The sequence below is a fragment of the Halichoerus grypus genome, chromosome 3 (assembly GCF_964656455.1).
Source record: "Halichoerus grypus chromosome 3, mHalGry1.hap1.1, whole genome shotgun sequence".
Taxonomy (NCBI): domain Eukaryota; kingdom Metazoa; phylum Chordata; class Mammalia; order Carnivora; family Phocidae; genus Halichoerus; species Halichoerus grypus.
Window position 1 is genome coordinate 42,554,502 of NC_135714.1, and position 144,179 is coordinate 42,698,680.

Below are 144,179 nucleotides of genomic sequence, written 5' to 3' on the forward strand. Positions count from 1 at the left end.
GACTATAGACTGGAGATGCCAACAAGACAATATCAGAATAAGCACACAAAATGCAATGGCTACTTTTAATCTATAATAACATAAAAATTCTATTTCCCTAAGGAAATTGGTAGGAAGCTTCAATCCGAACAAATTAAGACTACGATATGAAAGGCTGGGAGCCTTGGATTGTGTTGATTTATGAAAGAATGACTGGTTAGCTCGGAGTAATGAATAATTAATGGGATTTCACTGTCCTCCCTCAGGAGTCTAGACTAGAGATGTAATGAGAGCCACAAATGTGAGTCATGTATGTAAATTTAATTTTCTAGTAGCCCTATTAAAAAAGTAAAAAGCAGGTGAACTTAATTTTAACAACATGTTATTTAACCCCATCTATCTAAAATATCATTCTAACATATACTAAATGTGATCAATTATTAATGAGATATTTTACATTCCTGCTTTTGGTACCTCATCTTGGAAATCCAGTATGTATCTTACACTTCTGGCACATCTCAGTTCTGACCAGCCACTTTTCAAGTGTTCATTAGCTGTATGTAGCTGGTGGTTACATATTGGAGATAAGGTTCAGGCCAAAAGCTAGGCCTCTTGCACCAAGTAGCTAAGTTATGAATGTAAAGGAAAAGTTCTTGAAGGAAATTAAAAGTGCTACTCTAGTGAACACATGAATGATAAGAAAGCAAGAGCCTTGTTGCTGATATGGAGAAAGTCTGAGTGGTCTGGTTAGATCACAGCGGACCCAACATTCCCTTTACCAAGGCCTAATCCAGGACAAGGCCTTACTTAACTCTTTTCAGTTCTATGAAGGCTGAGAGAGGGAAAGAAGCTGCAGAAGAAAATTTGAAGTTAGCAGAGGTTGATTCATAAGGTTTAAGGAAAGAATCCATCTCTATAACATAAAAGTGCAAGGTGATGCGGCAAGGGCTGATGGAGAAGCTGCAGCAAGTTACCCAGAAGATCCAGCTAAGATGATTAATCAAGATGGCTACACTAAACAACAGGTTTTCAGTGGAGACAAAACAGCCTTCTATTGGAAGAAGATGCCGTCTAGGGCTTTCCTAGCTAGAGAGAATTGCCTGGCTTCAAAATTTCAAAGCCCAGGCTGACTCTCTTGTGAGGGCTAATGCAGCTGGTGACTTTAAGTTGAAGCTAATGCTCACCATTCTGAAAGTCCTTATCAATCAGAGAAAGATAATTATCATATGATCTCACTGATATGTGGAATTTAAGAAACAAGGCAGAGGATCATAGGGGAAGAGAGGAAAAAATGAAACAAGACGAGACTAGAGAGGGAGACTAACCATAAGAGACTCTTAATCTTGGGATACAAACCGAAGGTTGCTGGAAGGGGGGGAAGTGGGGGGATGGGGTAACTGGGTGATGGACATTGGGGAGGGTATGTGTTGTAATGAGCACTTGGTATTATATAAGACTGATGAATCACAGACCTGTACCACTGAAACAAAAAATACATTATATGTTAATTAATTGAATTTAAATTAAAAAAATAATGATCTAATGAATAAATGAAAATTAAAAAAAGAATTATGCTAAATCCACTCTGCCTGTGCCCTATTAATAGAACAACAAAGCCTGGATGATAGCACATCTTTTTGCAATATGGTTTACTGAATATTTTAAGCCCACTATTGAGACTACTGCCCAGAAAAAAAGATTCCTTTTAAAAGATTATTGCCCATCAACAATGCACCTGGTCACCCAAGAGCTCTGATGGAGATGGACAATGAGATTAATGCTGTTTGCATGCCTGCTGACACAACATCCGTTCTGCAGCCCATGGAACAAGGAGTCATTTTGACTTTCAAGTCTTATTATTGAAGAAATACATTTCATAAGACTATAGCTGCCACAGACAGTGATTCCTCTGATGCATCTGGGCAAAGTAAATTGAAAACCTTCTGGAATGGATTCACCATTCTAGATGCCATTAAAAATATTTGTGATTCACGAGAAGAGGTTCAGATATCAACATGAACAGGAGTTTGGAAGAAGTGGATTCCGACCCTCATGGAGGACTTTGAGGGGTTCAAGCCTTCAGTGGAGGAAGTAAGTGCAGGTGTGGTGGAAATAACAAGCAAAATAGAAGAAGTGGAGCCTGAAGATGGGACTGAATTACTGCAATCTCATGACAAAACATGAATGGATGAAGAGTTGCTCCTAATGGATGAGCAAAGAAAGTGGTTTCTTGACATGGAAACTACTCCTGGTGAAGATGCTGTGAAGACTGTTGAAATGACACAAAGGATTTAAAATATGACATAAACTTAGTTGATAAGTTTATTACATAAACTTAGAGTTTGAGAGGACTGACTCTAATTTGGAAAGAAGTTCTGTTATGGGTAGAATGCTATCAAACAGCATTGTGTGCTACAGAGAAATTGTTCATGAAAGGGAGAATTGATCAATGTGGCAAGCTTCATCATTGTCTTATTTTAAGAAATTGCCACAGCCACCCCAGCCTTCAGCAACCACCACCCTGATTGTCAGCAGCGTTCAACATCGAAGCACTCCAACCAGCAAAAACATTATGACTCACTGAAAGCTCAGATGATGATTAGCATTTTCTAGCAAGAAATTATTTTTTAATGAAGGTATGTACATTGTTTTTTAGACATAATTCTATTGCACACTTAGGCTGCAGTATAGTGTAAACAAACATTTTATATGCATCGGGAAGCCAAAATGTTCATTTGATTTGCTTTATTGCAATATTCTGTTTATTGCAGTGGTCTGAAGCTGAACCAGCAATATCTCTAAGGTATGTCTGTATGTCATGATAAATTTGCCCACTTATCTGTTTAATTTATGTTTCCCCCTAGAAGACAGAAAGTCTTGTGTGTAAAACATTATTCTAGACCCTGGGAATAAAGCACTGAACCAAAATTTAAAATATGTCCCTGCCTGCCTAAGGCTTAATTTTAGTGGAAAGACACTGAAAATAAACAAATGAATGAGCAGACCTGCTGTATCATACATCACATTCTTCCATGGTCTATCATCTCATAAGTCATTTAATGAGAAAAGGAATGCAGAAAAACAAAAGAGGTAAGGGAATAAAGAACAGTGTGGGAAAGGTAGGGTCTCTTGTGTTAAGTAGGATGCTGAGGGAGGATTTCACTGCTGATGCTTGAGTAGACACAAATGAAGTGAAGGGGCAAGCCATGCAGGTATCTGGAGGATACCTGGCAGGAAGAATAGTAAGTATTAGGACATTTACTGAAATGGAGAAGTACTTGGAGAAAACCAAGTAGCGGGAGACAAGAATCAAGATTTCAGTTGGGCCATTCAAAAGTTGAGATGCCTACCCAGTAGGGGTGATATTAAAAAGTATCAACAGATGTTCCACAAACACTGGCCAATCAGAAAGGATTTTCCACTACTCAGAGCTTATGGCATTTATAAACCAATGGTAACACCCTAGTGACACCAGTGAGTGTCAGCTCTGCCTATGGGATGTCCAAGTGCAGACATGTGATTCTGGAGTTTAAGAGAGGGTCAGGGCTAGAGATGGGTAGTTTAAGGACATGGGATTGATGAGACCAAGTGAGAGGGTGTAGACATTTACAAGTGAAAAGGTTGAGGATTGAGAAGAACAGCCTGCAAAGGTGAGAAGTGACCATTGAGGCAGAAGAAAATGAAGAGGGGGTGGTGTCCTAGACACCAAAGGAAGAATGTATTTCAAGGAGAGAGCAATCTATGGTGACAAATGCTGCTGCAGGGTTAAGAAGAGCACTGAGGACCAATCATCGGATTGGGAATGTGAAGGTTATTGGCTTTGAGAAGGACAGTTTTAGTGGAGTTGCAGGGATAGAAGCCTGCTTGGAATGTGTTCAAGAGATGACTGGAGTCGGAAAGTCTAATGAACTCTTTGCCAATGGTGTGCTGTAAAGGGGAGCAGAGAAATGGGGCTGGGGTGGGAGAGGGATGTGGGGGCAACCAAGATTTGTTCACTATTTGTTTCAGTTGAGAAAAATTATAGTGTTTGCTTACTGATGGAAATGATCCCATGCCGGGAGGGGATTGACAAGAAGCTACTGCAGAGCGAATCTTGGAGAAGGTGAAAGGAGGGGTGCCTGGGTGGCTCAGTTGGTTAAGCCTCTGCCTTCGGCTCAGGTCATGATCCCAGGGTCCTGGGATTGAGCCCCGCATCAGGCTCCCTGCTCAGCTGGGAGTCTGCTTCATCCTCTCCCTCTCCCTCTGCCGGCCACTCTGCCTACTTGTGTTTTCTCTCTCTCTCTCTCTGTCAAATAAATAAATAAATCTAAAAAAAAAAAAAAAAAGAAGGTGAAAGGAAATTGAATAGACTGCAGAATAGAACATAGATAGGGACCTAGTTCATCTTTGTACCAGGGAAGTCAGAGTATGTAGGCACAGATGCGGGGTTGGTAGAGTTGGTGGGGGAGAATGTGCAAGTTCTCTTCTTATTGCTTCAACTTGCTCAGTGAAATACAAAGCAAGAGCATGGTATTTGGAAGGAGCTACTCCAAGATGCTGTAAGTGTGTCTCTCTCATAAGTAGAATTATGGACATTTTAAATTATCTTCTTTTGACTTTTGTAGTTTTGGTTTCTCTCTATCAAATGTGTAATATTATATATTTTTTCTTAGTAATAGGTGTCTTTTCCCAGCACACTCCTTTTCTGCTGCTCATAAAGGTGATCCTGACCAGCCTGCCACTTACCAGTTGTATGTCCTTGAACTAGTTACTTACATTTCTTTGTGTCTTAATTTCTTTATTAGTAAAATGGGGATGATAATGTCTGTGCTATTTAAACTGCTGGGTTGGAGGAGTATTTTTTTTTTTTTTTTTAAAGATTTTTTATTTATTTATTTGAGAGAGAGAGAATGAGAGAGAGCAAGCACATGAGAGGGGGGAGGGTCAGAGGGAGAAGCAGACTCCCTGCCAAGCAGGGAGCCCGATGCGGGACTCGATCCAGGGACTCCAGGATCATGACCTGAGCTGAAGGCAGTCGCTTAACCAACTGAGCCACCCAGGCGCCCTGGAGGAGTATTAAATGAGAAAATGTGAGCAAAAATAATTTTAAAAGAATCAGCATGGATATAAAATGTTCTTATTGTGGTTATTTCTGGTCTTGGTAGGAAAGTCTGAAGCAGGCACGGAATCTAAGAATAGGCTGGAATCATCAATCCACCTCTTACAAGCTAAGTCCTAAGAGCAAAAACTACTTTTCTGACTCCAAGAGTGCTGTGTCCTTTTATCAAGTGTCTAATTAAGATTAAAAGCTTTGTGCTCAACTCTAGAAAACAAAATATGGAGCATGTTTCCTTTGCTGTTGCATTAAGTTAACTTTATTATTTGACACTCTAGTTAACATGTTTCCTAGTGAGCTAGGTTTTGCTTTTTGGCTTCAGATACATTAATTATGACATTTACCAAAATTTTTGCATTTGTATTCAAAACCACCCGGAGAATATATAGCCGTGATTATTCTTTTGTTATTTTAAAAATTACTGTGATCTCATTGTTAGATATGCTTCAGCACATGGGCCCTGCTGGCTTGTCATCATTAGACACATTCATAGAAATCTATAAATGAAAAAAAATCACCAGATGAAGATAAAACCACTTATTTAAGACACTTCGTATGAATTAAGTAATGATAGTGGAGTCACATAACTCTTCCGCAAGTACAATTCTGAACTGCTTTTGTGTTTCTTGGCATTTGAATATTTCATTGTCAGCCTCGAAGATTATAAAACGGAAAGACAAGGACTGTGTTTTTGTTGTTGTACAATGTGTACACTATTGAAGATAAATGCCCATTAATCTTTGCTTTCAACTTATTTATATCATCTCCTTTTTTATTTTAAGACTGTATAACCCCAGCATTAAAGAGCATTTGGAAAAATGAGAAAAACACCATCATCTCATCATCTAAATATAACTATTTTCCCTTTTGTGTATTCTTGGTGCCTCTCTGTTCTTTTATATACAGAGCTTTGCATGGTTGCAATTGTACGATGTATACAATTTTGAGAAAGAATTTTTAGAGTTGCATTTAAAAGGGGGTGTTTTTTGGGTACAGAAAAATTGCTCAGAAGACTGTTGAATCTCAGATCTGTACCTCTGAAACAAATAATGCAATATATGTTAAGAAAGAAAAAAAGAAGAAGAAGAATGTAGCAGGAGGGGAAGAATGAAGGGGGGGAAATCGGAGGGGGAGAAGAACCATGAGAGACGATGGACTCTGAAAAACAAACTGAGGGTTCTAGAGGGGAGGGGGGTGGGAGGATGGGTTAGCCTGGTGATGGGTATCGAGGAGGGCACGTTCTGCATGGAGCACTGGGTGTTATGCACAAACAATGAATCATGGAACACTATATCTAAAACTAATGATGTAATGTATGGGGATTAACATAACAATAAAAAAATTAAAAAAAAATTGCTCAGGTTATGTTTCTACCTTTTGTTAAAACTAGATTGTGTTAGAAAAACTGTGAGATCAGAAGACCTTACAGGGAGGAAAACCCTCTTGGTGGGAGGCAGGAGCACAAACTGATGTGGTTATGGCTGATGTCTTCTCAGGTGGTCCTTGATTAAAATTTTGAATATTTTTTGGCTTTGATTTTGATGAAAATCTTATGATTTATACTATCTCAAAACAATTCTCAACAATGAAATGTATTTCTCAATTGCCATCTCTAATTTGGTAGGTTGATTGCAAATGTGGCCCCAAATTTTCATCTCTCCTTGTATCCATACCCTTGCAACATGACTTTGTAGTTATTCCCTGGAATCTGGGTGGGCTTCTATTATGCTTTGCCCAGTGGAATGCAGCAGAAGTGATGGAATGTCAGCTCTGAGTTTAGGACTCAGGGATTGTGTGCCTATACACACTAGCCTGGGCTAGCCTGCTGAGGTCTAAGAGATCATGCATATAGATTGGGGCCAAGGCAGCCCAATGGACGCTCAGCCCAATCCAACCACAGCTGACCACAGATGCATGGGTGAATCCAGTCAAGCTAAGCTGAGCCAGCCCAGATGAGCAAAACCACCCATCTGAGAAATCATCCATGCCTGTTGCTATTTTAAGCCACTAAGTTGTGGGTGATTTATTGTACAGCATTAGTTTGGTAATATGTAACCGATAAAAAAGTTCTATCACACTTAGACATTTTGGACAATTCTAATTTTTCCCCTTGGGTTTCTCTGGTAACATTAAATTGCAGAATTGGAGTGGAAAGAACATGCCTTGCTCCCCATTGCCATCACCCATCTTCCACTAAAGGCCAAAGATTTGTGAAGCCTAGAGATTGACTGAAAAGTACTTCAACTCTCCATTGAATGCTTGAGCACAATCTACCCGAGGGCTTGCGTGCTTTCTTCAATGAGGTGAATGTGAGGTAAGACTGCCTTTATTTTCTATTTTCTCTTTTTTATCCAATCTATCAAGCCTACAATCTCTTCTCAACAGATTTTCAAGTGAGCAGGAAACTAGAAAAGATAAATAAAAGTTTGAGTAATATTGCTCCAGGAGAAAATCTGTATGGCTGCAAGGTAACATCTAATTAACCTCGAGGCAGGTGAGGCCCCTGATAATAGAAGTGCCCAATTCACAAGGAACTAACAGACCACCTGAAATTCAAGCAATTCACCTTTCTGTAGGGAGAGGTTCTGCTGCTGTTGTTATTTATTTTCCTTCTAATTTTAAATGGTTTAGGATATATATGCACCTTTTTCTCCCCCAATGTAGTGTTTCTCAGTGCAACGTAGGCATAAGAAATTCCTCATGGGAAATGATGTTGTTGCATAGGCTTGGGCATCTGGGAGGTCAAGCGAGTTCCCAGAGAAAGCAACGACCCTTTGGCAAACAACAAGAATAGCAGGGCCAGTGTTGTATGCTATGTGGCACTGAGTTACTGATTTCTTCTTAATATGCCCTGATGAGGAGGTGGATTAAGTTATTTGAGGACAAAGAAGAATGGACTTGATCAGCTCTTCTTTCATTTTGAAACATTTATTTTAGGGCGCCTGGGTGGCTCAGTTGGTTAAGCGACTGCCTTCAGCTCAGGTCATGATCCTGGAGTCCCGGGATCGGGTCCCGCATCGGGCTCCCTGCTCAGCGGGGGGTCTGCTTCTCCCTCTGACCCTCTTCCCTCTTGTGCTGTCTCTCATTCTCTCTCTCAAATAAATAAATAAAATCTTTAAAAAAAAAAAAAAGAAACATTTATTTTATATGTTTCATTGTAAAAACATGCACGATTATTTTTAGAAGATAGCAAAACGCAGAAAAAAATGGAAGGAAGAAAAGTAGACCCTCATAATCCTATGAATAGTTCTGGGGGTATTCATTTCCAGTCTTTTAAATTCTTTTCTATACATAATTGGAAATGCAAATAAATAAACAAACAGAAGACACCCATATAAATAAGGGTGAGAGCAAAGTCAGAAATTCAAGTGGATTTAGAAGACAAGAACATGGTCATTCCTTCCTCTAAAGAGTAAGGGTAATCATGATGTCATGGGGCAAGTGGTGGTGAGAGCAGAGAGTAGGTCAGTACCTGGCAGAGGGCAACATTCACTATTAATCACAATACATGGAACAAATATCAGTCTGGAGCTTTGTAAGTGCCAGGCACGATTCTAATCACCTTCTCTGTATTAACTCACTTAAACTTCCCAACAACCCTGCCACTAAGGTGTTACTATTATCCTTATTGACACTGGAGGATATGTTAGGTAACTTGCCCAAGGCGGGAGCTGGGATTCAAATGCATGACATCTGTTTACAGTGTCCTTGCTCTTAAAAGCTATGCAATTATTTTATCATTTTCTTTATTATAATTATGAATCTGGACTCCCCACAGGACTCCCAACACCTTGACCATTTAGGAGCCCATTTGGCACAGCTGTGGAGAATTTCACATCACCCTTGCAATCATTTATTGACTTAAAAGCATGTTTCTTTGAAACTGAAATGTGAGTGTCATTCATCACTATTCATTGGTGTTATAGCCTGTCAGTACCTTTTCTTCTTTCCACTTTTCTTTCAGAACACAATAAATTATATTCAAATGGCAGTCATGGAGGAAGCTTTGCTTTCCTTCCTCATCCACAAGGCTGACCGATGGGCGCTAAAGCCCCGGGGAAGCGGCATCTGTTGTAACTCAAGGATCCCCACTCGAGCCGAGGATGAAATTAACAGACGCGGAGCAGTTTGCAGCTCAACATTTGTTCAAGTCTGACACATGCACACATCATTAGCAACTATATTTGAGGAGCAAGATCAAGGAGGTGAGGAGGAGAGTGGATCTGATTAAAGGGATATTCAAGAAAGAGGAAATTCAGAGCATTTAAGTAAAGCTTCATAGCTAAAATAAATGAACTGGAGAGCAAACAGTCAGGAACACTGGATAATTTCGCCTCTGCAACGTCCCAAACAAAGTCATTTCATGCAGTGAATTCCCCAGAGCGGCCGCCCCTCTTACCTCAGCTCCATGGGCTGTCTCTCCATTAAAATTCGAGGGCAAAGATTTTGCTGGTCCTGTTCACTTCTGTAATCTGGGCTCAGAGTAGATAAAATTAAATATTCATGGAATAAGTTAATGTGTACTTGCTCAAAGCTTGCCTTGACCTGAGCTAAGCAAATAAGGTCTGAGATGTTCAGCAGGAATCAAAAGCAATATGCATGCCGAAAGAATGGCATCTTCTAACTAAAACTGGTGGTTAATTACAGTGTACGGAATTAGTGGTGAAATCTTATTGGAATGCCTCTCATGTGCCCACTGTTACTCTAGGCCACGGCAGAGATACAATAGAAGCACAATCACAAGGAACAGTGGACGTTTGCCGAGGGCTTGCTTTGGCCAGGCATATGCCAACGTGTCCAATTCTCACAGCACCACCTGCGGGGCAGGGAGGTAGGTATAAATGTGATCACCTCCATCGGGCAATTTTGTAATGTGCCCAGGGTCCTACAGAGAGTAAATGGCGGGGCTGGGAGTCCCTCTGCTATGCACTTCACTGCCAGTCTCTGTGGTCCTTTAGGAATTTGCCCTTAATCTGAGGATACAAAAGGGACACATATGAACAATTAAGTCTTTTTTTTTAAAAAGATTTATTTATTTATTTTAGAGAGAGAGAGCGAGAGCATTGAGGGGGAGGGGCAGAGGGAGAGGGAGAGAAAGAATCTCAAGCTGACTTTCGGCTGAGTGCAGAGCCCAACACAAGGCTCGATCCCACAACCCTGAGATCATGACCTGAGCTGAAATCGAGAGTCCGACGCTCCACCAACTAAGCCACCCAGGCACCTCTGAAGGATTAAGTCTTAAACTCTGTGGCCCTGACAATAAAAAGCAGAGGAGTCAGTGTGGACTTCGACACAGATCTCCTGGAAGGAGGCTGTACTGAATCTTTCATTTTTCCTCATTGGTTTGTTTGTACATCCCTCTCTCCCTCCCCCATCTACTCCACCACTCCTCTTCCCTCCCACCCACCTTGCAAACAGTTACTGAACTCCAGCTATGCTGAAGTGGATTTTGTGCTGAAGTCGTCGTATTTTAGCCACGTGTGCTTCTCGGCTTGAGAGGGCCAAGGTTAAACCACACACACACTCCGGCAGAGGGGCTCCCCCAGGAGGGACAGTTAAGTGCTGTCTGTCAAAACTGAGAACGCTTGCACCCTTGACCCAGCGATCCGACCTGCTGGAATGTAGCCACGGGGACATGCCCCGTGCCAGAGTTAGTCTCCGCACTGCTGTTTGTGGCGACCAAGGATTGGAAATAGCCGCATGTTCATCAAAAGGGAACTGCTTTAAAAAAAAAAAAAAAAGCTGATTGTACCCCCAAAGAGATTACTAAGCAGCTAGAAAGAGGAGTGAAGAGGAGGGATGAGTATATCTTTAAGACATTTAAGTGAAAAAAGCAAGGAGCATATGTATAGTAAGTAGGCGACCATTTGGGTAAAAGGTGGGAAATATAAACATACTTGGTAAGATAGCTATAAAATATCTCTGGAAGGATACACCAGACACTGATGACATCTGTGGGTTTCAGGGGAGGGAGGAGGGAGTTGAATGGCAAGAGGAGCGGGAGGGATTTTTATGAAATACCCTTTTGTATGTTTTGAATTTTGAACCTGGTACATGTATTATCTATAGTCCCCTCCAAAAATTAAAAAACAAACAAACAAACAACAACTCATGTACACAGACCAAGTACTAGTGGTATATCTATGAGTCCTGGAGTTTTAATTTTGGTCCAAATCTCTCTAGGCTCTCAGAAGGGAATCCTTCGTGCCAGGATGGGTTGGCATCTGGCACTCCCGCTGCCTGACTCACACCTGAAGTGCTGTGACATTTGGTGTCTGTCCTTGGCTGGACCAGATACCATCCCCAAGGTCCCCTTCCTTAGCGAGGGAGTTTCTCCCCCGACATGGTGTTTGCAGTTTGGAAGAGGGTGGTCATGGAGAAAGTGACATCTGTGCAGAACTTGAAGTAGGTGAAGGAATGAGCCCTGAGGGCATCCAGGGGAAGGGAATTCCAGAAATACAGAACAGCAAGTTCAAAGAATCTGAGGCAGAAAGAGTACCTGGCCTCGTGGCAGATGTGCCGAGGAAGGAGTATATAAAAGGCAGAGAAGAGACCAGAACAAAGGCGTAGCCTGCAGTTTGTGTGGGGGTGAGGGAGGTGTGGATCGTAGAGGGCCTTCCACCCCTTTCCTTGAGATTCCACGTCCAGACATCTGCTCTATTTGTTGACTCTGATCTCATGTCTCTGGTCTACTAACTGGCCTGTTCCTGGGTCCCTGACACCAAGTTCCTGCCCTGCACTCAGATTTGCTGTTGGCGCCCTGGCCCCAAGCCTTGTCTCTGTAACCAGCTCCATGACCCAGTCTCTCCCAGCTGCCACCAAGGAATGGGGACCTGAATTCCCGTCTGAGCTGGAGAGTGCTGACATTTCTGTCTATGCGGGGACCACAGGCATATGAGGAGGAGAGACAGGAGCAAGGAATCTATCTTTCAATCCCTGTGCTCACTGGTCTTCCTGGTACATCAAAAATGGCACACCTTTTCCTCAGGTGCCTTTGAGCTTGTGAGTCTTCATCCTCAAACACTCTTCCCCTATTTTGTATGACTAACTTGCTCTCTTGTTTCACTCAGAAAATGAGTGGTCCTCAAATGTCCTCCTTGGAGAGGCCTTCCCTGACCTCCTCTGCCACCATAAGATGGCTGCCTCCTCTGTCCCTCTATCTCCTTAACCCAATTGAATGTCTTCACCACAAATATGGATGTGTTTATTCTCTATCTCTCCCTTCTTGAATATGAGCTTGAGGAGAGTAAGGACTTTATCTAGAATCCCAACAAGAGCAGGTGGTTGGGCCTCCTGGAACTTGTCTTGGTGAGTGAGTCTGGTTCCAGATTTTGGTCCCTCCAAGTCATCCGAGTTCCCCTGGAGAACCGGACTCTGCCTGTGGTGGGATGGAGAGTCCTAGGAATTAGGAGGAGAAGCGTGATGGAATAGAATGGCATTATGTACAGGCACTCCAAGAACACCATGCCCTGCCTGCTCCTCATCCTGAAGCAGAGGGTTGCAGAGGCAAGGGCAGCATTCACCAACATTTTCAGGGAAAAAAATATAGGGTCCTTTTACCTACTCAGAGTTGTATTTCTTTTGGTCTTATCGGAGCTTGAAGATGAGCGTAAAGTGCTCATAATTTTAAGGCGGCAATCTACTTTTACTGATTCTTCATTCTTTTTTTTTTTTTTAAAGATTTTATTTATTTATTTGACAGAGAGAGAGAGAGTGAGAGCAGGAACACAAGCAGGGGGAGTGGGAGAGGGAGAAGCAGGCTTCCCGCTGAGCAGGGAGCCCGATGCGGGCCTTGATCCCAGGACTCTGGGACCATGACCTGAGCTGAAGGCAGACACATAACAACTGAGCCACCCAGGCGCCCCTGATTCTTCATTCTTGAGAAGCAGCTTCGACACCAGTAGACAGGGTTTCAAATTCTGGCTCTGACACATGGTGACTTTGGGCAAATTAAAATTTTCTGAGCCCATTTCCTCACCTACCACAGGGTAGGGGGAGTGAGAATGGGGACAATATTTACTTCCCACCGTTGGCAGTTTGTAAAGCGTGGAGTACAGTCTTTGGTACATAGTAAATGCTTAATTAATGTTCAATCATTTCCTCCTTCCTCAGCCCTTCTCCACATCAGCCCCCATGAAAGTTCTTTTCCATGTACTCAGTAGTCCAAGAGATTAATACTTGCCTGTAAGCTGTGAGGACTGAGAAAAAGAAGCACATGATCTTTGAGTTCATCATTCATTATGCCCTTTGATGTTCATTGTCCTGGTCCCATGTCTGACATCTATAAGACCTGATCAGGTAAAAAAAAATTTTTGATGGTGGGGTCAGTCTACATTGAAGTCATATTTTTCACAAATGCACAGGTATGTTAGGGTATAGGCTTAGCTGATAAAACAAAAATACCCCCAAATACAGTAGCTTGAGTATGATGGGAGCTTGTGTCTTTCTCATACAATAATTTGGAAATAGGTGGTAGGTTTAGGTTAGTGGCTCTGAGCTAGGAAAGCATCCAGAAACCCAGGTTCCATCTCTCTCGTTGCTCTGCTATCCCCTCAGGTGGTATTTTGTCTGTGTGATGAAAGCTAGAGCAACACCACTCCATCCACATTCCAGTCCAAAGGGAGGAGGAGGAAGAGCGGGTCAGGAACTGTCATTCCCTTTTAGGGAAGTTGCTAATTCCGTTGGCACAAACTTAATCATACGGCCGTGCCTGGCCTCGAGGGTGCTTAGGAGATTTTATTTCTCCCTCTGTGGGTATAGGCTCTGCTAATACGTGGTAACTGGGGGTTTATTGCTAAAAGGAATAAGAAGAAAGTGGATATGGGGAGGACAGTAATATCCTCAACGCTCCTGGTGTGAAGGGAACCAGGAGAGAGTGTGTCTGACTGGCTTGGGGTGAGTCCATGCCCACCGAAGAGCAGCTGCTGACAGGTGCCAGCGCTTCCTTCTTACCTGCAGATAGTGGGCATTTATATATTTATTTATAAATTTATTTATTTTTAAATTTCATTTATTTATAAATTTATTTATTTATAAATAAATATTTATTTTTGTTTTTATTTAATTTTAATTTTTTTAACTTTTTTTTGTAGATTTTGGCTTTTAAATAAATGGTGAGTATATATCTTCCCCTGCCCATTAAAAAAAATAGATATCCAACAAAATCAAAGGTAAGCAATTTCATGCCCATAACTGTATTTTTAATGGTTTCATACCATTCTGATCAGTCCTGGCTGTTTTCGAACTCAACCGAAGGGTTTTTGTTGTTGTTGTTGTTGTTGTTGTTGTTGTTGTTTTGAAACTCAGAGCCAAGGTTTTACCTCAGCTCCTAGGAGTTTGGTGCCCCGTGATAATCATTAGGGTCAGTGCAGAAACTGAGAGCTGGTGTGGCCCATGGTCATGCGGGAAGCTGGGTGGTCAAGGGCACAGCATCTCAACTGGAATGTCGGGACTTGGGACTTATAACTTCACTTACCTCAGCATCCGTGCTTTGGTTTCTGTTTCCGTGAACAAGGGCCAGAAGAAGCAGCATGCCACAGTATTTTGGGGAGAGAATCACTCTGAACAATGATTGTTGAGCTCTCTGTCAATGTCAGCTGCAGCTGCACCCTCACAGGTCTGCCCCTCGGATCTTCAGACTGAGCTCCAGCAGACTCAGAGCCTGGGCAAATTAGCTCACATTTGTATTGTCATTTTAGAACAATTTGATATCCCCTTCTCTCTTTTGGTCCTCTTGTTTGAGGTGGATTGATATTCCGTTATTGTTGTTATTACTAGTTTACAGATGAAGAAACTGAGATGCAAAGAGATTAGGGGTATTATTCAAGGATCCCAAGCTGATGTGTGGTTCTCTATTGTCTCTACTTCCTGCAATATTAAATGAGATCGATTTAAAAAGTTATTACATCAGGACATGCTTGTTATATGAATGGGTTAAGTATTGGGAAAAAGTATGATCATATCAGAAAATGTTCGACTGTCACAGAAAAGAGAACTTTTGTAGGCAGTTCAACAAACTTTCTATCTACCCCTGCTTTGTACACCAGCCTAGGGATGGCATTGGCACTATAGAACAGTGTTCTCTGGGCAGATTTTCACATTTATTGTCCACTCTCTAGTTTATAGAGCAGATTCGCACGTATCAACAGGCCTGTAAGCTAAGTAAGGATGGGACCTGAGTCTTATATCTTTTTGTAGTCACTGTGGTATCTTGCACAGAGTAGGTGCCTTCTAAATTTCTATGGGATGAATACTCTTGTTTGGTCCTTGGACAGATCAGGAGGGTAAAGACAGATGGTCTCCCCATGGAATAGGCCTGGACACTGAAGCTTAGGGAGGCCGGGTGGCAGGCTGCCTATCACAGAGCTTAGAAGCACTGCAGTAAGGAGTAGGCCAGTGGTTTCCGAGTTTCCTGCCCCAGTGATCCTGACATCATCGTCCCACACCCCGCTCAGCCGTTTAGCTACTTTATCTCTGAATCCAAAGCACGCACTCATAGGCACTCCAGAGGTCCATGTAAGTATCGTTTTTCTCTCTAAAGAAGCCTAAGTCTTCTTTCTTCAGGGAATAAATTCAGAGCTTGAGACAATTGGTCTGGTTCTTGCTCTATTTCAGTAAACGTGAAAATGCATCCTTTAAAAATTGCAGTTCCTGCTCTTGAAAATACAAGTGTGTTTTCTTCCCCTGCATCCTGGCTACAGAGAATTTGGTCACAGGTCTGCTTTATCACTTGATTTTTCTGAAAAATGAATAGGACTGGAAAAACTTCCTTCAGGGTCCTCAGTGGCCTAACCTTGTCCTTTGTCCCCAAATTCTAACTCTCTCTCTCTTTCCACAGTTGGACTGAGGTCAGTTCTAAACTTCTCAGGAGACAACATCGTGTTCTGATTCCCATTGACCCTGAGATTTTTCTACACCACTCTTTCCTCCTCAAACCTGATCCTTTTGTTTTTCAATTCCCTTTTTGATCAATGGTACCATTTGTAAGTAAAAATCTGAAGAATTACCCCCTCCCTCTTCCTCCTATGGCAGGTAGACTGTAAAATGACCTCCAATGATCCTCACCTCCTGATGTTCCCACTCTGGTGTAACGCCCTTCTTTGAGTGTGGGCAGGATTTGTGATTTGCTTCTAACTCATGGAAGATAGCAAAGGTGATGGAATGTCACTTCTGTGATTGATGTACCTATGGTTGTGACTTCAGTCTTGAAACAAGACTTTCTCTCTCTTACTGACTTAGACAAAGCAAGCTGTTATGGTGGGGAGGTCCAAATGGTGAGATGCTGAGTGCAGTCTCTGACTAGAAGCTGGCAAGGAATTGAGGTCCTCGGTGCAATTGAATTCTGATAATCAATCGTATGAGCTTGGAAGTGGATGCTTCTCCAGTTGAGCCTTCAGATGAGATCCCAGCCCTGGCTGATAAGCTGAGAGCTCTTGAATCTCTATGTTTTTGTACACTCCTTCTGCCTCTGCTTTGTGTCAGGCTTCATTTGGATAAAACAATTACCCCCTGTATCAGTCAGGGTCCCAGCAGGGAGCCAGAAGTTACTCCCAAAGGATTTAACTGAAGGGTGATGTGGACAGGGCTAAGGGCACCCAGGGACTGGTAGCAGCAGGAAAGCATTATCATCCCAGGCCTAGAAGGGCAAGAGGAGTGAATGGTGATGCCAGAGTTTGATGAAGGCTGGAATACAGAAAGGAGTTGTCTGGCCAGAACTGTGGCTTTAGGTAGAGAAAGAATACAACTGCTACCTGAACTATGGAAGAAAAAGGGAGGACAGGTAAATAAGTACCCTAACATCTCTCTCCTTTTGTCCTCCAATCCCTGGCTATGTCTCCCATTGGGCAAACTCATCCAGAAGCCAGAATAGTCTTCTCCTGCCCTTGGACTGAGATTTACACCATGGTCTCCCCTGGTTTTAGGTCTTCCAACTTGGACTGGAATTACACTATTGGCTTTCTTGGGTCTTCTGCTTGCAGATAGGGCAGAGCATGGGACTTCTCAGTCTCCGTAATTGTGTAAGCCACTCCGTCATAAGAAATCAATGTCCTTCTCTCTCTCTATATATCTGTATCTGTATCTTGTATCTATCTGTATCTGTATCATATCTATCTGTATCTGGGAGACCTAGCACTGGTGACTTGGTCCCTGTATATATATTTGCTTTGACCACCTCCTATTTCTATCAAGAGCAGAGACTTTGGATTATTTACCTTTTTATCCCCAAGGTCCGGCACAAATAAAAGCTCAGTAAACATAGGTTTGAATGAGGTTTCCTTCACTATTCCATGTCTTATCTCGGATTTCTCTCGAAGCAGACCCTGAGACAAGACATGGGCACAGGTATTTATTTTATTTGGGAGGTGATCCCAGGAAGCAAAGTGGAGGAATAGAGAAAGTAAGAGAGTGAAGAGAGAAAAGCCAATGAATTGCTGCTGTGGGCAGTGCACCCAATCCCACTGAGAGTCCCTGAGAAAGCACGTGGAGCTGTCACAGGGCCATCCATCACGATACAGGGAGGTAAGGGCGAATCCACCAACTGCTGCTTCCTGTTGGTTGAAGGTTGTCTCCCAGAGGAGTTAATTTGCCCATGCTTCTGGGTTGTTCTTGGCATCAGAGCAAGCCCCGGGGAGTGAGAAAGCCCCCAGGTAGAGCAGCAAAGAGTGGCAGGCACCTGAGGTGGGAAGCTGTCACAGGCTGAATGAAGCTGTCTCCCCAGCTGCAGGTGACTGCAGGTGGTGTGGGATGCGGTGCAGGATGTGGTGGGGGTGGGCCTGCAGTAGGTTCCACTGCACCCAGCCTCCTGGATTGGAGACGAAGGGAGCCTGAAATCGTTGTTTCCCATTTATAAACACCTGCTCCTTTGTCAGTCTGCTTCTTTAAAGCAGGCTTGGGAAATATTTTTGGAAGGTTACAAAAGAAGTCAGTATTTTCAGTCATCAGTTTTAGTAATTATTAATGCGACTTCCTCTTTAAAAGAGTTCTGCTTTGGACAATAAATTAATTGGTCATCCTACCCTTAGAAAATAGCCATGACAGCACCCACCCCCACTACTGTCATGAAGAGCACGTGGACTCTGTTTTCACCTCTGTCCTGAGCCAAGTCTCAGGACAATGTCCAGGACTGTGGTATGCTAGGAGCTCCTCTCTTCCCTGTTTGTGCAGGGGAGCGACATTTAGAGGGCCAGGGTAAGGGGGCTCTCTCTTTCCACTCAAGGGTCTACAGCCTGCCTCCCTCCCTGCCCTTGAAGAATGTTTGATTTGTCCATTTGTCTGGCCTTCAGTTCATCCTCACTTCCTGGTTGCACTCCAAATTCCTCTGGACTAGAGGCCACCCCTGATTTCCACTCAGCTGGGATCTCGACCTTCTCATCTTCCAGCCCCCTTTTTCTAGGGCTGGACCCAGCTTCCTGATCCTTTCTGACCTACACCAGTCATCACAGCCTCAAATTTTTCCCCGCCGCACATGCTTGGCTTAGACCTTGAGTGACAGAACTACACTGGACTTAAGTTCACTATGGCCCCTGGCCTTGGAGCTGAGTGGCTGAACCTCCTTTGGAAAGGTTTGCCCTCTGTTGTCCCAGCTGGTTTTCTCTCATTTCCATTTGAGCAGGTCCTGGAATTTCCAACACACTCTGTGATCAAGACTGTCTGGATTCTAACAAGTTTTGGCACAGAGTGTGCTGAAACAAATGAGAAAAAACCGAAGAGACAGAAATGGTGAGTTCCATAAGATTCATTCATGTGTTCATTCATGCATAAATTTACTTAAATATTACTGAACTATCTGGCAACACAGTTCTAGACTCACAGTAGGTACCTAGTATTTGTGGGATTGCCCAGACAGGGAACAGGTACAGAAGTATGTCCCCCAGGGCCTCTGAAAACCAGGTTGGGGAGACTGGGAGTACTCAACCCTAATTTCCCTCCCACTCAACTCAAGGTGCAGAGTCCCCTCACGGCTCAGGATAGATGGAGTTTGGTCCAGGAAAGTGTATTATAGTTGGTGTCTCAGCTATATGACCCTAGGAATAATAGTAATGTTGAGATCTTTGTTGCTCTGGGTTTGAGTTTCCATGAAGCAGGTAATCCTGCTCCTTATTTCTTTCTGCTCCTTATTACCCTTCCCCTGACTTGCTCCATGTCTGGCTGCTCACAGAAAGGCCACGCTCAGCTCTGCTCTAAGTTTTATGGGGCCAGGCTTCTGGAGGTGATTCTGCGATGACCCAGTGGGCAGTGGGACCAGGGGGTAAGTTTGATTCTGGGGTGCAGTATTAGGAAGCCCAAGCCCTAAGCCATGTTCTCCCTCATCCACTATATTGAAATAAAGAACATTTTGATCTCTACTTTCCAAATACCCATGTCTATCTTCCAATTAGTTCTCTGTACTGTTGGGAAGCAATGATGAAAGTCATTGGGCCTCATCAAAACCCATCACATAGTTCTAATTCACAGGGTTGGTGTGAGAATTAAATGCATCTTTAGGATAGGGCCTGGCACTTAGCTATTGTTATTGTTAGTAGTAATAATAGTAACAGTAACCTGATTCCTCACCACACCTAGTTGAGAAAAAAAAAAAGGAACACTATTAAGTATGTAGTCAAGCATTGGCAAATAGTGTTTTGGACAAGGGAAAAAATGGGCAGAAATGCATACAGCAAAGTGGGGATTGGGAGAAGGAAAGTGGGTGCTGTGGGATGAGTCACACCCCAATCTAGACAGGCCCAGACAGCTTCTCTGAAAGCAGGCTCAGAACTGACCTCTGAGTGGAGCCTGGGCAGCCTCGGAACATTCTACCATTTCCATGGGCAGGAGTGCCATACCCACTGTCATCAGAAAGACTAGCAGCAAGGAGCAGCTCAGTTTCTCGCCTTTGTACCATTTATTTTTTTTTTTTAAGATTTTATTTATTTATTTGAGAGAGAGAGTATGAGCAGAGGGAGGGGCAGAGGGGGAGGGAGAGAGAATCTCATGCAGACTCCCCACTGAGCGCAGAGCCAGAGGCGGGGTTGATCCCACACCCCTGAGATCATGACCTGAGCCGCGATCCAGAGTCCCATGCTTAACCTACTGAGTCACCCTGGTGCCATGCCTTTATTCCATTTCTTGATCGAGGGTGGTCGGGGTGATGGAGAGCAGGAGAATGTAGACCAGAGACATCAGACCTAAGTCCAGGCCGCCTGCGCTTGACTGGAAGGGCCATCAAAGCATATTCCTTCATTTGCTCATTCAAAGTCCTGCTGATGGAGCAGGTTAGTCTATTCTCATTACTTATAATGAAATTATTGATTGAGTAGCTACCACATATCTACCTCAGCTCACTCTTTTTAATTTGGGTGTTAACTTTCCCAGGGAATACCTCTAAGGAAGATGCCAATAACTCCTTAGCAGCTTGTTTAGGATCCTGTTCCTTTTCTTCCAAGTTGTTTTCAAATGCAACAGTTGGGAAAGCTATCAAGCATTTTAAAATTATTATTGGGTGTTTCTTACAACTTGCCTGAGGTGGCAACATTTATGGGGATCTCCCTAACTTCCAGTGGCTCTCCAAATGCACCCTAGGACTGTCATTTTCATTTTGACGGAACTCAGAGAAAAATATTGATCCTAAGGGGGGTACAAATGGTGGAGAGATAGATATTATGAAAATGTAAATGTTCCATTTTACATTATTAATGTAGACAGCTAAAGAGCCATGCTGCAGCAAACACACCTTTTAGAGTGTCTTAAGTTTGTGCCAACAGCAGGGGGTAAAGGGGAGAGTAGGCATCCCTGACCCTCTAGTCATCCATTCCCAGTGCATTGCAGCTTCATACGTGGTCCCAAGTCATCCAGGACGGAGCAGTGTTACAGGGGATCTCCTTCATTCCCCTCTGTTTCTCTGACCATCTGACTTTCCCATCTCCTTAAGCAAGATGGTTGAGGTAGGTCAGGTGGTTGACTTCATCAGCCAAATGACCCAGGTCTGGGAGCTAGGATTCTAGGAGTATGGGGTGGGGATGGGTTGGATGGGGGAGACCCTAACAAGCCTGGTAGCGCATACTGGATCCCTAAGTACAGCACTGCTTCATTTATGGGGATCGCTGCCGCTTACCTAAACTAGCCTCTTCTACCATGATGAACATCCCAGACTTGGTCGCCATTGACATCTTTCATGAGATGATTTCCTCAAAGTGGGTATTTACTTTCTCAAATGCCAAACCTTTAAAGCTCAGATAATTTCTTAACAGTTTTCCATTGGACGCACCATAAAAGTATTCTCTAAAGTGGATAGCAGGGGCACTTGGGTGCCTCAGTCGGTTAAGCGTCCACCTTCGGCTCAGGTTCTGATCCCAGGGTCCTGGGATCGAGTCCTGCCCTGGGCTCCCTGCTCAGTGGGGGAGTCTGCTTTTCCCTCTCTCCGTTCGTGCTCTCTCTCTCTCTAATAAATAAATAAAATCTTTAAAGTGGATAGCAAAAGCCTTAAATATTTGACTCAATGACTTAAGGATCTGGGAAAAGATTCTAAGTAGGGTATTTATCTCTACATTGATAGAGAAAAAAAATCAGGATCAAACTAGTTATCTATCAGTAGAAGATCGGTTAAATAAGTTATGAGGTATCCATATGATGAAATATTATAGAGCCACTAAAATTGTCATAGAGTCATATTTATGGACATACAAATATGTTCAGAAATACTAAGTGAAAAGCAAAATGCAAAATAGCACACACAGTATGATGATGATAAAAGCCACCATTTATTGCATGCCTACTGTGTGCCAGGCATTGTACTATATGCTTTTCCTGCGTTATCCTAAACAACCCTTATAATACTCCAAGTAGGAGGTATGTTTTTCATTTCCAAGGTAAGAAAACTGAGGCTGGAGGAAATTCCAGTGCTCCCTGCTATAGACTGAATGTTTGTATCTCCTCAAATTCTTATGTTGAAATCTAATTCCCATTGTGATGGTATTGGAGGTGGGGCCTTGGGAAGGTGGTTAGATTATGAGGGCAGAGCCCCTATAAAAAATAGTGCCCTCTACTGGGTATTTACCCCAAAGATACAAAAGTAGGGATCCGAAAGGGTACGTGCACCCCAATGTTTATAGCAGCTATGTCCACAATAGCCAAACTGTGGAAAGAGCCAAGATGTCCATCGACAGATGAATGGATAAAGAAGATATGGTATATATACACAGAGGAATATTATGCAGCCATCAAAAGGAATGAAATCTTGCCATTTGCAATGATGTGGATAGAACTGGAGAGTGTTATGCTGAGCGAAATAAGTCAATCAGAGAAAGACATGTATCATGACCTCACTGATATGAGGAATTCTTAATCTCAGGAAACAAACTGAGGGTTGCTGGAGTGGTGGGGGGTGGGAGGGATGGGGCGGCTGGGTGATAGACATTGGGGAGGGTATGTGCTATGGTGAGCGCTGTGAATTGTGCAAGACTGTTGAATCACAGACCTGTACCTCTGAAACAAATAATGCAATATATGTTAAGAAAAAAAAAAAAGAAGATAGCAAGAGGGGAAGAATGAAGGGGGGGAAATCGGAGGGGTAGACGAACCATGAGAGATGATGGACTCTGAAAAACAAACTGAGGGTTCTAGAGGGGAGGGGGGTGGGAGGAGGGGTTAGCCTGGTGATGGGTATTAAAGAGGGCACGTTCTGCATGGAGCACTGGGTGTTATGCACAAACAATGAATCATGGATCACTACATCAAAAACTAATGATGTAATGTATGGTGATTAACATAACAATAAAAAAAGAAAAAAAAATAGTGCCCTTACAAGACCCCAGAGAATTGCCGTGTCCCTTCTGCCATATGAGGTCACTGCAGTAAGACGTCTATGAACCAGGAAGGGAGCTCTCACCTGATACTGAATCTGCTAGAGCGTTGATCTGGGACTGCCCAGCCTCTAGAGAAATAAATGTCTGTGTTCAAGCCACTTAGTCTATGGTTTTCTGTTGTGGCAGCCTGAATTGACGGAGACGCTTGTTCAAGGTCACATGCAAAGCTGGGATTCAAGCTCTGATTCTCACAGTCTGTTTTTTGGCTTAAAATACACACATGCTCAAAGAGACAGTGGGACATCTGAAAAGATACATAACACAATGTTCATGGTAGTTAATTCAGGATGGTGGGATCACAGATGGTTTTAATTTTCTTCCTTTTGCCTATTTGTATATTCTAATTTATCTTTAGTGCACAGGTATTCTTTTTTTCTCTCCTCTCCTTCCTCCCTTCCTCCTTTCTGTCTTTCTTTTTCTTTCTCTCTTTCTCTCCTTCATTCTTCTATTCAACAAATATTTATGGAAAACTCTCTGCATTCCGGGTACTGTTCTAGCCCTGGAAATAGAGTGGGGAACAAACAAAAATCCTTGCTCCCAGGGAGCTTACCTTCTAATGGAGGGAGGCAGACATTTAACCAAATAAATAAGTAAAGTTCACGGTGAATTTGAATGTGCCAAGTGCAGTGGGAAAAATAAAACAGGGAAGGGACACAGGGCGTGCCAGCGCAGGGGGCTGTGATTGTGACTCAGAGTGGGTCAGCGTTGGCCTGCCTGAGGACGTTAACACTTGAGCTAAAATTTGAGAGGAGAGAAGGTGGCGGCCGCACGGAGAAGTGGGGAGAGAGTGGGAGGAGGTCGTGGAGCAGCCGTGACCACTGGCTGACCCGCGGGCTGACCTGACCTGGCAGCTGGGGGCTCTTCACCCCCCTGTCCTTGCCTGTATGCCCTGCCCAGCGTTCCCAGGTGGGAGCCCTATCAGGGATGGAGCCATGAGCGCACGAGGAGTTGAGAACACCTGCGTGGTACGTGAGACTGAACCTTATTAAGATCTCCATAGAGAATTTAAGATTCTGGTGGGCAGATGCACAGAGCTGCTTATGCTGTGGTGCCCGAGACGAGCCTGGTGAGTTCCCCTGCTTATTAACTCCTGCCAGCCTGGAGTAGCTGCCTCTCACGTGGGTCTCTCCCTGCCCTCCATGCCCGGGGCCGGTTTTGCACCCGGGAAGTGCCCGAGTTTCTGAACCAACACAGGTGTTCTAGGCAGAGGGAGCAAGGGTAGGACCTCCAGACAAGAATCTACCTGGAGGTCTAACCCAGAGGCTAGTGTGGCTGGAGGGCCGGGAGGAAGGCGGGAGGAGGATGAGAGGTCAGAGGTGTATCAGGGGTCATAAGGACTGCTTACTTAGCCTTGGGGAGACTAGGATTCTTCCAAACACGATGGAGAGCAGAGTGTTTTTGGCAGGGAGATGACATGAACTGACTTATTTTAACAGGATAACTCTGGCTACTGTGTGGGGAATACCTAGGGGGGAGGAGGCCAGAATAGAATCAGAACAGTGAGGAGGCTGCTGAAATCATCTGGGCAAGAGGATAGTGGTGTGGTCTCGGCAAGGCTTTTCCAGCATGGCGCCGTTGGTATTTTAGGGATGGTAATTCTGTTTCTTTTTAAGTTTTTATTTATTTATTTATTTTTTAAGTTTTTATTTTAATTCCAGTTGGTTAACATACAGTGTTATGTTAGTTTCAGGTGTATAATATAGTGATTCAACAATGCCATACATAGGGGTGATTATTCTTTGTTGTGGGGGGCTGTTCTGTGCGTTGGTGGATGGTTAGCACCATCCCTGGTCTCTACCCACTAGATGCCAGTAGTGCCCTCTCAGCTGTGACATCGGAAAGTGCCTGTGGATATTGCCAAATGTTCACTAGGAGGTGAAATTAGCAAATGTGGTTGAAGGTCACTGAAGAACCAGGCTGATAGCTGTGGGGATGTGAGAAGTGGTCGGATTCAGGATTTGTGGAGTTTATATGTGTCAAATGAGAGAGAGGACTCAAGGCTGAACCCAAGGTTTTTGACCTGGGCAACTGGAAGAGGGGAGCTGCCATTGACTGACATGGGGAAGGCCATTGGTGAAACAAGTTTGAGGGCAGGGCTGTCTGGAGCTCACATAAGGTCTGGACTCAAGTAGATGTCTTACTAATTGCTTCTATAATTTTAGAAGAGGCAGAAAGGAGTTAATAGTTAAGACCACCAAGGTACTAAATGGTGTTACAATGACCAGACGAAAAGGAGGCGTTGCCAAGAGGTCTGAGGACCTTGAGGTCATAGTCTTATTCCAGGAGGTCATGCATTCTCAGGTTTGAGACTTAGAGTCAAGAGTATCTTAACTCAGTGACGGTTAGTGGTTACTCACACGTTGGATTTCTTTGTTTGGGAAGGTCACCAGGGTGTATCTCTGGACCTTTAGAATCAAAACAATGGGCTGGAGCTAAGCCTCTGATCTCCAAAGATTTGGGTCAATATTGAATTATTTATTAATGTGCGTTGGCTACAATTATTCAGAGTTTGATTCTACCCCATCAAAGAGGATGGCATGGTTCAGAAAAGAGCCTGGCATGTGAATGAATACCTTGCATATTTGATTTACACACTGAAAAAAAAAATTTTTTTTCTCTGGCTGCAAAAATTCCATTGTGCTTTACCTTCAATTCTTTGGCTATAGCCCGAGCTGAAAAGTATTTTGCTACAGCACAGCTATATATAGAAACTTCTTATCTGTCTGAACAGATAAACAACCCCAGGAAGTTTGGAATATGTTGCTAAGACTGTTCTCTTGGTTTATTTGTCACAGATTTTCTTGCCATTCTGCAAGGGATGTATTGCTTTCTTTCTATTTGGTAGGTCATCTTGTCGTCTTCAATATTCCTCTCTTCCTAAACTTTGGCAGAAGCTCTTCTTACCTCACTCTTGAAGAAATTGCCTAAAATAAAATGGCGCCCTGTTTTCCAGTGAATGAGCAGATCCTTCAATGTCTGGGAAGATAGCAAAATGGCTCTAATTCAGAATAGAGGTGGCAGAGGAAAAGGGTCAGGAGGGTGGGAGAGGAAAAGCTCTGACTTAAAATTAATGAAAATTCTGAGCTAAAGACTTTTGTTTTTACCTTATTTCTTTTAAGTAAATACAATGACAAGAACTAAGTTAATAAAAATTCTTTAAGCAGAAGTCCTACTGGAATGCACTTTAATAAGTATAAAAAATATATAATGTGTGCACATTATTGCTAAAGTACTTTTTAAAAATAGCCTGAAAAGAGACTTTCCTTAAGAGTTTCCATATTATTAACTAAATTGGTATATTTAAAAAATTGCAATTTCACAAAGTCTGCATTAGTGGGTAACAATTAGTGAGGATGATGTTCCCTTACAGGGCTTGCCCACTTGCCTGACTAATGTGATCCCCGTGGCAGGTTGATGATGTTTAAGTATAAGGGTTAAGAATAATAGAAATAATTAATCATAAAGGAGTTTTTTAGATTACATTTTTTCAAATTTATGCAATATGCCCATGAACTCATTTTACCTTTAAACTAAGCATCTCTCTGTTTTGTTTTGTTTTGTTTTTTTCATCTGTTCTTAAAGAAACACAAGTAGAAGTGCCTGCAGTATATTTAGGGTCTAAGAACTGGAATCTTTATTTTCTTCACATCCTTAGCAAAGCCACCACTGAACATTTCCCTATTTCCCCCAAACTAAATGTTTATGGACATTTAGGAGGCTTCTAGAATCTGTTCAACAAAACTTTCTGCAATGATGGAAATGTTCTATATTTGCTTTGTCCAATATGGTGACCACTAGCCATATGGGGCTTTTGAGCACTTGAAATATGACTAGTGCTGATTACTGAATTTTAAATTTAAATTGATTTTAATTTTAACAGCCACATGTGCATAGTGACTACCATATTGGACAGTTCAGCTTCTAGACATATTGGACAGCTTTAGCTTCTGTACTAAAGAAATAGAATTCTGTATAACTTGAGATCATCCCATTCCTCTCTCCTCTCTCTTTGTCATCTTTCTCTCCTTCCTTCCATTAAATTTGCTCTGAATACCTACCACATGCTAGCTCTGCGGCTGGTACCAAGGAGTAGTCATTAAAGATATGTCTCTGCCCTTAAGGCATCAACAAAGGTTGGAACGACAGTGACAGGTTGTAGGAAAAGCAGGTGTGTGGTCAGGGCCCAATGAGCAGGCAGGTATGGATCTCTTCCTCAAATATCCATATTACAGGGACTCATTTTTGTTAAATCTCAATTTTAAAAATGTTGAATATTCATCAAAATATGTATCAAAAGTAGCCCAGTAGGATTTATCAAGAAAGATGAATGAAGCATGCATGACTTTTGTATCTGGGGATGTGGATTGAGAGGAACCGTAAAGAAACAGAGAAATGGGAATAAGAGGACCTGGGGGTTAGTCAGAGTGGGAATGAGAAGGGGAGACTCTGGCAAGAGGCATAGTGTAGTAGTTTCAAATGAGTGAGAATGGCAAAGGCTAGGGAAGAGCTGATAGGAGAAAGCCTCAGAGCATGAAGATGGGGGAATCTGGAGGGATGCAGGAGTGCCTGGTTATCGTTTGTCTCTGCTTAGGATTTATGCTTGGAAAACTAGCCAGGAAGGGCTTTCTTTGGCTCTTTTGCACATGTAGTTGCCAAGAGAAGGTTCTGGTTGGACCCTGAATAGCTGGAAAATAAAATAGAGGCTAGCGACATGCTGGCCAGCCAGGCAGAAGGAAGCCTGGATCATGTTCATTATTGAAACATACTTCTGGCTCCAACTACAATTAACTATATAACTTCTACATCTCTATTTTGAACCTCTCCATCCCTCACTCTATGCTTTCCCATGCCAGCCTCCTTTCAGATTAGCAGAGCTCTAAGTTCCCTCTCACTTTTGAGCTTCCACACATTATACATGTTATATATCCAATAGGTTTTTACTGAGCACTATATACATATAGTTCCTACCTCAGGATTCCAGTGCTTTCCTCGTTCCTTATATGCCAGTGACTGTGAGTGTGGTGTTTCCAGTGTCATCTCTGAGGAGAACAAGTGAACTGTTCTGCCTTGGGCACATAGTAATGGAATGAGGGAATAAAAAGAAAAGACCTGGATTCTTGTGACCAAGTTAAAGCAGGCATTACTCAGTACTTGAGTGATAGCAATGGAAGAGGTGGGAGGTCTAAGACAATAAATGTCATGTTGAAGTTTTGCTAGTCATCATTCATTCATTCTATTCTTGCATTCATTTATTCATTCAACTAATATCTGTTTAAGAACTTAATATGAAAGTAATATGGACACAGAAGGGAAAAAGACTTATGATGTGTTGGAGGAGATAAATGTTAAGCAAATAATTATAAAAACAAAAGAATTGATTTAAATTTTTGATGTAAGCTCTGAAGGGAAATTATAGGGTGTGTTATAGAGAATTTGACCTAAGCTGGAAATCATGGAAGGATTCTCTGAGGAGGTGACATGTTAGTTGAATAGTTGGAGAAGAATATTTTTTTATTATTATTATTTTTTTTATTGTGTTATGTTAGTCACCAGGAGAAGAATACTTTTTAAGTAGAGGAAACAATGCACAATACTTTTCCTTCCTGGCCCCCTTTGCAACTGGCATTATGTAGCCATTTACTTAATTTTCTTTACAAGTCCTTTTCTCTATCTAGACTGTCTGCCCCAAGAGATCAGGAGCTGTATTGGTCTTGATTACGGTAGCACATTCAATATTCAGCTCAATGCCTGTCACATTCAGGTGCTCAGTAAAAACCCGTTGGAAATATAACATGTATAATGTGTAGAAGCTCAGAAGTGAAAAGGAATTTGGAGCTCTGTGAATCTGAAAGGAGGATGGTGTGGGAAGGCATAGAGTAAGGGAAGGAGACATTCAAAATAGAGATGTAGAAGTTATCCTGGGCCTTGTGGGTTACGTGGAGGGATTTGGGCTCTGTCCTAAAAGCAATGAGAAACTACTGAAAGATATTAAGTAAAGAAGTGATGGGGGTGCCTGTATGGCTCAGTCGTTAAGCGTCTGCCTTTGGCTCAGGTCATCGTCCCAGGGTCCTGGGATCGAGCCCCACATCGGGCTCCCTGCTCTGCGGGAAGCCTGCTTCTCCCTCTCCCACTCCCCCGGCTTGTGTTCCCTCTCTCGCTGTGTCTCTCTCTGTCAAATAAATAAATAAAATCTTTAAAAAGAAAAAAAGAAGAAGTGATGGAACTTGTGGTGAGCATAGCATAATGCATAAACTTGTTAAGTCACTATGTTATGACTTAACAATTTTCAGTTTTCAGATTTTCAGTTTAAAAATATTATTCTGGCTGCTGTATGAAAAGTATATTGGAAAGGAGCAAGAGTGGACACATGAAGATTAATTAGGATGCTTATGTAGTGGTCCAGGTGAAACATGATGGTGCCTTAAGGAGATGGAGAGATGTGGAGGTTTAAAAGAGGTCAACTAAAATAAAAAGGTATAAAAGAGGTCAGTTGAAAAATGGTCAAAGGATCCGAATAGACCTTTCTTCAAAGAAAATATGCAAATGGCCAATAAACACATGGAAAGATGCTCCATATCATTAGTCATCAGGGATATGCAAATCAAAACTGCAATGAGATACCACTTCACAATTGCTAGGATGGCTCGAATAAAAAAGAGATAATAATAGGTGTTCATGATTATATGGAGAAATCGGAAATCTCATACACTACTGATGAGAATATAAAAAATTCCTCAAAAGGTTAGAGTTATAATATCACCCAGAAATTCCACTCTTAAGTACAGACTCAAGAGAAATGAAAACACATGTTCACACAAAAAGTTGTACACAAATGTTTATAACTACATTATCCATAACAGTAAAAAGTGGTAACAACCCAAATGTCCATCAATTGATGAATAGATAAATAAAATATAGGGAGTAGTCATCATGGTGAAATAAGAGTTTTCTACTGTCTTGCTTCCAAAGAACCCTGATTTAAACAAGCACCTACAGGAGAGAGAGGCTTTGTGGAAGTCCAGAAGCCCAACAGAGAAGTTCTAGCACACCTGATGCAAAGATCATTCAACATTCCCAAATTATTACAGGTGATACAACACATTAATCCAACGAAAGACAATCATATGGTCATCATGATAGATGGAGAAAAAGTATTTGAAAAATTTATTTCATGTTAAAGACTTGAATGGTGACTATAGTTAACACTATATTGTATATCTAAAAGTTGCTACCAGAGTAGATCTTAAAAGTTCCCATCATAAGAAAAACAAACTGTAACTATGTGTGGTGATGGATGTTAACTAGACTCATTGTGGTGATCATTTCACAGTATATACATATATCAAAATCATTATGTTGTACACCTGAAACTAATGTTATATGTCAATTATATCTCAGTAAAAACTCTTAAAATATTGGGTATAGAATGTAAATAATAAAGGCCATATGTGATAAACTCATAGCTAACATCATACTCAATGGTGAAATGTTGAAAGCTTTTCCTTTAAGATCCAAAACAAGACAAGTGTGCCCTCTCATGACTCCCACTCCACATAGTACTAGAAATCCTAACCAGAGCAATTAAGCAAGAAATAGCAATAAAAAGCATTCAAATCAGAAAGGAAGAAGTAAAATTGTCTCTGTTTGCAGATGATATGATCTTATATAGGGAAAACCCTAAAGATTACACACAGACACACACATACATACACACACGAACCTATTAGAACTACTCAACAAATTCAATAAAATTGCAGGATACAAAACATACAAAGGTCAGTTGCATTTTTATCACTAACAACAAAATATCGGAAAAAGAAATAAAACAATCCATTTACAATAGCTTCAAGAACAATAAAATACTTAGGAATAAATTTAACTAAGGAGGTGAAAGATCTATACACTGAAAACTATTAGACTTTGATAAAAGAAATTGAAGGAGACACAAATAAATGGAAAGATATGTTCATGGATCAAAGAATCAATATCATTAAAATGTCCATACCACCCAAAGCAAGCTATAGATTCAATCCAATTCTTATAAAAATTCCAATGGCATTTTTCACAGAAATCGAAAAAACAGTTCTAAAATTCATGTGGAATCACAGAAGACCCCAAATAGCCAAAACAATCCTGATAAAGAAAGATAAAGCTGGAGACAATACACTTCTTGATTTTTTTTTTAAAGATTTTATTTATTTGACACAGAGAGACACAGTGAGAGAGGGAACACAAGCAGGGGGAGTGGGAGAGGGAGAAGCAGGCCTCCCACGGAGCAGGGAGCCCAATGCAGGCTCGATCCCTGGACCCCGGGATCATGATCTGAGCCAAAGGCAGATGCTTAACGACTGAGCCACCCAGGCGCCCCACACTTCCTGATTTTAAACTATGTCACAAAGCTATAGTAATTAAAACAGTATAGCACTGGCATGAAAATAGACACACAGACCAATGCAGCAGAATCTAGAGCCCAGAAATCAACCCATGCATATATGATCAACTAATAATTGACAAGGGAGCCAAGAATCCTCAATAGGGAAATGTAATTTCTTCAATACATTGTGGTGGGAAAATTGGATATATGCATGCAAAAGAAGGAAATTAGATCCCTATCTTACCTTGCTCATAAAAATTAAGTTAGTGGATTAAAGACTTAAACGCAAGAACTAAACCATAAAACTTCTAGAAGAAAACATAAGGGATAAATCTCCTTGATATTGGCTTGGCAATGATTTTTCAGTTATGACACCAAAAGCACAAGCAACAAAAGCAAAACTCAGCAAGTGGCACAACATCAAGCCGAAAGGGTTCTGCATGGCAAAAGAAACAATAAAATGAAAGGCAACCTGTGGAATGGGAGAAAATATTTTCAAACCATCTATTTGATAAGGGGTTAATATCCAAATTATATAAGGAACTCCTACAACTCCATACCAATAAAAAACCCCCAAATAATTCAATCTAGATATGGGGAAAGGACCTGATAGACATTTTTCTAAAGAAGACCTATAAATGGGCAACAAGTACATGAAAAGATGTTCAACATCACTAATTATCAGGGAAATACAAATCAAGACTACAAAGAAAAAATCACCTCACATCTGTTAGAAGAGCTATAATTAAAAAGATAAGAGGGGCGCCTGGGTGGCTCTGTTGGTTAAGTGTCTGCCTTTGGCTCAGTTCATGATCCCGGGGTTCTGGGATCAAGCCCTGTGTCAGGCTCCCTGCTCAATGGGGAGTCTGCTTCTCCCTCTGCTCCTTCCCCGCCTGCCCCCCACTCATGCTCTTTCTCTCTGTCAAATAAATAAATAAAATCTTGAAAAAAAAAATAAAGAGATAACAAGTGTTGGCCAGACTGTGGGGAAAGGGGAACCCTGATGCACTGTGTTGGGAATGTAAATTGGTGCAGCTACTATAGAAAGTAGTATCGAGTTTCCTCAAAAAATTAAAAATAGAACCACCATATCATCCAGCAATCCCACTTCTGGATATATGTCCAAAGGAAATGGAATCACTGTCTGAAGAGACCTCTGCATCCCCATGTTCATTGAAACATTATTCACAATAACCAAGACATGGAAACAACCTAAGTGTCCACTGATGGACGAATGGGTAAGGAAAATGTGGTATATATGTGTACATGGAATACTAGTCAGCCATAAAAAGAAGGAAATCCTCCCATTTTCAACAACATGGATGGACCTGGAGGGCATTATGCCAGGTGAAATAAGTCAGCCAAGGAAAGACAAGTGCTGTGATTTCACTTATATGTAGAATCTAAGAAAGAAAATGGCAACAGAAGAGGGCACAGGAAGCAGAGATGGGCAAGTATGGAAGAGAAAACATAAGTAATAAATCTGGATGCTCTGAGAGTTTGTCTCTAAGAGCCCCAGCAAAGTGGTTCCCCACATACGGCCTCTACTTTGGGCACGGAAGTTCGAGGTTGTGAGGAAGTCCCTTGAATAGCTACAGCTTGGTCAGGTAGACCACTGTCCATTGAGGGGAACAATTCCGAGCTTTCCCGGAAGCACTTCAACTTTAAAGACCCTCTTATCTGCCATGCCATTAGGGCACCAGCATGGTAGCCATTAGATTAATTTAATAGACTTTTATATAGCATTTATCAACATTCATATAGCAGAGATACTATACGGAAATGCCAGCAGGGGATGTACAAAACATATAACTAGTGAGAATGAGATCTGTGGGAAGCATCAAGGAGTTGAAGGCTCCTGATACATGTTAAATAATAATAGCTTCCCCCAGGGTCCCAATGACATGCAAATGAGAGGATCTTTAAAGTTTAAGTGCCCCCAATGAAGAAGCTGGATGGTTTTGTCCCCAGGGTGAACAATCAGAAAACGGACAAAGTAGTTTTAGGCAGACTCATGGATTAAAGAGAAATGCCTTAAAAAAAAGAGAGAGAGAGAGAAATACCTTTCTATGACTGGCACCTGTGATAAACTTCTTTTGATCAATTCCCTTTCTGTCCTGAGGCCTGGGGATGTTTACATGACTTGAGAGGGGCTAGGGAAAAGTTAGGGGCTCCCAGAGTGGAGAATGAAAATTTCTGGGACTTAAGTTTAAGTGGTCCAAGCCCATGTTCACTGTAGCATTATTCACAATAGCCAAGACGTGGAAACAACCTAAGTGTCTAAAGATGGGTGAATGGACAAGGAAACTGTGTAAATAGCAGAGATGTCTACAGGTACCAATAGTGGGTACAAAGAGAAGAAAGGCTGGAAGGAGCCAACAAAAGCTGAATGAAGCTAATTTAGGATGAGAATGCCCACAGCAGGAGTTAGAAGGGGGACATGTGAAGGCTTGTGAATGGAGGCCAGTTGGATGGGACCATTCAGAGCTTTAGGACCTGCCTGGCAAGAAGTTGAGACTGATTAGTTCAGGTTTGAAGAACAAAACAGAAAAGGTCTATTCCCTCAGCAGCTAGAGAATCATTGGTTCTTGAAGATGTCTCAAGGACCTTCTAGTTAAACTTGAGGTCCATTATGGTGACATGTCCCAGAACTATCAGTGGCAGGAATCCAGGTCTAGGTACCAACTCTGGTTGCTCTTATCTTGGGGGGGGGGGGGAGGGGGGCGGTGATGAGCCCTTGTCCAGATGAATAAGTGTTGGACTCAAGGGTGAGTCAACAGCAGGCCCAGCTGACTATAGACCCAGGCCACGTGTTCCAACAGCTTTATTGATGATAAGGGTGATAGTCTCATCTTCATCTGCTCAACTGGGAATTATCTGAATGTGGATGAGGAGGAGGATGGGTGTTATTTCTTGGGCTCCCTAAAACCATAAATCTGTTGTATGGACCCCGAACCATGACGTATTGACAAGGATGAACCTTTGAAGAGCAAACTAGCATGTGGAAAGTGGGGCTTCTGACGTAGTCTTGCTTTTGGGTAAGACTTAGGCTCAGTGAGGGTGGGGCCCTTAGGATTCCTCTCTGGGTGGGATAGTGCTCTTAATGAAACTACTCACAGGGAGTGGCTGGTTTTGTTCTGACAGGGCCTCTTCAGTCCCGTATGCTGAGTGCTGCCACTTGCCTGAAACCTCACAGGTAATGCTCGGCGTGGGCCCTGGTTTGCAGGCAAGGCTGTGTCAGAGATTAGATCATCTTAGACATGAGCAGGCAGAACAATATTTGCTGCCTTTATTGTGTTTCTCAGCTGTGTCTGCAGGCAGAGACTGCAATCTGGGGGGAAAAGAAAGAAAATAAGAATCTGTTTCACGCATGCTACAGAACACTAATATATGAGATTATAGTTTAAATTGTTAGTGTCAGACCTAGGAGACAATGTGACTTAAGACACCCCCAAATCTGCTAACTGCCTACAGGGCCCCAGGAGGGCACCGGAGTAGTTACCCACAATTATCTGGCTTGTCTGTTGACTCCTAATACATGGTTTCATATTGACTCTGGATTTACTGATTATATAAGCTCTGACCATGGTTGTAGATGGCTTTATCCACACAAGGTGATAAACAGATACCCTCCCCCGCCCAAAAAAAGAAGAATCCTTATAAAGGGAATGTGTCATGCTCTTGAGATGAGGCAGAGAAACAATTACATAACATTCTTGCATACTTTTAGTCCAAGAGAACAATTATAAGGACCTATGCCTGGAACTTTCTGACTCTAGAAAATCAGATTGCTCTGGAAATCAAGGAAGAACTAGAGTAGCATGAAAAATATGCTTCATTCTTACCAGGACGGGGATATAGGAAGAATGAAAGAGATACAGGAGAGCAGGCTGATAAAGCTGGAGAAAGAGAAGTTTTCCTTAAGAGAAAGGTTGGTATATTTTCAGAAGACCACGAAGCCTGAGATAGAGAAACAGGAAGAGGAGGTGCATATAGGTAATGACTTTAGGAAGTTAGGCAGCAGGAGATGTTTTAGTTGTCGTGTAAGATCTGAAAATCTGGATTGGGGATCCGTGAAATCTAACAGATGAAGAGAAGCAAGAGAAATTAACAGAATGGCTTCCCCAGAAGTAGCTAAGATCCAGAAAAACAGAGAGAAGCAGCCCTTAGAGACGTTGATGGAGTCCAGAGTAAGAGCTGTTAGGGAGACACCCTTGGAGACTTTAAGGTAATATTCCATAATATGGGGATAGATTTGAGAAGGACTGAGTAGACAAACCAGCATAAAACACTGTAGTACTGGGATGTATTAATGATGAATATAAGGAAGCTTGTAGGTTTTTGCCCGCTACCTGGGGATTCCTGACCAATAAAAATATAGAATTATGACATTAAAGGAAGACTGAGCAAAGATGCAGTCCACCAGGCAGAGGCAGGCAGGCCTGGGTTTGATGTTAGCTTGATGGGGGTATATCTCCCAGGGGATTATCCTACCCAGAGAGTGACAATGAGCAAGACTTGAACAATGCCTGTTTTTGTCAGTCTTATAACTCAATGACTTTATGTCTCCCACTATGGAAGAACAGAACAAACGTGAGCAATATGTTAGCAAAAACAGCAGACGCCATGGGAGAGAGAAGGGAAGGAGGACATCTGAATCTGGCAAATGTGTTAGGTCTTTGCAGGAGAGAGGAAAGGGGATGAGCTCTAGAAGGAGATTAAACTCTTAGCAACTCACTTTTCTGAGAGACACAGGGGAATCACAGAGGGAAATGGAGCACTGCGGTACATTCCCTGCTGCAAGTAAAGACAGAGCAGAGAGCACCCGTCCCTGCAGCCTGAAACCGTCCAAACCTGAGGAACACTGCGTCCTGAGGAGCGTGTGGCAGAGGTTTGAGTCCTCACTAGCTGCCCCAGGGCATACGTTCTGGACTCAGCCAGGGCGCGTTCACTTCAGGGACCTGCCAAGGGTGGTTCTTCACTGGAAGCAGACATGAAGGTGTGGGGTGCAATTCCCCAAGAAGGAGGTTCTACCAAGTGACCCATTCTGATTGCCTTCGAGATGGTCAAAGCACCATTGTGGCTCAGTACTGTCTGTTCACAGTTCCAAGAGAATCTGGGGGCCAATGTCCCTAACAGCCTCCACTCTGTTCATGACAGACGTGACACACAGGACTCAAAAAGCAGCGGATGCTCAGAGGTTTTATATGTGCTGCAAGGAAAAGAAAGGCCTCATATAAAATCCGCTGTCTGAGACGGTCATCACGTTTCTAAGAAGTGCTTGCTCAGAGTGGAGATATTTTCCACCTAGATGTGACACATAAATGGTGTCACAGTTAAGGCCTATGTGGAGGAATCTCCCAGCCGGACTTAAGTTCCAGCTCTGGGCATCTGGGAAGGCCCCTGGGAAGACTGACTCTGCAATTTTCTGTTTTCTCCTCAGATACCAAGCCTCTGCTATGGTCTTTGGCAACCTCATACACTAATTCTAGGAACCCATTTTTTTCTGGAATAGCTGACAGTGCTTTTGTTTCTTAAATTTGTGGGTATGAAGCTAACACTATAATAATTATGTGTTATATTAAATTTTTGGATTCTTTAAAAAGATGACTTTCATGAGAGACTTTGAGGCTTGAAGAAACTATATCCATCCCAATGAGAGGAGGACAGGGGATGGCTACAGAAAGAACCTGAATTCCCTTCTGAAATTTACAAACCCTCCCCCCTTTTTCTTTTTGCATCAAGAACTCTCTGACTTAAAAACTTTGGATTTTAGACTCACAAGGGCAATGTATTTTACTTTAGAAGTTTGATTTTTGGGGGGCTTTAATTTGCAAGAGGATTTAATCCTTGGACTTAAATTCCCCCCCCCCCCCAAGAATTTGACAACAAAGGGGCATTTTAATTACTGGAGTATCTTTATGTTGTTAGTACATCTAATTTCAGAACCTCAGATGACCTATATCAGAAGATATATTTGGGTATGAGAATTAGAAGAGAGTGTATTTTTAGCCCCAGTTTAATGTACTATTTGATCCTTGATTAATGTATTGGCTAGATCCATTGGTGAGCTTTTTGTTGGCTAAATCAACACTTCAAGCTGTAGACTCCGGAGGATCCCTAAAAGAACAATGGTGGGTGGTGTCAGGGGAGGCCTCATGAAAGTGGAAACAGGACTTCCTACGGAACATTGCATTCCTCCTCCCATGTGTCTGTGTGGGGGACTTCCACTAGGGTAACATTCGTTGTTCCTCTCTGCCCTGTGTCAGCAGTGGTGGTGAACTTGTGAGCATCCTCAGCTTTCTCTAAATTCTCTCTCTTGGCCGCTGCCTTCCTACAGAGAAGACACTTACTGAAATGGGTACTCAGCCATAAACTCAGTGTACAGGGCAGGCCCTGTCCATGGATGGGACACTGTGTGGTCCAGCACGATCTATGGCTGGTGGGTTAGTTGAATTCAAGGAAGCAGAGTTAACTGGCTCATTTGGCTAGGCATTGGGACCACATCCTCCAACATAGCTTCTGATCAGTGATCTCCAACTGTCTGATTGTGTGACTATGTCTTAGTTCTCTTTTCTACATAAAAATCATAGATGTACATTGCACCACCAACCCTCACATGGTTGGCTCTGATTCACTGTAAGGAGAAGACCATGGAGGTTAGGGTATGGGAGAAATTCCCAAGTGTGCCAGCATAATTGCCCAATGGTTCTTGATAGCAGTAGAGACAACGCCAATGACTGCAAGAAGTCCCAGACTCATTACAGAACCTGTACTTGTGAGACATGTATTATAAAGTGATTTATAATAAGACATATATATTTGGTTGGTCTTCCTTCCCCTTTCTGGCAGAGCTCCTAAAACCCTTGGAATTTCCTGTGATGAGAGTGATAAAGGTCTCTTTTGCTATGTTAATGAGGTGACTTTTGGAAAGCGCTTAAGGGTGGGGGCTGGTTGCCAGAAGAAACAACCTGTGATTAGAGAGTTGGAATTTTCCGTCCCATTCCCCTGACCTCCCAAGGAAGGGAGAGGGGCTGAAGATTGAGTTCAATAGCCAATGGCTGATGATTTAATCAATCAGGTCTATATAATGAAGCCTCAATGAAAATCCCAAAGGATGGGGTTTGGAGAGCTTCTGGGTTGGTGAATGCATGGAGATTTTGGGAGAATGGTGTGCTCGGAGGGCACAGAAACTCTGGGCCCTTTCTCCGTACTTTGCCTTTTGTATCTCTTCCATCTGGCTGTTCCTGAATTCTTTTATAATAAATTGGTAATTTAGTAGGTTAAAATGTTTCTCTGAGCTCTGTAAGCCATTCTAGCAAATTAATCAAACCCTAGGAGGGAGTCTTTGGAATCTCTGATCTGCAGCTTTTGGGTCAGAAGCACAGGTGACAAGCTGGACTTGTTGGCATCTGAAGTGTGTGTGTGTGTTGGGGGGCAGTCTTACGGGACTGAACATTTAACTGGTGGGATCTTTTGCTATCTCCAAGAACTGAGTTGAATTGTAGGATACCCAGCTGGTGGTGGAGAATTCCTTGGTGGTGCAAGAAATCTCCTTCCTCCCACATTGAAAATTTGGTGCAGAACATCATAACATGTATTACAAGAAAGCTATGAATTGCTGAAATGTTCCCATGGCCCACTCTTGTTTCTGATCCCAGGATGATTTGGTGATCCAAGCACAGGTGCATTCCCTGCTGCCTCACTATATTTAGAAGCTGATGAGGGACCCCTCTTTCCTTCTTTTCCTATTAAATTCCCCTCCTCAAACTTTCCATCCAGAAATTCTTCTTTGGCTATCCCTGCTCCATTACACATCTCTGTTTTTTGTCCCCCCTGATATATTTTCTCTCAGTATCATCCTCAAATTGCGAAGAGAGCTATGATTTAAACATAAGCAATGTCTAGATTAATTTCTTTGTAATTCAACATAAGAAAATAAATTCTGGGATTAACAAGACACCTCTAGCAGAGTGTGATATAACCTCCTTCTATTGTATTTGTACAGGTAACAGTGTAAAAAGCCATTCATTTTCATTTCAACAAACATTTATTTGAATGCCTATTGTGTACATTTCAGTGTCTCTGGCACTGTATTAGGTGTCGGAGATACCAAAATGAAAGTCACAAGTCCCATTGTTGATGAGCTTGGGGGAAAAGAGTAAGTAAAAAAGGACTAGAGAACATTATAGTAAGTGGTAGGATGGAGGTGTAAACAAGTTATAATTTGTGTACATCAAGTCCTGAGGAGATAGAATGGACTCTAACTGGTCCAATTGGTTGAACTGCATGCAAATGATCCAATTTTACCTGTGTATTCAATTTTTGTGTTTTACATATGTCACACTTTCATACTTAACATGGTGTTCACGACTCAGTATCTTACAGTTGACTTTGGTTCGGATAGGACAAAAACCTTTATGGAAGAGATGGTTTTGGAGCAGGTGCCCTGGCCTCCCTCAGTTTCCTTCCACAGACACATAGTGGCCAGTGACTGTGGGACTAAGGAACCCTCACTACCTCTGTGAGCTGAGAACCCCCCTTCAGTTTCCCTCTATGCATCCCTTCCAGGAGTGGTGGTGCAAGAGGTTCTTATCAACTTAAGAGGCAACATCTAAACCAGTGCTTCTCAAACTTTAACGTGCAAATGAATGACCTGGGGATTTGTTAAAAGCAGACTGGGATGCCAGTGAGTCACAGATTTAACATTTCTGATAAGCTTTCAGGCAGTGTTGATACTGCCAGTCTTCAGAACACACTGTGTTCTGTAGCAAGATTTAAACATGTTTAAACTAACAGAATACAAACATACAGTTTATCTATGTCTTTGGATAACTGCCCTTGTGGAGTTTTATGGTCTGGTTAGCAAGACTCTCCTCTGTACTCCAGAAGGCTTCCTGGAGTAGGTGATATGTGCACTGAGGCCTTCTTAATAACTAAGGACAACCTGTCCACCACCTTTCCCTTCTCCTGAGGTACCATTTTCCTCATGTCATCTGTAGAATGCCTACAGGAGCTGCCATTTCTAAAATATCATTAATGTTATCTCTTATACAGATGAGGAGACTGAGGCACAGTGAAAGTTACTTGCCCAAGATCACACAGTAAGGGGCCAGGCCAGAATCTGAACCCAGGTAGTCTACTTCAAGAGCCAAACACTGTGCTTTTGTGGCTCTCAGCCGCAATACTCTGATCACAGATGACTTACCCAAGGGTTGGTTGACCCCTGTTTTAAGGAAAGGAGAAAGATTAAAGTGAATCCTGTAGAAAGTTGATGTGCTTCCTCTGAGAACTGAGTTCTTTTTATGATTTTCTTCTTCTTTTTTCAAAATCTAGGATGAAACTAGTTAAATAAGAATTATCACAGCCAAACTTGAAGTCAAGTCAGTATTACATTTGTTTTCTCCCACCCCCAAAGGATTACTTAATATGTTGAACAGAAGGGAGGAGGAAATAAAAGGGGAAAAAATTATTTTAGTCTGCTAGGGCTGCCATCACAAAATACCACAGACTGGAAGGCTTAAACAATAGCCATGTCTCTTCTTACAGTTCTGGAGGCTGGAAGTTAGAATCAGAGTGCCAGCATGGTCACTTTCTGGGGAGAGCTCCCTTCCTGGCTTGTAGATGGCAGGAGAGAAAATGAGCTCTGGAGACCCTTCTTCTAAATAAAGGTACTAGTCCCATCATGAGGTCCTCACCTTCAAGACCTCATCTAAATCTAATTCCCTCCCCCAAACCTCAACTCTAATACCATCACTTTGGGGGTTAGAACTTCAACATATGAGTTTTGGGGAGACACAATTCCATCCATAGCAACAACCCAGTGCTGGTGGATCCTTTGTATGTACTGGGTCCAGATTTTTTTCCCCCCTCAGAGCAATCACCCTGCTACATAGCAGGACAGAAACAACATACAGTATGGGAATGTGGCATTTGTGACAAAGTCATCTTTGCAGTGCTGACTAGAATGTCCCACCTACTCTAAGACGAAGCTGGGTTGGCGTATAGGCAGTATATATATGTGTGTTGGGTGAGAGAACACACTTTCTACTAGTTTTACAAGTGAGGAACAGTTATTTGGGTTGGGCACCTGGAGGTATATTGTCCTTCTTTCCAGATTCCAATCTTCTCAGTTTAGTCAAAATTAAAATAACATAGCCTGAGGGAACATACATTCGTCAAGACAGCCTACCTACAAAATGAATGTTTTCTTAATCAATTTTGCTGAAAGGAAGAATGGAAATTGGCACAAAAAGTGGACTTTGTAAGACAATTAGAAAATGAAGAATTTAGGGGCACCTGGGTGGCTCAGTCGTTAAGCGTCTGCCTTCAGCTCAGGTCATGATCCCAGGGTCCTGGGATCGAGCCCCGCATTGGGCTCCCTGCTTGGCGGGAAGCCTGCTTCTCCCTCTCCCACTCCCCCTGCTTGTGTTCCCTCTCTCGCTGTGTCTCTCTCTGTCAAAAAATTAAATAAAATCTTAAAAAAAAAAAGAAAGAAAATGAAGAATTTAGTTTTTCCCACATGTGTTTTGGGCAAAATTGGGGAATAGGAATGGGAGCTATTTCATTATTTTTCCCTGGAAACTCAGTCTGAAGATGCCACTATGACATCTCTGACCTCACATGGGCCAAAAGTTCTTTTCTTCAGGACTTTCTGGCCCAGGGATGGGAAAGTTGGGATAGTCTTTTTAATGATTGAAGCCAGAAGATGGAAAAGTCAAGGCTGTTGGCTGCCGTGTTGTCTGCTAGTCTGCAAATAGATAAAGTAGAACGGAGAAGCAAGGGTTAGAGATGGAGGGTCAGAATGGGCTGAACTTGCCCCCCATCCCCAATTCTTAAGTTGAAACCCTAACCCCCAGTACCCCAGAATGTGACTGTCTTTGAAGACGTAATGAAAGTAAAATGAAGTCATTAGGTTGGTCCTAATCCAGTATGACTGGTGTCTTTATAAGAGGAAGTTAGGACACAGATGCCCACAGATGGAAGAACATGTGAAGAATAGAAGACAGTATCTACAAGTCAAAGAGAAAAGCCCTCCTAAGAAGCCAATGCTGCTGGTATTTGATCTCACCCTTCTAGCCTCTACAACTGTGAGAAAATAAATTTCTTTGTTTAATCCACCGAGTTTGTAGTACTTTGCTATGGCTGTTCTGAGAAACTAATATAATCCAAAGTCCAGGCACACTCCTGTTCATGGAGTTCATTATACCACACATTATCCTGATGATAAATTTCTATTTTATCTCAAGCTATTTTGAGTTTGGTTTTTATCATGTATGACCAAAGGAGTACTGATTAATAAAGTATTGATAAACAAGTAGGAGTCAGCCAGTAAAGGGAACCATTTTGAAAGTGCAGAGGCACAGAACCCTGAGCATGGCTGGAGGCGGGGCTTAAGGAGTGACAGGAGCCAGACTAGCAGTCTTTTATGCCACAGCATGAGAGCTCTGGGGGAAGGGGGGTATTGAAGTTATTTATTTATTTTAATTAATTAATTAATTTATTTTTGAGAGCGCGCATGCGTACATATGCAGGTGGGGGAGGGGCAGAGGGAGAAGGAGAGAATCCCAAGCAGCCACCACACTGAGTGCTAGCCCGATATGGGGCTCTATCTCATGACCCTGAGATCATGACCTGAGCTGAAATCAAGAGTTGGATGCTCAACCGACTGAGCCACCCAGATGCCCCCAATACTGAACTAATTTAAGCCAGGAAATTAGGTGATCATATTCGGATCTTTGAAAAATAACTGACCACAGGAGGATGTGGATTGGAAGGAGTGAAATTAGAATGGCTGTGCAGGAGTCTGCATGAGAAAGGGTGGCACCCGAACTAAGGATCTGGCCATGGGGAGATGGCCTGATTCAAAGGCACTTTTTAGGAAGTAAATTTGACAGGTCTTAGTGACTAATTGGTACCCAAAGGTGAGAGGGAGGGAAAAATTGGGGGCAACTCCCAGGTGTCTTGCTTAGGCAATGAAATGAATGGTGTTGCCTATTGCAGGGTCAGAAGGTGCAGGCGGAGAGCAGGTCTGAGATGTAAACAGGATAGGCTTAGTTCTGCGCATGTGCACTTAGCAGGGCTCTGGGGACTCTTGCTGAAAAACTCCAGTATGAAATAGGGGGCTGCAGTTTTGGGAAGAAATTTAGGCTGGAGAGTAAATGTGGGTACAGATCAAACTGTCCAGAGGGAGGAGGGAGGAGAACAGGAAAGAGAAAGAAGAGTTTCAGTGGGACAGAGGAATGGTCAGGGGAAGGAAAACAAGAAACAAAAGTGTCAGCGGGGAGGTGTTGTTCAGAAGTGTCAAGGGCAACAAGAGAGCAAACCAGGTAAGGATGGAAGGATTTCCATTGGTTGTCACAGAACCACCTGTGACTTTGGAGAGAGAGACCCCTTTCAAGGAGCACAGAGAGGTGAGAAAGTGGGGGGCCAGCTTGTCTTGAGTTGAGGAATAAATAGGGGAGGGGCATCTCAGGGTGAGCCAGTGAATGTGTACAAAAGGGAATATGTACAGCTCCTTTAAGAAATTTAGCTGCAAGGGAGGAAAGAGATGATTGGGGGGGGGTTGCTGGATGGATATTCATAGATTGAAAGAAAGTTGTTTGTTTGCTGATTTTTCAACAGAAAGGATTTTAGCATATTCTTGTGCTAAGGGGATAACATTTGTATAGAAACTGAGATGCAAGAGAAAGAGAATGATTGACATATTCATTTATAAATAATTATTGAATACTTACTAGGTGCCAGGAACTTAGTGAACACAGCAGAAAGGGCCTTGAGGCTCCTATATTCTAGTAGCTCAAACTCACAGAAGTGGGGGGAGTGATGGCAGAGGACCCAGAACGATGAGGCTGGTAGAGGGAGGAATTCTAAGTCCACTGAGGCAGAAGGAAGAAGGAAATGTTGGACGAGGATACAGGTAATTGTGTTGGGAGAAGAACAGGAAGTGAATGGTACTTCTGGTCTTTTGTAAGTAGGGGGTGAAACTGTTGCATGGATTGGTGGGGGGAATGTGGAGTGGAAAGTTTGAGAAAAGCAGAGTTTGGGATTCTTGATGGGTGTGGGCTAAGAAGTTGACTACAGAGACACAGATAATGGAAGAGACACATGTGCATGAAAGGACCTGGTTGAAACCAAAGACTAAATTTGTGAAGTCTCAAATCCATGAAGTTATTTGATTTTCTCCTGCACAGCCCAGCTTCCTGGCACAGGCTCAGAGCAGGTGGACCTGTGACTTGCTGTGTGCTTGTTCACTATGTTACCCGTTTTAATTACCACCTTTGTTCAATGGTAGGTGCCTAGAACTTTGCACCGAGGATTTGACAGCTAAGACCCGGCTCCAGGGAGAAGAGCGCTGTGATGGCTTAGCAATACCTCCAGAGGTGCTGGATTATGAAGTAGAGGTATGAGTGCCTCGTTTACGCAGACTCTGATCCAAATGGCCCCATAGCTCACCCAGCTGAGACACTAGAGCACATGTGTTAGGGCTGCTGAGGACTTTGATGCCCTCCTTCTGAGGGTACTTCTGAGGTTACTGTTACCATGCGGCTTGGACCATATTTTGAGATATTAATCCATGGGTTTGTTTTTCTTACTCTTCTATCCCCATTTTTTGTGTCTCCCTATTCAAGCAGGTAGCAGGCCTTGTGCTCACTGCCTTGGGGGAAATATGTGTTCCGGGAGGAGAACAGATAGCCTGCAGTTCTTTCTGTCCTTGTTTTCCAAAGCCTAAGCCCGTGAGGGAAGTAGATTGGTCTTGACCAGGAGAAGGGGGACCAGTGGATGTATTTATTTCCTAGGATTGCCTGAGTGGCTTAAAACAGCAGACATTGATTATCTCACAGTTGTGGAAGCTAGAAGGCCAATATCAAGGTGTCAACAGGGCCATGCGCTCTTTGATGGCTCTAGTGAAGAATCTTTCCCTACCTCTTCTGGCTTCTGGTGTTTGCTGGCAGTCCTTGCTGTTCCTTAGCTTGTAGGTGCATCCTTCCAGTCACACGGCTGTCTTCTCCCTGTGTGTCTGTCTCTTTGTCCAAATTTCCCCTTTTTATAAGAACACAGTCACATTGGATTAAGGCCCATCCTAATGACCTCATTTTAACATGCTTATCTCTGTAAAGATTGTATCTCCAAATACGGTAACTTTCTGAGGTACTTGGGGTTAGGATTTCCACATACCTTTTTTGGGGGGGGACATAGTTCCACCCATAACACTGGACTTTCTCCATACTGCCTGTCTTCCCGGCATTGTGGAAAAGATGGTGACAAGATCCAAGAGCGAAATGGCCTCGGTAATGGGGCATCCAGTTTGGAAGACTCTAGGTGGTGTAGGACCTGAATGGCCATGTCAATAGGGCTACCCTGATGCCGATCTGTGTGGACTGAGAGGTCTTCTCCATGCACCTCCAGATGCCCCAGCACCTTGGAGATTTAGGACAGTGGTGCAAACACAGTGGGAGAGGGGTGCTTACTTCACAAAGAAATGAGGTTTATCATGAAAAGTTTTGAGAGATAATAAAAAAAAAAAATCACTGTTTCTTGTATACTTAAATGTGTGAACCAAGATTTATGCCCACTGTGCTTGTCATTGATGTCCCCCCATCAGAGCTGCCATTACTATCTGGAACTCTTTCTTTCGGTGCTCTCAACAAGCCAGGTACTGATCATGCCAGCAGTTATGTTTTCTAGGACATATTTACCACCTTCTCTCCCTTTATTTCTGTTCAATACAACCAGAATCAGTATCGGTAATTGTTCTATGGAAAAAACCCAGATTGCGTTTTTTTTAGAGGAACAAATGGTGACCCCTAGAAAATAATCTGCCTGGTCACTTTCTCTTTCTATTTCTCTTCTTCTCCTTTTTTTTTTTAAAAAAAAAGGAAAATAGCTTTTATTTGATACATACCATAGACAGAAGCAAAGGAAAAAAACGATATATGGAAAAGAATATGATTTCATAACCAGAGATGGAATTGTGTTCAGAGACGAAAAGCATGCAGTAATTTTCTATAGTGAAAAGCAATTTCCTTCTAACATAAGTCATAACTTTTTATCCTGTTCACAATTCTGCAGTTTTCACATTTCCCCAGAAAAATAAACCCCAATTTCCTGACCTTGCTTAAAAAGTTCGATTTGGGAAATCCGCCACTCAGCTTAGCTGGGGCCATTGATTACACAGGAGGAAGCCTTGTCCTGCGGTGCACCAACAGCTGGAGGTGCCCTGGGCTCTGGTCTCAACCCCTTTTATGTCTAATTGGCTGTGTGATCTCAGAGGGAAAATAAACATAGAGCCTCAGTTTTGCTTATCTTATCAGAAAATGTGAATTAAAAAAAAAATCAAGTGTGCATTCTTCTTCAGTCACTCCTTGATCAGATCCTGAGTGCCTACTGTGTGATGGGCACAGGGCTAGGGGCTGGGGCGTTTAGTGAAGAGGACGGAGTTCCCCATCTGGGAAGACAGGCATAAATGTTACATCACAGCCCAGATCAGTGCCAAGAAAGGAGGTACCACGTGTTACAGGAATGTATAGAAGGGAAATTTGAGCTCATCTGGGAATTAGGGAGGGCTTCTGAGAAAGACCCCTCCATGCTGTGATCTAAAAGAGAAGTGGGAGTTAATCAAGCAAAGGCATGAGGAGTGAGGAAGTATTTTAGAGGGAGGGTCCAGCATATGCAAGACCGTGACGTGGGAGGGAGCATGCTGTGTATGAAGCACTGAAAGACAGCGTACAGAGTGGTGTGATGAGGCTGCAGGGTAGATGAGCCAGCATGTGCCCATGCACAACCTTCCTGGTCATGATAAATACTTGATCTTTATCCCAAAGCAATGAATGGAAGCATGGTGTGTGTGTGTGTGTGTGTGTGTGTGTGTGTGTGTGTGTGTGTGGGCATTCATCCACATCAACCCTCTGGTGACAGGTGTCACGATAAAAAGTGAGTCTCTAAAATTCTTTGAGATTCTAATTTTAAGAAGAATTTTTGCCTTTGAGATCCTTGAGTGTGTCACTTGGTTCGAGATCAATCTTCAGAGAACCAGACTGAACCGTAATCAGTATGTGAGTCCTCTGTAGCTACAAGCTTGCCTCTCTACAGGATGGCACAGTTTCTATTAAAAATATAGATGAGGAGATAGTTATGTAGATCATCTGGAAAGATGCACATCAAAATGTTATCTCTGGGTTATGGCATTTATCAGTAACTTTCAGTTTTCTTTTTTGGTACATTTTATACTTTCCAAGTGTTGGGGAGTTATTTTTTAAGAGCTCCCTAAAAATACAACTGAGAGTAAGTGAGTGTCAGAGTCCTATACAAGTCACCAGGCATGCAGGGCCTTTCTATTAGGGAATTGAGTAGGATGGAATCAGGTTATTGTGAGGGCTGGGGCTTCAAAGGGATACAAAGGAGGAAGGGTACTATGGACTGAATTGTGTTCCCCTCAGATTCATATGTTGAAACTATGGCCTCCAGTGTGGTGGGTAAGGAAGTGAGGAGTAAGGAAGCAATTAAGGTCAAGTGAGGACGCAAGGGTGGATTCCTGATTTGATAGGATTAGTGTCCCTCGAAGAGCGGACCCCAGAGAGCTTGCTCTCACTCTGCCATGTGTGGACACAGAAAGGACAGGGCATCTACATGGCCCACTACAAGGCCTCCATGTACAAGGAGGCAGGAGGCTAGCTCTTGCTAGAAACTGAATGTGCCGGCACCTTGATTTTGGACTTCTCAGCCTCTAGAACAGTGTGAAATAAATGTCTGTTGTTTAAGTCTCTCAGTCTATGGTATTTTGTGCTGGTAGCCCAAGCAGTAAGACGGAGTTAACTCCATGGTACATGCTCTCTGGGAAGACTTCATAGAGGAGGAGAAAAATGTTAAGTTGCGCCTTGTTCAATTTCATTACATACCAAGTTATCTATGTGCCTTTTATGAAGGGAAATCATATGTTACCATCTAACACCTACCAAAAAGGATCAATAGATCCCCCAAAATCAATAGATCCCACACTTAAAGCATGTGTGTCCAAATGTATATCCATGCGCATGTAATACTGGGAGAAACACTGCGCCCCACATAAGATTTGAGGCTTGTTCTGTCCACTGCATCCATCCACTGCAGTATCTATGCACCGCACTCTATACCAAAGGGTCTTGGCATCCAGACTTCTGGGAAGCAGAGAACTTCATTCTGTGAGGAAAGCAACATTATAGGGGTTCTTGCTCAGGCAGAAGCAGAGTGTGTCTCAGAGGAAATGGTTATAAAACCAAATTCTGAAGAATGGATTGAAGTTCACCAAGTAGATGGGGAGAGAGAGAGAGAGAGCTCTCATAAGCTCATGAGGGCAGGAACTATGGATTCTTGTTCTCTGTGCCTGTACCTGATGCTCAAAAAGAATTTGTGGAGTAGATGGGTAGAGGAACACAGAGGGCAGAAAAAATAGTATGAGCAAAGGCCCTGGGGCCAGAGGCAGTATGAGATATTTGAAAAAGTACAAGTCTGGTATTGTTGGAGCCGAGGGTGTATGTGGGGAGATTGGAGGAGTGGGGATATATAGAAGGGCAGGAGGGTGGGCAAGAGGAGTGGAGCACAAAGGAGACGAGGTTGGAGAGATCAACAGGAGCTAGGTCATCTTCTACGTTGCACTTGGCAACCTGGATTCGGTTCTGTGGGCAGTGGCATCATGGGTTTGTTGGCAGGTGGCAGAATCAGGGTGGTGACCCGGTATCAGGATCTTAGCTCATGGTTCCTGCATTTCCATCTGAGTCCTTTCTCTTTATCCATGTCTACCTGTGACTTTGCAGAGGTGCCTGAGGGCGGGGCCAGGCGTGTAGGTGCATCTGGGCAGGTGTGCCAATGCCAGGTCCTCAGGCAGAGCTGTAAAGGGGCAAGCGGTCTTGCTTTCTTTTTTCTTCTGTCACTCTTCCTCGAGCCCAGTGTCCCTGCTGCTCACTGCCCCTGACACTGTACACCAGTTTAGGGTTTGAATGGGTGGGGAACAGGAGAAGGTCAGAGGCATGTCTGAGGTGGGGAGGTGAGCCCTGAGAGGGGCCTCCTCGTGACGGTAAGGAGGTTGTGTAGAACAAGAGCCAGGAGCGGAGTGGGCATTCCCATCTCCCCGGAGCCAGGGGTGGATGCTGAAGAATAGCATGGAAGCCTGGCTGAGGATGTTGGGAGAATCACGAGATCTTTGCTGAGTTCCCCAGAGCAACACAGAAGATGGGCTTCTGTGTGTTGGATGATGAGCACTGGTTGGGGGGCGGGAGGCTGTTCTGAAGGAGGTAGCCCAGACTTGGGAAGTCCATGGGGTGTGTAAGGAGGGCTTACCTGTCTGCCTCTGGGCCACCCCCTGACCCCTGCCCCAGCCAGCATCCACAGCCAGCTCCCGCCTTTACCTCCTGATCCCAGACTGGCAGAAATAGTAATAGGAGGCTTCCCACCATGAGTGCCCCACACCGTGTGGACCCCAACCCTCTGCCCCCCGAAATGCTAGGCCAGTGGTGCCTCACGCAAGCTAGATAAAGATACCCCTTCTTGAGACGAGGCAGCTAGCTGCGGTCGTCAGCCTTCCTCAGCACACCGGCCTGTCCCCCAGCGCGTCCCAACTGCATCAGGCTTCTTACTTTGTCCCCGTCCACAGAAGGCGGTCTCAGGGAAGCCTGCAGACAGAGAGGCCTGAGACTGCAATGTGGGCAGGTACATTTTTATTTTATTTTATTTTATTTTATTTTATTTTATTTTATTTTATTATTTATTTTATTTTATTTTTATTTTTTTAAAGATTTTATTTGTCAGAGAGAGAGAGCACAAGCAGGGGGAGTGGCAGAGGGAGAAGCAGGCTTCCCGCTGAGCAGGGAGCCCGATGTGGGGATGATCCCAGGGCCCTGGGATCATGACCTGAGCCAAAGACAGACAACCGACTGAGCCACCCAGGCGCCCCCACAAGTGTATTTTTAAAGTGCATCTTCAAGACTGCATGGAGAGCAATTGCATGTGAAACACAAAAAGCCTGAATCAAAGGTATCGCTGCCACTCTCTCTTCATCTCTGTCATGAGTCACCCAGGCAGGTACCTGAGCATCAGGACAAGGCCCCAGATGCTTCAGGGGGACTCACTCCCTGCACGCTTACAGATGGTTCTCGCTTCATACATATTTCATCTGTTTGAGTGTATGTGGTTTGGGGCGAATAAAAGCAAAGTGATTTTTGTGTCTCCAGCTTTGCCTTCAATATTTAGAGATTGTATTTCCACCAAAGCCTCCGAGATGTAACTAAATGCAAACAATCCCTGCCAATGTGCATCTAAGCTCTCTGCAGGAAGGGGGCTCAAGGTTGGAGATTCCCATTAGCAAATTGGCATCTCCTCCTCCGTTCTCCCCAATGGGCCCTTGCACGAGGCTGAAATGCCAAGTTACTTCCCCAGAGCAATATTTCCCTCACATAGTACATTTCGATCAGACCTGTCACATGTCCCCAACTGTAACCAACTATCTCCCCACCAGCCTCTGTGTATGGTAACCGACATCAGATGAGCTCATCACATGCAGAAGTGCTGGGGCAATAAATCTTTCAGAAGATTAAATGGAGGCACCGAATCAGGCACCAAAGTGGGGATTAGAAAATACGACGAATGACAAAGACAAAGGCTGTTCAGATTCTCCATAAGATTAAGAAATTATCAGAAATGGCCAGAAATCCTGTCACTGGGCTGGGCCTAACTCACTCAGATCTCCTGACAGTGCTTATCAATCCCTTTTGGTTCCCCAAGGAGATTAAAAAAAAAAAAAAAAAGAATAGTTGAATAGAAATAGTCATTTCAAATATCTTTATCTCCACATGTATTTCCTCGGAAGAAGTCCCATCTGATTGTGTCACCATACTGCTTGAAATCGGATGGCGCTGGGGGCTCACGGGAAAAAGCCCCCATTTCTTAGCATGCAAGTCTCTTACAAGCTGATCTCATCGTACTCTCCCGATCTCCTCGCTGGATGCTCACTTGTGTTTGAATTATAGTTGACTCCTTGGGACTCTCATGCATTTTAACACCACATGTCTTTGTGTATACGGTTCCTCTGCTGGAATGCCATCCCACATGTTGTGTGCTTGGCCTCCTGCAACTCTTCCTTCACATCTGCTTCCCTCTAGGAGAAACTCCCACTGCAGGAGAACTAGTGCTCGCATATCTGCTCACCAAGGTCTTTATACATTCCTTTATTATGACGCTGTCAGACGGTATTGTTACTATTTGCTCCCACATCTGCTTCTTTGCTGGATTCAGCTCCGGTCTTGATATCCAAGCATATTCTTCTTGGAAACCCTGGCCCCTAAGAGGGACTCAGGGAACATTTGCTGGATGGAATGGAATGATATTTTAAAGAAGAGATGGGATACCAAATGCATGTGTGATTGACAACCAGTAGTATGTTCTGACGGCATTCAGGGTGGGTTTACGTAGTTAGAAGAAACTAAGAAAGAAATCAACTCTAGACCTCTTAGAGGAGCAAAACTATAATATTTTACTTGGCTATTTTCTAGTTGACTATTTACTTGTATTATTTGTTCATTTAACCACTGCTTATTTAAGGCCTCCTATCATGTTCTAGATACCAGGGATCCCGCTGCAAAGGAAAATAGAAAAAAGTCCCTGGCTTCATGGAACTTCTATCTTAGAACTCAGACCCTCGTAGTTAGGGAGGGTTCTGGGTTCACTTCCTAGCTTCATCACGCACTAGCTGTGTGACCTTGGGGAAGTTACTTAAACTTCCTGTGCCTCAGTTTCCTCATCTGTGGCATGAACGTCAATAACAGTGCCTACCTCAGAGGACTGTGGCAAAGATAAATCAATACACGTGAAGCACTTTGAATAACGCCCTGCATACGGTACCCACTTACCCCATGTTATTCATACCTAATGACTCATTGTACAGCTGAGAAAACAGATACAGACTCCACACTGGGTTGTTGTTCAGATCTCTCACTCAGGTGCCCCCTGAACAAATTAGCCTGTAAACACCTGTGTGCGCCGCCTGGCTTTCCTGTCTGCACCTTCCACCTGGAGCTCACCCTCCATCCCACTCCCGCTCCGTACCTCGGTCTCACCCTTTTCCTTGAGTAACACTTACTTGTCCTTAAGGTCTTAGCTTAGGGTGGTTCTGCCCAGGGAAGCCCATGAATCAGAGCCATTTGAATGAAATGAAGGCGGGGTTCCCGTGGATTGTCCATTGAGAGGAATAGATTAACGTTATATTTAGAGATGAATTCTTCGGTTGAGCTTTCCACCTTGCATCCATCTCAGTGCTCAACCTCATGTTCTCCAGACACAGTCAGAGGGAAATTCTGGGCAGTCTTAGCAGGACTGGAAATCATCTCTCTTGAGTACTCAGCTCAGGGTCCTGTCACTTCCAACCTGCGCATCTGTGAGCAAGTGAGCTAGTTTCCCCGTCTTAGCTTTATCGTCTGCAGAGTGGGAGCTGGGGGCACAAATAACTGCTTTGTGAAGTCACGGTGAAGGTTAAATGGGACAGTTATGCAAAGCTTTTAGTCCAGTGCCTGGAATTGAGTTTTGGTTTTTTTTGTTTTGTTTTATAATATTTTGAAGAGGTGTTTTCTTTTCTCTTTCTTTTTTTTTTTTTTAAATTTTATTTATTTATGAGAGAGAGAAAGAGAGAGAAAGAAAAAAAATGAGCAAGGGAAGGGGCAGAGGGAGAGGGAGAAGCAGATTCCCTGCCGAGCAGGAAGCCTGCCATGGGGCTTGATGCCTGGACCCCAGGATCATGAACTGAAGGCAGCCATGTAACCAACTGAGCCACCCAGGCGCCCCCAGTGCCTGGAATTTAGTAAGCATTCAATCCATGACCACAATTCTTATCCATTATTATTTAATATTTTTCGGTGAGTCCAGTTGCTACCCTGGTATTCCCTTGACTCCATGGGATGGGATTTTAATGCCAACTCTGGAAAGGGGTGAGCACTGCAGCAAATACGCTCCTTCATATGAATTTCTTCCTTACCTATTACAAAAGACTTTACAAAACAAATCTACTGCACTCTACCCCAAATTCCTTTCTTTTTCCTGTCAATAAACATTTTTTGGGGATATTGGTAGAGATTGGCCAGGTTTACTGTAATAATGATCTCTAAATCTCAGTGGCTTAAAACACGCAAGGTTTACTTCTTGTTTATGTTATGTACCCATTGAGGGTTGGCAAGTGGGCTCTGCTCACTGAAGTCACTAAGTGGGGACGGGGCAGTCATTACCTGAAACAATGCTGTTGCCCCTGGCCAGAGGGAAAATAGACCTGTAGATGGTTTCAGACCAGCAAATAAGTGCTGAAATTCAGCCCGGAAGTGCCACAGTGCTGAGTACTGAGTCTACCCCCTGAGCACACTTGTCACCTGCCCGACCCATACCCAAGGGAGCTGGTGGTGCAGCTCCAGGAGGGAGAGAATTGCAGGGCAATTCCAGGAAAGCCATATTTGACCAGGGTGACAGCCGCAGGATACCGACTCTGGGCCAAGCACGGGGCTAGCCCCCAGAGAAAGTAGGATGATCCGTAAGCTATGACCTTTGTGACCTTGGTCCCCAGACCTACAGTCTGGCAGAAGAGATAAGGGACAGCAGAGGGCAGAATGAAGCAGATGCTACTTCTGAGCTTCCAGCAGCACGCCACTGAGCCCGGAGGACGAGTGGACTGATTAATTCCCACAGCACTGCTTTAGACACTGAAGAAATTCATTACCAGGGGCCTGGCGGGGACCATAAAGATGTTATTTGGGAGATGAGAACGAGGGTAGTAATAGCTCATCATTTTTAAAGTTCTAGTGCAGGCTGTCATCATCAACATCCCCCCCCCCCCCCATTTATTTAAACATCGATCTGTCTGCGTGATGGGCCAAGCAAGCAGCAGACACACGCGGTCCTGTCCTGGTAGAGAGCTTGGGAAGCAGGAAGCCTCAGGTAGACGGAGCACAGCATGGAAGGGAGTGAGATGCCCTGGAACCCGCTCCCATTCTGTCCCATCCATGCTCTGGCCTCATTCACAGTTGCTAGGCACTCATTTGGTGCAAGAAGACAGGGAAGGCAACATGGGGAGACCGAGAAAGCTTTGGAAGCCTGGGCCCTGCCCTCAAGGTGCTTAAAATATATTTAGAGAGATAGGACAAATGAGATGCCAGGAAATATTGCAATTGAAATAGGGTAGAGATTAGTGCCTGAATGAGTGGTCCGGACCTGTTCTATAACATCTGGGAGAGAAGGAAGCCTCCCCTGCCATGGAAGGTCCAGGAGCACAAATGGAAGAGGTGGACTCCCTTTACCCTGGGGATGAGTAGGTGTTTGTTGGAGGAAAGGGATGGCATGGGAAATGGTGTATGTGTACAAAGGCAGTCAGGAAGGATGGTGAAAGGTCCAGGCAGAGCTTAGCTAGCTGAAGGGCTTTATGTGGCGGAGCCTTTATTAGAAAGAAAAGGAGATGGGAAGCATAGTGTAGTTTCCAGGGGTAGATTTATCCACAGGGCAGCGAGGGCTCTTGGAAACGGTGTGACATGTATTAGTGTATGCTGTCTTCACACCGACTCTCGGAGGCTAGCGGGTGTGTCCATCAGGAGACCGAGGCTCGGAGGTCACCTGGTAATAGGCAGAGCTGGGGGTCACGCTTAGGACTGTCTAGCATTAAACCTCATGCCCCTTCTATCACACTATACTGGGTGTCCGTGAGGACTGTGGCGTAGGGACCTGACCAGCTTACAGAATGTATCAAGTAGATGAAGCAAACTGTGGCATAGGAGATGGATGTGGGGAGAGAGGCTGGTGGCATGGAGACTGATAAAGAGGCAAATATAAAAATGAAAAATTTGGTGAGGGCTTGAATTGAGATAATGATGAAGGAAATGGGTGTTGCCATGAACTGTAGGGAAGTCACAAGAAATTGACAAATTGGGGAGATGGTGACTTTGATTGTAAACACACTGAACCAGTTTGTTACTCGGTGTTATGAGACCGGATTCATAGAGTTAGAAGTACAAACGCTGTGTGACCTCAGGCAGCTACTTCATCTCCATGAGCCTCAGTTTCCCCTCCATCAAGACTGCTGTAAGGATTAGGTGATGAAATGCATGCAAATCATTGAACACTGTCTAAGAAAGAGTCAGAGCACCTGATTAGTGGCAGCTGACACTTTATTAGAGAGAAGGGTCGGAACTTGGGAATGTGCCTTTTCTAAGAGTTATCTTCCTTGGCTGGGAATTCCAGTGGAGACTCGCCTTGTGGCCCCTGGAAACTCTGCCTACAGCTTCCATTATAACACTTTGTCTGATGAATCCTCTTGGGTTTGCCCATTTGGATAGTGCACCTGCCCTTCTGCATCCCTACCTCCACGATGGAGGAGCCTGGCCTGCCCTGTGTGGTGAGCATGGAATCTCCAGGTTTCCCAAAAGAGGCGGACATGGCACCCACCTTCCTAGTCCCCTGTTCTTATGGAGCTGTTAGGCCTCCTCTCTATTTCACCACATTACACCTTCTTTACATGGAGTCACTGCATGTTCCATACCAAGTGAGTGTTTGAAAGAAGAGACCCTCAAACCCCAACCATCATCCCACAAGGTCACATAAACACGATCTGTTCTTATCATACAACAATATTATCTGCTGCCAGAGAATTTCATTAACAAACTTGGATGTGCAACAAAAAAAAGTCCTCACACTAGGCAGGCAGTCAAATTCTACATCTTAAAAGCCCCAATGAATTACGTACATAGTAACCAGGTTTGTCCTCATAAAAGTCATTCTGCTACCCTCAAACTCATCATAAAAAGATCTATATTAAAAATCAGCATCATGATGTCCATAAAAGATTGAAGCAAAAAAACAATGTAGCACTGAGTCTGATTCTCACAGGGCCTAAGGCAACCCTCTCCTGAGGCGGGCTCCCATGAATGTCAGGGTAGCTGAAGTCAGCTAGTTATTTAATAAAGCCAAGGAGTACCAGAAACCATATATTTGTGTATAACTCTGGAAACTGACAGACAATGAGAAAAGCATAGCTGAAGGTGAACCGGTCCTTTTTTTTTAATTTTATTTATTTATTTGAGAGAGAGTGAGTGAGAGAGAGGAAGCTGGGGGGAGAGGCAGAGGCAGAAGCAGGCTCCCCGCTGAGCAAGGAGCCTGATGTAGGGCTTGATCCCAGGACCCTGAGATCATGACCTGAGCCAAAGGCAGACGTTCAACCGACTGAGCCACCCAGGTGCCCCTGAAGGTTAACTGTTCTGTTAGCACTTTCTTCACCCACCACCTTAGCCCAAACAGGTCTTGTGGGATCTAAGTACTACTAGCTTTGATATTGATTTTATCCACATGTCTGCATCATTTCTTCAAAATCAAACATTGTTGCCTGTGACGTTTCTTTCTTTCCTTTCCCCTTCATTATAAGCTGCTCTGGGTTTCTGTCCCCAGGCCTTGGAGAGGTCTTGTAAGTCAGCAAATCCACATTGAGTAAGTTGATAACTTCCCTCCTGGAAGTGTCTCTTGACCTCTGAACTGGCTCACTTTGAGAAGAGATTCTGGAAAACCTGCCCAGGGGCCCTCTGTCGCTGGCAGAGGCAGGTGGCAAGACCTCAAGGATGTCACTTGCAGAGTTGTGCAAACAAGGGTGGTGGACACGATGACCTGACATGCTCCCTGCAGAAGTCTCAGCCTGGTGGGACATGAAGTCTAGAACATACTGGTGACCCATCTAGTGATAGAGGAAGACATTTGGGTGTAGATGGTCACATTGATCTGTTAGATATCAAAGCTCAACTTCAAAAGGCCTCAATTCCCTAATCTATGAAACGGGGATAACAAAATAAGGATGAAATGAGATTATTTGTAAGTTACAAAACAACAACAACAACAACAACAACAACAACAACAACAACAACAGCAACAAAACCCAAAAAACTTCTCTTCCCTTTTGAGGATCGCCTGGACCCACCTGCCTTTTGGATTGGTGGGACAGACATCTTTCTTTTCTTTCTTTTTTTTTTTTTTTTTAAGATTTTATTTATTTATTTGATAGAGAACACAAGCAGGGGGAGCGGCAGGGAGAGGGAGAAGCAGGCTCCCCGAGGAGCAGGGAGCCCGACATGGGCCTCCACTCCAGGACTCTGGGATCACAACTGAACCAAAGGCAGATGCTCAACTGACTGAGCCACCCAGGTGCCCCAACACCTTTTTATTCTAGTCCCCTGTCACCCCCTCTTCTGGGTCCCTCAGTGCTGCTTGCTTCCTTTCCTGCCCCTCCTTGCTCTTCCTGAAGTTGAGAAGATGTCTGTGTGCAGAGTTTGGATTAAGACCCTCAGCTCTGGGGGCCAATGAGCCTGGACTGAACCCCTTCACTCCATGGGGCCTGTCATCATGGAGGAGCTGGACCTGCTGCTCTAGAGAACAACAGAGGTGGGAAGGAGGCGCGCCCCCAGAGTTCCTTGGGAAGGGAAGGCCTCCTCCATGCTGCCCTACCACCAACAGCTTTGCTGTACACTTGCCCCTAAAACAAAAAGGCCCCCCTCTTCCTTCTTTAAGCCAAGGCAGTAGTGGGCTTGGCAAGGGCACAATTGAGGCTCTGATATGGGGAGGCTGAGGGCTACTGAAAAAATGGGTGATTTATTCCTTCAATGTTGGGAGCTGTTTCAGGAGGAGGAGGAGGCCTGTACCTCAGAGTCACTAGGAAGGCCATTTATGCAAACTTTGGTTTCTGGAGTAGTTCCTATGTGCCACAGAACAGAGTTCACACCAATTCCCCCCACCTCCTGGCTCACCTTCTGAGCCCTGGTCTCAGGCCTGGGCTGACCATACCTACCCTCTCCTTCCTGACAGCTGGCAGGGACGAAGCCATGCCTCCATGCTGGCTACAGCCTCCTCTCCAGCCTGTAGGAGCAGGGAGGAGGTCTTCCTGGATGAGGCATCCATACACACTCTAGGTCACATGGGATAGTGAGGGAGATCTCTCTTTTAAAGTTCCATCTTAGTTTATGGACATTACTCAGACCAACAAGGAGAAAAAGACACTGGTCCTTTCATCCCTACCCTTACCCTAGCACAGGGAACCACCCCCATGGTGTCCATGACTGTGTCACAGGCACTCCTCCTTGTCCTGCGGCCCCTCATCCCTGCTCCCCTCTGTGTAGGCCCATGTGGTTCAATGGCCACATCAGTTTGGGTTGAGGATTCACAGCCCTTCCCTTCTGAGCATTTCCATCAAGTGCTGCCATTGACCCTCAAACAGGGAAATGGTAGAGGGTAACTCTGCCTTCTGACTTGCTCATGGGGCCATGGGAAACTCCATAATGTTTGGATTAAAATGCTGGGTTACAGTGAGTGGAAACAGGACAAAATATTTGGATTTGAGATTACCAAAGAAAATCTATTACCTGGAGCTGCCAGAGCATTTCCCTTAACCTGACTACTTTCCCAGGGGGGTTTTCTGAGTTATCTGTGGGAACTGGGCTTCCAGAACAAGGACAGGGGAGCTCATATTTTTTCCTTGTCACTTTTACCCATAGTTATTGTCACCCTAGTCAGATTAGAATGAGGGAGAAGCCAAGACAAGGGGAGAAAATTAGCTGGGCCATGAGGCGGGGTTCTATTTTCCCTTGGGCATCAAAGGGGGCCCTCATCCTCTTCTCTCTCCAGGATCCCCTCCACACTTTTATTTTCATCCTGTCTGACTTCTGACCATCACAGTCTTCCAAGGCATGCTCTAAAGCTAAGAATACAAGGGAAGGAGAGAAGAAAAGAAAACTTTACACTGACCTTGAAAGATCACATTCTGAGATTTGAAGAGAGAGTGCTAAGATATCCCTGTTAACTAATTTCAATGGGAATTTATGTATACCTTATCCACTTCCTAAGATGTTATTGGCAGTTTCCAACAAAAGATGCAGATATAAGAGAGCAAAATTCAATTATTTAATTAGAATTCAGTGAGATGCAGATATGGGCCAGGTCCTGGAGGTGTGGGGGCTGGGGGGGGGGGGGGTTCAGCCAGTGCAGAGAGCAGGGGCTTTGGAATAGTTCACAGCTGTGTAAATTGGACAAGTTATTTAATATTTTTGAGCATCAGTTTCCTCTTCTGTAAAGCAGAGTCAATACCCATAGTACCTCCCTCACACGACTGTTGTATGAATTCAAGTGTTTGTGAAGTGTTTGACAACAGCCATTAAATGAGTACTTAATACACAGTAACTATTGCTATGATTATTTCTGCACCAGGAAATAATGGTGGGGACACTGTCCCTGCTCTGCAGGAGACAGAGGGGTGGGGAAAGCCTTGGGGTGTCTGGGGTAGAGTATGCAGGGTGCCAAGTGAGTAGGCTAGGAACTGGGGGAAGAAGGAAGCTCAGCGGCACAAGGCCTCACTTTGGATTTACCCTCTGGGTAATGAAAAGCCACTGAGACCCTGAGCTACATGGCTGCTTAAAAAGATTCCTCTTTCTGAAGTGTAATCATTAGTTCATAGTAACGTGGAGCGGGGATGGAAGTAGGAAGAGACGGGAGGTCATCATGGGCCTGCTGTTAAGACATGAGGTAGAGGGGCACCTGGGTGGCTCAGTCGTTAAGCGTTTGCCTTCAGGTCAGGTTGTGGTTCCAGGGTCCTGGGATCGAGCCCTGCATTGGGCTCCCTGCTCCACGGGAAGCCTGCTTCTCCCTTTCCCACTCTCCCTGCTTGTGTTCCCTGTCTTGCTGTGTATCTCTCTGTCAAATAAATAGGTAAAATCTTTGAAAAAAAAAAAAAGACATGAGGTAGAGATGAAAATAACCTTCATTAGGGTGGTGGCAGTGGGGAGGGCATGTCGGAGACAGATTCCCAGGCTTCTGGCTTGCATTACTTAGGATGTTCCCCTAGAATGGCAGCTCCACGAGAGCAGGGGTCTTGGGTTTCTATGATGATGTATCCCAAGCACCTAGAACAGTGCCTGGCACACAGGAAGCGCTCCATAAGTATTTGTTGAATGAGTGAGTAGATGGAGACTTGGGTGAAGACTCAGACTTGAGAGGGGAAGGAGAGATACAGGAGATAGAGCCGAGGGATGGGGAAAGGTAAAAACCACATGAAAAAGGAGGAGACAGCAAAGGGCGTTCTGCTATAGCCTCTGAGAAGCAGCTCCAAGAAAGGAGGAGTGGTACCAGCTGCTACAGGGGCTTTGGGTAGGATGAGGTTCACAACGGGCTCCTTGATCGGGCTCCTTGATCGGGCAGCTGGGACATCAAGGCAGCGAGCCTTATGGGCAGTAGGGATGGACGCTGGATCCCAGCCTCCATCCCCTTCCTTGGTGACCAACAGAAGGGCTTGCTGACCATTTCCACTTCTTTTTCTCAAATAATTAGCAAGTGATTCCAAATAACTTTAATTAAATGTAAAACCAAGTGGCATATTCATGCAATACTCAGGAGTGACTTTTTTCCCAATTTATAATGTCCTTGCTCAGCAATAATGTCACCAATTTAAAAATCAGATGAAAAAATAGAAATGTTCAAGTTCTAATAATATTGTTCACTTTCCTACTTTGCTTTCATGTGATATTTTAGGTTATTCCTGTAGCTGTTAATAGTGCTCTAATCTACACAATTTGGGAGCAAGTTGTCACCTTGGAGAACTTTAACTTGGGTGCGTTCTTGCCTCTGTGTCTAGGAAAACTTCATGTTCTTAAATGTCATTTTCTGAACTTCAGATATGCAGCCTTGGAGTGGAACTCCAATGCAATGATTTCTTTTTACAGCCACGATTAGGTTTGTCCAAATCATTTGGTCAGCTTGGACAGTTGTATTAAAATCTTTTTAAAAATGACAGAAACCAGAACCTGCTATCTAAAGTATACATCCTTTCCTGTTGTTTTGGAAAGTCAATGGCATATACTTTAGACGTAAGACCCTCCTTTTCAGTACTGTTACATATAGATAGTCAAGAGCTGGTTATGCATTCTTCTATAAACTCGGCCTTCCATAGCTCAGCCGCTCGGTAGAGCCTCAGCCCCAAGGAAGGGTGCCTGGTTTTGCACTCTTGCCTTGCCTAGCAGTTGATGGATATAGCGCAGTATTCCTGTTCATGTAAATATTTTAAGTTGGAAAAAACCCTTTTGTTATTTTTCTCCTTGCCTAAGAAATATCTTCCATGAACTCTTCCCATAACAGAGCCGTACTCTGACTTCAGTTAATTCTGCCCCGGGTGACAAGGAAATGGCTTCTTGGCACTGTTGGTTTTCCACAACTGTTTTAAAAACGATGAGAGAATATGCAGAGCCGCACCACTTTTAGGCAAATAGAAAAGTTCCTCATTTTCTATAAACTGTTCATCTTTTCTCCTTGCCAGTTCCGGATGTGGAAAAAATTAACAATAGCATTAATAAGGAAGCCAAAATATCCATCACACTATTAACCTCAGAGAGTCCAACTTCTTTGAAAGTTTCTCATTTTCTCCCCATTGTGGTGCGGTACAACCTGTAATCTGGATTTTTATCCAAGAATTGCTTCTTCTAGGAAGGCTTTTTTTTTTTTTTTAAGATTTTATTTATTTGAGAGAGAACGCGCATGCGCACACATGAGCACGAGGGGAGAGGCAGAGTAGCTGCTGAGCAGGGAGCTGAATAGGGAGCTCCATCCCAGGACCCTGGGATCATGACCTGAGCCAAAGGCAGATGCTTAACCAACTGAGCCACCCAGGTGCCCCCTAGGAAGGCTTTTGTGACTAATTGCAGCCCCCAGGGTCTCTTCCTGCAGTGTGTGTGTGCGCACACGTGCGTGCTCTCATGTGCCTCTATGCGTTTATGCTTTTGTATTATTTTCTATTTGCTTTCGGATATTTGTCTTTCCCATCCCCTTCATTAATCTACAAAATATTCCAGAATGAGGATTATGTATTTTCTTTTTCTTTTGTTTGCTGTTTCAAAGTATCCAGCCAGAAATTAGGCATCAAAGAAATGTTTAATCAGCACTCATGCATGAAATGCTGTTAGGACAGAAAACTAGATGCCAGGATCTGGGGTCATACCCCTTCCTCCTGACTAGTACATTTTGCTCTGTGATTATTACCCTGGGTTCCCTCACAGATCCATGAACCCTCGGAAACTGTACCAAAATTTTAGTGAAACTGTGCTTGTGTGTCTGCCTGTGCACTTTTGGGGGCAAGGTCTTTAGCCATCGTCAGATTAAAGGGGTCCAAGATCCTCAAAGTCTTGAAGAATGAGCTTCCTCCCTCCCCTCGGTGCTGGCAAATGGACAATGCAAGGACTGAGTGCTTTTCCAGAACCAGTCGAGTCTTCCAGACATGAAGAATTTTACCCTTTAAAAGCCTTAGGGAAGAGATAGAGTTGGGGAAGAAGGGTTCTGAGGTGGCCAGAGATCAAAGGCCAATTTCACTGGGAGACTCTGGGGTCCTAGTATCTCCTCCATAGTTGTCAAATGTAACCCAAACATGCAGCGTTTTTGGCACTGGCCTTCCCCCTCTCTCTACCACCAAGCTCTTGCCACTATTGGCTTTTTCTGGCTATATCACAGTTTGAATCCTGATAATAATGCTTTCCTTAATATATTCTGGACATTAACTGCTGACATGGAAGTAAACCCTTAGGAAGAAGAGGAATTAGAAGAAGGGGGGAAGAAAGAGAAAGATACAAGAACATAAAGATAGAATATGAAACCGGCCCCCAAATATAGAAGAGATTATGACAATTTCACGGGGAGCTTCCCATGTCACTTAGAGGGAAAATGGTTTGCTAACCTGGACACAGAAAGAAGAGTGATTTTAAGTGCATGCTTCAAATAAATTAGTTCATTAGTACCAATATTTCTAATGAACACTTAGGACTGGTATGAGACTTCTCCGCTGACTCCATTAGGAAACTGACTGAGTGTGCAATTTGAGTGGGATTACAGAGAGAGAAGTTGAGAGATCTGTGATTTAGAAGGTGGGCAGCTTTTCTCCAGTAGGTTTGAATGTCCTCTAACTTTATGAAAATAGGGCTTCCCAAGCTCAGCTGCAGAGCAGCCTCTGGTGAAGAGAGGCAGACTCGGGTCCTTCAGTGAGTGGCTGGCGCATAGGAAATTTACACTGGTGGTTCACTCATTGCCATGGCAACCACTCGAATGCAGAGGAGTACATTTGTTCATTTTTACAATTTTTCTATTATTTATATTGAGGTATCTTTGAGAGGATAATACATTTCTGGGGAAAAGGCAGAAAAGCTATCCCTGAGACAAAAAAGACGATTAACCACAGGTGCCCCAAATTGGAAATACGTGTTTGCTCATCACAAGGGGCCCCATCTCTTCCCACAGAGCCTCCAGGGAGGTCCTCAATGCCCAGTGGGATTTTGTGCTGTACACAAAACAGGTAAATTGGCAGGACTCACATATCAGACCCGGTCCTCGGCAATCTGCAGATATTTCTTCTCCTTTGCCAGATCTGTTTCTTTTTGATTCAGGGCTTTCTCCACAGTGCCTGGTTCATTATACTTAATTACCTAGAATATGTCACCACATGCACACGTAAGGTGGCTTTTAAAAAACTCACCTGAGAAAACTTCTTGTTTGACTCTGAAAACATAATGCAAAATCTAGGCTTAAAGTGTAATGGATTTTGTTTTTCACAAATCTAGCAAAATAAATGAATAAATAGATAAGCAAACGCATAAGCAAGCAAATAAACAAATCCCCAAACCCTTTAATATGTAATGGGGATAATTTGATATGCTTCTAATTTTTGCTGGTTTGATCCCAGGGATTTAGAGTAAAAGGTGTAGGAATCGAGGCAGTTCCTATGGAGAAATGAAGAGAGAAGTTTCCAATCCTGTGAGCAGAGATATATGGTGAAAGATATTTAAGAGCCTCGAATATTACATAGTCTTATGTCATATATATATAACTGCAAATATAATCACAATTGAATACATATATAAAATGTATTACATATGTAGTACATACATGCTAGAACCAACTTAAAATTCCACAAATGGGAAATTGGTTTATTATGGTTTATACAAAGCCATTAGCAAGTAAGAATGATGATGTAGGTAAAACTCGTTGATATGGAATAATGCCTAGGATGTATTGAGTTTTTAAAAAAGAAAGGGAGAAAAGAAGAACAGATTAAAAACATGTATCTTATAATCAAATTTTGCTTTAAAAATCAATTTCTTTATATGTCTATGTTTATATTTATACAGAAAAAAATTCAAAAGTAGAGTCACTGAAGTTTTAATAGCCATTCTCTCTGGTGATGGGATTGTATGCAATTTTTCTTGTTTTTTTTTCCCCCTCCTTTGCAGGATGATGAGCAGAATAGTGATATGACTGTAGTTGCATTTTATGATTTATTAATCACCTGTTATGTGTCAGGCAATGTATCATATGCTGGGGATACAAAGGCAAATGAGAGAGCTGGCTCCTGTTCTCTTGGAACTTGTGTTTTATGACTGCCCAGATCAGCCAGAGTTCTTACCTGCAAAGAGCACAACCGTTTTGCCTAGTTGAAGTGGAAATGCGATTTATGAAAGGATGTTGATTACTGCTCAGAATTGTTAAGAGATCTGGAGAAACCGATTCAAGGCTAAGCCTACACAACGATGCCCCAAACCATATCCCAGAGCTGCCCTGAGAAGGTGCTACCTTTGCTGTTGTTGCAGTTGGCAAACAGGAAGCGAAAGGAACCTGACTGCATCTCTTGGTCCTCCAGCACCAAGGCTGCGCTTACACCAAGAACTTGTCTTTGTAACTCCTGCAACTCTTGAAAGCTGGACACACAGACCTCTCCAGGACACACTCCTACACCAGCAAAGATGGATGTGGATCGTCAGAGCCTGGGTCACATATTTGCATCCTGGTTGCTCAGGAGGCTGGAATTTGGGGTTTTGAACTCATGTGTATGACAACGGGGGAAATTGTCATTGACAAGCACATTGACAAGCTGACTTCATAATGTGGGAATTTCTGCTATTAGAATCTTTCTAAATGATGATAGCAGCCAGGGGTCTGACAAAGGTGCTCATGGATCATTAATTGTAATCAGGACTTTTGAAATTACATGTAATGGAAACCCAGTTCCAACTAGGCTAAGAAAAAGAGGAAATGATTAACTCCCACAACTACAAAGTCGAGGTTCATGCTGGCTTCTTGTGGTTGGATGAAGGGACTCAAATGATGTCATAAGGTATTAGTCTCTCTTTCTTGTCAGATTCTTTTATGTGAAGATCATGATGGTCCTTAAGATTCATACACACCACCTTAGAATCATGAGCAGACATAGAACATTTCTCCAGGCATGAAGGACTTTGGCTCAGTTTGGATCACATGCCCATCCTTGAACCAGTCATGTGCCAGGGACTAGGGCTAGGGGTGTGATGGTGTCAGTTGCACTCCCAAACATATAGCATAGGTTCCCCATGGATACAAGGTATGTCCTGGCTCTACCACTTACTAGTTGTATCATATCAGGAAGTCACTTAATTTCTCAGAACCTCAGTTTTCTCATCTTTAAAATGGAAATAATAATATTGTCTACTTCACAGGGTTGTTATAAGGGTTAAAAGAATTCCTATTTGTAAAGCACAGGAAAAATGTCATGTAATTAGTGGTATGTAAGTGTTTGCTATTATAATTCTGTTTGAGGAAGAGAGAGAAAATGATAGGCAGGTGAAACTCATACATTTCTACTGCATCCTAGATCAGGTAAGATGTGAATCTGGAATTTAAAAAAAGGTCTTGGCTAGAGTCTGCTGAATACAGGAGTTGTCTCAATTGTAGTGCTCAAAAAAGAGAGTGGAGCATGTGACCTCCCGAGGGAGAAGGTGTGGAGGGGAAGGAAAATGAGTAGGGATAGGACATAGCTCCATAAGTGGATGAAACTTCCAACACTGATGTTTCTCACATCATGCCCTATTCAACAGAAATGCAATCTGCCAGTGTTAAACATGCTCTTTTGTGCATCACATTCCTACCTTGTGTCTAAGTCCTTCTTGAGATTCTTCTGAACTCTATACACTTTAAGGATTTTAAAAAGATAACAGATCATTTGACCACATTAAAGTGAAAGATTTTAGTTCAAATAAAGCAAACTATTGAGAAAGTTAACATATGGATGACAGACTGAAAATAAACACAATGTCTGAAACCGACAGGGATTAATATCCAGAACATGAGGAACCCCTAAAATTGGAAAAAAGCAAAAGGATGTGAATAGAAAGGAGAGTTTTCTTATCCTAGAGATACCCACAAAGAAGTCCATAATGTAATCTATGTAAGAATATTCTTAGGGGTGCCTGGGTGGCTCAGTTGGTTGAGCATCTGGTTGTGATCTCAGGGTTGTGGGATTGAGCCTGGCATCAGGCTCTGCGCTGGGTGTAGAGCCTGCTTGAGATTCCCTCTCTCTGTCTCCCTGTGTCCCCCACCCTCTCTCCCTCTTTAAAAGAGAAAAAAAAGAACATTCCTAGAAGTGATGTTATAATAGCACAAATTTGCAAGTAACCTAGTTATTCATGAGTAGGGTTATAGATACTCCAGAATACTACACAGTAAACAAAAGCTATGACTAGATGTACAAACAACAATATGAATAGATCCTAAAGACATAATGTTGAGTAAAAAAATAAGAAATAAAAATGAGATCTTTAAGTCAATATCTCTTGGTAAATAAGAAACGCAATACATAAAACAACTCTATGAATTTAGCAAGGATATAAGCCTGTTTAAAGACTCAACTATATTAGAGTGGATGGTTTTGGGGGAAGGGGAATGGAGAGAGAAGAGAATTGAAAAGAAAAATAAATGGAAAAAAAAGTCCTCTTTCCTTTCCATTATCTCCTCAAAGAGAGAGTATATATATTATATATATATGTATATATATATATATATATATATATATATATATATATATATGGGAATTTGTCAAATTGCAATCAATTCAAAGTCTGAAACCTAGCTGAAGTAATATTTTTGGGTACAGAGTAGTTTTATATGTGGCTGTGAAACCTGGAAGTTAATTAGTATATCCCATTGTCTCTTTCTTCAAATTATATCTGGAGTCTACTTACTTGTTTACACCTCCACTGCTACCACCTTGTTCTAATTCATCATCTTTTCTCGCCATAACTAATGCAGTTGTCTCCAGACCAGCTTCCCTGCCTTGTCATGCCCCACTCCAGCCTTCCCACCCCCAATCAAATCTCCAAACAGAAGTGATTGTTAAGTACTTAATTCAGATCATATCAACTGTTCAACTGAAGACCTGTCCATGATTTCCCATTTAACAGAATACAGCCCTCTATCTGTAGGTCTACAGGGCTCTCCATGATCCGGCTCTCCCACTCCCCCAGCATACCTGCAGGACCCCAAATCCTGTCTCAGAGCCTTTGCCCTTGCCACTTCCTCTGCATAGAACCCTAATTCCTGCTCAAGGTCATCTCATCAGAGAGGACTTCCCTGACCACCTGCTCTAAAATAGCAAATCCCCTTTGCTCCTTCCAGATCTATCCCTGTTTTCTTTTTCTTCATGACATTTATCACCACCCAACAGAGTATTTGTGGCCAGATGCCCCTACCCCACTAGAAAGAAAGTGCCTCAAGAATAGGGATGTCTTTTGAGATCTTTCTCAATTTTCAGGGCACTCAATAAATACTAGCTGAGAAGATAAAGGAATGAATGAAATAGGAGGGAGAGAGAGAGACAGAGACAGGAAGACAAAGAAAGACACAGAGGAGAGAACTGTTGGTGCTGCCATGCTTGAAGTAAGAATAGTTTTGTAGAGTAATCTTTCACTCTTTTCCTTCCCCCTCCAGACTTCCTCCCTTGCTTTCTGTCAAGGTGTTGGGATTGACCAAGAAACAGCTGTAATATGGAGTGTAGGTTTCTTCTGACTTTGCTCAGGAAGGGCCACCTCCCCATGACATGGGAGAACTGCAAATACTTCCTTATTTTTCCCAGCCCTGGGAAGAACTTGTGCATCTCAGGAAGCTAAGTACTTTTTCAGACAGGTATAGACAACTCTGTAAACAGACATCTTCCGCCCCGCCCCACCCCAATTTAAAGGCACATGTCCATTGTAGAACATTTAGAAAGCACAGACAAGCAAAAAGTAGAAATTACAAATATCCAGTAACTTTGGTATCCTGAGATAGCTTCTGATAATATTTTGATTTATTCCCTTGCAATTTACTTTTCTGCACATTTTCACTCCTACACGTTTACACCCACCTTAAAAAGAAAAATGAGATAAAAAAAATGACACTTTGTGAGAATGGCATTTTACCTCTGTGGGTTTTCTTCCAAAAAACATAACCCGAGTCTAATCATGAGTAAAACATCAGTGGTTTGTTTTGTTTTGTTTTTTTGAGGGACATCCTACAAAATATCTAGCCAGTACTCCTCCAAACTTTGAAGATCATCAAAAAGAAGGGAAGTTTGAGAAACTGCCACAGCTAAGAGGAGCCTAAGGAGATATGATGACTTAGTAATATGCAGAATACAGAAAGGACATTAGAGGAAATCTGGGCAAAATATTAATCAGTTAGTAGTAATATATTAAGGGGCATCTGGGTGGCTCAATCAGTTAAGTGTCTGCCTTCAGCTCAGGTCATGATCCCAGGGTCCTGGGATGGAGCCCCACATTGGACTCCCTGCTCAGTGGGGAACCTGCTTCTCCCTTTCCCTCTGCTGCTCCCCCTGCTTGTGCTCTCTCGTGCTCACTCTCTCTCAAATAAATAATCTTAAAAAATAATAACATATTAATACTAGTTCATTAATTGTGACAAATGTACCAAGAGATGTCAGATGTAAATAATAGGGTAAACTGTGTGGGTGGGTGGGCGGGGGAGCATATAAGAATTCTCTGTACTATCCTCACAATTTTTTTGTGAATCTAAAACTTCTGAAGTTAAGTTTATTTTAAAGGTGGCCCTTGAAATATTACCCCTCAGATACATTAATTCCCTACCTAGGGGGAAACAAAAGGATTGCTTCTGGAAATATCTCAAGTTTAGTAGACTCCTTCAGCAACAGCACCCCCTCCGCTGCCCACCTTCCCAGTCACCGTTGAGTGAGGCAGGTAGATGGAGCTCATTGTTTCTGGCAGAGGGAAACCCTGAGGTGTGTAATTAGCTCTCTATCAGATAGGGCCTGGAGGATTTATATGTTTTGTCATGTTTAGGTTTCAGCTTGGAGCTCAGTCAGGTTATTTTAAGATCCTTGGCCTTTACAGGAAAAGGGAAGCATGGAAAACACATCCATTTTTATAAAACCACATGTCTAACAAAAATGATTTACATGGAAGTGAGCAACTGAACAAGACTTGGAAGCCAGCAGTCCTGTTCAGAAAACTGCGTGGAATTTCCTTGTTTTAAGAAAATCTTTTTCCATAGTCTATGACAAGAAGGATAGTTTTCCTCTCATTTCTTCCCCTGAGAAGGGTGGAATTGGATCCATTTTGAAATCTATCCACCACAACAGGATATAACAAATAATACATGTGTATTTAATCTATATGTAACTGTTTTTAATATATATTATTTTATATAAATAACATTATATAAAGAGAAATCTAACACAATAGGAGCTAACATACAATGTGTATATAGAACATATTGGCATGCGGATACACATTGTATGTTAGCTCATCTTATGGGTTCGATCTCTCTCTTTCAAGCATCAGAAAAATTCCATAGAACAAACACCCCTGCACTCATCACACAATTTAAGATCAAGGATATAAGATAATATGAGATCACAATATAAGATCCATATCTTTGAATTCTCCTCTGTACTTCTTCCTAATCACATCGCTTACCGTTTCGCTGGAGGTAAACCCTGTCCTGAATTTTGTATTTCTTATTCTCTTATTTTCCTTACAGTTATTACCTGACAAAAATACATTTCTGAACAATATATTTTTAGTTTTGCATATTTTAAAATTGATATTAATGGAATTGGACTGAAGGAATGCTTCCATGACTTGTTTTTTGCACTCAACAGTATGGGCATTTTTAATATATGTTTATTTGCTACTTAAGTGTCCTCTCCTGTGAATTATCTTTTTATACCTTCTCTCTACTTTTCTATTGGGTCGTTTGCCATTTTCTTATTAAATTTGAGGAGTTTTAAAGTATTTACATGCTGGATATTAATCACTTGTTGGCTATATTATGGCAAGTACGTGTCCTATTTGTAGCTTACATTTAAGCCTTCTTTATGGTCATTTAGTTTTATCAAATACATCAAAATTTTTCTTTATAGTTTGTGTTTTTTGTGCCTTGTTTAAGAAAGTCTTCCCTACTTCAGAACCTTAAGATAGTCCCTATTATTTTCTTGGAAAAGATTTAAAGTTTTTAGACTCGTGTTTATGTGCTTGTTCCAACTAAAATCCACTTTTGTGTAGGATGAGAGAAATAGTGCCATTTCATTTTTTTTTTTTTGAAAATATTTCTCTGCTGTCTTCTGATTTTTAGTGCTGCTGTTGAGAAGTCAATGTTCAGTCTAACCCTTCCTTTCCATATAATACATCTTTTTTCTCTTAAAGGATCTTTTCTTTATTATTGTGATCTGGAGTTTCATCATGATGTGCCCAGGCTTGGGTTTCTTTGCTTGTGACTTGCTCGGCTTCCTGAATCTGAGTGTTTGTGTCTTTCATCGATTCTGGAGAATTCTTGCCTAACAGTTCTTTAACATTACTTCTTCCCAATTTTCTTTTTATTCTCCTCTGACATCTTATTAGATGTACTTTAGCCCCTGTGTCTACGTTGCAGGTATTTCAAACTGCTATATAGTTTGCTTCTCTGTACTGCATTCTTGGCAATTACTTTAGATCTATCTTCTGGTTCCCTAATTATCTTGTCAACTCTACCTGATGTGTTATATAATATGTCCACTGAGTTTCTAATTTTATTTAGTATACTTTTTCTTTTAGAAGTCCTATCTGGCTTTTCTTCATACTTGCCTGCTCATTAAAAGAAAACTTCAAACATATCAAACATATCAAAGTAAAAAGAATAGTATATTCTTATGTTCCCATTACCTAGCTTCAACAATGAACAATTCATGGCTGATCTTATTTCCTCTATACCTACTTCCTCTACCCCCTCAGATAATTCTGAAGCAAATCTAAGACATCATATCATTTTACCTGTAATAGTTCAGTATATATTTCTGATACACAAGGATTCTCCAACAATATAATCTTTTTTACCCCCTTAAAAACTCACTGTAATTCCTAATATCAAATACTCATAGTCTTTTAAAAAATACTTTATGGTTCCTTGGTCATATTTTTAATGTTTCTTTTAATGTCCTTGAACATATTACATTTAATTTAAATTTTATATCAAATTTTTCCAATGTGTGTATTCCTGTAGATCTGATACTGTTATGTATTTCTGCTGGCTCTTGCTCATGGTGGTTTGTTTATGTGTTTGTGATTTTTTTTTCTTTTCTTTTTAATGTGAGCTTATGGTCATTGGAATGTTTCTGTGGGAATTCTTTGAGACTTGGATTAAGGTTCATTTCCCCAGAGGTTTGTGATTGCTTCTTCCAGGCACCTTGGGTCATTACTAACCTATAATCATTTTCAGTTTGGATGGGTCAAGCTACCCAAGTAGTGTGAATTTTGACACTAAACCTATGTAATGGTCACCTTGTGCTTAATAATTCTCAGAGGAGCCTTTGTTTTCCAGTGTCGAAGCTGACAGAGGCAAGAGCTCTTACTGTGTTCTTGCCGTGGTATTAATTTAATCTTTCCAGTTGGTTTTCACTGAGGTTGATGACTCTGTAGGCCTGGTTCTATGCAAGGGCCTCAATTTGCTTTCCTAGCTTGCATAAACCACAGGCATTGTCTCCTGTCCCCAGCACATGTGTATAATCCTGTTAAAAACAAAAAAGTCTTTACAGCCATGTATTGGCAGATTTCCTGAAGGTAAAATTTAGCTTTAATGCCCAATTCCTACTCCAGATTTATGCCTTTTTCCTATTGTTATTCTATGAGCATTTCTTTCATTTTTTAAAAAACTCAGCTAAGCATTTGAAATATTATGAAAATTTCATCCAGCATTTAAGGTGTTTCATACTGGGGCTCCTTAGGATATCCATCGTATCACCACATTTCCAGAAAGAGGCATCCAAATTATGCTTTAAACCTCTCTCCCACCCTTTACCCACTGATTGCCTGCTAGAATCTTCAGAGTGTCTCCCAGCTATTCCTGAGACCTTCCCATTCAGGAAACTGCTTGAGGTACTTGTAGGTTCAGATTCTTTACACTCCACACTCTTCTGTTCTGTCTTCCTCATTTGACCATCCCACTTCTACTGCAAATAACCTTTATCAGTTTCTCATTCTGCTTAGTAAAGCTGTCTTTCACTCGTGACCACTGTTGTCACTATTATTTTTGGTCTTGGTATGAGACAGTGTTCTTCCTTTTCTTACTTTATCCTAAATATTGGATTGGCCTTTGTCCTCAATTTTCTAAAGCATGAAAGGTATGAGAGAGAGGATTAGAGCATAGGGATTTACTTAACAACTACTCTCCAGCACCAGACCCATCCTTGGGACTTTTGGTTTACCTACCTCTCTGTATCTCTTTTGCACTGTTGCCAGGTGACAATGGTTGGTGTACTTTCCAACACTCATGATCTGGTGCTTGTGGATGGGGTTTGGAGTCCAGGCTCAAATTCACAGAGTCATAGAGAGAGGAATTTTTGTTCTCTTCTTCCCAGGCCAAGCCCCATCTTTCCAGTCAGCATTTTCCTTTCCAGGAAGGAGTACTCTCTCTTATGGACATTGGAAGGAGGATTTTTTTTTTTTTTTCCAGAAAATCCCAGGGAGATAGGGTCTTGCTTTATGACTACCCTCCACGTCCAAGACACCACAATGCTAGTTTGACATTATGTACTTTTGTCAGTATCTGATCTTTCAGTCTCCTATAACACCATCTACAGGACTTTACCATTCTCTTTCAGTTTAGAGTGTACTGAGCCTCGTCCATTGCTTTGTCTGGTGCCCTGCAGACAATGACTTAGATAAGAAACATGCACAAACTTCTCCAAAAATACATAATACTAAAGAGGTACCAAGCAGTCTAAAGTTGTATTTAGAAGAATATTTGCTCTCTAAGGGACAAAGAGTCTGCAAGATGCAGCTCTCTTTCAAACATCTTCCAAATTTACCGGACTAAACAGAAGATTACATTGAAAAATTTAGGTTACTTCCCTACACGTGGGCTTTTCCCATGAACAATAGGTGGAATATGCCTTAGATTTACATAACTAATAGTCTCAAAGTGGTGGTTGTTCCAGAAAAGACAAACAAATAAAGGAACAAAAACAGTTGTCTGCCTCAAAAGTAAACTCAAATCTCCACTTGGGTCCTCCTTCCCCCACTTATATAGTAAAAGCTGCAACATTTTAAATTGCACTTTTTCTAACTGCTCTGCTCCTACATTTTTAAATAAGAATTTTGTTCCATCTAGGGTGCCCTCTTACAAATCTTTCTAAATATACCACAAAGCAATGTCTTACTCTTAGTGGGTTGTTGCTAAATGCAGGTTATGTCACACATTAGTATGAATTACTCTTGGTGTGAATAATTTGACTCCTACTCCTCTCTTCCTTCTGTGCCATAGAAATGAGGGTTTTGATGGAATACGAGGCAATTGAGACCTTTAAATCCCTGTCCCACCAAATAGTGTGTGGCCTTGGCTAACTTATTTTTTCTAAACTTCAGTTTCCTTGTGAAAATGTTGCTATATTATAGAACTTAGCCAAGTGTTTCAGTGACTGTTAACACTCTCCTCTCTTTCCTCCTGCCATTTCTCAGCCTCAAGATGCTAGAGGCCACCTGGATCTGGGGGTGGCCAGATGCAGCCAGGTCTCAGACTATTTATGCCCACACTTCTGAGAACTATGGATCATTTGTAGTTGTACTGTAACATTCCCAGTTCAGATATTCTGCTTGGCTTCTCTGGCCCTGATGAACATTTGTGGTCTCTTCCCCCAAACGAGAAATGGATCAGGGAAGGCTAAGCCCTATAAATCAGTATTTTTCAAACTGTTGGTTTTAACTCATTAAGGAATCCTGAAATTAATTTACTGGACAATTAGCAACTTGAAAAATTAAATAGTATAAGAAGAAGAAATGTTCACAGTAAGAAGTAATATTTTGTGAAGCTTTTGTAAGAAATGAGTCACATTGTGTGTACAATGTATTCCTTACTTTGAGTTGCAGTCAAAAAAGCTGGAGAAACACTGCTTTAAAGGGTTTTGATACAGTCAAAATTCTGTTTTAATTCTACCAAAATAAAGTTACATAGATGAATATTCCCAGATAAACTAGAATAGCATGCTCTGTGTGGTAGATTGATTGCTTTATTGGCCTCAATGCTTCATACCTCTGAGTCTACATTCTTGCAATGCATGTCCGTTCTGACCCTGCACTTGGTCATGTGACTTGATTTGGCCAGTGAGATATTAGCCAATGAGATGCAAGCAGAGACATGGAAAAGCCTTGTGAAAGTGGGCTTGCTCTTGCTCTTGCCCTTTGCCATTGCCACGAGAACACGTCCAGGCTAGTCTGTTGGAGGATGAGACTAACATGGAGAAGGGTGGAATTGCCCCAGTCTCCCAGCCAAGGCCATCCTAGACCTGGTGACAGCCAGCTAACCGCTACAGCTGTGAATGAGCCTAGAGAAGACCAGAAGAACTGCCCAGCCAAACCCAGCCCAAATTGGCCAACATGTCTATTCATGAGTTAATAATTTTTTTTTTAATACAGTGGGGATTTTATAGTTGTTATGGGACACTGTGGTAATAGAAAATTGATATCCCCCATTTGGCATCTTAGTCATTAATAAAGCTCATGATAATAATAATTATTACAATAAAATACGCAACAATTTTTCAAAGACCATCATTTGGTAATCTCAAAAAACTCTTTTCATCTTCATGTTTTACTTTATACTGGGTGCCACAAAAGACTCTTACTTAAGAAAGGGTTTATTTAACTGCTTTAATAGAAGATGAGGAAACAGAAGAAGTATTGCTGCCCAAGTTTATTCAACAAGGTTCTGTTACCAAGAGAGTTGGGGTTAGCCACTCAAGAATTCTCTTTTATCAGAATTACCTACAGGTTGCTGACCTCTCCCATTTTCCAAAATAAAAACCCTGGTGCCTGCCCATTCTTCTGGATCTACTCAATTTTCATAAAAGCTCCTGTGGGATGTCAGTTTGAATAATTAGAAGCGACACTTTGCTTGCAAGCAAAATAGAGGCTCTTTCCTCAGGAAACCACAATGACATGAATATCCTCCAAGTGCATATTGTCCTCCAAATAACCTGATTTGTTTTCCCTAAATTTGCATTTTCATCTGATCATTAAAGATGAGTTTGTCTTTGTAACAGGAAACCTGTGATTCTCTTGACTAGTCTAGTTTGTCCTCTTGGTTATCTATCACAGCAAGATCTGGGGCCATTTGCTCACTGAACAGTCAGTTTCCAGGAGCTACAAGTTATTTAACAAAGAAAGACTGCCCCTAAGAATGAATGCTCACCCCAGTCATCAGTGAGAGAATAGGGAGTGACAAAGTGGTAGTGAAGGTTTGTGTAAGGGAGCTCTGACGTTCTTTCACAGAACCTGTATCAATAGGTTAAGAAAATATCAATTGTCTAGGTTAAAGAATTGTGTGTCTGCATATTGAGGAGGAGAGAATGGAACAAAGGGCAAAGTCCTTCAAAGCCACCCCTTGGCACCAACAAACCTCCATCAGTTAGACAGACCTAATAATTTTGAATTAAAAACAACCCCAAATACCCTACATCCTATTGGCAACAGAGGTAGTAAGCAGCAGCTTCACATATGTCTCAGATATACTTAAGTGTCCTGCAATGGCTTATGACCCTGAAAGAAGGCAAATTTATCTTGAGCAACTTCTATGTGCTGGACAGTATGCTGGGTCCTGGCGAGTTACAGACAAATAAGACCCCATCCCTGCTATTGAGAAGAACCTATTCTGCAGTACTTTGATGTGTTCATCTCTGTGACCCCAGAGAAGGGTTCAATATTTTGGTTCTTTGATACTTAATTTCAGTAGCTCAATGGGGCTTTACCCATGCCTTACAATTTCTCTCTTCATAGGTTGGTTATCATTTATGTCTTCTGATGCTTTACTTTTGAGTTGTTTTGGGGGCTTCCATTTGGCACACAGATAGATATCTCATAAAAATATTCATTAAATTAATATAAAAATAATCATTTTTTAAATGCCTCAAAAAGAGTGGTCAGTTGATTTGTAGAATTCACAGGAGAGAAGTACATGTGTTTGTATGTGTGCATGCCAAAATACAAAAATAATCTAATCTAATAAATATTTTTAGAATGTAAGTACTTTTTCAGCTAAGGATCTTAGGTTGACTTAAATCAAAATTTGACTTACATTTCCTCCAGCGCTTACAGCTTGGTTTTGAAGCTTAAATACTTGGGTTCAAAGTATTTCAGCTCTTAATGAAAATCCTACGGATTCCATCAAAATAGTAAATTAAGTATGCTGACTCCAATCTCCTGCCTCACAAAATGGGCCTGCAAATCTATTTTAATGAATGTTTTACATAAGCCCTTTTTAAAGAAATGGTTAATAGGTAAGTTTAAGATAATCTATTTTAGTTAGAAAAAACAAAACATTTCTGAATGCATTTAAAATAATTGTTTTAGTAAAAGTATTTTTCATTAGCCTTGAAATTATGTAAATTATAAAGGAATTAAACTGTTTAAAAAATAGTTTTGCCCTATTGATGTACTTAAGTGTTTTTTTTCCTTTCATATGTTAGTTATCACATGTGTTTATATGTTATCAATTTATTATTTTTATGAAATAAGATGATACTTATGACAAGGGAGCTCACTAGTGATACATTGTTAAATTATCAATATTTGTAATCACAGAAAGATACACATATGCATCATTCACATTTTTATTTAGGGTTAGGTTTTTTTTTTTTTTTTACTCTAAGTGACTGCAATCTATTCAACTCTAAGTGACTGTGATCTATTCAATCTATTCAACCTATTCAATTCTAAAGGCTTTTAAGATAATCTGTATCAATATATCCTGAATATAGATATAATTCATCATCATGTATTCTAAGACTATCTTCTACTTTTGGGAAAACCAATGGGTTGGGTGATCATGTAAAATAATGTAATTATAATATTGTAGAGCTAGAAAGAACCCAATGTAATCCAAATTCTCTATTTTACACAGGCAATAAATTGGCTCATAAAGGTTAAGTGATTTGTTCACCCTTCTAACCTAATATACAAAGATAATTTCAGAATTGTTGAACATGGAGCAGGCAGTTGGAGCAACATACATTATTATTCCAAGTGAGTCTTTTACCAACCACCTATCCTCTTCATGGAGTACAGTACAAGGGCAAAATGTCAGGCTGCCTACAGGAGCTATGGATGGAGAGTATGGTTGATGTGAAACCATGGAGCATTCCCCATCACTCCTGTAACAGACATGATCCTGAGATCTCACACCAAAAACCAAACCAGTGAGAAAGAGATGACTACAGGGGAATAATGAACAACCCCACAAGGGATAAAACGCTGAAGGAGACAAACCATGAGAGACTCTTGACTCTGGGAAACAAACTGAAGGTTGCAGAAGGGAAGGTGGGTGGGGCATGGGGTAACTGGGTGATGGGCATTAAGGAGGGCATGTGATGTGATGAGCATGGGGTGTTAATGCAACTAATGAATCAATGAACCCTACATCAAAAACTAATGATGTACTATATGTTGGCTAATTGAATTTAAATAAAAAACCCACTGATTTTATTCTTGCAAATATTGACTTAGTGCTATTGATTAGTGCTAAGGACTGAATGTGACCATTTAAAATTCATATATGTTGAATCCTAACCTCCAGAGTGATGGTATTTGGAGGTGGGGGCCATTGGAAGGTGATTAGGTCATGAGGGTGGAGCCCTCATGAATAGGATTAATGCTCTTATAAAAGAGACCCCAAAGAGCTCCTTCCCACTTTCTGCCCTGTGAGGACACCATGAGAACAGACCATCTATAAACCAGGAAACAGGCTCTCACCAGACACCAATCTGCAGGCATCTTGATCTTGGACTTCTAGACCTTGATCTTAGCCTCCAGAACTATGAGAATTAATGTTTGTTATTTAAGCCATCCAGGCTATGGTGTTTTTGTAATAGCAGCCCAGACAGACTAAGATATTTATGAATCCAACTTTTGCTAGAACTGACAGGTGATAGTTTCTCAAAGTCAGAAGATTTCACCACCATGTTCCATCCAAAACCAGATGTACAGAATGACCAAAACAAGTCTAAGGCTTGTGGGTCTCATTACTAAGATGTTGAAGCATGGGTTGGGTAGGATCCCTGGCTCATGATCAGTTATGATAACATTGCAAAATTTGCCTGGCCACTAGGAAAAGCTTTTTGAAGAGGAAATTTGCTATTGAAAATTACCAGTGTTTGGGTGACTAGTTGGATTTTTTTCTTGGTTTTAAGGAAGTAGTGAAGGATAGAGGAAAGGATCCAGGCCTTCTAGGGAGAGAAACCTGAATTTGAACCTTGGCTCTGCTGCATGGTAGTTGTGTGGCTCATCTATAAAATGGGGGTAATAATATTGCTCTTACAACATGGTTTTAAGAATTAGATGCCACTACATACAAGATCTATAATATGTGCTCAATGAATGGTAGTTCTTATTAATTTTCTTCCATCCATGTGAAAGAGGACAATAATGGTATAATGGTTTCTATTCCTTATTAAATACCAGGCAAAAACTTTATAAGCTCTCATTTTGAATCTTCGCAACAACCCTATGGCTCAGGTATTATTGTTATTATTTCTCACAAATAGGAAACAGACTCAGTAAGCTTAAGTAATATACCAAGGTCGCCTGGAAAGTAAGATGCAGAGACAGGGTTCAAACTCATGTCTGTCCGTCCAGGTTTTTACTACTGTCCTACACTCTCCCCACATCCTTTGGAATCAGGAGGCTGATTCCGCTCTATAAATGCTCCTTCTTTCCATGTGTATTTAGGCTGAATGAATGATTAACTAATGAAGATTATTAAACATCTCAGAACTAACACTTGAAAATGCATGAAAGGGGGAACAGCTCCAAATTTCTGCAGTTTTAGTTGAGACCCTCGGGAACCAAGGTGAAACTAGAAGGCAACAAGACAGATGTTTGACTTTGAGCTTAAACAGTGGAATTTTTAGTGCTCTGTGTTTGTTTTAGAACATATTTTATAGTGGTTGCTGTTGAAATGATGGGAAGATAGAAATCTCTTTTAGCTTTTGGAAGTGCTTTTTTTTTTCTTTTTCATTTTCATTTGAATGGCAATGTTACGATGGCTTCAGAAGATGAAGTTTTTAAGACCTTTCTGCTAACTTCCGACCGTTAGCTGATTTCCTAGCTCTGCTGTAGTGAAATTTGGGTAAACACAATTTTACTCCATGCCTTCCATTAACAAGGTCAAAAGATTAAAGCACAAAAGACCATGTTCCTTTCAGTCTAACAAAGCATTTAGCTAGGATTACTTACTTTCTTGGGGTTTTCTTGCTTCTTAAAGCTTGTTCTGATTTCCTTGGTTCCGGCTCCCTAGTGACTCTGTTAGCTGGACTTGTAGCTAGAGATGGTGGTTGAAGGATAGCCTGAAGTCTCTCCCTTCTGTGCCAGGTTCCTGCAGGTCTGAGGAGCTGAAACTCAGGAAATGGTCTTCTAGCCAAAATGCTTATATCCCGATTCATAGAACAGAATGCCAATTTGTTACTTTACTGATTTGTCCTTTTGTCGATATTACCGTATCTGGAAAGACAAATGACAATTAGTGAATCCATCAGCAAGTATTTTAGGGACATTTAAAGATTATCTACTATACTATGGACACTATGGCATTTATAAGGAAGTGTAATATACTGAAGTGAGCAAGAGTTCCTGGAGAAAAGAGCTCAAGTCTGATGGTGATGATTATGGGAGTGGTGGTCGTGGTAATTATCAATCCCTGAGCATTTTTCATGTATCAGGGTCAGGGATCTGTTTCTAAAACTACTTCTTCTAACATGCCCCACTTTCTTGTAACTGCCACAGTGCTACTGCTTGGTAGATATTCTGTAGGTAGCTCGCTGTATTCTGTAGGTCCCATTGTTAGGAAGTAACAGGGTCAGGAACACTGGAAATGTGATGTCAGAAATGTAAATTAAATCCCTTCATCCTCTGTTTGATTCTCCTGGGAATAATCATACCAATGAGGTATCAGAGGGTAGTCCTAAGAGGCTTAGGCAAAGTACCAAGTCCACGGAAGATGTTTTCTAATTGGTAGTAATTATTGCTGTTATTACTAATATTAGATGTACATAGCCTTGCCCTCTAAAAAGTCTCAGTGATGTGGAAGGGAGTTTTAAGAAGAATATGTTCAACAGTGATACTTGCCAGAGAGAAGCCAAAACTTAAAGGAGAGTCAGACTCAGGGAATATTGCTTTGGTCCCACGGAGTCATTTGAAAAGGAACTCAGGCAGGTGATGAGGCTGGGCATGAGGAAATAACTGGAAATTTGCACGTCTCTTCCCTGTACATAGTACACACTAGCCAACGTCTTGTATCATACTCTCTTTTTTACTAGTTTCACGTCAGGGCTGTGCTCATAAAGATTTCCTGAGCCTCATCTTTCTGGTCCTTGTGGCTACTTGTATGTCCCTGGGGCAGACTCAGATCCTTTGTTGCCTTCATCAGGTTCTACTGAAGCTGCCCACCATGGCTTCTCTTCTGCCCAGGAGAGGCAGATTGTGTTCCCAGGGAAGCTATCCTCAACCACAGCCTTGGGATTTATGAGTGAGGAGAAGACACTAAAAAGTGACAGTCTACAGAAATCTGTACAAAGAGATTGAGCTGATGAGAACCATCTCCTCTGTCACTTGCTCAACTGTTGTCGTCATTAGCTGTTTTCTCCTTGTTAACAGTGGATAGAGAGATAATAAAATGCTGCTCCATTTTGCAGAGATGATTATTCCAGCAAATTTCAGTACTTGCTTTGGTCTTTGTTAGTTTGGGATAAATTTAAATTACGTAAACAAAATCTTGCTTCTCCTGAATATTTCAGCTTTTGTTTTTCCCCTTGATTGTTCTAAATCTGAATGAGAGCAGCACTGGACCTCAGATGACCTTTTATTGAGATATCTCAACAAGCTTTGCTGCAAAACATCTCAGAGGTGATTTTAACTAACTATTTAAATATTGCATAGAGTTTGAAAAGTAGGTAATACATATTTATGGCAAAGTTTTCAAACAGAACAAAAGGGTAAATAGTAAGAAGCGTGTCTCCTGATTTCCTTTCCTGTTTTTTTACAGCAAGTCGGTGGCATGATGCAATCCAATCTGAACACAGATGAAATTTGAGGTTTCATATTATGAAAAACAAATATTTCCTACTCTACCAATGCTGTAAATTTGCAAACTATTGAATATATTGAATTTATTGACAAGGAGTGATACCTGCAGCTAATTATGATATCATTGATAACAATAGCAAAAGACATAGGGAAGGAGAGCAGAGAGAAGGAAAGACAGAATATTAAAGATGCGGGAAATGCAGCGCCAGATGTTTACATGACTCTGTGAGATCCTTAATCACATCTAGCTTATCCTGTGACCAGCTTGTGGAAGAACTGAGTGAGGTACTTTGTGGTGAAATGTAACATGGAAGTCAGAATCTTTCTCCATATAACTCTTCAGAAAAACCTCCTGTGACTGCCCTATGAGAATCGTTCATAAGGGCAGCCCATATCCTCTGCTCTAGCTTTGCAAAATAATTTCAAAAAAATTTACAGGAAAACATAAAATCTGCATGGTCATGTAGCATTTCAAGAAATGGCTCATGTTTCCCTGTCCATCCTGACATTTTTATTACTTCCCAGCCTGAATCTAAGAACAGAAGAATCTGTGTTATAAACAGATTTATAATACTCCCCCTTACGTGTTTTTTTCCCAAATACCTACTCCCATTCAAAAAAACAAAAACAAATCAAAATTCCAAAAGTCCAAGGAAAGCCTCAAGAATATGCCTGTGCCCCTAGGCTGCTCTCAATTTTCTTTGTAAGCTTGATTTCTTTGGATCTACTGGGTTTGGCCCAGAATAAATACAAAGTTTCTTCTCATGCATGAGAGTATTATGACCAAGTTGGCCATTGGAAGATCAATTAAGCACCTCTATAAAAGATACTATTTCCAAGTTAAAATAGCTCATACATGGATCATAAATGATAAATTTTACCTCCAGGGGCACCTGGGTGGCTCAGTTGCATAAGCGACTGCCTTCGGCTTAGGTCATGATTCTGGAGTCCCAGGATCGAGTCCCGCATCAGGCTCCCTGCTCTGCAGGAAGTCTGCTTCTCCCTCTGACCCTCCCCACCTCATGCTCTCTCTCTCTCATTCTCTCTCTCAAATAAATAAATAAAATCTTAAAAAAAGAATTTTTACCTCCATTTCACCCCGACCCCTTTCCTCCTCCTTACAGTCTCTAGGTTTTGAAGTTTTTCTCCAGTAGAGCTAACAAACCTCCACATTAGGAAAGGATTTAATCCCGGACCAACCAGAACTAGGATTTAATCATTATTTAGCTAATTAATAATGTAATCAATCATTTCTATTTCAATGACTATTTCACAATGGTAAATGAACGATGCAGTATGTAGCTGTCAGATCAGTTAATCTTTCTCATTCTTCTCCACTCTCTTCTTCATAACCTAGTCCTCCTTTTTTCTCTATTTAATTACTAAGTTTACTTAAAATTATGTACCTCTCAACTTACACACAGTAAGTGACTTATCCTGGGAGAATCTGCCTCTCTGGCAATACATAATTCCTGCTGTAGAAATGTCATTTAAGGGGTGCCTGGGTGGCTCAGTCAGTTGGGCGTCTGACTCTTGATCTCAGCTCAGGACATGATCTCAGGGTCGTGAGTTCCAGCCCCACATTGGGCTCCATACTGGGTGTGAAGCTGACTTAAAAAAAGAGGGGTGCCCGGGTGGCTCAGTCATTAAGTGTCTGCCTTCGGCACAGGTCATGATCCCAGGGTCCTGGGATCGAGCCCCGCATCAGGCTCCCTGCTCCGCAGGAAGCCTGCTTCTCCCTCTCCCACTCCCCCTGCTTGTGTTCCCTCTCTCGCTGTGTCTCTCTCTGTCAAATAAATAAATAAAATCTTTAAAAAAAGAGAGGGGAAAAAGAAATGTCCTTTAAAGACGGAGTCTAAGTTCCTTGAGGCCAGGGTCTGTGTCTTACATGACTTTGTATTTGCAGCTCCTGAAGCTCTATGAATTATGAGGACAACTGAGGGAGCGAGTAGATGGATGAATGGATGCAACCAGGGGTGGACGAGTGGGTGAATGAGAAGGATGCTGTGAAATTTGAACTTGACATATGAAATAAAAGGTTCAAAGATTTAAGAAGCTCAAGGAGCATGACAGACCTTAAAAATAATAATAAAAGATAAAAGCAGCCGGTGAGAGATACCACATGAAGATTCCTTAAAAAAGCAAAGCCCATAACAAACCGCTAAGTTTCCAATACTTCCTTTTTCAAGGTAGAGGACGAAAGCCATATATTGCTTCTTTCCAGAGTTTTCAGCTCTGAAAATTAGTCTACCTTTCAAATATGTTTGGAATATATGAGTTGTCCATCTGCCTCCTTTGCTATTTATTGGGAAAGATTATGCTCGGAGTCATTAGAAAAGTAATTCTCTCTTGATTTTTCAAGAAAATTCCCAGATGTGACCTGCACATTGATAACAGAGAATTTAGTTTGCTGGCAAGAGCCAAATTGGATTTTGGTTGTATTTTGAAGTAGAGTTGCTGTACTTTTTTCTTATTTCAAGGGCAAATTCAAATACCTTCTTTCCTCCTGTTCACGACTGTGACTCTGATGGGAAACTCCACCGAAATAGAAATATTTTTTAGATGGCAAAAATTCCAATTGACAGTATTATTTAAAAATCCACCTGTGAGATCCAAGTATCAAATTCAGCTCTGAAACCTTATATCTAGGAATGCAGGATCAATCTCTCCATCTCTCCCTCAATAATACTTCCCTAGAGAGGCTGAGTGATTATGCAAATCAGATGCTGTAAATGAAATCACTTTATTTAAAATGACCAGTTCTGTAGTGGGATTTAATCACTTGAACCCTGGCATTATTTAAACACCAGACAGCACGATCCAATGGTACAAACTGTCAATCATGTACCACACCGCATCTATTAATGTCGCCTGGATGATGCTTTGCCCCGAAGTAATGATAATAAATTTCAATTAGTTAAATACAAATTATGGGCCTTATTTGTTAAAGTAATTTCAGATGAAAGAAAGAAATTATTATGAAATATATGTTGTCACATAAATTTGCATTTTGACCAAACACTGGGCTGTGTGGGGGAGTCAAGGACAATATTAATAGATTCTTTTTAACTTGAGTACAAGCAGTGATGCCAAAAACTTTTGCCCAGGAGACAAGCTTCTGAAATAACTCCCAAAGTACATAAAAATGGCCACCACAGAAACAGGAGTGTGATGGTATTTCAATTTAAACTTTTCTTCTGAAATAGTTGATAGGATTCAAGGAACATAACTACATCACAGGGACTTCAGAAAAAATAAGCATATTAAGGAAAACTGGAAGGGAATTTGCAAACATGGAAATAGTCCTGTTGGGCTGGTAGGATTAAGGATGGGTTTTGGTTTTTTTTTTTTATTCCTTCCAATTTTATGAATTGTTGCAATAAAGAGAAAATGACTCAATTGTGCTCTTAGGTCCAGGGTTTGATTGATTGAGTCAGAGTGCTCTGGGCATCTGCTTTTCCCCTGGAATGGTCTGCTGTTTGCAGAAGCTGTTTTTGGGTTTTTATTAAGGCCTGGAGGAAAAGAAGAAGGGGTGTGTGTGTGTGTGTGTGTGTGTGTGTGTGTGTGTGTGTACAGTTCTTTCTTATAATGCTGTCCTTTTTTGCTCCGGAAGGAAGATAAGATATCTTCTTTGTACACATTCTCTCTCTCTCTCTCTCTCCTCTGGTGCCTACTCTCTAGGACAATTTACTGAGAGAAATCTCCAGTCAATGAAAGATTCCCTGGTTACAAGTAATTATGTTTTCCTGTTCTATGTCATTGTCTCTACATTTGTAAGAACAATATTGAATTCTGCAGAAATACACATGATTGCTACACCCTTCAGCAAACTTTCAAAAGCTTATTAGTAGGTTAAAAGGATTTTCCGGTCACTTGCAAAAAGCAGTAAAAATACAGCACTTTGTGTTTATAGTATATGTCCTCTCCAGATATCACTCAAAGATGATAAATTAAGGCCTTAAATTTAAAAATAACATTGAGAGAGTGATAGCATTGAATAGCGAGTAAAATAGGAAATAGTTATTCATGTTCAGACTTTGCTATTCTTAGTCTCCCAGCAGGTTTTAGACTCAGTTTCTCCATCTGTGCAATGACCACAATGTTCCTTCCCTGTCTCTGTCAGAGGACCAAAGTGAAAATGCTTTAAAAGCGTTGGCTGTTATTGATGTTTTATGCAGGGATTTCTTTTCTTTTCTTTTTTTTTTTCTGTCTCTCTGTAAATCACAAAGAAGAATTTTCAGCTCTTCTCCCCAAGAACAGGTCCCACTCATCATAACTTATTTTAACACATGCCCTAGCCTAGAAAACAAAATGTTTCATTTCCTCTCGTGCTGGTGTTCACAGACATGGACCTAAACATTGCAATCAGAGACCCCCTAAGCTGCCAAGAGAATTATTTTCAGTGACTCATAATGCTATTTGAAGCCAGAGGGACTATCCAAAGCCACTGTTTCAGGCACTAAGTTTTTCCAAACAAGAGTTCCTTGCTGGCACTGGACTGAATCACTCTTCACAATAAAATTTCATTCACCAAAATGTCTCTGGAGAACCTTTAGTTTACTGTCATCTGTGGAAAATAGGAAGCCTGCATGAAGCTTTCTAAATTCTTACTTCATTTGGCAGGATCTTGAAACAAGTCATAGCCAAGGGCAGAAGTAGTGGAAAATGAACCCCAGGCTGACTCATGAAATATGTGAGCTTGCAGTTGTCTTGACATAAGGCTTCTTTATGGTCTGTCTTTTTGATTTGCCAATATTTTCCCTTAAGCATTCTGATGTGATTTTGTGGTGGTTGTTCACGATAAAAGGTAGGGATTTAAGGGTATAGCTTCTTTCCCTTCAGAAATATAGCCATGGAGGGGCACCTGGGTGGCTCAGTTAAGCGGCGGACTCTTGGTTTCGACCCAGGTCATGATCTCATGAGATTGTGAGATTGAATCCCTTGTGGGGCTCCACACTCAGTGGGGAGTCTGCTTGAGATTGTCCCCCTCTGCCCCTCCCCCATGCGCTTGCACTCTGTCTCTCTCTCTCTAGAATAAATAAAGAATTCTTTAAAAAAATATATAGCCATGGAAACACAGAGTTCTTGGTCTATCCATAAGCCAGAGGAAACATTCTAATGGTCTCTGAAATATTGGGTGAGGCTCTGGGAGACAGGGGTGTGGGGTGTGGGCACTGATGAAAAGAAGGGGGTGCACCCTGCAGAGAAGGGTGTTCTGCAGACTGGGTGGGCCACCTTCAGACAGGGTTTGTAAAAGGGGGCCAAAGAAGAACAGTCTGTGTTTAAAGACTAAATGAAACAAGGAGAGACAAAACAGTGCATGAAGATTTGGTTGAGGGTTGGGGCTGAGTTTTTTCTATGCTTGGGACAGTATTAAATTCTTAATGACCCCATAGGGTTGTTGGATTGCTGGAGGGTGGGGTAATACTCCATAATTTCTCCATTAAAAGTTGGCAAAACATGGGGCGCCTGGGTGGCTCAGTCGTTAAGCATCTGCCTTCAGTTCAGGTCATGGTCCCGGGGTCCTGGGATTGAGCCCCACATCGGACTCCCCGCTACATGGGAAGCCTGCTTCTCCCTCTCCCACTCCCCCTGCTTGTGTTCCCTCTCTCGCTGTGTCTCTCTCTGTCAAATAAATAAATAAAATCTTAAAAAAAAAAATGTTGGCAAAACAGATCCATTTCTGCCCATGTGAAACATATGGGGGAATAGATATTAATTTTATAATCACTCAGATTGATAACAATTATAAAATAGGAGGAGTACCATGAATGATAGAAAACTGCAGAGAGCTTAAAGAATATACACTCATTTCATGAACAACTATTGTACTTGCAGGCCAGTAAAAGATTTCCTTAAGATGGAGACCTTTGGGCTAGGCCCAGTAGGCTCTCCTGAGGTATGGGAGAAGGAAAAATGTCTCTGTGAGCTATAGAGAAAGCCAGAGTCCTCAGGAGATGGCATTAGAGAGATGATTCTGTGAGTAGCAGAATGATAAGAGAAGTTTTGGTCATGGATTATGGATTCCTAAGGACTGGGTGGGGACATTTGGGAGGGAAGGAAATCATGCAGAGGTGGACAAAGGCTCTTCCACTCCCCACCCCTTTCCCTTACAGTGGATGGAGCAATCCATTCTCCACATTGGCTGCATCGTTCCAAAGTTGATCTGGGATTTTCAGCTCTTGACCCTTACCCAGTCTGACCTTTTGTTAGGAAGAACTAGAAACCCTTAATTGGTAGCTGTGAATGCCCAGAGGAGTCTTACTTAACTCCTTGGGAACTTGGGAAATGTAAAGAAATCAACCAAAAAGATACTTCCTAGGTGATATGAGGAGCGGGGATTTGGGGTAGAGTGACGGCTGTCTCTTGCTGCCAGAAAAGAGAGCCAGTGACAGTTCATAGTTGGGGGCTGAAAAGTCTATGACTTATAAAGATGAATCTCAGATTGTCCCAATGCACTTGGATGGTAGACATTCCGTTGGTCTGGCAATGTGGAAGTTTTTTGTTTTATTGTACCTTTCAAAGAAGGGTCTAGTCCTGCTCTGTCCAAAATGGTAGCCACTAGGAGCATGTGGCTATTGGGTACTTGAAATGTGCCTAGTCCAAATTGTGAGTGCTGTGAGTCTAAAACACATACTGGATTTCCAAAACTTAGTATGAAGAAAAGCATGTAAAAATCTTGTTAATAATTTATCAGTTATTTTGTGAATCGATGATGTCCTGGATCGACAGGGTTAGAGAAAATACCTTATTCAAGTGAACTTCTCCTTTTTCCCTTTTCTTCAGTGTGGTGACTAGAATGTTTAAAATCACACATTCACAGACGTGCCTCACCCTGTCTTTCTACTGCACAGCACGGATCCAGCCAGACACCATATCAGCTTCTTCATTTCATCACTTGTCTTGTCCATAGCGACTTTTCTCACCACACCCCCCGTAAGGTAGAAGATCAGGAGGGGAAGAGAGGTGCTACCTGATTCTGTATTCATTTTAATATGCTGCATTCTCCTTACCTCAACATCCTAAGACAGAGTGAAAACATACGTGTGGTCTAAAACTTAGGCTCCGATGTCTGCACCCTTGAAGTTCCTGTTGAGAGAGGGAGGGGCCTGGGGCTGTTCTCTCTGCTCGCCTGAGCTCTTCATCTGCCTGGCATCCCAGACGCTTGTGCATTGAGAATTGTTCCTGCCAGTTCGGCCTTTCACAGATGTAGCTTTGGGAAAGAACCTGCAACAGTTCTCAGGGCATCGGGGAAAAAGGCGGCTCTGGGCCAGGATTTTTTTCCTTCCAAATGCCGTGTTTACAAATGCAGCTGCAGAGCGCGGAGCCATACACTTGCCACCTCTGTTCTCCTTGAGACTGGAAGAGGCCTCTCCCAGGGGAATCTGCATTTTGAGATGGAATTCTTCAAAGCTCCGCAAGCCTGCACTATGGGGAAAAAAAAAAAAGGGAGGCACTAATGAGGTAATTTCAAACCTGATGGCAGAGAGAGGGGACAATTTTGTCCCCCACTCCCTCTCCTTGTCAAGTCAGCCCCAGGAAATGTCTTGAGTTAATCTTAAGATGACCTATTGGAAATGGATTAAAGCAAAATTCTAAAGACACCGAAGGATTTGGGTGGAGAAAGAAGCAGATGAGATCCTTACAGTCGTAGCTAGCATTTCCTAGGCCCTTGCAGGGGCCCAGCCCTGTTGTAAGCGTTCATTCACCGAGCCCTCACAACAGTCCTCCAGGGTAAATACAAGTGTTACTTCCATATTACAGAAGTCTAAGCGGAGGCAAGAGACTGTTAAGGCCAGTTGCTTGAAGTCCTAAGCTAATAAACAGCCGAGACTATGGAGAGCCTAGCTCCAGAGCTGGTAACCTCCACACTACACTGTCTCCCGTGTGCGAAGGCTCAGAAGCGAGCAAGCTTGGCTTCATCTATCTGTTAAATCAGCAAATTTAATCTCCCCTTGTATAAGGTCCCAAACTTTATGTGCCTGCAGACATTTCGAGCCTCTGAAATATTCATGCTCCTTCTTACACTTAATTCAAGCTTCTTAGAGTGCCTTGGCCTCCCTCCGTGTTGATGGAGAGGATATTGTGATATCTTCCCATATCTGATATTTTCATCTCCCAGACACTGTGGCCCTTTAAAATATAAGTTTCTTGAGGGATGGGTTTTTCTTATTTGTCATCGTGTTTTCAGTTCCCTGGATGGTGTCTGGCATGTAGTTGGTGTTCATTAACCTCCCCTCCCAGTCCTACTTAAGTAGAAATTAAGAGTTAATACCATTCCTTTCCCAAAGAACTAAAGGGACAGTTACTCAACAGAAGATAATATTATTTATTATCTCTTACATAATCTTTTAAATTCTTTTCACCTCAGAAACTTTAATTACCAATAGGCAAATGTTTCTCTAATTATTTGGACATAATTCCAATGTCACAGTCAAATAATTGGACTTGTAGATTTTAACAAGAATAACTGCAAGCAAGTAAATAAACGAAATGCAAACATTCCTGTTTAACAGGCTTTCTTGGATTAAAAAGAAATATTTTTGGTAACTGATAATTTCAGAGAACCCATTATATTCTATTCATTGCATTTATCCCTCCTCAAAAAGCATAAAACAAGTGTTCATTTTTTATGAGTCAAAATTGCAACATGTATAAATAATTGGTTTTCAATGATGCATGCAAATAATATCAGAATTTGTTTTAAATGTAGAAGCAATTGTGGGATATAATTACAGTGTATGCAGTTCAACACCCTCTTGCTCATTAATATATATGGACCCTCTAATGGATGTTCATTGTTTCCTGGGAATCAGATCTGGCAGGTCAGATCCAAAGAAGATAATTTCCCCTGGTTGTCAAATGGATTATAGTCTCAAAAGCAAATCAATAGCCATATCTCAATCAACTGGAACATTTAGAAGAGCAAGACCTCCTCCAAACCCAAACCCCAATTTGGTTAATGTTCAGAAAGTAATATTAATTGTAGGGATATAAAATATGCTATCTAAAGCTTACTTACCTCTTCTCAGTTGACCCTTCTCCTTTCCATTTGAGTGGGTGGTAGACAAAAAAGAGCATATTGGCTTTCGTTTTAGCGGTTGGGGATGGGTTTAAAAAGCTTTTTGTATTTATATAACTTGTGTGTATGTTTGTGCGGACCGACTCACAACCGTTGCTGGCATCATTGCAAAATTCATAGTGATTTCTCAGTTTTGCAAATTTTTCCACTTTGGCTTACTCACATTTGTAATTCTAAACTGCAATTAAAATTCTGTGGCTTGGTGCCCTTTCCTCTGGAGCGTTCCCTTTTGGGTAACCTGCAAAGATGAGGCAATGAGTGAGTCCTTATAAACTCGGCTGAGCTAGCCAGGTTGGCTTCAGATGGCAGCTTTGGAAGTGAAAGTGCACAGGCTCAAAAGCCCTTGGGTGCTGCCTGCCAGGTTCCTTACATTACCCACTTCTGTGACCATCCCTGTCCCCACCCCTAAGCTAATGTAACCTGTACGCTCCATCTTGAAGTCTGAAGAGGGGTTAGTCGGATGGAGAAGGGCAGGGAGGTGGAAGATATTCCAGAGAGTGTGAACAACCTGTGACATGTTCAGAGGCCAGAGAGAGATGGCCCATTTGAGGAGCCGCGAGTAGGCTGGAAATGCTGGAGCCTTGTCTGCATGTGAGGGTGAGGCTGGAACAGCAGGCTGAGATGGTGGAGACGTGGCCGTCACATACGCCGCCATATCCAAATCAATTGCGACACTTAGAATAGCAAGGGTGACTCAAAACTCAAACCCCAATTTGATTAGTACACAGAAAGGTTAATTATAGGGATATAAAATATACTATGGAAAGCTGACCTCTTTTCATCTGACCCCGCCCTTCTATTTTAGCGAGTAGAATTGGCTAAAGGGGTATATTGGCTTTGCTTTAAATTTTGTTCCGGAGAGCAAGGCTATTTGCTGAGACTTTTGAAAAATGAGAGCAACATAATTAGTTTTTGATTTCAGAAAAGACAAAGAGCATTCTAAAGATGTGGTAGTGGAGAGAGGGCGTAAGAGGAGAGGTGGATGGACAGATCTTTAAGATGTAGAATTAACAGTGTTTGATGACCCGATGAAGGGGTGACCCCCACGTTTCTAGAGCAGCTAACTTGAAGGATGACAGTACTGATCAAAGTAGGTGTTAAGTATTCTAGTTATTATTAGGGAACAGATATGGGCAAGGGGACGTATACTTACAACAGAAGATAATGCAGCTTTATAGAGCTAGTAATATAGAACTCTTTCGTGTGCACAACCAAAGAGGAAGAACAGCAATATTAGTAAAAACAATAAACGATGTCCACCCCAACCTGCAGAGATTCTGATTTCATTGGTTAGGATGGATCCAGGTACTTTTTTAAAAATTGGGATTAAAAAAACACAATGTAAATCTACTCTCTTGATAGATTTTAAGGGTGTACTAGAGGGTTGTAACTATATGCATGTTGTGCAGCAGAAATTTGGGGAACTTTTCCATCTTGCATGACTTAAACTCTCTACTCATTGAAGAGCAGCTTTCCTCTCCCCCCTCCCATAGGGCCTGGTAACCACCCTTAGACTTTCTGCTTCTATGAGTTTGACTACTGTAGATACTCTATGTAAGTAGAATCATGTAGTATTTGTCCCTCTGTGCCTGACTTATTTACTTAGCGTAATGCCCTTGAGTTTCATTCATGTTGTAGCACAAGACAGGACTTCCTTCTTTTTTAAGACTGAATAATAATATTCCATTGTTTGTATCTTCTGTATTCATTCATCTGCTGATGAACACTTAGGTTGCTTCCATGTCTTGGCTTTTGTAAACAATACTGCAATGAACAATGGAGTGTAAATATCTCTTCAAGATCCTGATTTATTTTCGATGAATATCCAGAAGTTGGATTGTTGGATCATATGGTAGTTCTATGAGAGAGAGAGAGAGAGAGTATAAGCAGGGGGAGTGGCAGGCAGAGGGAGAAGCAGGCTCTCCACTAAGCAAGGAACCTGATATGGGACCCAATCCTAGGACCCTGGGATCATGACCTGAGCCAAAGGCAGACACTTAACTGACTGAGCCACCCAGGCATCCCTATTTTTAATTTTTTGAGGAAAATCTATCTATTTTCCATAATGGCTGCACCATTTTACATGCCCACTAACAGTGTACAAGGTTTTGACTTCTCCACATCCTTGCCAATATTTATTATTTTGGGCTTCTTAAATTTTTTTTTTTTAATTTATAATGGCCATTCTAAAGGGTGTAAGGTGATATCTCATTGTGGTTTTGATTTGTCTTCCCCTGATGATGAGTGATACTAAGTATCTTTTCATGTGTCTGTTGGCCATTTGTATGTCTTTCTTGGAGAAATGTCTGTTCAAGTTTTTTTGTGAGTTATTTGGGTGTTTTTGCTATTGAGTTGTAAGTTCTTTATATACTTTGGTCATTAGCCTCTTACCAGACATATGGTTTGAAAGTATGTTGTCCTATTCTGTAGGTATGCTTTTCATTTTGTGATTGTTTCCTTTTCTATGCAGAAGCTTTTGACTTTCGTGTAGTCTCACTTACTTATTTTGTTATTATTGCCTGTCTTTCGGTGTCAGAGCCAAGAAATCATAGGCATTAGGTGCTTTTATAAAGCTCCTCCGGATGACTTCAGTGTGCAGTCGGGAGAACCACTAGTCTAAACTATACCTTGCTATGACAAGTGGTTCCACTTGGCCATGAACATTCTGTTGGTCAAACAGGCTAGCAGTTAACCACATTTATTGTCTATTTGGCATGGTGACCCCTAGAGGGAGAGATAGATCTTAATTTCTGGATTGGATAAGAATGAAGTAGGGAAATAAGTCAAACAGAGAAAGACATGTATCATATGACCTCACTGATATGAGGAATTCTTAATCTCAGGAAACAAACTGAGGGTTGCTGGAGTGGGGGGTGGGGTGGGAGGGATGGGGTGACTGGGTGATGGACACTGGGGAGGGTATGTGTTCTGGTAAGCGCTGTGAATTGTGCAGGACTGTTGAATCTCAGATCTGTACCTCTGAAACAAATAATGCAATATATGTTAAGAAAGAAAAAAAGAAGAAGAAGAATGTAGCAGGAGGGGAAGAATGAAGGGGGGGAAATCGGAGGGGGAGAAGAACCATGAGAGACAATGGACTCTGAAAAACAAACTGAGGGTTCTAGAGGGGAGGGGGTTGGGAGGATGGGTTAGCCTGGTGATGGGTATTGAGGAGGGCACGTTCTGCATGGAGCACTGGGTGTTATGCACAAACAATGAATCATGGAACACTATATCTAAAACTAATGATGTAATGTATGGGGATTAACATAACAATAAAAAAATTAAAAAAAATAAAAAATAAAATAAAAAATAAAAAATGAAAAAAAAAAAAAAAAAAAAGAATGAAGTAGGGAAAGTGTAGTTTGAAAGAGCACATCAATATTGTTATCAAATTTTATTTTTGAATAATAATCTTTTTCATAATTTAAACTAGAAAAAAACAATGCTCAATAAGTAAGATCTTTCTCACCCCGGAGGTATTCAGTGATTCTAAAGGGTGTGTGTGTGTATTTTGTGTATACAAAATTTAAATCTTAGGAGATGGTATCTGCAATGGAATTTTTTAAAGTGGGTTTAAAAGTTCAGGAAAGCAGGTGTAGTGAGTCTGTCTCTGATTCTGTGGGCGTGTGCATTCATTTATGTAACATTTCCTGCGCGCCTCCTAAGTGTCAGGGCCTTTGCTGAACCCTTAGCTATAATGTTTCCAATCTACCAGGCCTGTGAGGTAGGTATTATACCCATTTTAAAGATAACAGTGTGGCAAAGAAAGGTACACAGGTCAAAGGGGGCTGGAATGTCAGTTCCATAAGGGCAGACTCTTTGTCCTGTTCGCGGCTGTACCCCCAGTTTCGGGACCGCGTCCGGCTTACTGGAAGCAAGCACCCGAAATGTCTATTTGGAAGAGGCTGAGCTGGAGATTGGATGTGCGTGTGTCAGCTGTCAGGAGCTGCTGTTTTTCCCTCATACCTAGAGACTCTCAGCTCTTCCTCTGCCTTGCCAGCCTTGCCTTCCCTCCCTCCGAGTTTAGGGGAAGCTGTGCCCCCTTCCCCACACCCCCAGCCCAGGTGGCTTTGCAGGGCTGCATCTTTCTGTGAGGCTGTCAACTGGGTCCTTGAGTGCGCTGTGGGGAGGGCATTTATTCACCCAGGAAATATCCATTCACATACTGAAATCTGGTCGATCTGGAAGGTTCTAGATGGGAACAATTGCCACTGTGTGTCCACAGGCTAGGAACTCAACAGCATTTAACAAAATATTATGCCATAGTAGGGGGTTAGAGCAAAAAGCATAAAAGTGTGTAAGTGAAAATACACGGAAAGAAAAATCTATCTAACACAGAATGCCCTCTGTTAGCAAGACGATCTTAACGTCGTCCCTTAATTGAATTTATGTTCCCTTGTATTTTAACAATCTTTGTGCTATTAAATGGCACTGTTTCCAAAATATGCCTGATGAAATAAAAAACACGGCCTTGTTTCTACAGCTTAAATATGAAGGCTTCCAGGGGAAAAAAAGAAGGAGAAGAAATGGAATATGCTTACTGTTTTCTATCATTTTTATTTTTATCATTTCAGAGCACTCCGAGGAGGATTTGGGAAATCTTCATGTCACTCTCTTAATAAAGCCACAGTGAGCACTTAATGCTGCTTCTACTTCCCACACACAAACTTTCTAATTATAAAAGGACCTTTTCAGACTTATTCAGGGCATATAATCTTATTTGCAGCTCCTAATTGGAGGACTGTGTTTGTTGAAAAGAACAGAAGTCTTCAGTCATTTAGAATAAAGCTGGCTCATCAACCCCTGTGGGAAGAAAAGAACTATTTATTTTATCCGTTAATCCCAAATACAAACACAATAAAGCTGTCTTTTCTAATAGTGACCTATTTCATGTTAAATTGGGATAGAGCTAGCTTTGCTCAATAAGACTATTGTGGTCAACAAAAAAGTCAATCTTATTAGGATTCCCATTGAATACCTTCCAATCACTTATCTTTTAAAATGCTGAACCCAAAGCCCAGTTGAATTCTTTATGTTGCCGGCCACAAAATGCAAATCTTGAAGGGAAATAACCTCAACTAGTGAGCCCCATCTAGTGACAGGGAAGTAAATTGCTGGTCAAAAACCTGGGCGGTAATTATCCCGTATCTTTAACCTGAACCTTTCATTCTTCTCTTTGTGCCCAGGCCATTATGTTTTATTTCTCTCTTCTCCATCTCTCTCTCTCTCTCTCTCTCTCTCTCTCTCTCTTCCTTTCGCCTAGCCTCTTATTTCTAAGAATAGATAACTTTTTATACTCAGGAATTTTTTTCTTGATAAATTCCAGTTTCTAAAAACATTAACATTGCTTAAAACTAGCCAGATTTCCGCATTTATATTGAATTTTAACACGTGAGCAGTCATCTCTCTTGAATAGCATTACATAGCACTTACAGATTAAACTGTATTTGATGTAAATAATATTATTCATTTATCAATTTTATGTTATCAAAAGACCACAGAGAATTTTTTTACTCATAAGAGCTTTAGAGGAACAAGACCGAGTCATAGAAAAATCCAGGGAGAGATCTAAGGGGATTAAAGCTTTCAAAGTCTACTTTCTTTTTTTTAGATTTTATTTATTTATTTGACAGAGAGAGAGAGACAGTGAGAGGGAACACAAGCAGGGGGAGTGGGAGAGGGAGAAGCAGGCTTCCTGCTGAGCAGGGAGCCCGATGTGGGGCTCGATCCCAGGACCCTGAGATCATGACCTGAGCCGAAGGCAGATGCTTAATGACTGAGCCACCCAGGGGCCCCTCAAAGTCTACTTTCTTGGGCAATATCACCATTTGACAATGCATTGGCTTGGAGGTTGGTTTCTTTTAGCTGACTACATTAGAAGTTAATTTTGGTGTGTCTGCATCCTACGTTTCTGCATTTCTTGACTTTTACTGTCATAATAATACACATGTCAAAACTGCATAAGGCTACAGCGGGATCAACTCCAATCATACATAGGCAATGCTTTTGCTAATGATTCTGCCTTATAAATGCAAACCTTTGTTCCCAGAAAAAAAAAAAAGTTGATAATAGCCATATGTCATTTTAAAATGAAATAGAACATATCACTCAGTCTATCTACACTTTCAGAATCAGTTACTTTCAGAATCTCTTTCCACTAGCCTATGTGCCCAAACACCAGAATCAGACCTAAGCATAGGAGTTTTCTGGGTTATGGAGGAAAGAACAAAGGACTCAAGTTCAGATCCTGATATTGCCCCTCACTGGCTACATGGCCTTGGGAAAGTCGTAGCTCCGATCAAGGTGTCATGGGCTCAGGCTATGGAGCAGATAATCCCTGTTCCTTCACCTCCCAGCTAGTGGGCTTTAGACAAAATTCTTCCCCAAGCTTCGACTGGCTCAATGTATATCATGATATTTCCTTCATAGAGTCATTAGGAGAATTGACTGAACAAAGCATGTGAAGTTCTGAGCTCAGGGTCTGGCACATAACAGAGGGCTCGGTAAATATTGTTACTTACAAAATGAGAGGACCAGCATCCACCTCTCAAGACCCTAGGGAAGACTCAATGAGGGGACGAGTGGGAACATGGTCAACTCAAAGGCATTCTATAAATGTTATGGATTAGAACAAAGCTGGACCCTCTTCGAGGCCTCAAAGAAAGAAGGAAAGTTGTTGTAATTGAAGAACATGAGGCTTTTATTGATCAGGGCAAGCTTTATGGGCTGAACAAAATTTTTGTAGGCCAAATGATTTGTACCTTTGGCTTGCATTCTACTTGGGGTTATAAGTTTCTGAAGAGAGTAGAATGATAGAGTTGGAAGGAAGACTGTATAATTTAGTTTCCTCATTTTTTTTTGAGAAAAAAACCTAATGCTCCTTTCTTCTTCAGAGTTCTTTGTTCACTTGAGATTATTTAAGAATTTTAAATTATTTGTTTGGTGTCTGCCTTTACTTCTGGGCTGGAAGCCCCCTCAGGACAAGGGCCATGTGTGTTTGGTCCACACTGTAGCCCAGCCATGACTCAGTGCCCAGCACAGTGTGGGTACATTGTCTACACATGGTAATTACTGACCAGCTCCAAGAGGTCAGATACCAAGGAAGAGGAGAGCATGAACTCTGCAGGGAGGAAAAGCTGGGTACAAATTTGACCTCTCTGGGTCACTTCCTATGTGACCCTGGGCAAGTTACTTAACCTCTCTGATCTTCAGTTTCATTATCTGTAACAAGACTGATAATGCCAGAATCTACTTCATGGGGTTGTTGCAGAGATTAATGAGCTAATTCATGTAAAGTGCCTGAAACATTGTAACTCTATTAATTTATCTAAATGCCTGAGATAACAAAGTCAATTAGAGGGAGTTCTGGAACCAGAATCTTACCTACGTCTTGTTCTTGTATTTTTTTATTCCTCCGGTATCCCTCACCCCTCTGCCTAGACCACTTTCCAAAACCATTAGCCTAATCAGACAAAAATAGTGACACAAAATCGAGTATTGGGCCATTCACATAGAGGTGCTGCAATCACTCAAAGTAGTACTGCGAGTTTCAGGAACTCATTTGAATGGTGGCAAAGGGCTTATTATTGCTAATAACCTCGCAGTGTCTGAAGCACAAAGCTGAACAGAGTATTTCATATTTTGCTCTCTCAGTGGGTCCTTAAGGGTTTGACTATCAGATGCAGACATGGCTGCATTATGAAATGGCATGTTTAAAAATATCTCTGCGACTCACTCCTAGAGACTTTTAGCAAGTGAACTAACTGTTAGCCTTCTGGAAGATTAGATGTCAAGATAATTAGCCCCCTGCCATGTGGACTATCTAATTTTTTTTCTTTTCCAAATCTCATTCTCCTTTCTTCCCTAGGTCTCTCAGTTGACACGGTTCATTATTACTCGATGCCTGCATTCTTCCGTTTCGTTTCAGTGCACTCATAAACCACCTCGTTTTCATGACTAATCATACCTAACACTCTATTCACACCCTTAACTTTGATGTTAAATTTTACAATTTGGAATGTACCAAATATTAAGGAAAACGAAGAGTGGGTTAGACAGGTAAACCAGATACGGAGTATTGCGTATGATAACCCATCCTCCTCTCTCTCACTGGTCTTCAAAAGCCCTGGTGCCCTGGGAACAATGTGAAATGCACATTTTCTCATTTCGTGTCATGAGCAGAGGTCTGTGAATTTCTTCTTTCGTTGTCGAACGTGGGGGTCTGTGAGCTTTCCCATTTCATTATACCGAACGACCCAGACCTGGCCTTGTGCAACTAGGGAGTAACTTTCTCTTTTCTCCCATAAATGGAGCCAGTGAAAAGCCAGACTCGAAGGAATGAGACGGAATGGGGAATTATCCAAAGGAGCCATACAGTTATAGAAACGTCTGGCTGGAAGGACTCTGAAAGGCTATCTGTCCACCTCCCTGCACTTCAGTCTTGCCCCATACCAGTCCGACAGGTGATTTTGACTCCTATTTCAAAAGAATACATAGGATACCAGGTTTCTGCCCTCCATTTAAGAAGCTTCTTCCTTTATGCTGCTTACTACCTTTTCCCTCTCCAGTTCAGACTCTTTTCCTTCCATTGTCAGGCAGAAGAGTAGGTTCGTTTCTTGTCCCCAGGAAGTACAGATGTCCCCCAGGCAGAAAGGTGAGATTATTTTGCCCCCCAGCTGCCTTTCCTGCCCATGACCTATAGACTTTGTTCTCTACCTCCTCTAGGCATTGCCACAGTTTGATTAATTGTGGAAAGTCCAAGATTTCCTGAAAATAGTCTTGAACTAAACCAGCGTTTGAGGTAGAAAAAAGAAAAAAAAGAGGACAAGGAATGTTTTCCTTCTTTTTCTCTTTCTTCTGCCAACATCATGGCACCACTCCTCAGACACTGCCTAGCTCCCCCCACATCTCCCCACCCCACGTTCCCAGCTTGGAGAAGGTGAGACATGATCCAAGGCCAGTCACACTGCTCCTAGCTCTGTGCCTGGCTCCATCCCCAATCCAGCGCTTCTCAAAACTCTAAGGGCGGGCCTAGGTCCTAAGAGTTTTCCAAGATTCGTTCAGACCCAGGAATTGTTCCCTGGAGACCTAAGACTTGCAGGGAAGCCTTCCTACCCTACGCCCACCTACAATCTTGCATATAGGTCCTTAACTTTTTTTAAATGCTGCGCATGACTTGGAAGATAGTGACTGGCTGAGCTATTTTTGACGTGCATCTATCTTAGTTTTGTCCACCAGCGGTGGGTCTATTGAACTCAAGTGGTCTGGCAACACGAGTAATGGAAAGAGCACTCGTTAGGGGGTCAGGCCAACCTCGGTCTGATGCTCTCCTATTTCATTTGCTGTCGAGTGACTTTTGTCAAGCTGCTTCAGGTTCCTTCAGTGTAAAATGGAGCTAATGCCAACTTCAGGGCCTGATACTGGGATTAGAGAGAGAGTTAACTTATGCCAAGCCCCCAGCACAGTGCTTTGCAAATACTAATTGCTTCAAACACAGCTCTCTCCTTCACTGGCTCCAGAGGGGAGCTATCTAGCACCTTAAACATTCATTGGCTTCATCAGTCGAACCGAGCTGCCTTAATAGCTACACACACTGCGACTGTTACTAGCAGCACCAGCGACCCCCGTGCACCTGCTGGGGGCGCAGTATTGTGCTAGCATCTGAGGGTCGCAAGGCAGCCAGACTCGCGGTCTCTAGTCTTGGGGAGCTCACAGCATGAACGCAGCATCTGCAGCAGGCCCCTGGGAGACCCTTCATGCCCATCCGAGCCCAGAGCCAGAGCAGGATTTGATGAAGATCTCGGAGGACCGAAGCACTGAGAAGATTAGGGGGCTGCTACTCCCCTCCCCCCGTCTATAATTAAAAATAAAAATGGTACCAAACCATAATGAAGTGTGGAGAAGCAGAACAATGTTCTGATATCTTCCCCGCTGGGAGGACTGTCTTCGTGCTTCTTTTGAAATATCAAGTTTCACATTCTTTTCAAAAGGATGTCTTTTTGGGTGTCTTCGTTTTCAGTGCAACCAGTCCGCCTACAGGGTAACACGGCACGACCGCAAGGGCTCTCCTAATGCTCAGCAAATGGACCAGAAGGTAGGTCGAGAGCAGAGAAGCCGGGGGTCTGGATGCCTCACCAGCGACCTGACAGATCCCACAAGGGATGGAAAAGCGATGGTACCTTTTGAGACAAGAGGGAATCACCTTATTAAAAAGTCAAAATTCATTCCAGACATATGGAATATTCCCCCCCTTCCCCGGGGTGGACTTTTCACAAATGAGACAAGGGAGAGGTTATGTATAGATTAGCAAGTTGTAGAGTCGATTCTATATTGGGTCCTAAGAAATGACCGCACTATTGACTTGCGGCCTCTTGCTCTGCTACTATGGAAATTGCCAGAGACAATGGTGACAGGAGACATTCGCCAGGATGCAAAGGCACTTGTCTTTCGTGGTTCTTTCCTTTCCTCGGTGGAAGACCTTCTCTCTGAAGGACACAGACCGGCGCTGAGGCAAGGTTACCAGTACTTGGCGAAGCTTCCCCGGGGCTCTAGCTAACAACCTGCACACGTGGATCCACTCACCTTTCTACTCCAAAGCAGAGAGAAGCATCGGGAAAGGCCCCGCAACCCCGGCAGGGAACTTTCTGGAGCAGAGATGTAAACCATTTACGTAGCCACTGTAAATAGTTAATAAAACCTATTTTATAGTCCATCTACTTAGATTTCCATTACCTCCTGTTCTCTTTCAAACATGCATTTTTTCTTTTGAATCGTTAGGCAATAAAGAGTCAAGCCATTTATCAAGCGGTGTCTTCGTATTCCTTTAACATGTTTTACCATTTGCAGGAAATACGGTGGCTTCTATAATTAATCTCCCAGTAGAAGCTGTTTGAGAAAGACTCCAGTCCAGCAGAAAGAAAAGTCTTTTCTTCATGGGAGTTTTTGGGTTCTCGTGAGTGGAAACGTTCAGAAACAGATGCGGCCGTATTATCACATATTGCAAACTGTTCGTTTCAGATAACGAAGGGGAAAAAAAAAACAATAGCATACAGTCTCACTCTCAAAAAACTGTCTTGTGACTGAGCTGGTGTTAAATGGGCCCCACAAACAACTCGGGGCTGTGCTGCTTCACAGAAACTCCCCGGGGCAGGCCTAGCTTACCACAGCAAGCTCACACCCGGCTGGAGACCGGAATCCCGGGGCTGGAGGAACAGGAGGGGGTCCCACCCCCAGACCTACCAGCCCTGGCAGCCTTGGCCTTGGTAAGCCCAGCTAGCCCTTAGCGCTGCCCACGTATCAGGCCATGTTCTGAACATTGATGCGTATTCAGTCTTGCAATCCTCATGGCAACTCTCTGAGGAGAGGTACTGATAGGATCGCAATGCTCAGGTGACTTGCCAAGGGCTCACTTTCTAAGCGGTGAGTCCAGGAGCCAAGCTCGGGGGACCTGGCTGTGTCCTCTCGGTTGCTGTGCTCTGTGGCCCCTGGGACGCTGCCTGTTCTGTCCTCACTTCTGACGATGGCATTTGCTCTGGCAGAAGGCAGGCTCGTCCAGGCCTCCGCTCCGCAGAAGAGGAAACAGGGGCACATGATGCCAAAACACTTGCCCAAAAAGTCATGTTCAAGATGGCTAAGAGCTCATTCCTTGCCTTTTATTTTTGATTTTTTAAAGATTTTATATATTTGAGATAGAGAGTGAGAGAGAATGGAGTGGAGGGCAGAGGGAGAGGGAGAAGCAGGCTCCTCCCTGAGCAGGGAGCCCGATGCGGGGCTCGATCCCAGGACCCTGGGATCATGACCTGAGCCAAAGGCAGACGCTTAACCGACTGAGCCACCCACATGCCCATTCTTTGCCTTTTAGACCAACTTTTCCTACATTCCTGCCTTGTATCCTCTTTATTCTCTTCGTGAAAAAAATAAGATAAAATCAAGAAAACCCAAACCTGTTGCTTTACTTCTTTCTCTGATTTGTCCGCCTGGGTCAGAGGAAAGGGCGGAAGGTTCGGTCGGCCTGTTACCACTGAGTAGAAGCAAACCCCACTCCAGGCTTAGGTTCTTCCCCAAACCAGCTGTGGCTTTGTTCCTTGAAGGCAAATACATGGTCGGTTTGACCTCCCACCTGAATAGAAGGTTTTCAAATGGTTTAATCTCATCCTCGGAGAGGTTAGTAACAAATATTGGGGAAGTGCTCCTATATTTAGGGTGTACATAAAGGATCTAGAAAACCATTTGACTCTGGATGATCTCCAGGAGAATGTTCTGGGTTTCTCCAAGACATTTGATGGGACAATTATATTTGACTCTCCAGTGTCAAGGTTACATTCCCACTTGGTTCATTTTGGTTTTTAAACAATCATCCTGAGGGCTCAGGTGGTTTTTGTGAGCCAATCTGACCCCCAGATCAAGCTCATTCTGAAGACACTGAGGCATCATTTCAGTTGCATGACAACCTGATACACTTACTGGAATATTCCTTCCCACATGAGGGGAAATCTCGGTTGTGATGAGACCACAGGCAATGCAGTACACAGGTTGGACTCCATCTCTAACAATGTCATTTGATTAAACAGGCAGTCATCTTCACGCAAGGAAAATCTCAGGTCACATGAACGCCCATCTGTATTCATCAGAATTCAGCAAACAGGAAGATGGCCCACAGCCAATGGATATTTAGGGAGTTTAAGAACGAGACCATTTACAAAGATGGGGCAGGGTTAGGGAGGCAGAGTGAGAGATGGTGCAGCGCCCCAGGCTAGCACCATGGAGGAGCCATCACCTGAAAGAGAACAGTTAAGGGAACAGAAAGTGAGCTATGTGGGGACATGCGCATGACAGGAGCTGTAGGTTCTTAAAGGGACACAGAAACCCACTGTGAATCCTCACAGAGGGAGATGTGAATGAATACCGCAGCTGCAACTCTCCTCCCGCCTGTTGACCAAACCCAACCAGGGGACAGGGCAGCCTACAGATGCAGACCACAGGGGACAAGCTGCCAGAAACCCAGTGCAGGGAGACGGGGCAGTGGAAAGATGCCCAGCTCATCATTTCGTTACGTTTCTGAGCTACAATAACATCTGCATACTCTCCTGCTTTGACATGAGTAGTGTAATAAAGAAGTGATTAGGAGGGGGGGAGGCCTCTGCATACATGACATTAGGTGGCCAATTTTATGCTTATGGCAGAAATCAGTGCTGTAAATTCCTCATTGGGTTTTATGAGTCAGAACTGGATGCACCCAAGGGTCTCAGAAATATGAATCTCCAAACAGGCCCTCTAATAATTGGCAAAAGAGAATCAGTGGAAATCTGCTCCTGCCGGGACGATGCTCAAGAGTCAAAATTAAATAGGAACATAGGCTTAAGAAAGAGGGTCATGGCGGTTTCAAGTTATTGGCATAAACTCTCTGGAGGAACCCATGGCATTGAGAGGCCCACAGTTTAATGGAATAAATAAAGCCTGGTTTTGTTTTGTCCTACATTGTTTTGTCTGGTTTCTCTTAGGAGTTTAGGCAAAAGGCCAACCAGAAAGAGGAGAGATGGGGAAATCTGAAGAGGCATCCTGGGGCATTTTAGAAATGTCAAGGATGCCAGAAGTCAATTAGGATATAAAGAGATCATGGTGAACCCAGTTTCTAATCACGTGGTAAGAGCCCCTCTTGGCAAAGACAAAGGGCCAGGCAGCGTTTGGATAAGAACATGATATGGTGCTAGAAGCAAAGGCTTTAGAGTCCAGCTAGTAGCTGGGTCACCTTGAGAAAGTTTGAGAACCTACAGAAGCCTCAGTTTCCCACTCAGGGAAATGGGAACACTACCTGCCTCTCCTAGGGTTGCTTTAGGAATTAAATGAGATCACGTATTTAAAATGCTTGAAACAGTATCTACCACATTGGTGTTCAACAAATAGTACATATGTGTCTGTAAACTTACTCCTTTTTATGAACACATATGCGCATATCTGTTTCTACTAGAACCATCTGGTCTTCATGAGGGATGGGAATGGTCATGATTGGTTACAGGGCCCTTTGGTTGTGAGAATGCAGAGTGTGACAAAAGGTGCTTGTTCTTTCTATTTACGCCCCTCCAAAAACAAGCTAGCTCTCTCTTTCTAGCTGTGGTTCTAAAATTCTTCCTGACCATATATATACCCATATATGCACTTTAGATATTTTTTTCTTTAAAAATTTCTTACTGAGTGGCGCCTGAGTGGTTCAGTCGGTTAAGTGTCTGCCTTCGGCTCAGGTCATGATCTCAGGGTCCTGGGATTGAGTCCAGCATCAGGCTCCCTGCTCAGCGGGGAGTCTGATTCTCCCTCTCCCTCTGCCTGCCATTCCCCCTGCTTGTGCTCTCTCTCTGTCAGATAAATAAGATCTTTAAAAAACATTTCTGATTGAATAATTAATTATACACTTATTAATTTAAAAATGTCCAGAATTCAGGGTAGCATAACAAAGTCTCAGATGCTCCATTTCTCTTTCAGCCCTCTCTCCTCTCACAGATTGCTTTATTGTGGAAATGACATTTCCCCCCCCAAAGGTCTTGTATGATTGGGAGCACAGAGGTCAGAGATTTTTGTTTCTTGCACCATATTTTGGCTAGAATGGAACTAAATAAAGATTTCAATTTAACGGATATATTTGCTTGTTTCACTTATTATTGACTAGAGAATGTACCTCAGTCTCTTTGTGACTGTTGGTTTAAAGACGTTACGTATTTTCAACATTTTTAAGAGATTTTAAAATGTTTGCCTCAGGTGATTAAAGCAAACACAAAAGGTTCCACAATTCTGCCAGCTCCTTAGAAATTTCACTCTTGGGCCCATATCCTTGAAAGGTATTGACCCATACAAGCAGCTAATAATGTAAAAGTTGACAGCCCAGTTTAACCTTTTAATTATATTCTGTGCATCATGCATTTGACCTTCTGGAGACAACTTGATGAGTTTCTGCCATATTAATTACTCCATGCTGTTTTGCAGTGAGCCTTTTACAATTCAAACCTGGTAGATGAATGCAGGAACCTTTCTAGGCTCCAGGGAAAAAGCCAGAATGGCAATTTAAAAGTACCCAACAGAATTTTCCACTACCAGGCTTGTTTTCTTTCCTTAAAATGGTAAACAAAGACCGCTGGAGTGATCTCGTATTTATTGGACTGTGTTACCTCTTGCAAATTTTTAACACCTTTTTTCCTAAAATATCTTTGAAACTACCAGGCCTTATCTGGAATAATTTCTTTTAATTATGATGCATTCTATAATCAATACATTTATTACCCCGCAATACTGTCTCTGACACCCGAGTCTTCTTAACTTTGTCTTAAGTGTCGTTAATGAGATCTAATGTGCAAAGTTGCATTTAATTTTCCACTCCTGACTAGTCTTCATCTGGGCTTGGATTTTGTCTTCCTGATGAGTTAGACACTAGTCACGATTCCTGAAAGAGCTTCCTCCGTCCCGTCTGTTGGCCGACATGCAGTTTAAGCTTTCCTCCTTCCTCTCCTTTATGGGGAGCAAGAAGTCACCCATGTGGTCGTCGTCATCACCCTGTGCTCAGGCTTCTTCAGGGAACATTTTGAGCCATTTCAAAATTAGACCTGAACATTGCCCATGGCTGCGTTTGGAAGGCTGCTCACAGCCCAGCCTCTTCTTACGCACTGTGTAGGAGTTTGAAACCAGAAGTCCTATGTGCCAAAGCTGGATTCTACAATCCAACTTTTTCCTGCTTCCTGTCTCCCCTCATTACTTAGGTCTTTTGATTCAACAGCTCTCTCTAGCTAGACTTTCTGAAATGACACAATGTGATTGGATAGGGGTCAAATATTTGGATCGACTCTCAGGTCTTCCATTTACATCCCATGTGTCTCTATTTATGGATGTGCGTATCAAGTGCATGCTTTGTGCCAGGCAATGTGTAAAGCAATTCACACTTCAAACACACAGCAATCCTGCGGGAACGGTACAAGGATGGATACTTGGCCAATGAGAAATAGCTCAGAGGGTTGAAATATTCACTAAATCAGGTTTAAATAATTTCCCTGAGTTAGTACTAGTGGACCCGAAATTAATACACAGCTTTTCCTGACTTCAGAGTGTATGCTTTAAACCGCTACACCATCCTGAAAATCTCACGAGCTTAGTCAAGGCACTTGGCTCTGCGGCACCTGTCCTGGGTGCAGTGAGTGAGAACTCAAGCTGGAGCCAGATTGTCTGGATTTGACATCTGACCCCTTCACTTACTAGTTGTGTCACATTGTACAAGTAACTTCATCTTTCCACACTTTGGTTTTCTCATCTACAAAATGGGGATAAAAATATTATAACACCAAATTCCTTGGGCCACATGGAGGATTAGATTCATGTCAAACATTTAGGTCAGTCCTGACATTATATTAGGTGCTCTTTAAAAGCAACAATAATAAAATAGCTCAATAATGTTAGCAACTATTGTTGTGATTTGCCTTATTTGTCAAAAAAGAAGTTGATGGGAGCAATTGTGTCTACCCTAATTGATTGCTATAACGATGCTTGGGGAGCACTTGAAAGTCTGAGGTTCTCTGTGGTTGTGTATTACTGATAAAATCCTCTTATTCCTCAGCCTAGAACACAATGGTAGAAGAGGGTTTAGGAGAAGTTTGCTTGGGGGTAGAAACTAGGTGTGGTATCTAAACAGCAAGAATGAGGGCGCCTGGGTGGCTCAGTCATTAAGCGTCTGCCTTAAGTCATTAAGTGCCCTCCTGGGATCGAGCCCCGCATCGGGCTCCCTGCTCAGCAGGGAGCCTGCTTCTCCCTCTCCCACTCCCCCTGCTTGTGTTCGCTGTGTCTCTCTCTGTCAAATAAATAAATAAAATCTTAAAAAAAAAAAAACAGCAAGAATGATAAGTCTTGCCCTTCATCCCCTGCAAAAAGTGTGCGTTTATGCCTGTATGAGCAGGAGAGGGAATTAGGAAGTTTGAGTTCTATGGGCCTCTGCTGCGGGCTTATTATCCAAAATTGGGTAGTTAATATATCCAAAGCTCAAGCTCATTGTCCTTTCTATGACGAGAATGATACCATACCTCTGCAACCTAATTTCAGAGAAAGATTAGGAAGCAGAAAATAAAGTTAAATATTAAAAGGACAATAATAGCTTTATATCACCAAATGGACTCTCCTCTAGGCAACAGGAAGTGGATGGGGCCAAGTCAGATAGGTAGTTACTAGGGAAAAATTAAATGGCTGTCTAACAGTCAGTAGGATTACTATGGGCAAGCAGTTGTGTTTGACATGATACAAAGATGTATAAGAAACAAAGTCTTGCCTTAAAGGGGACGTGATTTACTTAGTGGGCAAGATGTAAAAAGATAACTAATAATAGAGGAGTTTCTGTACCAGATGAGTGGTGCAAACCAAGAGGCTATAGGGCAAATTTTCCCATTATAAACACCTGTTACACCATTTAATTATGTGCAGCTTTTATATTATAGGATTTGGTTGAACTAATTTGCTCTCAGTCTTCAAAATCGTGTAAACATTTACATAGAATTCTTAAGATTTAACCTAAACCCATGTTTGAAAGTTAATTTTAGCCCCTCTGGGAATTTTAGACACCTCTGGGAACCTATCAAAAACTCTGAAATATCTCCTAGGAAATGGCACAAACCCCCACAGTCTGCATATAATTGCAGAAGGTCGACAGATCCCCTAAAACCCATCTGTGAACTCCCAAGTTAAAAAAGCCCTGGTCTAAGAATGTGAGAGCAACACTATTATAGAAACTAAATTACCCATAGTTTCCCAAATCTTACTGGATCTCAGTTACATTTTTGTTAGCTTTTGCTATTTTAAATAAGACTATAGTTGAGACACCTGGGTGGCTCAGTTGGTTGAGTGTCTGACTTTTGGTTTCGGCTTAGGTCGTGATCTCAAGGTCATAGCATCAGGCTCCGCACTCAACAGGGAGTTTGCTGGAGATTCTACCCTTCTCCCTCTCTTCCTCACCCCACTCGCTCGCTCTCAAAATAAATAAATAAGACTATAGTTAAGATTTTTGAAATTAAAATGTCTTTTTTAAAAGATTTATTTATTTTAGAGAGAGAGAGTGTGTGTGTGAGCGTGGCGGGGGAGGGGCAGAGGGTGATGCAGAGAGAGAATCTCAAGCAGACTCCCCACAGAGTCCAATGGGAGGCTCAATCTCACACAGAGTCCAATGGGAGGCTCAATCTCACACAGAGTCCAATGGGAGGCTCAATCTCACGACGCTAAGATGATGACCTGAGCGGAAATCAAGAGTTGGACACTGAACCGACTGAGCCACCCAGGTGCCCCAAAATGTCTTCTTTTTTAAACAAAACCCTCAAACTTCTTGCATACATAGTATGGCAGGAATTGCTACTTGTCCCCCCAGGATCTATTGTATCCTTTTCCGGTAGAAGACAATTTTTAACTGGGCACAACAGAATGAAGACCGCCCTTTCCACCTTTCGAGAAGTGTTGCTATGTCACTGAGTTCTAGATAATGAACGTAGATGCAAGTGTTGTAAATCTACTTCTGGAACCCTCCTCAATAGACAGTTCGGTTGTGCCTTTTGCTTCTCCTTTACCAGTTCCTCCATCCAGCTGCTTGGAACGTGGATCTGATGGCTGGAGTGCCCTCTTTGGCTATGAGATGAGGGACAGACCCATCCTAGGGACTGCAGGTCTGAAAGATGGAAGGAGCCCGGATCCCTAAGGAGCAGGGAAGAGTATCCCCATAGTAGTTCTGAAGACTATCTTCTGGTCTTTGACATAAGACACAAATAAACTTTCCCATCATTTAAGTTGCTATTTGGCGTTTCTCTATGACTTGTACCTGAACCTAATTCGCATCTGTAGATACAATGCCTCGAATTTGGAGGCTCTTTTCTCCTGGCTTTCCTGGTATCCATTGTTGCTAATGAGAAGAATAATCTGTCTTCTCTTTCTGGTAGATTTTAAAACGGCCTCTTTATATTTTGCAGTTTCTCTTCCTTGCATATATGTGTGGATTTATTGTCATCTTTTCTGTTCTGCCCTGGGTGTTCCTAGGTCTCAAATCCCTTTTCAGTCCTGAGCCAATTTCTCAGCCATTTCCTCTTTGAATATTGTGTCTCCCCGCTTCCCCAGCCTCTTCGGAAACTCCTAGTTAAAATATGTTGAGGGGCGCCTGGGTGGTGCCATTGGTTAGGCCTCTGACTTTTGGTTTTGGCTTGAGTGGTGATATCGGGGTTGTGGGATTGAGCCCTGCAGCTGGTGCTGTGCTCAGCGCGGAGTCTGCTTGAGACTTTCTCTCCACCCCCCCCCCCCGCCCCGCACCCTGCTGCACTTGCTCTCTCAAATAAATAAAAATAGATCTTTAAAAAAAGGTATGTTTAAGCCTCCCAATCAAAACTTCTTGTACCTCAATAGCACACTTAATCATTTTTATTTATTTATTTTTATTTTTATTTTTTGATGGTGAATAAACGTTTATTTAGTTAGTTTTTATTTTATTATGTTATGTTAGTCACCATACAATACATCATTGGTTTTTGATGTAGTGATCCACGATTCATTGTTTTCGTATAACACCCGGTGCTCCATGCAGTACGTGCCCTCCTTAATACCCATCACTGGGCTAACCCATCCCCCCACCCCTCCCCTCTAAAACCCTCAGTTTGTTTCTCAGAGTCCATAGTCTCTCATGGTTCGTCTCCCCGTCTGATTCTCCCCCCTTCATTTTTCCCTTCCTTCTCCTGATGTCCTCCATGCTATTCCTTATGTTCCACAAATAAGTGAAACCATATGATAATTGACTTTCTCTGCTTGACTTATTTCACTTAGCATAATCTCCTCCAGTCCCATCCATGTTGACGTAAAAGTTGGGTATTCATCCTTTCTGATGGCTGAGTAATATTCCATTGTAGATATGGACCACATCTTCTTTATCCATTCATCTGTTGAAGGGCATCTCGGCTCTTTCCACAGTTTGGCTATTGCGGACGTTGCTGCTATGAACATTGGGGTGCGTATGGCCCTTCTTTTCACCACATCTGTGTCTTTGGGGTAAATACCCAGTAGCACAATTGCTGGGTCATAGGGTAGCTCTATTTTTAATTTTTTGAGGCACCTCCACACTGTTTTCCAAAGTGGCTGTACCAACTTGCATTCCCACCAACAGTGTAAGAGGGTTCCCCTTTCTCCACAACCTCTCCAACATTTGTTTCTTTCCCTGTCCATTTTTGCCACTCTAACTGGTGTAAGGTGGTATCTCAATGTGGTTTTAATTTGAATTTCCCTTATGGCTAATGATGATGAACATTTTTTCATGTGTCTGTTAGCCATTTGTATGTCTTCTTCAGAAAAGTGTCTTTTCATGTCTTCTGCCCATTTTTTGACTTGATTATTTGTTTTTTGGGTGTTGAGTTTGAGAAGTTCTTTATAGATGCTGTTCTTGAATTTTATCTCCTAAATACCCTCTCTGTGACCAAACTTGAGTTTTTTCCACCCATTGAATTTTTTAATTTCATTTTTTTTCTGCTGGCATTTCTTGTAGACAGCATAGTTGAATCTTGTTTGTTTGTTTGTTTCCACTTGGGCAATCTCTATCTTTTAATTACTGTATTTAGAGCATTCAAATTTAAAGTCATTATTGATACAGTTGGATTAAACTAATGTAAATCCATCTTCAAATAACAGTATACTGCCTTCAATGTAGTGTACATACCTTATAATAGAGTACTCTCCATTCCCCCCTCCCATTGCTCATGATATTTTTATAATTGATTTCACTTATCTGTATGCTATAATCATCTAAGACATGTTTATTATGCCTTCAAATAAAGTTATCTTTTAGATTTATTAAGAATAAGAAAAATCAAATATTTTATTTTATCTTCATTTATTCCTTCCCTGACATTCTTCATTTCTTCATGTAGATGTGGCTTTCTGACTTATATAACTTTCCTTCTCTCCAAAGAACTTTTAACATTCTTTGCAGGGCAGATCTGCTAGCGATGCATTCCCTTAGTTTTTGTCTGAGAAAGTCTTTATTTCTCCTTCACTTTTGAAGGATAATCTCACTGTATATAAAACTATAGGTTGGTGAATTTTTGTTTTTGTTCAATGCTTTAAATATTTCACATGGTCTCTTCTTTACATGGCTTATGATGAGAATTTGCTGTAATTCCTATCCTTGTTCCTCTCTAGGTAAGATGTTCTTTTCCTCTGACTTCTTTCAAGATTTTCCCTTTGTTTTTGGTTTTCTGTAGTTTAAATATGCTATGCCTAACTAAGTGTTGTCCTTTTCATATTTATCCTGCTTGGTGTTCTCTGAGTTTCTTAGATCTGTGGCTTAAAATCTGTCATGAATTTTATCAATTTCTTGTCCATTATGACTTCAAGCATTTCTCCTCATTTTCCGCCCCAGATATTTCAATGATGCATATATAACACTTCTGAAGATGTCCCAAAATGTTTGAATGGTTTTGTTTGTTTGTTTTGTTTTAATTCTCTTTTACTCTTTGCTTTGCAGTTGGGAAGTTTCTATTAATTTCTATTTCCAGGCTCACCAGCTCTTTCTTCAGCCCTCTCCCAACTACTGAAGGGCCCATCAAAAGCATTCTTTATTTCTGTGGTAGTGTTTTTGATTTCTAGCATTTCCTTTTGATTTTTTCTTCAAGTTCCCAGTTGTCTGCTTATAACAGCCCTCTGTGCCTCCATTTTTTTTTTCCATTAGAGCATTCAACATGTTAATCATAGTAATTTTAAATTCTCTGTCTAAAAATTCCCATGATCTGTGTCACATCTGAGTCTGGTCCTGATGATTGCTTTATCTCTTCAGCCCGTGTTTTTTCTTACCTTTTACCATGTCTTTAAATCTTTTGTCAAAAGATGAGCATAATGTATCGTAATACATCCAGTTATAGGAACCAAGGTAAATAGACATTTGGTGTGATGTTTTCTATTAATCTATCTAGAGCAGGGCTATGTTTAATCTTTTCTGAAGCTACAGATTCCAGAGCTTTCAAATTATTCTAGTATCCTTGTTTTTTGTTTTTCTTTTTCCCTCTCTTACTTTGGTTTCCCTGAGAACTCTTCCTCAGAGTTTTCATCTTACAGCTCTTTCAACCATAACCCAGTTACTACACTGGAGCCCTATGGGTGTGGTGGGAAGGTAAGGGAGAGGGAAAGTGTTCTAGTTTTATTTAATCAATCTCTCCTTCCATGGGCCTGTGTCCCTAGGCTGAGACCTTCATAAAGGTTGCTCAGCCATTTTCCCCTCCTACATGAAATGAGAGGACTAGGGGGATGGAATGGGAGAAATGTGCCCCCCCCTACTCTCACTCTGCTGGGATAGGGCTCTGGTAAATTTTTCCCCTAGAAAGTAAGCCTTTGTTATGGAGAAAGATCTGGGTGTGTTTCACAAGGATTATGCTTTCCTTCCTCCTATAAGAGTTAGGAAGGTATCTTTCTCAGATTAGGACTATAAGAATCTGGTGGGTTTCCTGGAATAAAAACCCATGAAAGTGTGGGGTCCTCCTAATACTGGATTCCCAGGAATTTCTCACTCTTAGGCTAGCCCATACTCTGCCTCTTGCAGTTCACCAAAACCACCATGGGAGTATTCCTACTAGGTCATGGCTCCAGCATCTTCTGCTTCAGGAAATCAGATCTTGGTTGTGACTCTGAACCCACCTGTCTGTCTAGTTCTCTGATGGGTTCAGGAAAAGTTATTGGTTTTTAGTTTGTTCAGTTTTTTCTTATTGCAAGGACAAAAGTGATGACTTCCAAGTTCTTTACATGTTGGAGCTGAAACCAGAAGTCATCTTTGAGATTTCTAAAATCTATGCATTCTGTATATTTTTATTATTATTGTGATTATTATTATTATCATTTATTCCTATTTGTCTCATGACCTTTTGTTCTTTTTTATGAATGGCAATCTTTCTCTATTTCTTAGAAGTCCTTAAATGTACTCACATAGTCACTTTCAGATAGGCCCATTTGAGTTACAGGTGCCAAGGAAATGATAGTTTAATTTTCAGGAGTGAATTAATCTCTTGATTTTCATGTTGTTGGCTAACTTCTTTAGATTAATCTCCTTCTATGTTTTAGAATTTTGACTTCTAGGTACAACTTTGAGCAGAAAGGATTTGTTTTGTTTCTCTAATATCATCCCTCCTTGTATTTTGTGGATGTCTTCATTAGACCACTTGCATTGTTAAACCAAAACTCTGCCTTCTACTGGAAACTCAGGGCCCCTGTCCTTTAGTGAAAGTTGAGGAAGCATCTGTCCAGTCACCACTCTGCAGGCAGCAACAGGCAGCTGGGTCTGCCCTCTCCCTTTTCCCCAAGTAGAAAGCTCTATATTAGCTCCATATATATTTTTCCAGGGCATGTGGCAGGGAAGAGCACTCTTCCTGCTTTGTTTCCTGCTTTGTGCTGCTGATTCCTGTAGAAGTTTACCTTATAGACACAGATGTAGTGAAAAGAAGAGCCATAAGCACCCCAATGTTCATAGAAGCAATGTCCACAATAGCCAAACTGTGGAAAGAGCCAAGATGCCCTTCAGCAGACTAATGGATAAAGAAGATGTGGCCCATATATACAATGGAATATTACTCAGTCATCAGAAAGGATGAATACCCAACTTTTACATCAACATGGATGGGACTGGAGGAGATTATGCTAAGTGAAATAAGTCAAGCAGAGAAAGTCAATTATCATATGGTTTCACTTATTTGTGGAACATAAGGAATAGCATGGAGGACATCAGGAGAAGGAAGGGAAAAATGAAGGGGGGGAAATCCGAGGGAGAGACGAACCATGAGAGACTATGAACTCCAAGAAACAAACTGAGGGTTTTAGAGGGGAGGGGGCATGGGGGGATGGGTTAGCCCAATGATGGGTATTAAGGAGGGCACGTATTGCATGGAACACTGGGTGTTATATGCAAACAATGAATCATGGAACACTACATCAAAAACTAATGATGTACTGTATGGTGACTAGCATAACATAATAAAAAATAAATTAAAAAAAAAAGTTTACCTTGTCTTGAAATGAGGGTTGTGTCTGTTTTATTTTTCTCTTTTAAAACTTTATCTGGCACTTATTCGTAGTAGATCTGGGCCTAAAAGCATGAATTTACAATCCCCTTTGGCCCAGAAGACATGTTTATCTTGGTGACATCTCTATGAACTAGATGAAGTCAGGCTCTCTGTACCCATTTTACAAGTGTAAAGAGAACATAACAGGCAGTCAGCCGCAGGCTCGGACTGTTGATAGGTCTCCTGTTTCTGACTTCAGCAGGTGATATTCACAATCATATCAGGCCTGTGATGTTGGCAGCTCAGCCTCTAACATTTCTCTTCCTTACAATGTTTGGAATCTGGGACATGATGGAGGTTTTGTGGTGGGCAGGCCAATTGTTCCATTTACAGCTGAATCACTACTTTAGAATCAGTGGTCTCTGCCCAGTCTGAGCTACTGGCTGAGATCATGATGCTCTTTTACGGTCTGGGTTCCTTTATGTGTTCCATGCAGAAAAATTTTTTGAGATTTCATTTCCCCCTCCTCCATCTTCAGTCTCAAGCAGACAGTTCCTAATGACTTCATATCCACTCCACTTCTGCTCTCCCCCTCCCTCAATCTTACACCTTTGTCAGATTTCATCACCTAGATTCGGAGCCCCTGTACATTTCTGAGGGAGGAAGTGTTTATGTTTATACCTTTTCTTGCATTTTGTGGCCTTCATTACCCAAAGCTGTGTGGAATTGAAAGAAGCACAGTTGGCCTGAGCCCTGGAGCCATCTGTTCAACCTGCTCAAGATATTGGTGGTTGACTGTTTACTAAACAGACTACCCTACGTGGCAGCCCAAAGGCTGAGGCTGGGGCTTCTGTTAATCATTAGGCATTTAACAAACAGTTGGGGCCGTTGCTAGCTTTTCTTCATTGCTTTCAGAAGCAACTGTTCTGTACCCTGCCTTCAGCCACACAACAAGAGATGGATTCGGGGGTGTGTTTACTGTGAGGATTTCCAGCAGGCTTGGGTTGCCACGCCTGAGCAGCAGTGGTCATGTCGTTTTGCAGGAGATGTGACATGTGTGCTTTTGTTGTTGACTTTATCTTGGCCAACACACGTGGGTGTCTAACGTTGGCTGAGAAACTGGGCTCTAGGGTGGAGTGAAGGTTTAATTTTGTTGACAGTTTAATGCTTGGAGAGATATGCGCTCTGGTGAGGTCTCTCTCTTGAGACTTTTGCCCTTTCGTTAATGCTTTGCGTAAACACTGCCTTGAAAATTGTTCACGAAGTATCTGCAAAGGCATGTGGAACTGTTGGTAAACAGTCACTGAATAACATGAACTCATGATCAGATTTCTGAACCTGTGTTTCTTTTTGGTGGGATTGGTTGTCTGATGCAAATCTTTATGAAGCTACAAACAGAGATTGAACTCTGCTGCCCAATTTTTGTGGCAGAGTAAGTTCATGGTAGAAATTTAGCCTTGGGAATAGATATGGAAAACTTCTCCCAAAGTCTTGTATTAGAAATAGCGATCTCTACCAGTTGAGAGTATTAAAAATAGGAAAATAACCATGAAGTTGCAGAAAGTGGGACAGAGGCAAGAGCAGCCCATATTTTTAGCTAAGGAAGTAAAAGAGAAACCTGGAGACAAGTATCCCTCAGATCTAGAGGTGTTCTGGTGCCAGCTGGCCTCTTAGAAGAGTTTGCTTGCCTTTTCAGCTCTGTTTTTGGGGAGATCAAGTTGGTGGCTTCAAATCAACTATGGTCGGAGTATTTATTGGACTGAAATTGTCAAATGCTACCCATCAGGGCTTTTCTCCCCTAGAGAGCCAGTTGTTAAATGTTTACTAGAGCACTGCTGGATGTGGAAGGCTAATTCTTAATTTCATTTCCAAGAAGTGAGAGAGATTATATCATTTTAGAAATAAAGACATGTCACAGTTGAAGTCATGTTCATAGAAAAGTAGTAAGAGTTTGACTCCATGACATGCCCGAGTCACAAAATAGCCTCTGAATTTAAACTGAGCTCTTCTCTCTGGGTAAAAACACATTATATATAAAATACAGCCATTTTAAAGATCTGGGGGCAGGGAGGGGGCAGAATGGGAGGGGTAGAATATGCAATGTAAGCAATTGCAAGATCTTAGCTTTGTATTCTGCTTGGTTTTACTGGTTCTGTTCATTTTATTCATTTACTTATGCATTTTACAATATTGATTGAGCACCTCCTGTATACTGTGTTAGGTCTTCGATGAACAAAAACAGACGTGCCTATGGTCATCACGGCATGCACAGGTCAGTAGGAAAGACACATATTAAGCAAATAGCCATAAATAAGTGCATAATTACAGACTATAGTAGATTTTACAAAGGAGAAGTATAGAATACTAAGAAAACATATATCCTGGTGATTTGCTCTACTTGGAGGATGGGTGGGGAGGTTTCCATAGAAAGTTGCACTGAGCCAAGATCTAGAGGATTGGTAGCAGCTTAACCTCGTGAGTGGAAGTGAGTGATAGAGGAGGATTAAGGAGAGAGAACAAATGTGCAATAGCCCTGTGATGTGTAGGAACATGTGCGTTTTTAAGAAAATTAAAGGTGAGCTGAATGGTTGGAGAACAAGGAACAGGGGTAGTGGGTGCAATGAGTTGTGTTAATACATTTATATTAATCTAAGAGGAATGGAAAGCTACTGGATCAAATTTGTACTTAAAAAAAATTCACTTTGGCTATAATATGGAGAACTGATTGGAAGGGGAAGAGAGAAGATAAGGACATAAGTTAAAGGTTATTATTGTATATTCCAGGTGAGAGATAATGGAATCCTAGACAAGGCTAGTGGCAGAAGTGATGAGAATAAGGAGCTGTATTTAAGAGATGTTTAGGATATAAAATTGAAGAGAACTTGTGATGCATTAAATATAGGGATGGCAAGGAAGGGGGTCTTGTGAAGGATGGCCCCAAGATTTTTGGCTTTGGAGAATAAATTGATAATTGTTCTGCTTACTAAGATTAAGGACCAGAACTAAGACAGAAGCCATGAGTTTGGCTTTGGATATGTGGAGTTAAAGTACCTTTCAGCATCTATAATAGAGGAATCTAGTAGATTCTTTGGATATTCAGATTTGGAGCATTATGGAGAGGTCTAGAGCTACCTGCTTCTAGGTGGTAACTGAAGCCAGGGTCAGAATGACATCCTCCAAAGGAAGTGCACATGGTGAGAAGAGGAGAGGACCCACACAGTACCTGGGAATTTTTAAATATTTAGTAACTCAGTAGAGGAGAATGAACCTGCAAAAGAGTGAGGGAGTAGTCAGGGAGGTAGGAGGAAAAACAAGAAAGATGGGGCTGGGGGTATGAGAAGAGATTCACTGTAAGTAGGTCTGAGGGATCTCATTTGGGGGATGAAAATGTTCTAAAACTGATTTATGGTGAGGGTTACATCTTTTGATAAATTACTAAAAAGCATTGAATTGGATACTTGAAATAGGTGAGTTTTATAATATATAAAGTATACCTCGATAACATGGTTAAACAAAGAGAAAGAAGAGACTATGGGATGAAAGAAAAGAAAGGATGAGAATCTTTCAAGAAGGAAGGAATGGTCATGTGTGTTGAATGTTGTTAAGCTTAGTAAGATAAGGACTTATGGTCACTAACAAAGTGAAAACTTTAAACAGATACGTAATGCAAAAACAATGGTCCAAATATTGGATAATGTCATTGGATAATGTAATACTGTAAGAAAAGGTGGCCTATATTTTGAAATGATATCTTCATAATTGTGAGAAGATGCACATGACGTGGTCCCTTCCTGTTCTCACATAAAGAGTCCAAATAGAGGTGTTTGTTATGCCCTCTGCACGATAAGGCAGCTAGCAAATGGATTCTGACAAGGCAATTCTATTATGACTGAAGCTCTGTTCATGTGTGGCTAAGAATTAGTGCCCATGTGTGATCACACTTGATCTTAGCCAAAAGGCCAAGAAGCGATGCCCATGTGTGATCAAACAATATATTTCTCCAATAAGTCTGAAACAGAGAAAATTGTAAAACTCTTCATTATTCTTTAAATGATCTAATGGTTACAAAGGAATTATGTGTCAAATAATAGTCATCTTCATACATATGTAATTGGTACCTCATCCAGCATATGGCACAGGGTAGGTGTTCAATAAATATTTGTTGACCACCTAAACTCAGAAGTTAGAAAAGTGAGAGTGCTCATGAATCATTATTTAGATCTATAGTACAAATTGCTACAATAGAAAAGCTCAGAAGAGTACAATATTTTATCAAAAGAAATCTATGTAGGTAATTCACAAGCTTTGTCCACTTAGAAAGATTCTACTAATTCTTCAGTAGTTCTTATTCATTTTTCACTTGATTACCCAAATCAGCTTAAACTAGTCAGCCAAGAATATGCATATAAATAAATCCTTTTACCTTAGCATCTTTTGGAATTGCATTTTGCTATATTGTCTTATTTCACTTATTTTATTTGAACTATTCTTCTGAAAATGACATTTTTTCCCATTTTTATCCTGTCTTAACTAATAAATGCCTCTGACTTCTAAATTAGGCTGCACTCAAGAAAACATGTACCAAGAGTTTGTTTTGTTTTGCTCTGTTTTTCAACTGAGCTTTCTTATTTTAGATATCTGTAGAAGATTGTTGACATGTGATTGCCAATCCAAATTTTTAATGAATCATTTCAACTGAATGTAAATGACTTTTCCAAATTGGCTTTTAGGAAATGCTTCACTTAGGCCACTGGATATTTGCTAAATTTCTTGAACTCATCTTATATTTACAATAGCAACCCAATGTTATTCTCTGAGAACAGGAACTCAGGGAGCAGAACTACAGTTGATGAAGATGTCTCTGAAGGAGGAAGTCTGTGAGGACTGAGATGACCTAGAAATGACCAGTTTTTGACAGAATTTTAGATAAGGATCAATCTATGTGGGGTGATTTTGGTGTTCTGTTAGATCTGAGTACTTTAATATATCTTTCCTACTGACACTTCTGTTTCTCCCAGCTGGAAATTAATAATGTTAGAATAAATGTTCTGGGTTAGATGATATTAGAGAGGTGTTCGGGGCTATGCAGCAGTCATACAAGATTAGGACATTTGCTCTTTGTCCTATTGACCCAAGTTCTCCATTCCCTCTGAACATCCTGACAGTGAACATCCTGACAGAACATACTGACCAGCACACTGAGCCCTTGAGATGCTTGGTGGCTCTCTCTTGGGTCCATGAACTTCTACTCCCACAAGTCAAGTTGTATGTTTGCCAAGAGTCCATTGTCCCTGTACTTGTCATTGCCATTATGTAATTTAGTTTATATATAAATATTAGACAATGAGGCACTATATCATAGAGAAAACAATGTTTCTATGAAAACTAGGTTGAATGCTTTGGAAAGACTCACTAAGGTGAGTTGCCCCTAAATGCTATTGGATTAGTTGTGAACAAGGCAACTATACAGATTGAGTGGGAGGATATGACAAAAATATAGTCTCTGTTTAAGGTGGCTTTAAAAGTGTTTCTAAGTTTTCACTTCACTTATAAAATCAAAACTGGAAATAGTGTACAGTGCATAGGGATTCATTTATATAAGAAATTCAACATGTAACACTAATCAGAACACCATACTCCAAGAAAAGGGCTGGGACTAAAATCAAAAGTTTGGCAAAAGAATATCCATTTATATGTTTTAAATTCCTATGAAATGTTTAAGGCATGTAAAGATAACTTTCTATAATTCTTCACTTTAATATTTTTGATGAGCCAATTAATGTAGAGTAGGAGAACTTCAACTCAACTTGTGAATTTCCCAAGCCACTGCTATTTCCTCTGTCTAAAATACCCTCCCTCACTCCCTACATCCACTTCCCCACAGTTTGTGTTCTCCCTCTCTTATTCATTCTTCAAGTCCTAAGACTCCAGGTCAGATGTTAACTCCTATGAGGAAACTTTCCTGTCCCTCATTATTAAATTTAAAATTTTATTTATTTCATTCTATAAGTACTGCTTTTTGTTTGAATTACCATGCAGACCCATTCCATCCCAAAAGGAAATGTTAAGTGCTTCCAGCAGTGTAAGCAGTGACATGACCTCTCCAAAGTCTTCCACTGGAGTCTACACAAAATCTAAATGTAGTAAAATCACAAACTGGATGTTTTCATTCCTTGGATCACAAGAGATTTTCAAAATCATTTTGAGTTTGAAAACCCATCAAATGTTTTTTTTTCAGATTGTTCTGCCTCGTGTGCCATCTCTGTGCTGAGTACATCACTTTATGACTCTACTTAAGGCACAGTTGGTATTGTATTCTAATCATTTATTTAACATACTTTGTTATCTTTGGGTCCCATAGGGGTCAGTCTCTGCTGACTGCTCCTTTCTCTCGAGAATGGGTCACATTTTCTTGTTTCTTCTTATATTGAGTAATTTTGTTGGATCATGTCCTGAACATTGTGCATGTTATGTTGTGATGACTCTGGATTATGTTATATTCCTCTCAAGAGTGTTTACTTTATTTGTTTTAGTAGATAACTTATTTAGCTGGATTCAAAATACAAACTCTGTCTTTTGGGCAGCAGCTTCCATCTCAGTTCAGTCCGTTCATCCTCCACTGGTCTGCCTACAATCTACCTGACACGTGCATTGTTCAAGGGGCAGATAGAGACTCAGAGTTTATACCCAGAATTTGGGTTCTCTCTCTCTCTCTCTCCAATTCTTTCCTTTCTGAGATTCCCCTCCCACTCACCAGTGAATTTTTTATAGGATTTTAGCCACTCTACCCCTTAGGGTACCCCAAGTCTAAAAGCCATAAATATAGGAAACTCACCCAGTGCTGTTTTCTCCTTCCAAGTGTCAATCTCTTTCCAGTATCTTTTGCTTTTGTTCACTCTCCAGTTCCTTCAAATAGTTGGTGTTTTTTTAAATTTATTATTACTTTAAAAATTTTATCCAGAGTTTATCATTGTTATCTATGGGAGAATTGGTGTGCTAAGAGCTTACATGTCCTACCAGAAGCAGAAGCACCTCATTGTCTTTGTACCTCTGTGTCTAAACAATGTCCAACACATTGTGTAGGCACTCAGGAAATACTTTGTATTGGACAAAATAAATAGAAAGGCATTGCTAAATTGAACAAATATATTAGAGGGAAGGAAGGAGGAGAGTTTATTCTCATTAGTTCATATTACTTTTTTTCCAATAATAATTAGACTTTAGAAGTCATAAAGATCTTAATCAAGGGGACTTGAAGAACAGAAACAGCAAGTTCTCAGAGTTAGCAAGAGGCAGGAAGCCAGTAAAGGCAGGCTCAGGGCAGCGGCATCCACAGGGTCAAGGAGCTTTTTAACTTGTCCAACCCTGGACCCGATCCTGCCAACAAAGTGAGTTCCCCACCCTGCCCCCCCCACCCGTCCTTGGCATTATGAAGCCTCAGAGTGACTATCTGCTTCATGAGAAATCCCCTTGAAAAATCTGTTAAAGGCAGTTTAGAAGATAACACAGTCACAATTGGCTGAAAGACGATAAACAGAGTAATACAATAAATCGCCATTACCCGCCGGGGAGGTGTCTGCAGGGGTGTGAGGGACTGGTGCCGGACCTCTTCTCATTTACCATCTTTATTAATGACCTGGACATGGTGTAAACAGCTTGCTAATGAAGTGGCAGCAGGGCCTGCCAAGGAAGCCACTGTGGCTAGAAAGAGTAGAACACAAACCACGCCAGTGTAACAAGGTTAGGACTCCAGGCAGAAAAATCAAAGGATTGAGATTCAGCGGGAAAGGAATACTGTCACTGTCAAGAGAAGAATGATCAGAAGTGTGGCTTTCTGATGGCAGAGAGTAGAGGAAAAAGAAAAAGAAGCAAATGCCTGGAAAGAATCTGGAAGTGCTAGCAGAAGGCAGTTGGCTGATGGCCAGTGTGGGATGATATCTCATAATAGCCATGTCCCACTTTTTCTGACTTTGCAGGCTATAAATGTCATCGAGATGTGAAAGGACTGGAGAGGTCCCCAAGACCCCAGGAAGGAAGGAAGGCTCTACTTCTAGTTACGCCTTTATGGTTCCCACTGCTCCTTGGCACTGGTGGTTTCCCAGTTTGAGACTGGCCCAGGCCTTGCTTGGTGTGCCTCCTTTATGGTCCTGGTCCACCGGAAAAGGTGGCACAGGCACGTGGACACAGGGCCCCGGGGTGCAGAACATCAGGACCCCTGACTATTCTAGGCAAAGAATTGCTTTCCGCCAATAGTTATATTTGTATTTGATTCACTTCACAGCTCTGAGGTCTATCAAAAATGATCTTGTTTACTGACTCATTTATTTTATTGTCTGCCTTCCTCACAAGAATAGGAGGTCCCAGGAGGACAGCGGCCTCATCTGTCATGTTCACTTCTGCAATGTCTACGTCCAGGGCACAGCCTGGCTCACAGTAATCAGGAAATAAATATTTGCTGAATGAATGAATGAAGAAACGAGCCCTGTCCTACATGCTCATTTTACAGAAGAAGATACAAAGCCACACAGTGACTTGCCTGCGGTCACGCAGGTGGCGGATGGACATGGCCTAGAACCCAGTTCCTCTGACTCTGAGCACCTTCTCGTTCCTCAGCTCCTTCAGGACTTGTAATCCCACATCACCTTCTCGGGGGGCCTGCCCTGGCCTCCGTGTGGAACACGCCACCCCTCCACACAGCCAACGTTTCACATTCCCTCCCCGGCTCCATGCTCTGCTCCCCGCGACCTGTGAGCCCTTATCGTGACTCTATAGATCTTAGCTTGTTCTTGTTTGTCCCTCCCTGGAGGATGTGGCTTACGTGAGAGCAGGAATTTTGTCTGTGCGTTCATCGCTGTGCCCCCAGCAACAATAACTATGGTCATAGCTATTCTTTACTGAGCACTTGCTATGTGCCAGACACTTTCCGTGGATTATCCCATTAAAAGCCCTCACAATCCCATGAAGTAGCTATTGTTATTATTATAGTTATTATAGTGTTCCCATTTTATAGATGGGAAATGTGAGCTTCAAGAAGTGAAGGGACCAACCCCAACTAGTAAGTGACAGGTAGGATGAGAAGCCAGTGCCTGAACCACTGAGCAAATGCTGCCCGCACAGGGGGCCCTGGAGGGGACAGGCGCTGGAGGTGTCTGGGGCCCACAGAGCCTGGGGATGGCCCACCCCCGCCGTTAGCGGCTCTTCCTGTGACTCAACCATACTCACAGAAGAATCAGGCCGCGAGTCAGAGCCAGTGGGCAGAGCCCTGGGCAGAAACCAGCACACGGGGCCCGTGTGGCTCCCGACCTGTCATTTCAGGTGGCGTGTCATTTGTCACATGACAGCATAGGCCTGGAAACAGAAAGACAGGTGGGAAGCTGTCCACAACTCGGAATAAGTGCAGGGAGGCTCCCTTGGCCTCGCTCTCACTTTCTCACCTACACCGCTTTGGCAAATGCTCCCAGAATAGAGTGGGAAAATCCCAGCATGCCAGCACTTTTCCTTTCACCATAATGAACAGATTGCCTTCTGCCCTCAGAGTAGAGTATGCATCATGCTGCTCGGGCCCAGACAAGACGTGAAGGGGAACAGAGAGGTGTTATCTCACAGCTTCCCCTCCATTCCCCGTTTGCTCATAATTTCCACCTCTCAGCACTCATTTCAAGGGCCTGCCTATGTTTTCCTGGGATTCTTAGGTCCAGGAACCCTACTGACAGATTAAGAGCAAGGGGAAAATCATTTATTGAGCACTTACTAGATGCCAGACATATGCTGAGGGGTCTAGAGAAATGGCATCATATAGTCATTATGTGATTCCATTACACAGATGGGAGAACGGAGACCCAGGCAAACCTGCCTGAAAGGTACTGAGAACACAAGTTTAGTTTTCAAGTTCTATCTACTTGCCACGCACTTGAGTCACATCCGTCATACGGTGACTGTATCCTATTGCGTCACTAAAGGCTGAGGACCATAGTCCTGCTCATTCTTTCTTCAGCAGCAGATATTTGTTATTTACTGTGTATCAGGTATTATGCTCAGGGCTGGGGGCACAGCAATGAACGCACAGACAAAATTCCTGCTCTCATGTAACCCACATCCTCCAGGGAGGGACAAACAAGAACAAGCTAAGATCTATAGAGTCACGATAAGGGCTCACAGGTCGCGGGGAGCAGAGCATGGAGCCGGGGAGGGAATGTGAAACGTTGGCTGTGTGGAGGGGTGGCGTGTTCCACACGGAGGCCAGGGCAGGCCCCCCGAGAAGGTGATGTGGGATTACAAGTCCTGAAGGAGCTGAGGAACGAGAAGGTGCTCAGAGTCAGAGGAACTGGGTTCTAGGCCATGTCCATCCGCCACCTGCGTGACCGCAGGCAAGTCACTGTGTGGCTTTGTATCCTCTTCTGTAACATGAGCGTGTAGGACAGGGCTCATTTCTTCATTCATTCATTCAGCAAATATTTATTTCCTGATTACTGTGAGCCAGGCTGTGCCCTTGATGAAGACATTGAGGAGGTGAACATGACAGATGAGACCACTGTCCTCCTGGGACCTCCTATTCTTGTGAGGAAGGCAGACAATAAATGAGTCAGTAAACAAGATCATTTTTGATAGACCTCAGAGCTGTGAAGTGAATTGAGTATATAAAATGGTTATGGGTGGGGGCGCCTGGGTGGCTCAGTCGTTAAGCGTCTGCCTTCGGCTCAGGTCATGATCCCGGGGTCCTGGGATCGAGCCCCGCATTGGGCTCTCTGCTCGGCGGGAAGCCTACTTCTCCCTCTTCCATTCCCCCCTGCTTGTGTTCTCTCTCTCTGTCAAAATAAATAAATAAAATCTTAAAAAAAAAAAAAAATGGTTATGGGTGGCAAGTGATTCTGTGAAGAGGGTCTTCCGGGTTCCTACTGTCCGGTATCCCCCATCCTACTACCCATCTGCCTGTAACATTTCCTCCAGGCAGGTTCTGTCCTGTCGGACCATGTGGTCCCCACAGCAAGGGAAACATCAACAGCTAACAAGTACCAACCACCCCATGCAGGAGATGAGACAGTCTGGAGGCTTCTTTCCAAAGGCATCGTAATTGAGAGGGAGAGCCAATGAACTTGGCCAGCAGGCAGATGGCAGGTGCACAATGTATTTTAGAACTCTTGAGAACAGTCTCTCCTCCCAGAAAAGCAAGCTGCAGCTTGTAGGGAATGTTAGGCTTACACTTTCTACCTCGCCTACCTTTGCAAACAAGTTATTAGCAGTTTTACATTTTCCCTCAGGGGAATCAGTGTTAATTCACCTCGGCGCCTTTCTGGCACCAAGCCATCTACTTCTGCTCACAGCTCTTTAGCTAAAGAAGGAAAGGAAAGGAGGAAGGAAGGAAGGGAGGAAGAAAGGGAGGGAGGGAGGGGGGCAGGCAAGCAGGAAGGATGGAAGGAAGGAAAAAAAAAAACAAAAATTCTACCTCAAAGTCTTGCTAGAAAAACACTGAAACACACCTTAATGACCACTCATGATGAGTGGGTTCTTGGAAATCACATGTCTCCAGAAGTTTCCAATACATTTCTGAGCTTTTGAGTCTTGGAGAGATGCAGGGGGAAAGTAAATGGGTACATTAGTGTATTCGGGAAGGGGTCTAGGCTGTCTTCACCACAATAGTCTGACTTTTCTCTCACTTCCTCCAGGGTTAATGGAAATTGAGGTGCAAGGCATTCAAGGCCTTCCATGTCAGACGTGGAGACATTATTTCTTAGCCTAGGAAATAGTGGCAAATTATATGACGTTACTCTCAATGCCAAGCTCCTTCATTTGCATTTGGCCAAATTTCTTAGTAATAACAATGGCAGCACACATTAGTTGGGTCACGAGCCCTATGCCCTTACAAGCATCATCTCTTTTAACTTAAATAACCTTGACCTCTGCAAGGATTTACTGTCTTTGACTGGATAGGTTGGTTTACCTATTTCCAGAATTCAGTATATCATTGAAGCCTGGGTATGTAAGCCACATTCTCTAATATCGGCTTTCTCCATAAATTTTAAAGGTGACATATTGGTTTCCAGGCTGCCTTGCTCTTTTGTCTTATATCACAGTTGGTTCACAACTTGTTCAGGGAAGAGAAGTGTGGGTCGTGGGCTCTCCTGGAACTCAAAAGGAGCTGATTGCATACAGGTGCGTTCTGCACCTCCACGTGCATCCCTGTAGTTTGCCACATCCTTTTCTCCTCCACAGAAAACACTGTGTGTACTTTCATGACCTCCCCGAGGATAGGGGCTGGGCAGGTGTTGGCCTCCTTTATAAAATGGAAAGTGAGGCCCACCAACAGAGTTCATCATGGGAAGAACGTCCAGACCATGTGTTTAGGAAGAAGCAGAGCTCAGAACCCATCAAGTCCATAGTTCTGTCAGACATAAAATGGACACGGGAGCCCATCATTCCTGCTGCAGCTGACTGGATCTGGGTGGACCCAAGAATGGATGTTCCAGAGATGAATATGGGGCCTGGAACAAAGACTTTGCAATAGGGGCAATATCAATATCAACGATGCAGACAATAACAGCTCTTTTTGAATCATTTACTATTGACCAAGCATTGTGCTATGTGCTTAAAACTCATTATTTTATTTAGCCCCACTGTATCAAATAAGTATCGTTACCATCTTTTTATAGCTGTGGATGAAGGCAACCCACCAAAGGATGTGTGTGAGTACCCATGAAAGAGAGAGAAAAAGGTGTAATTCAAAAGTAAAATGATGTGTAGTGGTTAATAGTATAAGCTCAGGAACTCAAATGTCTGGATCTGACTTTGTTACACTCAGCACTGTCCTTTTGTACATCCCTAAACTTGACCAGTAACGGTACCTATTTCTTTCTTTTTTCTTTTTTTTTTTTTAAAGATTTTATTTTATTTATTTGACAGAGAGAGGCAGCGAGAGAGGGAATACAAGCAGGGGGAGAGGGAGAGGGAGAGGGAGAAGCAGGCTTTCTGCTGAGCAGAGAGCCTGATGCGGGGCTCGATCCCAGGACCCTGGGATCATGACCTGAGCCGAAGGCAGACACTTAACGACTGAGCCACCCAGGCGCCCCAACGGTACCTATTTCAAATGATTGCTACAAAATTTAGAGGAGTTAATACTCATCAAAAGCTTGGGACAGCGCCTGGCACTTAATATCTCTTCAATAAATATTAATAAATAATACCATTCTTTTCCTTAACCACAAATAACTCGATGAAATCATGTGATGGCAAAGTTGTCAAATCAAAAAAAATTTTTCCTAGGACAGCTATTATTACTTTAAAAATATCTTCTAGATGTGTGGGGAAGGCCATTTCTTTCCATGAGGAAGGAGAACCACATGGGTAATATTCTCTCTGCCTGCTCACTTACTCCTCCCTATCTGTTCACTTGATCAGTATGTGTCGAACACCTTATATGTGTCAGGTAATCTTCCTAAACACTGGGAATATAGCAGTGAACAAAGAGAAAAAATTTCTTGCCCTCCCAGAGCCTATATTCAAATATATTACTCAAACGAATAATAACATATTTCCTGCATGTTTTGATCTTATTCAGTATTTTGATGACCTTCTGCTGTCCTTCTCCTGAATCTGGCACCATTCCCTCCCACAACTTCAAGGCTACGGGGCTACCCTGGAAAAGAGGTACGAGGAGGGATTCATCTGATTGGTGAGTCTGGAAGGTGATGCTGGGACTTGGGGCCCAGCTCTCCTTCTCTTCTGCAGATGTGCATTTGCTTCTGTGCTCCTCCATGCTGTAAGTTCCGGGGGGCTAGTACATCTGTGCTCCACCATGCTGTAAGTTCCGGGGGGCTAGTACATCTGTGGTCATCCATGCCTGCCTATGCCTGGGTAGGCTGGTTTGCCTAATTCTGGAGTCTGGTTGCGTCTATAAGCCTCATTCTCCAATATCAGCTCTATCAGTGGGAGAAAAAGGTGATTTAGTTTCTTGGCTGCCTTATTCTTTTGTGTGATTTCTTACTTGGCTCAGAACTTGATCCAGGAAGAGAAGTGCTATTTATTGGGCTCTCTCAAATGCCAAAAGAACCTTACCTTGCACAGTTACATTCTGTACACACAACAGACAATATTTAATACATGGCTAATGTGTAACTTCATAGCCAACAATAGTCAAGTGTTGACTAATGTTCATTATGAAACAAATAACAAGAAAATCCCTCTCCTCTAGAGGAGAACACTAAGCGATTTAATTTACTGAGCCAGGCATAAAAGAGTCAGGAAATCAAAGGCATGCCTAACAACTCGAGTGGGTGTTTTCTGTTGCCAGTTTACAGTGAATGATGAATATTACTCAACAGTAAATGGCGGACATTAAACTGTAATTTTACATTAATTATAATGTACATGTATAACTACATATCTGTTTTATATGGGTATACAAAGCTTATAGTCATTCTTCGTTCAAGTTCTATAATACCCAGGGAATCTTGGCTTAGCTTAAGAGGGCATGACCAACGTTTTAAATGCCTAAAACTCAATTACAGTTGACTCTTAAACAACATGGATTTGAACTGTGTGAGTCTACTTATACCTGGATGTTTTTGATAGAGCATAGTACTGTAAATGTGTTTTCTCTTCTTATGATTTCCTTAATAACATTTTCTTTTCTCTAGCTTACTTTATTGGAAGAATACAGCACATAATATATATAACATATAAAATATGTGTTAATCTACTGTTTATGTTATCAGCAAGGCTTCTGATCAACAGTAGGCTGTTAGTAGTTAAGTTTGGGGGGAGTCAAAAGTTATACATGGATTTTTGACTGTGCGGGGGGTAGTGCCCTTGACCCCTGCATTGTTCAAGAGTCAACTGCAAGGTTAGTTTACTCTAGTTTGAAAAGACAAGATCATATCCATGACACATTAGGGGTAGGATGGTGACATGGACTAGAAAAATTGGAGATCATGTCCAAAAACCAAAGGGAAATATTTTTTAATCTTCCAACGGGAAAGTTGGACTCCTTGGTCTGATCTTCAAGATCCCTTCCTTCCATATTTCTACAAATCCCTAAACTTCATAGTTGTCTCTTTGGCCAAACCACACAGAGTAAGTTTTTCTTACAATCCAGCTGCCTTCCTCCAGCATAGGATCACACCTTCAGAGGTAGCAAAACCGAATGCTCAACAGCTACCCTTGTGATTTGTAAGCTCCTTACACTCACAGAAATATTTTTGTATCTGTTATCCAACAATTTTTAAAAATATTGGCTTAAAAGCATATATAATACTCCTTTGTTCAATTGATATAATTTAGGACAGTCACTTTGGTTATAATGTGACTTGCAGTCTGTCAGACTTCAGTTTGTGTCCCACAAGCTTTACAGGGACTTTTCCAGCAACCCGCTCTCATGTGCTCCTCAGGCTCACCCTCCTCCACAGCCCTCCTTCTGCAGTCCCTTCTTCAACCTGAGGTACCTAGTCAGACTGGCCTGTCCAACTCCAAACCCCCTGGGCAGGTCCCTATGATCAAACTTCTTCTAGAAAACGGTAATTTCCTTCAAGCCGATAGAGGTGATGGTAGTAACAGACAAGGTAGAACCATTTGTTGATGTGTTCATTTTATCCAACAAACCTTGTTTGGCTCCTTGATATATTGTAGAAACTTTGCTAGGGAATGGTCATGTGAGGATGATCAAGGCACTCTCCTGGTCCTGAAGGTACCCAGAAGTGAGAGAAGGATCAGTAGTATCTGGGATGGCTTATTACCATCTCCTCAACCTGTGCCCCTGGCAGACATCGCTAATCAATCACAGCACTTTTTCCCCTGTGGAACTTAGACTCAACATCACAGTCCATTTCAACCCAGTGCTCCAGGCAACTACTATTACTGAATTGGATCTAACATGTGAGATCCCATGAGATGTATTTGCCACACCTAAACTCAGACCTGGGATAGTGGATGAAATGGAGTGGGGAGGAATGATAGATTATCTTAGGCAGACTCTTTCTGGTGAAATCTGGTTAAAGTGGGCTTCTTGATTAATGGAAACTGAAATGTACTCATCATTGTAGCCAGTTTTCATTGTACCAGGCACCATGCTACGCGATTTCATTGTAAGATTTCATGTAATCTCATAGCAAGCTTATGAGGTCAGTATTGCCATCATCCCAGGTTTGAAGAGGAAACCTATGCAGAGCAAGGTTGTAAAATGTCCCCAACATCTCACAACCAGAGTGTTGAACTATATGGATTCAAAGTGAAGCCAACTTAAGAGTAACCTGTTTCCAAAGTGGGGGGTGAGCCACTGGGACATTTCAAGCTTCTCTATACATTTATTTTTCATCCGAAACCCAAAGAAAAATGTATTATGTGGCTTGTCACTGGCACCCTCAGTCTGAATGTCAAAGGGTTACTTGTCACACAGCGTGGGAGACACCCTGTAAGTAGAGAGCAGTTCTCCAAGGCAGAGAGTTGGCCATGGTGCCATCATCCTTCTATCCTTTCCAGTATTGAGAGTCGCTGCCCTTCACGTATGCCTAGTTGCTATGGTATCTCAGACCAGAGAATCAGCAATACTTTCTATTGAGATGAAGAGTGATCATGAAAATATTTTGAACCACTCGTTGGTGATGGAAAAGTTCTGAATAGATTTGTCAAACTTAAAGGTAAGTTCCACATTTTTCTCTTACAAGAAAGGAGTGTTTTGTGTTTGCAGACCTTTACTATGATGACAAATGTCATGAAACAGATTTTTTGAAACAATAAGCAACTTCATCTGTCCCCTCGAGGTAAAGGTGACATTTTAACAAGTAAGAAAGTCTTTCTAAAGAAACTTATATATGAAAAGAACATTTTGGAAATGGTTTGAATTTTTCATCTGTTGGCACAAATAGTATAAATATGCCATCTGCCCACACTCTTTAAAAAGTTGAAAATAAAATTTTCTAGCCTGTTTAAAGAACCTCCAAACAAAGAGTTCTGGTGGGTTCTGAACTCATTTGTTAAGAATACTAATAGTATGAGAGTAGTTCAAGATTACTTTGTAAGAACAACTGATAGACATCAAAGAAGATAGAAATTTCCTGGCCACATTTCAACAGAATCAGCATAACTTACAGAGAAGACTAAAAAAAAAATTAGCTATCATGATTTATCGATTCCAGCCAGGGGTGCATCTCTTTTATCTCTATGTCCCTCCATGAAGGAATTTTGTCAGCTCTGACAGTCTTGAAAACCAAGATTTGAACCCTTTTCCCCTAGCTTAAAGCCTACTAGAACCAGCTCATCAAACTGTTTTATCATAACAGGTTAAAGATTTACTGAACCACTGCTCCTGCTAAAACATATTAATTCTTTCTGATTAAAGCAAAATATTTTGCCCTGTTAGAAAGTAGAATCAGTTAAGAGTATTGTTTATTTCACCTTTCACCTCATTTTTCAATTTTTCTTTTTGTTGTTTTTACTGTATGGAATACACTGGCAGAGGAGTCCATGTCTGTAATTTATAAACAGATGAGCATATTTTGGGGCATGCTTAAAATTTCCTTCATTAAAGATATATAGACAAAAAAGAATGCATGGAGCCTGCCGCAGTACTCCCACAGCTTTGAGAATGCAGTCAGTGGAAAGGAAGAAAGGCACTGAAGAACATCAGTCAAAACTACCAGCCTTATATCTTTACCTATATTCGGGCTAATTCTATTTGATAAATTGAATCTAATTGTTTGGCCACCCGATTAGAAGCCAAAACCTTAGATCCCTCCCCAATGGCCAGAGGTCCTAAAGTTTGGCCCAGGGCAATCCCGTAGCTTGACTGCTCAGAGCTCCTTCTCAGCGAAGACTAGGCTCGAGAAGAAAAAGCGAGGGGAGTTGGGGGGAGCTCTGTTTTCTGATAGGTCTCACAATGGCTCCCCGAGCTGGCTGGGATGATCCTGACCCTCCATTGTTCCAGCCCAGTGCAGTGTGGTCCCTGGCCACAGTGGCTGAGAGGCTGGCCTTCCTGCCCTTCTATCAGCACAGATCATCTGAGTGTCAACAGAAGAATCATGCATAGTTAATGTAATCCCCTCAGTTTAACAACGGAAGATTATCTAGAAGTCTCAGGGTGGCATAGAGCTGTTCGAACATGAACAGCCATTTGCACACCATCTGGGATCGCTTTCTTTCTTCCCCCTCTTTCCCCTCTTTGTGGAGTTTGGACACCTCACCCTCCCGGGAGCCAACCCCCTCCACCCATGAGGCTTGTTTTCAGGCCTGATGACAGCAGGTGCTCATCTGTGCAGACAGCTGGCAAACTGACTTTCTACCTAGAAGGCTTTCTTGAATCCATCGCCTCCGACGTCAGCATAGACGGTCTTAGAGTGTCTCCATGTAGTTAGTGAATGGAGCCTCCCAGTATCCAGAACTCCTCAGAGGCATTTATTCACCTCCCAGGCTGTCAACACCTCCTCTGTTACCTGAATAGTTTTCCCTCTGGTTCTAGGGCTTCCTCCTGTTACAGGTACCCTTTCCCAAAGCTCTGCCTCTCCTAACCCCATGCTCCTCACCAGTCTGGTTTTTTCCCTTCCCACCTCTTTCTCAATTTCAGAAAAACCTTAAGTTAAAATGAAACTGTTCTGGGTGGTCGTGGCAGGTGATTTAAAAGCATGAGTGCTGGGGCGCCTGGGTGGCTCAGTTGGTTAAGTGTCCGACTCTTGATTTTTGGCTCAGGTCATGATCTCAGGGTCTGAGGATAGAGCCCTCTGTTGAGCTCTGTGCTCAAGGAGGAGTCTGCTTGAGATTCTCTCCCTCTGCCCCTGCCGAATGCTCTCTCTCTCTAAAATAAATAATAAAAAAATAAAAGCATGAGTGCTTTTATTTCTCTCTTTTAAAAACTAATTCTTCGAGTATAAGCAAACCAAATCTGAGGTGATGGAAGCCAGAAGAGTGGTTATCTCTGGAGGTAGAGGGGTATTATCTGCAATGGGCAGGGGGGAAACCTAGGGTAATGGAAATGTTCTATAATGATCTGGATCACAATAATAAGGGTGTACATATGGTAAAAATTCATTGAGTTGTGTACTTAAGATTTATATGCTTTGTTTTATGAAGATCATATATCAAATTTTAAAAGGAAAGTAAAATACAATTGGCTATGTTCCTCAGGATTTGGGTGTTCAGAAGCCAGTAAGGTGTTCAGACTAGGAGGCTCCTAATGTCACAGTGAGCCGTCAGCCACTGAGCAGCCACTTTTTACTTGTCCCTACCCAGGTTTGCTGAGCTCCGTGGAAATCACTGGGTGGACTGAGTCAGGAGTGACCCTCAGCAGAGCCCAGAATTTTAAAAAAACCATCTTGGACTCTATTATAAGCTGGATATAATGCCAAGTGCTTCACGTGTATAATCTCATGTAATCCCCACAATAATCCTGTGATGGGGATTATTATCCCCATTGCTCAGGTAAGGAACCTGACACCGCGAGGCCAGGTAGGTGGTCCCTGGGTGACACAGCTCACCGTGTGGCAAGCCCTGCGCTCCCTTCACAACCCCACAGAATTGGCCTCTCAATTAGAATGTCCTCGTGGACAATTTATTTTCTTTCAAAAATGGCGCTGTTCTTTGCTAGTGGGTGTTTCATTCCTTACTATATATCGTGACAATGGAAGAGTAACGTATTGGTTGATGGGATGGGTTCCTTGGGAAACGTTGTGCTGGGGACCTTGCCCTCATTTCTCCTCACCAATGAGGAAAAATGGAAGAAGAAATAGTGTCGAACTTAGTTTGCAAGAGAGGAGTCCTGTGCCCCAGCGGCTTCCCTCCACTTCTGTCTGCAGGGGTGGGCAGCCAGCACCTAAGGTGTTGACTCGGCATTTCTGATCTCTTGGGAAGGGGTGCTTTCACTTTTTAAAAATGTAAGTGAATAGGGGAGAATTCATACTTTCTTCTCAGATTAACCTACACTGGTTTCTTTACACAGTTGCTTTTGAAGACCCCAGTCCTTCTGGTGTTGTTCTAGAATCCTACATAGCCTTCTGCAGTGTCCATCCGGCTCTCCCAGCGAGCAGCATATGATGCTTGGAATTGCCAGGAGTCCTAACGGTATACTGGGGACTGTCCTGCCTGTAGCTTCTTAGAGCCTACTCTAGATTCTGGTCTGTCCTTTGGCGATTTCAAGTTCTTGTTTTTAATGATTTTATTTATTTATTTGCCAGAGAGATAGCAAGAGAGCGAGAGAGCACAAGCAGGGGGAGCGGCAGGCAGAGGGAGAAGCAGGCTTCCCACTGAGCAGGGAGCCCGATGCGGGGCTGGATCCCGGGACTCTGGGATCATGACCTGAGCCGAAGGCAGACGCTTACCCGACTGAGCCACCCAGGCGCCCCTCGATTTCAAGTTTTTTTTTTTTAATGCATTGTTATTTTTATTTTGTTTATTTATTTATTTATTTTTAAAGATTTTCTTTCTTTCTTTATTTTTTACTTTTTTTTTTTTTAATTTTATTATGTTATGTTAGTCACCATGCAATACATCATTGGTTTTTGATGTGGTGATCCACGATCCATTGTTTTCGTATAATCGATTTCAAGTTCTTAAACAAATTTCTTAACCTCTCTGAGCCTCATTTTCCTCATTTGTAAAATGAAGGTGGTTACTTCAACAAACAGTAACAGTACTCCTAATTGGGCCTGTTTTATGTGCCAGGCACTTTTCTTACTTGGACTTATTTAATTCTTACAGCAATCCTATGAACTCAGAAGCATCGTCGTGCCCTGTTCACAGACTAATAAACTGAAACACAGGCCTGTATGAAGTTGTAGAGTCAGGATTTAATTAGGTCTGCCTGAGCCAGAGCTTAAAGTCTTCACTTCCATGCTTCTTCTCTTACCACCTCAAAATGTTGCTCTGAGGCCTTTATGATATCTGGGGCAGGACTTTGTAAGCAAGAAAGCAAAAGCAAAATATTAATATCATTATTGTCATTCTAACTACATGCGAGGGAGTTGGAAATAAGAGACACAGTCCGTGCCTTTGAGGAACCTATAGCCTCCAAGACTAGAAAACACAGACACACACGGACATCCACACCCGCCAAAATATAAACTAAAAGTGCCCAGCTGCGTCAAGCACACAAACAACAAAAACTGTATAGGGAAAAAATACGTGTGCCCAGAGGATGTTGGGATCTCTAGAACATCTGGAGCCTGGTGGCACTGCTGTGAGAATACCTCCCAGGAGCGTTCTGCTGTCTGACGTGGGTTAGAGAGGCATCTGGGTGGGGCATGGCCTCTTATATTTCAGGGGCCCCGGGGTTGGAGCCAAGAGGGCAGGCTGTCTTAGTAAAAGAGAGCGCAAGTTGAGGGTGGTGCTTTAGTTAGAGACCACGGAGAGGCGAGAGAGGGCGCTTGCCAGGGGCCCGTGAGGCCGTATTATCCAAGGTCCTAATTGGATTTGCAACACTGTCATGAACCACCGTGGGTCTGACAAGAGACGTGAGGTGATTGAAAATACATCAGAGGAAGACACACCAGAAAGGAAGATGAAAAAAAAAACAGCCCAAAGCAAGGAGTGTGTTGCTGATAGTTCAGGGACAAGATGGACGTGCTTCTGGAGGAAGAATCTGGGATGATTTGGGGAACTATAAAAAGGGAGAGTCTGCACATGGGATCAGGCCCCTCGAAGGCCAGACAGGGTCTGTCAGGCTTACCGCCGCACTCCTGGTGCCTGGGGCTTAGCGGGCATACCATAAATATTTGTTGCCTAGCCAGGCTTAATCGAGGGGCAGGATGGATGTAGGTTGTTTAAAAAAAAAGAGTCAAGGATTAGATTCATAGGACACTAATTACTACTGAGGGACCAGGGCACCAGACAAACCATTGATGATTATGTGAAATCAAAGAGCTGACATTCAGGAAGAAATTCATGATCGTGAGTAAATTTGGAAGATACAAGTGGGGATTCTTGGCTAAAAACAAGATGAGAAGTTCAGAAGACAGGAGAGGTCGGGGCTGGGATGGAGATTTGGAAGTCTTTTACGGACAGGTGTTTATGGGGATTTTGATTTGCAAACAACAAGAATCTACTCTCGCCAATTTATATAGAAATTAATATACTGAACTAATAGTTCTCAATTCACAAAGGCACTGAGGAGTTCGGAGCTCCTGGCAGAGAGGTCCTACATCCAGAACCCCCAGCAAATGTGCTCCCCTGAAGCGGGCAGCAAGGAGACGGCTGAGTGTGTTGCTGAGGGCCCTCACTTAGATCGCTGACCCTGTGGGCGTAGGGCGTTGGGCATCCCCATCCGCCCCCTGGTACTGCTGTCCCTGCAGACAGGCTCTTAGTGCCACCCTGTCGACCACCAGGAAGTGTCTGCCACTACCCTTGATTTTTGTAACAGAACCCCAGTCACTGCATCTAACAGACGGATAATTAGGATGCCAAACCGCCAGAGAAGCTGAGAGAGGAGGATTGGAATTTCTGCAGTGGGGCAGGGCTCTGCTTCTGTCTCTCCAGATGACTGCAGCGGGGAAGGTGGCTCAGATGCCGAGGCCCGAATCACACATGTTTATTTCAGAGAGGAGAGGGGTGAGATCAGAGCACACGGTGCCAGGAGTTCACCCACCAGTGCTGGCTTCACCCACGGAGAGCCCCGGTGGGTGCTGATGTGGTCGACCCCTCCCCCGTCCAGTGCCTGCAAACTATCTCCCTCCGACCCCCACTTAATGCCTGTAATTAAGAGCCATCCATTTACAGTAAGAGACAGTTCCAGTTGAAACTGTAAATATCCCTGGAAAGAAACACACTTCACTTTGTTATCACTACTAACCTTTCTTGCATTAATTTTCAGGACTAGAGGACAGAGGCTGGCCCAGAAGTTTGGCGGGGACCCGAGCCAACTAGAAACCCCTTGTAAAGGTCAATACCCAGTCTGCCCTTGCGTGGGGACCGCTAGTTTTTTTTTGTTTTTTTACTCGCGTACTCTCAGTGGCCTGATTAATTTGTCACAACATGTCCAACATGCAAAGTGTTGGGATGGGAGAAAGATGATAGAACGGAAAGAAAAAGAGACTTGTTTGTCATGTTGCTCCTCCTACGTATGAGGCCATGAGGATGGGGCTAGAATTCCCATTTAGGGGATGCTGAAGCCGAGGCTCCAGGCCACACAGCTCATACATTGCAAAGATAGGTTTCAGAACCTGTGGCCTTGGCCTCTGAAGCCTCGCAGCTCCCTCTACACTCCACTGTCTCACTGTGAAAGGAGACGGATCCACGTGCCACAGAGTAGGGGAAATTTGCACTTTCAGCCGTGTGTTAAAGGAATAGAATACCTTTGGGGGATGACCGGGGTTTGCCGTAACATCAATGTGCGGGCTTTTTCTGGGAAGGGTGTGCCCTAAAGAGGAAGAGAGAAAGCCACAGAAAACCAACTCCGATTTTGTGACCTCATCTAGCACCCCAGGTGCTATATGTCAGGCATCTTTTGGTTGCAAATAACAGAAACCCAACTCAAACTGGCCTGATAGGAAATGGAAATTGTTGGTTCATGGGCGTGGAAAGCATGCTAGTTCTCTGGATCTCTCTCTCTCTCTCTCCATATCTCAGCTTGGCTTTCCACTGTGTCTGCTTCATTCCCACTCACCTGTCCCAGCATGGTGGCAGAGGTGGCCGGCCACAGTCCTAGACTTCCATCTGCCAGCTAATCATCCCCCACCCCAGGACTTTTCAGCAACATCTACAGCAGTTAGCTTGCCTCATGACCGAGGGGCTGCAGTGCCCGCCCCAATTGTGGGGGCCTTAAGTTCACACCTGCCTCCACGACCAAGGATTCCTCAGCCTCCTCTCCATCACAAAGCCCGAGACTGGCTCCGCAAAGGAACCCCGAGGTGCCAACACCATAAGAGGGGCTGCTGCAGAGGCCAATCTACCCATATCCACCCGAACGGAGGCTTCATAAGGAGGGAGCTGATTTTTGTTTCATTTTTAATTTGCTTTGTTTACTGCCGCATCCCCAGGGCTTCAAACAGGGCTGAACATATGGTAGGCACACTCAATAATTATACTTGTTGAATGAATGATGAAATAAACGAATAAATGTCCCCGCGGTCCGTGATGCCATGAAATGGGAGAGTGCGCACACACCACGGTTACCAACTAGTGTAGGAAGCAGAATCTCTTGTCCTTTAGATGAGTCATGTGTCATTCGGTCAATGACACATGATGCCCGCAATGCTGGTGTTCACTTGCATGTCAGTCACAGAGTTAAATGGAGCTCAGGAACACGGTCTCTAATAAGGGCAGAGCTTTTACAGTCTCGTTGCTCACAGTCCCCCTGGAATGAAGGATGATGCGTCTCTTTTCCTTACAGGCTTGTGTCTACAAGACAGATGTGCCTCGTGCATCGCTGCCCTTTCTTGCCACATCCCCCCGCACGGTGGAGAGCCCGCATGGAGATACCCACTCCCTGGGAATCCGTGGCGCTGCTCTGGCAGGTGCAGGGAGGGTGGCATTCGGGAATAACCACTCAACTGCTGTTAACGGGGTCTTCTCTCTCCTCAACAGGCTACCCCAGGGCCCCAGTTTGTATTTTGGGGAGAACGTGGACCTCAAACCCCCCCACATTATCGCCCAGCCTCATTAGCACCGTTTGGCTCCCTGGCACTTAGGACATCGGCACTTTTTGCTTTAACAAGGAGGAGAATGTACTCAGTCAGCTTGTCTCCATCAGACTTGGATCTCTCCAGAAAAGGCTGCAAGGACATTGGATCTGGAAACGCTTTGAGAGACAAAAAACAAAAACAACCCTCGGAGAAGTCACTGCCACACACTGCCTGGTTAATATGCACCCCGTGTGTTTTGCCACTGTGGAAATGGAACTTAATTTGTAACACGATGCAGCTATTTAGCATTTCCCTCCCCGCCTCCTCCTCCTCCTTCTAGTTAATTCTGAGTGGAGATAAATCTTGAAAACAGACTTGGAGGGCACAGCAGGAGGGCCTGCAAAGTCATTCGGGTTGTGGCTACCCCCGTGGCCCCTTTGTTCTTTTCGGAGCAATTAGGACTGACACAAGAAGAGTGAGTATTACTAAAGCGGCTCAGGAACACTAAAGAGCCAGGATGCCTGCAACACTCAGCTCAGCTCCCGACGAGGGGTTCCTGGGGCACCCGCGGGGGTTGCGAAAGATCTCTGTTGCCCCAGGAACTATCCTGAATCCTACCGGAAGGGTAGGTAAGAGACCTACGCTCAGCAGGTTGTCAACCTTTTAGCTCTTACAGCATTCCAGAGAAGTAGGCAAGCTACCGAACTGTCAGTTCCTAAGCTGGAAACAAAAGCTCCAGGAGCGGAACAATTTCCCCCAGGCAACTTGTCTGAGTCAGTGACAGAAGCTCAGGTTCTTTGTCTACAAAAACATGACAGTGCTGCACGGCATTAACCTCTATCTCCCTCCCTTAGTATTGAGGTTTTGATCCTTGGTATTTTCTTCCATCCAGGCAGTCACATCTACTGTTACCTTTGTCAGCTCTTATTCCTCTCCTCTTGACCTTCACATGCCTTCAGACATACCATGTTTCATTGAATCTAAGGTACCATTGGTTATAAGATGAACCACTATTTTATATATATATATATATATATATATATATATATATATATACACATACATACATATAAATATACACACACATATATCATATAAAATATATATAATATAAAATATGTAAGTTATATATTCTATTTTATAAAATAGAATTCTTTAGCATTATGTAAAATTATATAAATATATATATAATGATATATATATATACATAATATATATGCTAAAAAAGAAGAAATACTGCCGATTAAGCATGACATGACATTGATCATGATTTTAGAGACGTTAAAATGTGGGGGGAAAAAAGTATCTCACAATCCTTAAAAATGTGGCATATTATTTGTTTGCCCAGATTCAGAACTCCCTCTTTTCTTCAAGAAACAGGTTTGGGGAAGTACTTCTTCCTTCCCTCCAACCTTGTGGTCCTACGGTGAGTTGTCAATCCTGTTCTCTGCTCCTTGGACTATAGAATCTGAGCATGAAACCCAAATGGGGCAGAACATTGGACTGCCCTGGGATTTCAAACATTAGAGTGAGAGAAGGGAGTGGTTGCTCTCCGGTGACCAAGAAGAATGGGTCCTGGAGGTCGGGGCAGCCGGTATGCCAGCCTGAGGGAGAAACCTGGTTTGAGAAAATGAGCCGCTCATAGGAAGAGCAGCTGAGACAGAGATGGAAGAGAGGCTCAACAGGGCTTTTAACTCTTTGAATGCATTTGTCCCTGAGACCAGATACACAGCACCAACAGGTCCCCCCAACAGGTGCTAAACCTAGAGTGGGCTTTTGTCCCTTGCTACAAGAATCCTCTTTTCAAAAACATCAAGTGAGCAGCTAAGCCAGCAGTCTCTCCCTATCTCTGTCACTCTTCCACCACCAAGGACTTGTGAACACTACTGGCCAGCCTGCTTCTTAACCGAGGAAGTAGAGTTGTTGTTTCGTTTTGGTTTTTGTCTTTGTTTTTTTTTTTTGTTTTTTAAGATTTTATTTATTTATCTGACAGAGAGAGAGACAGCGAGAGAGGGAACACAAGCAGGGGGAGTGGGAGAGGGAGAAGCAGGCTTCCCGCTGAGCAGGAAGCCCGATGTGGGAGTCGATCCCAGGACCCTGGGATCATGACCTGAGCTGAAGGCAGACGCTTAACAACTGAGCCACCCAGGTGCCCTGGTTTTTGTCTTTGAAACAATGAATTCCAATTGTTTAAAAGAAAGAGTATTGGTGAGGGGATAAGGTGGGGAGAGGTTAAGGCAAAAAAAAAAAAAAAGAAGAAGTAAAAATGAACAACAATCTGAATTTCTCTCCCAAAGTTCCTCCATTGACAAGGTGTTCCTGACACTTCATTCAAAAACTAGCTTGTGGGGGGCGGGGTGGGGATAGGTAGGGGTTGAAAATGAAGGCCAAACTTCTTGGGAATTGTAGAAATAAAAATGTGGGCAAACAGCCCAAGAGAACCTAAAGTTGTCTTCAACTGTGAGGCTTCCAGATTTCTCCGATTGGCTAATGAATACATTCAAAACCTTTTCTACATAAAACTGAAAAAATCATCAGGGAATTATACTAATCCACTTACCCTATTTTAACTCTTCAAATGTTCCCAGAGCCTCTGATTTTCTAGTGCAGAGAAAAGTCAGTGGAAAATTGCTTTTGAGGTGTCTTTTGTACAATAATCTTGGGCAGTACTCACCTTGCTGTGTCCTCGTGTGCACCTTGTAAATTGATTCCAGACTGCTTATTCAAAAACCCAATCCCCTTAGAAACCAGAAAGAAAATGAATAGAGGTGAAAGCCCATTTTACTAGTATTCAGGTCAAAACCTTCATTATACAAATATGTTTGTCCTTCAGTGCCTTTTAAGTCAGAAATATTCATTATGAATTGGTGCTAATCTCATATTTTGCAATATTTTTTATCTAGATGGATCCCCAAGTTGGAGTTGTCTCACCCTTAATGACAAAAAAGAAAAAAAAATCACTTCCTCTTCCTGCACCTAATAAAGGTAATTTTATTACCTTTCTTCTTTCTTTTCTCCTTTTTTTTTCCAGCAACACTTCCTCATAGTGTTTTCTGAAGGTTTATTAACTTTTTATATGGAAAAATGTGGAATGGAGGTGGTATTATTACCTTATGGGTCTTTGATCAGAGCTTTCCCCCCAAAGAATACCTTTTGTTGGAAAATACTGAATGAGAGAAAAGCATGAGGCTCTACAGAGCCATCATTTAAGTATCATGCTTACATAGAGCCTGTCAGGAAATGGGTACTGCCTGTTTTCTTTCTAGAGGAGGAAAATAAAAGGAGTTTGAAACATAATCACCACATATCACAGTATTACCAGCTTTTGAAGTTGGTGATAACTTTTGTTAATCTGGTTCATTGGTGAAAATACTCCTCACACTAGAATATGAGCAAGAAATGCTCAGTGCCTTGGGTGTGGGTCTGAGATTCCCATAGGACCATCCTTGTCTCTCCCTGTATCTTTACATCTGGAGTCACTAAAGCCCTCCATGGGCCACCTGGTCTACCCTGGTTTCTGAGCTAATTCACAAAGCATCAGTCCCCCTCACTCCCTTCCTGTGCCAAATTATGACAGTGAGGCGGGGAATGAACTCCTGCTGTGAACAGGTCCAGTGGCTGGTGGGTCCCAGTGTTCTCCTGTGAACGTCAGAGTGCCCCCATGGCCCCCTTTTGGGTATGAGCCAGGAGTCTCCACTGACCTGTCTGGTCCTCCAGTCCCTGATAGGCCTTTAATCCCTATCCACCGGGCTCAGGGTCTTATACGTCTCCTCTCCCAAGGGTGATCTCTTGAACATCTGGTTTTCTTGCCTTCCCAGCATTGTTTCTCCCTTCCTCTGGTGTCAGCCAGTAGTTTAAACTTCAGTAAGCCAAAATGCTATGTTCATAGTTTGTGTGGTTGGGTAGTTGTGACATGTCAGCTCCAGCCCTAGCAGTTAACAAATGGCCCAAATCTGGCAAGTTGGCGTTTTGAATGCTTTGGCCATGGTGATTGGCCATGTGAGATGGCCATGAGATGACCATGTGACAAAAGTTGGTCCAGTGAGAATCAGTCCTGGGACTTGGGTTAAAATTGTTGGTAGGAGAAGCTCTTTTCGCTATAGCATTTCTCAGCCATGACGCGATTGACGTATAAGTCCAGATAATTCTTTGTCGTGGAGGGGTTGTCCTGTGCATAATAAGTTGTTTAATAGCATCCATGGCCTCAACCCCCTAGGTGCTAGGAGTGACTCCCCCCGCCTCCAGTTGTCACAACCCCAAATTTCTCCCGACACTGCCGCATGCTGCCAGGGGGAGGTGAGAGCAAAATTGTGCACCATTGACAATCACCGCACGACCTGGCAACTGAGATGTGTGCCCAAAGCTGCTGGGAACTTCATGTGAAGAACATGTAGCTGATGGAGATGCAATATACAGGAAGGTAGAGCCAAAAGAAGACACAGGCTGTTACCAAATGACCTTCTCTATGCTCCTAAATTTGTTGTGCTCCTGTGCATTATGTTAGTCTTACTTTTCCTTGGGACTGAGAACAAGATGAAGATGCCCATTCTCACCACTTCTATTTAACATTGTACTATGTAAGTTTTAGCCAAGGCCATAATGCAAGAACTATGAGTAAAAGGCATAGAGATTGGAAAGAAAAAAAAGGTGTCCTTGTTTTCAGACAATATAATCTTCTAGGTAAAAAATTCTAAGAAATCTATTAAAAAATGTATTAGAACTAATAAGTAAGCTTAGTAAGTTTGCAGGGTAAAAATCAATATACAGATTTCAATTGTATTTCTATATACTAGCAGTGAATTTTACAAATTATAATTTAAAACAATATTTAAAACAGTATCA

General features: G+C 42.4%; 2 long non-coding RNA genes across 5 annotated transcripts; one reads left to right on the forward strand and one right to left on the reverse strand.

The window, feature by feature from the left end:
* Positions 1-34,410: 34,410 nt before the first annotated feature.
* LOC118552927 (uncharacterized) lies at positions 34,411-90,798 on the reverse strand. Of its 4 annotated transcripts, XR_013446140.1 has the most exons (5): positions 90,728-90,798; positions 88,719-89,133; positions 79,861-80,124; positions 40,497-40,631; positions 34,411-34,619 (listed from the first exon to the last, which is right to left on the reverse strand). It is a non-coding gene; the product is annotated as an uncharacterized LOC118552927 (long non-coding RNA). The 4 variants fall into 4 exon arrangements; XR_013446141.1 differs by lacking the exon at positions 88,719-89,133; XR_013446142.1 differs by lacking the exons at positions 34,411-34,619; positions 40,497-40,631 and adding an exon at positions 56,347-57,005.
* LOC118552928 (uncharacterized) lies at positions 88,906-95,431 on the forward strand. Its single transcript, XR_004925741.2, has 2 exons — positions 88,906-89,169; positions 95,365-95,431. It is a non-coding gene; the product is annotated as an uncharacterized LOC118552928 (long non-coding RNA).
* The last annotated feature ends 48,748 nt before the right edge of the window (positions 95,432-144,179 follow it).